Source organism: Urocitellus parryii, chromosome X, assembly GCF_045843805.1.
Source record: "Urocitellus parryii isolate mUroPar1 chromosome X, mUroPar1.hap1, whole genome shotgun sequence".
NCBI classification, from domain to species: domain Eukaryota; kingdom Metazoa; phylum Chordata; class Mammalia; order Rodentia; family Sciuridae; genus Urocitellus; species Urocitellus parryii.
The window spans coordinates 15567154-15711332 of record NC_135547.1 but is presented as its reverse complement, the minus strand read 5'-3'; positions in this window follow the sequence as shown (position 1 = coordinate 15711332).

The following is a 144179-nucleotide window of genomic DNA, read 5'->3' as shown; positions in this document are numbered from 1 at the left end:
TGTATTCCATGAAATACAAAAGGAGGGAATTCTTCCAAACTCATTCTATGAGGCTAGCATTACCCTGATACCAAAATCAGACAAAGACACATCAAGTAAAGAAAACTTCAGACCAATATCCCTTATGAACACAGACACAAAAATATTGATTTTGATCTTACTGCTGCCCTCTCTGAAGTGCACAGATCACAGGTCAGTGGGCTTGTTTCTGAATACACTACACAGTGGCTGGTGTCTGTGGGGTACTCTTCTGTAAGTTCCTTCACGGGGTTTATTGGCATTGTGTATATGCAAGGTTCTCTACTGGCTGCTTGAGGTTATCCTCAGTAATTGCATAATAGAAGAAAAATTAGGCCCAAATCTTCATCATGTCGAATTTGGCCTTGACTTCCTTAACAAGACTCTTAAAGTGCAGGAAGTAAAATCAATAATCAATAAATGGGATGGATTCCAACTAAAAAGCTTCTTAGCAAAAGAGACAATCATTGAGGTGAAGAGAGAACCTAGAATTTGAGAGCAAATTTTACAACACGTACATCAAATAGAGCACTAATATCCAGGATATATAAAGAATTCAAAAAACTTAATACCAACAAAACAAAACAAACAACCCAATCAATAAATGGGCTAAGGAACTGAACAGACACTTCTCAGAAGAAGATATACAAGTGATGAACAAACATATGAAAAAACATTCAACATCTTTAGTAACTAGAGAAATGCAAATCAAAACTACTCTAACATTTCATCTCACCCTAGTCAGAATGGCAGTTATCAAGAATACAAGCAATAATAAGTGTTAGAGAGGATGTGGGGAAAAGGGTACACTCATACATTGTTGGTGGGACTGCAAATTGGTGCAACTATGTTGGAAAGCAGCGTGGAGATTCCTTAGAAAAATTGGAATGGAACCACCATTTGGCCCAGCTATCCCACTCCTCAGTCTATACACAAAGAACTTAAAATCAGCATACTGTAGTGACATAGCCACATCAATGTTTATAGCAGCTGAATTCACAATAACTAAACTGTGGAACTAACCTAGATATCCATCAATAGATGAATGGATAAAGAAACTGTGGTGTATATACACAATGCAATGTTACTCAGCATTAAAAGAAAATAAAATTATGGCATTTGCAGGTAAATAGATAGAGTTGGAGAATTTTATGCTAAGCAAAGTAAGCTAATCCCCCCAAATTAAAAGTCGAATGTTTTCTCTGATTAATGGATGCTGATCTATGATGGGGGGGGGGCATGGGAAGAATGGAGGAGCTTTGGATTGGGCAAAGGGGAGGGTAATGAGGGGTTATCGAGGTAGGAAATATGGTGGAATGAGGTGGACATCATTACCCAAAGGCACATGCATGATTTTTTTGCATGAATGGTGTGTCTCTGCACCATGTACAACCAGAGAATTGAAATGTTGCACTCCATTTGTGTACAATGAATTGGAATGCATTCAGCTGTCAGGTACAACTAAGTAGAACAAATAAAATTAATAATGATAAAATTGACATTAGAGCTATTTACAATAATCCATGGTGAAATGGAGAAATTTCTTATTGAGTCTTCTTGGTTTGGATTTCTTCAGGATTTGGGACCTTTAGAAGATTCCCACTATTCTTCAGTTTTACTTCTATTTCCCTAGGTGTGGAGATAGTGATCACACCAGCTCACTTCTCGTTCAGTTCTTTCTAGGAGACCCCCTCTGATCTTTGGTGTGTCTAGGTACCTACTAGCTTTCTGTTGGGTCTAGGTACCAGATGAAATGATCCCCAATTGTCTATAACTTAGCAGCCAGGTTATTTGTTTTCAGAGGGTGTAGTCCTCTGTGGCATTCTTAAGAAAAGCTCCATCTATTCAGTGCTGTCAGATTCAGTGTGAGCTACTCATATGCATTTCAGGATTTGGGGAGTGTGGTGGTTAAATGTACAAGTCTTGTATCTTGTTTGATGTGCTGTGTGGCTTGTGGAGGGGTGCAGGGCTGCTGCCCTCTCTGAAGTACACAGATCACAGGCCAGTGGGCTTGTTTCTGGGCACACTACACAGTGGCTGCTGTCTGTGGGGTACTCCTCTGTAAGTTCCTTCGTGAGGAGTATTGGCATTGTGTATGTGCAAGGTTCTCTACTGACTGCTTGAGGTTATTCTCAGTAATTGCCTTCTGTGGGTCCCTGCATCTGAATGAGAATTGAGGTAACTGGCAACTCTAGGAACCAAGGCTGTAGTTTCTCCTAGAGGTGCTGGAGCACAGGAGACAATTCCCTAGTTGCTATGGATTTCTCACCAGTCAGTTCTTGTTTATCAGACCAGAGGACTGAGCCTGCATGCTTGGAAGGTTCTGTACTGCATCTACTGGCTGTTTCTGTTGGGTGCCTGTCACAGGATGCAGGGTTCAATGCTACTGTGCTAACTGCTGTGGGATGCTATGCACCCACTCCCCTCCACAGGGTTTTCTTTAAAGTGGCATAAAGCTTAGTGGATGTCTGCAGGTATGAGCTCTGTGATTGCAGGTTCTTGGTAGGTGGTCTGTGGGGGCAGAAGCCTCCACTCTGGCTGATGTGTATCACCAGAGTGCTACTGTCTTGGTGACTGAGATAAAGAGATTTTTGGGCTGCCTGCATCTGAGCCCCTATTGCCTGCAGCTGTGAATCACAAGTGCCTACTCCTCTCCACAGAGATTTCTTTGGAGAAACTACTATCTAAGTAGTTTGTGGTTATCTGCAACTGTGGGGCCAGTGGGTGCAGGTTCTCTGTGAGCCATTTGTGGCACAGAAGCCTCCAGTCTGGTTGGTGCAGGTCACCTGGATTTTACCCTTCACTGTGATAACGGGAGGATGTCAGTTTTTGCTGGAGCTCCTGTGGAGGGTGTGGAGAGTACTGTTTGGGGCTAGCACTCCCCAAGAGTGATTAGCTCTTAGGTCAGCCCCACCCTACTCCCCTTGTCTGGGGTGAGGGGAAGAGATTTTGATAGGCTTCTGCTAACAGCATCTCTCCACAATTTCTTTCTAGGTGAATTACTTTGGCAACCAATTTCAGAGGTATTCCCTCTGGTTTTATTTGTTACTATATGAAGGTGGGGAGAAGCTGTGTTGATTTAATTTTCTAGGGAGCCTGGCTAGCTGTGGACTCTACAAAATGGCTGCCCTGCCTAGCCCAGCTTTCTGCCCACAATTTGGGTTAGCCTGCTTGATATCTTTCACTGTCTTTGCTGCTTCTGTCCCACTTTAACTTGGTCTGTTTTTCCTTCCAAATGTTGTTAAGGAAGTAAGTTTATGTGTCTCCCTCTCTCTGGCTCTTCGTTATTCTTCCCCACATCCCTACTCCTGTCAGGGCTTGGGGTTGAGGAATTGTGTCCTTATTTTCTGCTCTGGTAACTAAACTCCAAGTGCCTCCAACTTTCACAAACTTTCCAATATTGAGTTTTAGAGTTTACTCTATCACTCATCTCTCTGGTCAGCTGTTCATTCACTGTTTCTTTTTGAGCTGTGGAGGGGTAGAGGTTGCTGCCTAGATCTGCTCTATCATCTTCCTGGTAAGGTGTCTTTTATAAAAAATAGTAGAGATGTGGTTTGGAGCATAGCTCAGTGGTGGAGTACTTGCCTAGCATGCGAGAGGCTTTTGGTTCAATCCCCAAGATAAATTGTGAGTCAATGGGGCAGCACCAACGACTCAACTGTGTAAGTGAGGCAGTGGGACCCAATAAGTTATGATTGAAACTCCAAGTCTGGAGCTCTTTTCTCTGTACATTCTGGACATAGTATTGGAACCCACAAGTTGAGGACTCAGGCCCAAAAGTCCTCTCATTTCTGATGCCAATTGTAAGTCCCCTGAAGGAATGATTTCTTAATGGGATCTCTCAAAACACAGATGAATGGAGAGTGCTTCCATTTCTATGAAAACAGAAATTATAACAGGAACTCTATTTATTTCCTTTATCAAATGACTCATTCATTTGCTGCTGAGAGGGCTGTTTGTCTTTTTAGGAGAGTAGCCTTTGCTTAACAGAATAATAACTGTCCTGGGCATTTTTCTTAACAGAATTATCACACACATTATCTCACTCAAACTCATTTTACAAACACCTTCTAACTCTGTCCTTTCACCAAGCTTCCTGAGAATATTTTGTCATTGCTCTATCTTCATAATTGCCTCTTAGTCACTTTTCAGGTTCTCTCCCCATCGATTGAAATTGTCTTGACCTGACCATGACCAAATACTATTTAATTGTTAACTCCAATGATCTTTTTTCTGTTCTTCTCCGACTCAGACTCTTGGTAGCATTTGGTTATTTTTTATTGTTCCCCACTTGGTAAAACTTTCATCTCTGGAACATTCTTTACCATTGTTCCTTTGTGCATTCTTCCTCTTCTGTACCTTGGAAATTCTTGTTCTTGAGAGCTGACTCCTGGCATTTTTGTCACTGTATGTTCCTTCACTGGGCTTTGTCATCTTCTATTATGTCTTCAGTTATTACCTCTAGGTACACATGATTAAATCCAATCTCAGTTCCTCTCTTTGAGCGAATAGCACCCACTTCTAAAGTTTTACTACACTTTGCTGCATGGATAGTTGTGGGCACCTCAAACTCAGCATGTCCCAAACAAATTTATGCTATCTCAAACCTCTTGTGTTATTCCATGATTTGCCCAATTGTTTGAACTAGAATCCTTTACTCCCCACTCCATTTTCTCCACATTGAATCAAACATTGAGTCCTTTCCATTCTCTTCACATTAGCTACCACTTTCTTAAGTTTCTGTAATATCACCAAATATCTTTCTATCTGTTTCTATGCTCTGTCTCTCCTTCCTCCAATGCAACTCCAAACTGCTGTGATCTTTCTAAACACACAGATAGGCATTCAATACTTCTTGAAATTCCTCAATGACTTCTCTTTTTTGATAGGTTACTGTCCAAAGTCCTTATCACAGCCCTCCAAGATTATAATATAGCTCTATATTGAAGCCTCATTTCTCATCCTCTCCACTTGTGCTTTGCAACCCCCTCCAACTGCACTACACCATCTGCTTTTTCCTCAATACAACTCACCCTTTAGATTGTTTTGTACTTTACAACCTGAGCAGAGATGGAACCCAGGGGAAAACCAAGTCAGATGGCAGAGGAAGAGAATGAATGACTCCTATAGATTTTGTGATTTCTTTCTCTGTCTTCAATTAATTTAATACAAATATCATCATTCCCATTTTATTTTATAATTTTAATTAATTTTTATTTTTTACACAAATAGAGCATAACTTCTCATTTCTCTGGTTGTACATGACATAGAGTCACACCATTCAAGCAGTCATACCCTTACATAGGGTAATAATGTCTGTGTCATTCCACCATCTCCCCTCCTGCCAACTCTCTTTCCTCCCCCACCTTCTGCTCAACCCAAGTTCCTCCATTCTTCCCTTGCCCCCCATTATGGATCAGCATTCACTTATCAGAAAAAAACATTTGACCTTCTTTGGGTTTTTTTTTGGGGGGATTGGCTTACTTCACTTAGCATACCATTCCCATTTTAAAGACAGGAAAACAGGCACAGAGACTTACTAGTAGTTTCACAGCTAGGACTGAGTGAACACTGATCCAGGTCTGCATTTCAGGTGTTATGACAACTGATTCTGTATTCTTCCCACCTCCTTAGAAGAGGTTTAAAAGCTTCAAGGAATACACTAAACACATTTCTTCTAAGATATGAAGGACACCAAATGTACTGAATGAAGCCAGTTGCCTGAGCCTTACTTTTTGACCTGAAATACTAGAGTCCTTCTCCAGATTGAAGCAACTAGCTGCAGTCCTCAAAACATCAGAATAACATATTTTGCATACAAAGCATTTTTATTGAAAAAGAATATCAATTATCAATTAAGTTAAAAACTAAGACTCTAACAATTAATATAGTTACAATCCCACGGCTTTCTTGTAATTATGGGAACTTCTCCTGCTTATGCCTACAGATATAGGGTCATTTCCCCAAAGCTGATCTTTGAGCCTCCAGGGTTTGGTTTTATGTGTGCCTACCTTCTTCCTAAAGTAGCATTGTCAAAATTACCAGATGGTGTTAGCCAGCTATATCTGGAAAGAGGCTGTGGAAAACAAAAGAAAGTATTAGGACTGAGATGAAAAATTGGAAGCCTTAATGCACATTGAGTTTCAAGAAAATCTCTGCTAAACTTCTAAGGCTATAGGATCTGGCTATTTCTAGAGTGGAAATACTCTGTGCTGGGGTCAGAGGGCCTGGCAAGATGTTTGCTTTGATTTCTATTTTATTACTTTCATTTTGAGATTAATTTGGAGTAACTGATAATGTTTGACATTTTGTTTTTGATATTCTGCTGTATTTTATCAGAACATAAGTAAGTATGTTGAAAAAGGTTTGTGTTATTGTGCTTTGTTCACAATCAATGGGACAAACTTTCTCCCTGGAGATCCATATCCAATTTTATGAGGGTAGTTCCAAAACTGGTATTTGTGGATGTTCATTTAAAACACACTTTGTTGAAATGTGTCTGTTATCTTTAACAAGGAATATATGAAATTTTAATTAGCAATTTTGAAATTCCTTTATCTAAAGATATTTGTTGGCCAATACTTGCTGATCTTGTAAGGATAAGGAAGTGGTACATAAAATATATGAAGAACTCTTATAACTTAATAAAAAGACTTAGTTCAATTTGAAAATTTTGAATATTTTACTAAAGAAGATATATAAATGCCTAACAAGCACATGAAATGTTCAACATCATTAGTCATCAGGGAAAAAAAATCAAAACTACAGTTAAGAGACCACATTATACCAATCAGGATGGTTACAACCCCCAAATCAAACAATGACAAGTGTTGGCAAGGATGTGGAAAAATTGAAGCCCTCAGACATTTCTAGTGAGAATATAAAATGGTGCAATTACTAGGAAGCAGGAAAGCAGTTCCACAAATGGTTAAAAACACCAAGTTATTCTATGACCCAGAATGGTAATTGTACTTCTGGGAATGTGCTCAAAAGAATTGAGACCAGAGACTCAAACAGAAATTTGTATACCACTGTTCACAGTAGTATTATCCACAATAGCCAAAGGTGGAAACAATCCAAATTTCCATCAACTGATGAATGGAAATAATAACGGGGTGTATCTATATAATGGATGAATCTTGAAAACAACGTGCTAATCAAAAAAGTCAGACCAAAAGACCACATATATGATTCTACTCATATGAAATATTCAAACAGACAAATATATAGAGACAGAAAGTAAACTGGTTACTTAAATCTGGGGAAGGGGATGGGAAATTGTCATGTGATTGCTAAAGAGTATGGGAACCTCTTTTATCTTTGTGGTGCTGGGGATAGAATGTAAGGCCTTTCACTTGCCAGGCAAATGCTCTATCACTGTGCTACATTTACAGTCCTATGGGATCCTTTTTTGAGGTGATAGAAATATTTCAAAAGTGGTTGTGATGATTGTTGTGTGGTGAACATACTAAACACCATTACATTGCACACTTTAAATGAGTGAATTTTATGATATGTGAACTGTTTCTCAATAAAGTTTTTACACTAGCTGAGTCAATACTGCGACAAAGTCAGCAATTTATTGTGCAACTCAACATTGATTCAGTCAAAGAAAATAATAAAAACCATATGTAAATTAAAAAAAAAAAGAAAATGCTTGCTGGCCATAATGCTATCTCAGGTGCTTGGGAACAAGAGTACAGAGATAACTAAGATTCAGAAACCCTCAAGGAACTTATGGTTTGAGGAGGCAGATAAGAAAGGAATCATCTATCAAGAGAGAGTAAAAGAAGTCTTATAATGGAATGTGGGGCTTCTCAAAAATAATGAATATTTATGACAGATGCAATTAAGGAATGCTTTAGCTGGGAGGCAGAATGGAATCTGAATCTTCAAGTGTGAATATGAATTTGATTCAGTAAACAAAGACTCAGGGTGGGATTGGGGCAAAGATGGGAAAGGAAAATCATTCCTAGCTGAGGGATCAACATAAGCAGAGGAACAGGGGCCTGCAGTTATCCGGCATAATGATGGAGTAATTGGGAATTGGATGGAATGTAAGTAATGTGGATCAGTGTTATGAGATGAATCCAGAAAGGTGAATTCCTGCAGGCCTTGATTTCCCTGGAGCTTGGAATATTACCTGGGATAGGACTCTTATCTCATACAGCAATGATGTGGTAAAGCTTTTAGTAGGAATCATAACATGGTATCTATAACTCTACCACCTATAGCTATACCTTAGGCAAATCTCCTAACCTCTCCAGATCTTAATTTCCTTAACCTGAAAACGAAGACAAAAAATCCTATTCATTAGTTTGTAGCATTGATCAAATGAAATGGGACTGAAGCAGACACTGGGGCTGGATAATTCAGCATTTATTGTCAGCTCCTTTCTCCCTTGTCTGCATCTACCACAGAGGCTTAAAAAGCTTCCCTTGGAGCTTGAGGTGGTCACATGACAGTTAATGATACATAAACAAAAGACAACCAAGGGGCTTCTAGCAGAGCTTTTCTTTCTTGGAGAAAAGTTACGGACATTGTTAATGCTGTCTGCTTCCCTCTAGCCTCTGCCTTGAAGGCAGACATGGTACCTGGGGCTCTAATAGCCATCTTGCAGCTGAATTACTGGGAAAATGAAGATGAAAAGGGGACACGTAAGGATGGATGGTAGTACAGAGGGACTGGTAGAGAGACTAGACTCTTGATGGCACTGATGGATAAATGCCAGCAACCACCTACCTCTGAACTTATGTGAGAAAAACATCCTTCTACCCAGATGAGTCATTGTTAGTTGGGATTCTTTTCCCTGTAGCAGAAAGCATTCTTGCCTGATGCTGGGTTCATGAAAGCATTTTCTAAAGCAAAGTGATTTACAGAGATAAAGAATGATTTTTTGGAGAAGAGCTACATGATTTCAGTTACATTTTGAAAGCAAGGTAAAAAATGAATTAGAGGGATGAATTGTTGCAGGGAATATTAGTGAGGTAGCAGTGACAATAAAAGTGTAGTGGCAATGAGGGTGGGCAAGGGGAGACAGAGACTAGAAAGAGCATGCAGAGAAAATGCATACGACCTCACAATTATTGGACATAGGTGGCAGGCTATAGAAGTGGGAGGGCGTGATGATGCTTTGGAAGATTTCAGCCCTAATTACTGAGAGATGGTGCAATTGTAAACCTACATTTATAACTTAAAAATAAGCCCAATTTCAAAAGAAAGCTATGAGTTTAGTTTTGGACAAACTGACCTTGAATTAGGCAATTCAAGGCACACTTAGGAGAGGCTCTGGAAGTTCTTAGTCATCAGTATACAGGTGGCAGCTAAAACCATGGGAGTGGGTGGGATCACTCACAAGGAGTGAGAATGGCAAAGGAGAAGATGGTCAGAGATGGAAACTGGGGGCCAGGGATGTCTACCTTTAAGTATTGTGGGAAAATGTAAAAATCAGTACATAAGGAACTAAGGAAGTATTCAGTCATTCAAAAACACATAATGAGTTCCTTCATTGTGCCAGACACTGGGCTCCAGCCTGACCATTCCAGAGAGAGAGAGAGAGAGAGAGAGAGAGAGAGAGAGAGAGAGAGAGAGGAACCAGCAGTGTGTGCTGCTGGGTAGGGTGGGGAGTAGGAGTGGCTGGACAACAGTGTCAGACACTGAAGACAAGTCAAGTGGGATGAGAAATGAGGAACTCCTTGCTTCAGCTACATTCATCTAAATTCCTTTAACAGGAGTTTATTGTTAGCTGTAATAGCCTGTCTGGAAGATAAATGCTAAATTAATTTGGGAACTGACTTCTAAAACTCTCAAGTGGCCTAAATCATTTAAAAGAGGTTCAAATTCTATTATGTGAGATTGAATTGGTTTCTGCAGGTGGTTGTGCAACATTCTCCCCTAGAGATCTGTTTGTCAAATATGGTTTCTGTCCAGTTCCTCCTAGGAGCAAGAATAGTGGTGGTGTTAGAGCAACACTACTCCATCAAGTTCTCTGTTAATGTCAATTAGGGCTTCTCACTCTGAACTTGAATAGAAATTAGTGCTTATGCTGTGTGATATACACCTGATTCATGTGTTTTTCTTTATTTGTGATATGGCTGTTAATCTTGTCTCCCTAAATAGACCAAAAGTTTCTCAATAATAGAGATTGTCTTTTGTTTCTCTCCTATTTCCTACAGGGCTGGACAGAGTAGGCTTTCAATAAATATTTGATTATGTCATGGCAGTGCGGTCAGGGTAGTTTTATAAAATGCCAATGTGCATATTATAAAATGTATATTGCTTTTTGTAAAGCTGGCAATCTTTTAAATCCAAATATCCATGACCTATCTAATTCCATCAGTATTGGGTATCATTTGGAAGGATGTAAAAAAAAGCTCACCAGGGAACTAGCCCGCATGGATTGTCTTGGGCTGCAGAAGTAAGCAAGGGAGAAAGCGATCCAGCTTGGATAAAGCTCAGCACACTTGGCAGCAATCTCCCAGCTCTGTAGGGGGAAGGTTGGAGTAGTGTCAACAGGAAGGGAGATATTTCAGGAATCCACTGCAATGTTTAAGAACATGTGTTTTGTGGTCTCTATGGGCCCAGTCAACAACCACAGGTGCATCAGAACTTTTTTCTTTAAAGTAGTTCAATAAATATTTATTAAGCTTTTATCATGAGGGGCTATATGTATCCAGCCATTAAATATTGCAACTGCTCACTGCTCAATATTAGGATATTCATCTCTTCTCATTCTAAACGCTTTCCTTAGGTGATTTCATTTACAGCCTCTGCTTCAATTACCACCCATAGGCAGATGACTCACATGTTTGTATCTTCAGATCAGAATTCTGCTCTGAGAATCAGACCTATACATCTGGCAGCCAGCTTGACATCTCCTGTTAGATGGCTCCCAGAAATTCAAATGTTCAAGGGATAGGATAGGCAGAGATAGTAGAATGAATCTGACCTAACTTTCCTATGTTCATATATAAATATACCACAGTGAATCTCACATCATGTACATCCACAAGACACTAATTTTAAAAACTACAAGTTAATAACAGAAAGATCAGAAGAGTAGAGGGAAGGGAAAAGGGAAGAAGGGCATGGAAAGGGGTAGTACTGGGGACAGAATTAGAACAAATTATATTCCATGCTTTTATAATTATGAATTCTAATGTTATGTATAACTAAAAAAATAACTAATGTTTTTCCATCTCTCTCTACAATCCTATTTAACCAAACCTGGCCTTTTTCCAGTGTTCTCTGTCTCAGCTAATGACACTTTCATCCATTTTGTTTCACGAACCAGATATCTAGCAGTCATCATTGACACATTCCCACATCATCCTCATATCCAGTACTTCAGGAAGTCCCAAAGCATCACTTCAACTTGCAAAATAGAGCCACATCTTCCCACTTTTCTCTATTGTCACTGCTCTGCTCTCACCTGGCTTGGACCATTACAAGTTTCCAAACTGGTCTCCACACTTTCACTTTCATCTCTTTCAAGTTTAATCTCCACCCAGCAGGCAGAATGATCATTTTGATGCACAACCTGATCACGCCACCCTTTGATGGCATACTCTTTGTCTTAGAATGTAGAACAAAACAATTTACTTAGCTTAAAATGCTTCAAATGATTGGGCTTTCCTTTAATGTAGGAGGCATATTTTTGCCAGTTAACTCAAACAGAATTTTGAAAGCAAACTTAGAAATCTTTAGAATTACAGCATCTTTGGAAATTTGAGTATTGCATAAGGTTTAATTTTCCATATAATTTAAAGTTGCTCCTTTAGTTTATTTAGGCCTTAAGAATAACTAAATATATTCATGTCTTTACTGAACTTTTTCCTTCCTCAAATGTTAATCACATCTGCAAAATGTTCACAGGAACACCTAGATTACTGTTTTATGGAATAGCAGGGGATGGTAGTCTTGCCAAGATGGCATATTATACCATCACACTTATAAAGCCAATATTCATAGCTGACACTCATTCTAATCCATAGACAGAAGAAAGGCTTTTCAATAGCTATTGCCTTTAGGGGTCATAGAATGTTTGGTTCTTTCTGGGTTACACAGTCATGTTCCAGATGATTAAATCTACTGGAAGCCCAAACTACAGATAACTGAAGTAGTTCTATATGGTACTTGGAATCCTCATGTTAAGTTTAATTTTGGTTTCAAAATAATGAATTGTTGGATAAATGCAATTATAAATATGTAGGTATATACAGAGGGCTGTAGGCTTTCAAGGTTAGATGGGGCCTCAAATGTAAAACAAAGTATGATTGGGAAAAAGGGGAAAATAACTGGAGATACAGGAGAGAGGAGAAAACTCTAGATTGAAATAATGAGAATCTTCACACCATGATTGGAATGAACTGTTTGTAAGAAATTCTGTCAAGAGTAATCCATCCTTGAGGTTTAGGTATTTGGACATGTCATCAGGAAGAAAGCATTCTGAAAGAATCTATGAACTTGAGTATAGTGACATGCAATTTAGGAAATATTTTTAAGAAAAAATAACAATCACCAAACACTATGCCAAATGCTTTGATAAGGATTTTCTATTTACTTCTTAGACAAGATTTTGTAAAGGTAAGAATAAATGGACCATATCACCATCTCAAAGCCATAAGCCCTTCTTAAGTAATATTGTACATGGAAATGAAGCTGTGCTTGAGTAAACAAACATCCCTAAAATATGATTAAGTTACACATGTGTTGATATTTAGAGAATACAGTAAGATTGTAGAAATGTGTGAGTTTCTTTCTGTCAGGGAATTTTATGACTAAATTGTCAGGCGGACTGATTTTTGTTAAGGGTGATGTGAATGTAGATGGGCCAGTAGTACAGAAGAGAAGGAAATTGAGTAAATTTGAGGCATATATCACTAAGCATCTCAGGAAGGATGAAGTCATTTCAGTGGGAGCAGTTCTGGCTAACTGATCCCAGAATGGTGGCCTCTTAGAAATGTTTGATTCAGAAATCCCAGTGAGCATAATCCAGAAACACCCTCTGAATCAGGTTTTTGGTCACTGGGACTGAGGAGTAAATATGGGGTCCAAACCTAAAGAACCTTGCTTCCCCTATACCCAGGGGAACTGACTTTGGACTATCATTGGAAGTAAGGATGGGTTACAACGTATAAGTAGGAGAGCTCTGTTAGAGTCAAATCTGAAATTGATATAACTTACATGTAGTTTGTGCTTCAGGATTTTCTCACATAGTCCAAGCCCAGCTTACCAACTCCTTCATTATAAACATCCCTTACCCTTTCCTTTCTATGAGTTTCCTTTCCTTTTCCTGCCATTGAGCCCCTCTCTTCCTCATCTACCACCCATGCAGTCATCCCCAGACCCCATAAACATTGTCTTTTTCTTCTCACTCCATGTAGGAACAACAGAAGCATCAATCTCCTGGGGTTCTCATCCTCCCATTTTCCCCCCTGAGGAACAGCATTTCCTTATTTCTGAGTCTTCCCCACCCAAATTTCCAGTGGATGTGTGTCCATATTTAAGGATGCAGTAGTGGGTGGGGTAGGGGCTAGAAAGAATACTCATCTTTGCCTTGGACTCACTGGCTTTGTGTCCTTGTTCTACCTCTCAGAACTTTGATATCCTTATCTATAAAATCTAAATAATAGCGATATCTGCCTTGCCTACCTCAAAGGGTTGAGAGAAGCAAAAACAAACTGAGTTAATGGAGAAGAAAGTACTTTTGTCAACTCTAAACACATATATGCCAGATCCTAAGTGGAGACAGAAAAACATAGAACCCAAGACAAAGACATGCTGAGAAGCTTAGAAACCAAGGGAAAGAGAATAAACAAAATGGATTATGAAACTTTGCTTTGAGGCTTGGGGCAATTTTTTTGTTGTTTCTGAGTGAAAGCAATGTTCTTTTGTGAGCTGAAAACAATCCTGATCAAGGCTAGGTAAGTGCAGTGCTACTGATGCATCTGTATCCATAAGCTTTGAAGTAAAATTAGACATTAAAAAACCCAACAGTGCCCTCAGTCTCTAAAGGCCTGGACAATGACCTAAAGTTACCTTCAGCTTCTTCACAGAAGTCTCTTTCTACCTGCTTATTTTTCTTAATTAAATCTGATTTACCTTAAGCATCAGTCCTCAAGATAAACAAACATGACTTACGCAAGTAAACAGCATTTCATTTGCTGGTTTTATAATATGAAAGAACACTGACACATACATATTTTTAAAGTATGTTATTTTCAATACGCTTTTTGATATTTAAATTAAAAAGTGACTTCACAGTCAGGTTTGGTTTTCAAAACTTATTTTGTTCAAACTTGCAAACATACAGCATTTCAGCCATATTATGGAGTAAATAGAGTTCTGTAGGCCATTTTGGACTCTAAGCAGGGAGGAAACATGTTGATAATGAAGCATAAAATTAAGAGTCAGACCTTGTTTTGGGTCATAGTTCTGCCACTTACTTGCTTATGTGACCTTCATTTTTGTGAGACTCAGTATTCTCCATAAAGTGGAGATAATGCTTAACATTTTTTGGGTTGTGGATGGGTTATCACTAGAAATTATATATACTTAGTTTCCCATATCTGCCCTAATAAATTCCTTCAGTGTATTAAAACAACAAATTTATTTTGCTACAATTCTATAGGTTAAAAGTCTGACTTGTGTCTCACTGAGCTAAAATCAAGGTGTTGATTGTGGAAGTTGCCTTTTGGAAGTTCTAAGGAAGAACCTGTCTCCTTGGATATCTTCATTTCCAGAATTCTTTGGCTGTTTCAGTAATCATCAAAGCTAGCAAAGTTTCATTTATTTGATTCTTTCCTAGTCACATCTGCCTTCTACTTCTATCTGCCTTCCTCTTTGTGGTTTAAGGATCCTTGTGATTACATTGAACATATCTGGATAATCCAGGATAATCTCTGTCCATTCAAAACTCGTTTATTAGCAACCTTAGTTCAACATGCAACCCAATTCCTCTTTTCCATGTAGCTTAGTATATTCATAGATTCTGAGGTTGAGGATGTGGATCGCTTTTGAGGGCTGTTGTTTCTCTTGTTTTATATATATATATATATATACACACACACACACACACACACAGCTTTAAATTTTTTGAACTATTTTATATTTGCAGAAAATTTGTAAAGGTAATATAAAAAGTCCCCATAAATCCCTTACACATGTCTCCTAATGTTAGTATCTTATATTATAGTGTTATATTTGTCATAATAATGAAACTAAAACTGAAATTTTACTATTAACTGAACTGTAGACTTCATTAGGATATTGGCAGTTTTTCTATTGATGTCCTTTCAGTGTCCCAGGATGCAGTCTAGTATACAAAGTTGCATTTAGAAATCTATGACTTTAAATAACAATCTTATCATTTCTACAATAAACTATATGCCTGATTCCAACCTACTTATTTAGTACAAATTTTAAAATTTCCTGTATAAACAAAAAAGATAGAATTATCTTGTACTTTAAACATCCTCAATTCTGTTCCTTCCTCCTTTTAAATGCATTTATTAGGTACCTGCCATGATCTATGTGTTCTTCTAGGCCCTGGGAATACAAAAATGAATGAAACAGATAAAAGTCTCTGCCCTCCAATAGCTTACATTCTAGTGGAGGAGAAATGGAGCCGGAAGAGCAAAGACAATAATCAATACAAGTATGGAGAATACATAGTCTGTATGATGGTGATAAATGAGGGAAAATAAAGCAGTTAAATAAAATAAAGAAAATAAAGCAGGATCAGATATATAGAGTTTTGAGCATATGTGGAGCAATTTCAAGTAGTGTGGTCATGAATGTGATGTGAAAAAGAGGTGAGAGAATGAACCATGGGGCTGTATGGTAGAAGATTGCTACAGGCAGAGAAAACATCTGGGGCAAAGAAACTAAGGCTTCCTAATAGGTTCATCGGCCAGGGCTACTAGAACAAAATGAATGAGATCAGAGAGGTAATGAAATATGGTGCCAAATTATATACAGCCTCACTCCAAGGACTTTGGCTTTGACTTTGAGGGAGATGGGAAGCTACTAAATATTTTAGAGCACAGGTGAGACATGATCTGATTTCTTAACAAAATCAACTCTTAATGCTATGTTGGAAATAAACTGTAATGGGGTATGTCTTTCAGGAAAACCCAGTAGGAGGCTACTGTAATAATCCAGCTAAGAGGTGACATGACAGTGGTTCAGACCAAGGTGGTAGTAGAGGAGGTGGTGGGAAGGAGTCAGATTCCACTTATATTTTGGAAAAAAGACAGAATTTACTGATAAAGTGGATATTAAGTGTGGAACAAAGAAAGGAATCCAAAGTGGTATCACAGTTTTGGACTTGAGCAACTGGAAGGACGAGATACTATTTACCAACAAGGTGAGACTACTAGACCTAGGAGGCTTTAACCATGAGTATGAGCTGAAGAGTTCTGCTGAGAGTTTGTTTGTGTCCATGTTAATGTTGAGATGCTATATATGTATCCCAGTGGAGCTCTGAAGAAGGTAATTGAATATACAAGTTATGAAGTTCAGGGACAGGATCTAGGCCAGAGGAATAACTGGGAGTTGTCAGTGTGTGTATAGTATTTAAAACCATAAGCCTGAATGAACTGATCAATGAAGCTAGAGGAGAGAGAGAGAGAGAGAGAGAGAGAGAGAGAGAGAGAGAGAGAGAGATATTAAGAAATGAGTCCCAAGGAAATGGCAATATTGAAAGGTGACAGAGGTAAGGATGAAGCAGTAATGGAGACTGAGAAGGAGAGGCCAGTGCAGTGACAGAGGACCAGGAGATTGTGGAGTCCTGGAGGCCAGTTGCAGTAATATATACAGAAAGAATAAGTGATACATGGTGTTATTTACTTCTAAGTTCAAGGGGAACTGAGAAGTGACCAATAGAGGCAGCAAAGTGGAGGTCATTAGTGACCTTGACAAGAGCAGTTTCATGGAAGGGGTGGAGGGGAAAGACTGAGTGAAATGAGTTTAGGATAGAATTAGCAGAGAGAAATCCAAAATGATGACCTTGGTTAGTAATGTGCAGATTTTCTGTAAAAGAGAAGAGGAAAATGGATAGTAAGTTTAAAAGCAAGTTTTAAGATGGGAGAAATAACATCAAATTTGTATAATGCTGGAATTGTTCTGTAAAAAAATTAAAAAAGGCAATGTAGGAGAGAGAGAGGAGAAAATTTCTGGGACACTGTCCTGAAATAGAGGAAATGGGATGGGACTGAGTACATGAGTACAGATGGGTATGATGAAATAAGATAAGGGTCCAGGGAGTCATAGGTACAGAGGAATTATGACAATGTGCCATGGAATCCAAGCTGTGTAACAAAGGAAGTAAAGACTATAAAGTAGCATGGAAATGGAAGGCGATCCTCAGGGTTATACAAAATGTCATATAAGAGGTAAGGAGGGGTAAGTCAAGAGAATACAAATGGAAGACATGATTTACAGTAGAAGGGGTAGAGAGAGAAAAGGGGAGGGGAGGGGAGGGGAGGGGAGGGGGGATAGTAGACAATAGGACAGACAGCAGAATACATCAGACACTAGAAAGGCAATATGTCAATCAGTGGAAGGGTAACTGATGTGATACAGCAATTTGTATACGGGGTAAAAGCGGGAGTTCATAATCCACTTGAATCAAACCGTGTAATATGATGTATTAAGAACTATGTAATGTTATGAACGACCAATAAAAAAAAAAAAAATAAAATAAAATAAAAAAAAAAAAAAAAAAAAAAAAGACTATAAAGTATAAGAAATGGTGAAAAGGAGATAGGATTGATGAATTACAAGTCCTGATGGAATTGAAGGATTGCTGGATATGGGTAGTAGAGGGAATAGGTGGAAAAAAATAAGAAGTGGCATAGAGGGATGCACAAAATTCCGACCATGAAGTGTGCTGTAGCTACTGATAATAATCAGCACTAGGTTATGGTCATGGGAATGAATGGCTGAAATGCGAGGGGCAGGCAGTAAGATGGGTCAAAGAGAGGAGGTCAAGGAACTGACAGTCCAAGAGGCAAGTAGGATTTTCTGTGCATTATTGAAATCACTGAGAATTAAGGCAGATGAAGTGTTGGAGAGAGTGAAGGCATGCCAAGGGGTAAGATATACATGAAGCCCGCCATCTGCAGATGACCACAACAAGGAGTGGGTAGTAAGTGATGTGGTCTGATGCCATGAGATCAAAATGAGGGTATTTAGATGGAGGAAAGGAGGATGGTCTGTAAATGGCAATTGAAAACAAGAAGGACAGCCCACTTTGCTTCCAGATGCAGTAGTGTGTGGAGGGGGGCTTCGTAGGAGAGAATAAAGCAATAGGGGAAATGAAGGGCATTCTCAGGGGAGAGCTGTGGCTTAGTCAGAGCAAAAAGGTGAAGGAAATGTTCAGGGAATAGAACAATATTATAGAAAAACAGTTTAGAGAAATGAGTGGACTTTGATGTAAAAATATTAGGTCCATTGGGTGATGGCAGCAGAATATTATCTCTCTGTGCCCTGGGCTGTCTCATGTCATATAGTTTTCTTACAGACTTGAAAAAGGAACCTTAGGGTAAAATGGTCAGTATGTGTCTAGCAGTGGCTATGAGAGAAAGGTCCTTCATCAGTCAGATCAATCCTGAATTCTGCAAGGAAGGTCTGTCACTGCAGCAGAGAAGCAGGACTCATCAGAGTGCCATAACTTGGCAACTATTCTTTGAACTCATCGAACAACTCTTTTCCTAATTTCTATACTCTTCAAACAACCTTTGGACTTTAATTCAGTTTTCCAAGTTATCTTTTCTTTTGACAGCAAAGCGCTGGCTGGCTGGCAGTTCCATTTCTCAGTGTAAATTAATCAATTGGCTTCCCATTTAATCAGTTAGTCTCCTATAAATTTAGTTAGCATGAGTCAGTCCCCTGAAGCCTGATTACCTCTGTGTGAATGCCATAAAAATCAACTTTCTGAATTTGTTAAGCTGAGGGCCAGACACTGGCACTCATGATGACCCCAGTAATGTGGCCCAGCCTGAAGCAACTGTGTCTGCTTTCCTCAGACATTTACCTTAATTCTATTGTACTAAGAATGGGTCAAAAAGAGAGTGAGGCTCAATCCTTTACAAATGCCTTATTTAAACAATGAAAACCTGTTGATATCAGATTATTTATTTTTATGCAAATATGATATGAGGTGCAAAGGAATAATGTACTTTGCTAAACAATTTGATGAAGTTCACACATCTTCTCCTCAAGAACACCTGCCGGGGCAGCAAGGTATCTTGACTGGCCCTTTTTTTGGAAAAGTAGAACCCATGTGGCTAAGAGAAATATAATAGTGATAGATTAGAATTATCAGTCAACAAATGGCTGGACCCATGTTTTGAACAGAAATATTTATGGCTTGAAGCACCCGAGAACCAGCTAAGTCTCATCTGATGTTATGATCTGCATGAATGAATATTTAGGTCCTTTCTGACTCTAAAATCCATAGTTCTATGATGAGGATATATTGCTTTCTTTCGTGGTAAAGGGAGTGGTCTATTCATTGTCTGAAACATCAATTCAAAAAGTTAATAGACCCAGCTACCTCAATTTCTCATTATTAAAGAAAGATGATTATCTCAATCTATTTTTCTTGACCCTCCTATGTGTGTGTGCGTGTGTGTGGAGAGAGAGGTGGGGGGAGGAGAAGGCTCACAGTATTGTTGGGTTAAAACTGAAATCATGAGGAAAAACAATCAAAGTAAAGTTGGCTAGGGCCAAATGAGGCTGTGAAGAAAGGAAATAACCGAAAGAAAACATGTATGATTCCCTACCAAATGCTGATAATGAAATTCAGGAGAAAGAAGAAAAGAGCTCTGAATGCTACTGGGTTTATTTGACCAAAACAGGCAGAAGAGGAGCCAGCATGGGATGCCCTTTAGGACAAATCCATCTTGCCATCAGATTTTGTATGGCCAACAAGCTAGAGTGTTTTGTTGTTGTTGTTTTACATTTTCCTAATAGATGGAACAAGTAAAAAGAACAGTGATACTTGAAAACTACATGAAATTCAAATGTTAGCATTAATAAATTGTATTGGAACACAGATATAGCCATTCATTTATGTATTGTCTATGGATGCTTTTGCCCCAGAGTGGCAGAATATTTGTGACTAAGTCTCTATGGCTCACAAATCTCCAACTATTTAATATCTAGCTCAATATAGGAAAGATTTGTCAATTCATTAGCTAGAATGATGAATTGGTGTCTGGTTTTTGTTAAAGGGCAACTGTTTATCAATTTGCTTCCTAAAACTCAAAACTTAAAATGATTTGGGAAAGGATAAATGGATATTTAAGTGTTTTTCTACTTGTTTATTCTTTGATAAAACTCTTTCCCAGTAAATTTAACTACAAGTAAGTCAAATTGTCTCTCTCCCCAGTGGAACTCATAGAAGTTGAGCACCAGGATGTTGGAATTGAGAATCCAAAATATTGTTTGGAATTAAGTTTTGAGTTTTGTCCAATAATGTGAATATTAAATATCTATCTGGAAGAGAGAAGAGCAAGAAAAAGAGAAAGAGCTTGAAAGACCTTTTTATAATAGTGAATTTACAATCAGAGAATAGGAAAGTGTTTTTTAGACATTAAAAATCCGACTGCTGGCCAAGTGTGGTAGCACATGCCCTTAATTTCAGCTGCTCAGGAGGCTAAGGCAGGAGGATTGTGAATTCAAAGCCAGTTCAGCAACTTAGTGAGGTGCTAAGCAACTCAGTGAGACCTTGTCTCTAAATAGCATAAAAAAGGCTGAGGATGTGGCTCAGTGGGTAAGTGTACCTTGGTTCAATCCTTGGTACCAAAAAAAAAAAAAAAATACTGCTAAAGTTAAAAATACAGCAAAAAGGCTAAATAACAGAATGGGTATAGTCAAAGGAATACATTATTGAAAACTCAAGTAGACAAAATCTTCCAAAATATGAAATCAAAGGACAAAAGGATAGAAAGTATAAGAGAAAAATTGAGGCAGGTAGGATCTACGAAGCTCCATGAAGTTATCAGTACTAGAGCTCTTTTTATCTTTCTATTGCCACCATTTTTAAGGTATAATTTCCTTTTTGTTTACCCACAGTTAAGAGTGGCTTTTGGGGTTCCAACCATCTTGTCCATGATTTAAGCAGACAAATAAAGGAAATGGAAGGAAGAGTAAAATGGACACCTCTCAAAATTTTGTCAATTCTCTTTAAGGAGGGTTTCTAGTAGCACAGTCTTTAATTGCATTGGCCAGAAATTGGTCATGTGGCCATACTTGCCTAAAGAAAGGCTGAAAAATATAATGCTTATTCAAGCAGCAGTATATGCTACTAAAGATTGAGGTTTAATTTCTAAGGAAAAAAGAAAACTGATGTGGGCTAAGCAATTTACAGTCTCTTCAATAAATCTTGTTCTTAGGCAAAATGACATTCAAGCATGAAGGTAAATATGTACTAATAAATTGGGTATTTTATTTTCTTTCTTCCCTCCCTTTCTTCCTTTTCTTTCAACTGGGGATGGATCCCAAGGGCACTCTATCACTGAGTCACATTCCCGCCCCTTTTTATTTTTATTTTTTTTAGACAGTGTGTCACTATGTTGCTAAGGCTGGCCTCAAACTTTCTTTCCTATTGCCTCAGCCTCCCAAGTAGCTGGGATTGGAGGAGTATGCCACCATACCTGGTTAGTAAGTTTTATTATTCATGATCCCACTCTGAAATACTCCAAGGTATGGTAAAATTAAAAAGAAAATACAAAGCTGGGCATGGTGGTGCATGCCTGTAATTCCAACAGCATGGAGGCTGAGATGGAAGGGTCGCAAATTCAAAGCCAGCCTCAGCTTTGGCAAGGCACTAAGCAACTCAGTGAGACCCTGTCTCTAAATATAAGATGAAATAGGGCTGGGAATGTGGATCAGTGGTCGAGTGCCCCTGAGTTCAATCCCTGTTGCCCCCCCCCCCAAAAAAAAAGTAAATACAAATAAAGAGAAAGACATGGCATACAAGAAACCAGTAGTGTGCTGATAAAGGTTTAACAATAGATTCTCTGGGATAAAACACCTTGATTTGTATCGCAGAAATCATTCCTCCCATGCTGACATTAGGCCACCCAAATGATGTTACTGAACAAAGAGTTAGAAAGAAATTTAACAATTGGCTCTTGTGAGCCAGTATGAGCTGGCTGCAGCACAGCACTGCAGGAAACAATGATAAACATCAAATGTGAAAGGCAAAAACTTCAATTAGGTTTAAATCATTGCTAAAGCTTATGACAGAAGCAGTGAATAAAAATCTGGAGTTGAAAATCTTAGATTACCACCTTGAGAGAGGAGGTAAGGGGATAGCAAGGCCAGAGAGGTTAGTAATAGCATACTAGAGATCTTATTTAGAGAAAGGAAATGGTAGTTTATTAATTATAGGTATATACAGAATAATGTAAAGATTAAGTGGTTAAGATTTTTAAGGTGACTACTAAAAAAGTAGAAATAGAATGCCTAACTTCCAAACCACTAAAGGAAAAATAACGGGACAAAGAAAACTCCATCATCATTCTTTTGGGATGTGCAGTATCTCTGAATATTCTGCATATGTATGGAAAATTGCTTGACCTGAAGAGTCTAAGCCTTTCCAGTGTAGAAGCCAGAAAGTTGCTTTTCCAGCTTCCCTTGCAGCTAGAATATAAGTATGTGACCTGGATCCAATCAGATATACCAATTAGATCACATGACACTGGGGATTGGAAGGAGAAGGTGCCATGCAGACATTCTGTCATAGGTAGAGGTTGATATGTTCAATTTTCCAGAGAGAGCAGTAGCATATATTGAGCACCCAGAACTCAATAGTTGCATCAGAAGAGTCTCCACAAGAGGTGTTGTACAATAGGATTTGAATATTGTCACTGACTATGAAGGATCCAAGCTTGTTTCTCAGATCATTTTAGAGATTCTGTGATCTATCCCAAATACATAAATAAATTCCTTTTTCATTGTTGTTTTAAACTAGTTTAAATTATTTTTAAATTTTTTCAACCAAAATTTAATTCACAATTTACACCTGCAAAAAGGCAGAAAAAGGGAAGAAAAAAAAGAAAGTGATGTCATGATAAAGAGGAACATTAGATAGGAGGGATACATTCAAGCACCAACAATACCAGTAAATGTCAATGCCATGAATTCCAGTATTATTTTTCAGATTGTGTTTAAATATTTAGTATACGCAGTTTATAAGTGATACAATATCTAGAACAAAATGATGAAGAAAATTTGATAATTAAGACTTGGGATATATATATATATATATATATATACACACACACACACACACACACACACACACACACACCCTAGATATCTGTATCTATACTTGTATCTACTTAAAAGAAATCTGGAATCAATTAGGATACTGATAGATGAAATAATAGAAAAGAACTTTAGTATACTCCTGTAGAGTCAAAAGCCCACTATTATGAACTGTGTTGAGTCCCTGCCCCAAGATTTGTACATTGAAGTCCTAACCCCTAATACCTAAGAATGTGACTGAATTTGAGAATGGGGTCTTAAGTAATTATGTTCAAATTAGATCATTAGAGTGGACCCTAATCCAATACGACTGGTGTCTTTATAAGAAGAGGAAACTTGGACATAGGCTGACACAGAGGAAAAACCATGTGGAGACTTAGGAGGAAGACTGTTAGCTACAAACCAAGAAGAAAAGCCTCTAAAGAAACTTACTCTAGGGCTGCAGTTGTGGCTCAGTGGTAGAGCACTTGCCTAGCATATGTGAGGCACTGGGTTCGATCCTCAGCACCACATAAAAATAAATAAATAAAATAAAGGTATTGTATCCATGTACAGCTAAAAATGCTTTTTTTAAAAAAAAAATCTACTCTATTGACACCTTGTCTCAAGCTTTACTCTCCCCCCCCTCCTCCTCTTCCCCCTCTTCATTTTTCTCTTCCTTGCAGTACTGGGGATGGAACCCAGGGCTTCACGTATGCCAGGCAAGTGTTCTATCACAACTCCATCCTTTTGTCTCTGACTTCTAGCCCCACAAATGTGAGAAAATAAACAGTTGCCAAGCCAAATAATTAAAAAAAAAAGACTTCAGAAATATACAAGACAAATACTAATATATAATTTAATGAAAACAGAAGAACTTCATATTAAAATCTTTGGTAGTGGCTGAAACACTACAGAAAAAACTAGACTCTTGAATGTTAATAAAAGAGGAAATTCTGAAAATTATTGGAATAATTATCTAACTCAAGATGCTTGGCAAATAACATTAAAACATACCCAAGGAATGTAGATGGAAGGAATTAAAAAGCATATGAACTTTTCTAAAATGGAAAATAAGCAAAAGGAGACTTGACCAATAAAACCAAAGGTTGATTCTTTAAAAAGACTAAGAAATTTAATTATAAAAAAAGATTTGGCAAATCTAATTAAGAAAAAACAGTCTTCAGAACAAGAAGAACATAATAGATAAGGAAAAATTAAAACATTTTGGAGTCCTGAGTATACCTTTTTATAGTTTGGACTCCTTTTTATGTTTTAGTTGTAGATGGATGCAATACTTTTATTTCTTTATTTGTATGTGGTGCTGAGGATTGAAGCCAGTACATCACAGTTGCTAGGCAAGCACTCTACCACTGAGCTACAACCCCAGACCCTAGTTTTGACTCTTAAAAGCATGTTAACATTTTATATATACTAAAAATGAAATAAAATCAGTAAGGATGAAGAAACTCTTAAAAATTTAACACAAACAGAGAGAGAGGGGTGTAATTATATATCAAACCAATAACATAAATAGCTCAGGAAAAAACAAAAAGTCATCCAAGTCACTTTTGACCATATACCCTCCATCTAAAGATTTTTTTTAAATGTAAAGAAACCTTGAGGTTTTTTGAGTAGCTTTGTTGTTGATAATGATGGCAGCATGGCAATTTTTAAAACTGTTTTGAGTATGTTTGTGGACTGAGCAAATGAGTAAATATATTAATGTTTCTGGGAACCAGGATTCTCACTGTGAGTGAAGGAGGATTTACAGATGTCAGTGTGAATTCATCCCTAACTCTGCTTACTGAAAGGGTCTAGAAGTAGTAACACTCCAGTAGCAATGGGCAAAGATAGTGCTAAGATCTTGTTCTCTAAATACTACTCATCAATAGAAGGATGCAGAGCCCTTTGGGGAAATGGTTGGTTCTCAGGTAGGTGAAGGAAGTAAAACCAACTGGGAATATCTTCTTGTAACAAGAAATATGACAGTGATCAAATACTAACTGGATGTGTCCAAAGGACATAGGTGCCAGCTTGAAGGGTTTTTACAGCCAAATTGGGAGCAATTTTCCCATCAAAATGAAGCCATGAAGGTAATAGATTTAGCACATAGAATACAAAAGAATCCATGAATCTAAACTGATACAAAAAAACTAAAATCAGAAAAAAAGAATCAATAGATTTAAAAAAAGAAAGCAGAAGCAAACTTTTTTCTTCACAATAGAATGCTGACTAATATGTGCAGCAGGAATGATGGAGCTTGACAGCAGCATTTGTAATTAACATAATAATAATTGATTAAAGCAAGAAGCCTAAACTATTTGGTGCAAATATGCTGGAAAGCAAGTTTTTCCCCCATAGATTACTTACTGTGGATTATAAATGAAAAGGAATTATTTATGGTGGAGAAACCTGGTAGACATCAGCTTAACCAAGTGGTTAAACTGAATTACCACAGAAAAGGGGGACAAACTGATGTCATATGTCCCCTGCCCTGATTCCCTGAGAAGGGCACAGCATCACCTTTGTGTTAATTCCTGTCCCAATTGCAGAACCTGAATACAATTGGAAGCATCAGAATAAGCCAAAGTGGTGGCCATTGTACCATAGAACTGACTTGTCCTGTTCAAAACTGGTAATATGATGACAGATAAAGATAGATAGGCTCAGGGGCTGGGGTTGTGGCTCAGTGGTAGAGGCCCTGTGTTCAATCCTCAGCTCCACATATAAGTAAATTAAATAAATAAAGGTATTGTGTCCATCTACAACTAAAAAATATTTTCTGAAAACCTCTAAAAAAAAAAGGCTGGGGATATAGCTCAGTTGTAGAGTGCTTATCTCACATGCACAAGGCCCTGGGTTCAATCCCCAGCACCACAAAAAACAAACAAACAAAAAACTTCTAAAAAAAAAAAAAAGAAAGAAAGAAAAGATAGGGAGGGCTGAGGAACTATTTCCAGGAGGTGACAGAGATAGGACAACTAAATTCAATAGATGTTTTTTGACTGGAAACAGGATAAGTGGGGAATGCTAAAAATAATTTAATTAAAATAATTGGAGAAATTTGAATTTGGAATGTCCATTAAATGATAGTATTCATTAATGTCAAAGGTATGGAATTTGATCAGTTTATTGTGGACATGTAACAAAAAACCTTTTTAGTAGACATGAACTGAGGTATTTTGTAGTGAAGGCATTAACAACTGCAACTCACTCTCACATGGGTCAGGAAAAATATTGTATGTGTACATATTTATAAACAAAGCAGATATGGAGTAATGTAATAATGTTATTTTTGAAAGCTGCTGTTTATTACTTTATTCTTATGAATTTGATGATCCAAGGATAAATTTCCTGAAAAATATTTTCAAGTTTCCTCCACTAAGATTTTCAAATATGAATAACTCTATCACCATTGAAGTAGTTTAGAAAATGCATAATTTCTTTCTTATATCAACTATTCAAGAGCATACAGAACAAGAGGAGACACAAAGGCAGGTCTCATGTCAATATGAAAAACCTTCAGAGGTGTTGTCTGCTTTATGTGTTCTCACTAGCACAACATTGTAATAAATAGTTCAATGTACTTGATGGATGGTCAGCCTGGGAGCCAGTGAACCTGGTTCTGGCGCTAGCTCTACCTTTTGGTGAGGTGGGCATTTGAGCAAGTCATGTAATTTTTCCTAACTTCCATTTCACCCCAGGAAATGCTAGAGCCTGTTAAATGAGGCTAGTGATGTTTGCTTTTCCCACTTCACAGATCTATCATGGGACTCACATAAACCAATACTGCAGCAAATGAAAAGCCCCAGACCCATAGAAGAAATAGCGATGATGAGTTCAGGGAAGCCATGTGCATCTCGGGATTTGACTTGTATTGGTAATTCCTTTTCTTTTGTTTTTCTTTTTTTATTTGTTTTAATTAGTTACACATGACAGTACAATGATCTTGACATATCATACATTTGAATCACATGGGATATAATTTCTCATTTTTTTGAGTGTACAGGTTGCAGAATCACATAGGTCATGCAGTCACATATATACCCACAGCAATAATAATGTCTATTTTATTCTGCTGTCCTTCCATTCCCCCTTTCTCTCCCCTCCCCTCCCCTCCCCTCACTTCTCTCTACCCAATCTAATGTGACCCACTTCTTTTTTTCCCCCTCACATCATCATACCTGTATTCTGTATAACGATGAGGGTCTCCTTCCATCTTCTGTGCAATTCCCCTTCTTCCTCCCTTTCCCTCCACCTCTCTTCCCTGTTTAGTTGTATCTTGTTCTCATGCTCTTCCTCCCTACAGTAATTCCTTTTCAACAAACGTTTTCTTTTAAAAATTGTCACATTGTGTTTAGTTTGTGAATCAGAAAAAAAAACCAATAGTGGAATTTCCTAAACTTTTGTATGTTTAACATTCACTCTGCCTTGAAACAGTTTACATAAACAAGGAATTCTCTTTTGTTTAAAGGGGCAGTGATTCGTGTGGGTATGTAAATATATAATTACTCTTTAATTTTAATGACACTCCAAAATGGGCTCCTGACTCTTCTGAACCAGGACAGATGTCCCTCCCCATGACATTGTATTTCTTTGTCTCTTCCCTGTGAGACATAAACTCCCCAACAAGGAAGAAACTAGATGTGGCTCATTCATCACTGTCACCTCAGTGCCTACATAGTAGGCACTCAATAAATATTTGTTGAAAGGCTGTTCTGGTTGAAGAAAGATAAATGAACACAAATCCTTGCTAAAAGAACAATTATCTTCTTCCATGAATACTTTTAAGCATGAATAGTGTGCAGTTCTCTTTGCTGAACAACATGGGAGCTACAGAGATCATCCCAGAAATTTCAGTTTCTGACCAATTACCCAGCGTCCAGGCTGGGTCATTTTCTCTGGATGCTGGGAAGTCAGTGTTTGCAGAGTCACTCTGCCACCTTTTGGCTGTACCTGGGAATTGCACCTACTCTGACCTTGCCCCTCAACTGGACAGGAATCATGACAACTTGGTCCACAGCTCTGGGACAGCAGCATCATTTGTGCATCCATTGCACAGACACTCACTGAATGCACACCTCGTGTCAGGTTCTGTTCCAGGAGCTGGGGACATAATTAGGGGAAAGCACACATGACTCTTGTCCTCAAGGGGTTTATAGTTTGGTTTTGGAGTGGGAAGAAGGTAATAAACGTGTAATCACACAAATCATTAACTACTGATATGTACAGGATTATGGAGAAGAAATGCAAGGTTCTGTGAGTGTCCTGTGTTCTTATCTTCCATCATCCTTGAAGCAAAAACTGGCATTGCTGGACTCTGCCACCACATCTTAAGCTCACAAAATGGGAATACAACACATTTTGTTAGCCTAACCAGAAAAGCAGGACAACACATGCTCAGGCTTAAATGGGAGTGAGGAAACATGATCAGAGTGACTGGGATGATTCATCAGTGAATTCAACTTTTCATAATGCCCGGGTTCGCCTTTTGTCTAAACCCAGACTGCTAACCAAACTAATCCATTTAAAGTGACTTATTGCCCCCAAATTAAACACTCTTTCTTTAATAATAATAATAATGATGATGATAATTGCGGACATTATTGAGAGCATACTTTGTGCCAGGCTGCTAGGCATTTTAAATGCAGCAGCTGGAATAACCTTCATAGCAACCCCATGATGTGGGTATATTATTGTTCCTGTAAGGACAATGATGGTGAAAAGCACAGGGTCTGGAAAGGACTCCATGCCTTTGAACCTGGGTGCCATCTACCAGCTGTGTCACACTGGGCCATTTACTTAGGTTTTCTCTGTTTCTTTTTTCTCATGTATAAAATGTGGATTCTAAAAGCAATCTACAGGTTGATGTAAAGAGTGAACAAGTTAATTCACTTAAAACAGTGCCTGGCACACAGCAAAGAGTCACCAGGTGCTAGAAACCTTTTTTTTTTTTTTTTAACAAAGGAGAGCATTTGGATCTCAATAACCTTCCCAACCTCCCAGAGCTACGGAGTGGTGCAGATGATGAGAATCCAGGAAGTCTGATTCCTGAGCTGGCCTGCACACTCGTCCACTATGCTATTCTAAATACCCTGTTCCTGGCTACCTTCTGTTTCTCTGGGAACAGAAGTCTCAATTGACTCTACACAGTAATATTCTTGAATCATTTTGCTGAGCCTGGGTCTTAGCTGAACACTGGAAAAAGTAGCTTTTCAATAGGTACTTGCTATTTCATCCCCCAAGAGATCATATAGGTACATTGTGGAAAGAACCTCTCCTTTTGACATTGATGGAAGCACTGGAACAGCGAAGCTTTCAATAACATTATTGTTTGCATGCAATGTCTTTTGGAACATGATGTAGTCCTTGTGCAAAGAACATGAGCTCTGAAGCCAACCAGATCTGGATCCCAATCCCAGCTCTACCATTTGATCCCAGACCAGGCTTTTGTCTGATCCTCAGTTTTCTTGTGTTGCAAATGAATATAACAGCTACCTCATAGAAAGAGGTATAACAAAATCAAAGAGTTCATATATATATGCATATGTATATATACATATGTATGTGTATAGCCATATATGATATGATATATCTCAAAGAACTTGGCAAAGTACCTTAGTTGAGGATTTAAAAATGCAACTCCGGGGCTGGGGTTGTAGCTCAGTGGCAGAGCACTTGCCTAGCATGTGTGAGGCACTGAGTTTGATTCTCAGTACCACATAAAAATAAATTAATAAAATAAAGGTCCTTTGATAATTAAGAAAATATTTTTTTAAAAAATGCAACTCCTTCCCATCATGAGGTTAGTTTCATTACAAAAAGGTGAAAGAGCTGAAGAAAATCCAAACAAATGGTAAGCAAACATAGAAATCCAAGAAAGGAACATAGGGGAACAGGAAGAAAGGCAGAATGGAGATGCAAGTAATTTCATTCTGGGTTCAAGGCAAAAGTCCAGAGTGAGGGATAGCTTCTTTGCAGGGTCCAGCCCAATCTGTGATCACTGGAGCCCACAGTTCTCACAGTGTAGGCACCATCTGGGAGAAATGCACTGATTTAGAGCTGCGGGCCCTCTGAGAGGAAGGTTAATGGCAGGGTTAAAGGAAAAGGCAGGTGGAACGTGTCTCCCTAGCCCACTCCTCCTCTTGCCTTAATGAATGCCAGCTCCAAAGGCTTTCTGTTCCTGGAGCCCAGGCCACTTGCTTTGGATACCAAATCAAACTAAATTAGCATCTTTTCAGATGCTTTCTTGATCACTTAGTTTTATGGAAAAATACCAAGGTGGGACTGATTCTGGACAAACCTCACGATTTCCCCTGAACCGTGTTTCTGCTGTTTGAGGTCTGATTAGCTCTCTGAGTGCATTGGAAAGAACTACATAAAGTAGATTGGAGAAAAACTCTGAGCTTAGCCTAGAGATTCAGGACTCAGGCTGTCCAAATTGCATTGACACAAATGGGAGTTCGAACAAGACTGAAGTTATGGAGAGCTATATCAGGTGCAGAGCTGACAGCCAGACTTGAGGTGTCTCAGAGGTGAGGTTCTGTGATATTTGTTTTTCTGAGGTTTGCTGTGAAATGAGCTGGAGGCTTCAGTTGTCACGGTAATGGCAAGAGGCTCCATTTGAAGCTTCTAGGGAGGGCGTACCAAGTAAATACAAGCTACTTCTCCCAGCGAGGAGTCTATGCCATGGAAGGAACGTTTGTCATGGTTCTGCTATAAAAACTACATGGTCACAGCAATGTGGTCTGGTGGCTTTCACATCTTTAGACCCCAAAATGGAGCCAATGATAAGTTATCTCAAACAAGCTTGATGTTGGTAATGAAGCATTTATCGAGTGTTGAACATTCAGTGAAGCATTGTGAAAGATCCAGAAGAAGAAATGATCTGGCCTCTCCAGCCCATTAAGCCTGCAAAGCAAATAAACTACTATGTTTGAAATTAATCTATGAACAGTGAAACAAAAAGCTAAAGAGCCAAATGGCATTTAGAGAATGTAGTGGCTTGAGATGGTGGGTACTGAGAGATTGCAGGGTTGGGTTGGCTCGGCTGCATGACATGAGCGATAGGACCACCCAACTGCAGCCCAAGAACTAGATCGGGGAGAGATTATGTTGGGGTAGGTAGTATGGGGATGGCAAGATAGGTCTCATAGATGGGGCTAAGGAGTTTGCATAATAAGGAACAGGATAGATGGTAAAAAGATTTTTAAAGAACTGGCGCTTTCCTTCCCTCTGACCTCATCTCATATGATGTGATCCCTACCTCTCACTTGGTGGCTCTGCTTCACATGCTCAGGGACTAGATGGCTTCCTTCTTGTGGCTCTGAAATCTTCAAGAATTGGAATGATCTATCCATTCTTTTTTATCCAGCAAGTGGAAAGTCACATGTTGGAAGGTTTTATAGATCAGTCCTGAAAGTGGTCTATTTCACCTCTGCACACATTCCATTAGCTATGACTCAGTCAGATGGTCCCATGTAATGGCAAGGCAAGCTGGAGAATGAAGTTTGGCTGTATGTCCAATAAAAGGAGGAGAAGATGGGGGATGGTGAGCACTCACAGCCTCTGCCATATGTCTCTATGACCGTAGTGATCCATCTCACCAACCTTCCCACAGTTCTCTCAACAAGTCATGGTCCCTCCCACCCCAGGGTCTTTGCAATGATTGTGTCTGTGTCTTTTTTAGATGACACCCCTGGCTGGCTGATGAGAAGTCATTGTCCCAGAAAGTCTTTCCTGTGTCTTTTATAGGAAGAGTCTCACTCCATCACATTTTACTCCTATATCTTCATAACTCTGCAAAAGCAGGTGCAGTGCTGCTTGAAATGACTTTGTTTATTGTGTGTCTCCTCCTGCTTCAATTTAGCTCCAGGAAATCAGTGACCTTGTGCATCTTGTTCACTGTCATATCCTCCACATCTAGGACAATGCCTGGCTGTGCTAGCTGATTTAAAATCAGTTAAAAGGATAAGGAGAAAAAAGTTGCCCAGCAACAGAATACACAGTAAGGTTAGAGATAGGTAAACTAGTTGGCATTCTGGTCAGTTGCAGTGATAGTTAACGCTGATGCTTTGTTTACTATGAACTGGATATAGTTTAAGTACTTTACATTATATGCATTATCTTATTTAATCCTTGTGGTGACTCTATGAGGTAGACAAGATTAGTACATATATTATACAATTAAGGAAACTAAGGCACAAGAAGTTAACAGCTTATCCAGATTTCCATAGCTGCTAAGTGGTATGGGTAAGATTAACCCCTGTCTGGCTCAGGACCCAGGATCTTAAACCAGTTCACTACACTCTCTTTCCCCTTGTAAGGGGGATGGTGTTAGGAACCTGGTCTATGGTATTGGTGGTGGAAATTCACACTGGACTGGAGAAATGGGCAAGTTTTGGAAATCTGGAATGTTTATCTGAGATATGGTTTGCTATTTTGGTTAGCAAAGGAAAGAAGCTCTCAATGGTAGGTGTATCTGCAGATATTCTACAGGCACCTTTAACTGGGTATGGCAGGTACCCTAACACTCACCCATTCCATACCCAAAGATTAATCCACTTTGGGACACAGTGAAAGAAACAAGAATAGAGGTGGGAATGATCAGTCAGTTGGAGACTCATGAAAATAAATCAGAACAGTAAATTCAGAAGCAGTGACGGCCACATAACAAGCCAACTCCCACCACTCCCAAAGAGTTGATTTAATGAAAGTTGAATCATCTCCACCTGCCTCCTCATAGCAGTTACAAAAACAAAATTCATATAAAAATGGAAATTCTTCTGCTTGTGAGTGGAAAAGCATGAGCAGTGAGGAAATGTGTGATGCACTTCTCTGAAAAACACCACGGATCTTGAACTCTATAGTACAGAAGTTAAATCACCTTTGCTGACTCTTCCCCTGCTCAATCTCTAATTTCTGAACTGTCTTGGGACCTAGTGTTGGTCTTTTTTTCTCTGTTATCGCCCTTACTTTACCTTCTCCCCAGGTTAGTTCATTGAGCTCCTGGCTTCAGGTTCCCCCCATATACTGATAATACCCAAATATATAGCTCTAGCCCAGATGTCTTGTATGAGCTCCACACTCTTTTGCATACATGCTTATTTGCCATCTCAACTTGGGATATTTAAAAGGCATCTCAAACTTAAAATAAAAACAGAACTTTTGAGCCAGGCATAGTGGGACTGGCTCAAAATCTAGGGACTCAGGAGGCTGAGGCAGAGGGATCACAAATTCAAGGCCAGCCTCAGCAACTCAGTGAGGCCCTAAGCAACTCAGAGAGACCCTGTCTCTAAATAAGATATACAAAGGGGCTGGGAATGTGGCTCAGTGGTTAAGCACCCCTGGGTTCAATCCCTGGTATTAAAAAAAAGCAGAACTTTTGTACCCTCCCTTCCAAACCTGCTCCTTCCCCATCTTAGCAAATGGCTTCAGTGTACATATAGTTTCTCAGACTCCAAATCCAGAAGTCATCTCTGATCCTCCATATTTTCCCCATTCATCTTCTCCCACTCCCTATCCAAACAGTTATCAAATTCTGCCAGCTCTAGCAGTCTGGGGTTAGTTCACTCCCCTCCTTTCATTTGCCAACTTCTTAATTTAAGTTTAGATCATCTCTTGCCTAGATGATAGCAATAGTCTTCAATAGCTAGAGGTGCCCTTTGTGTTCATGTTGTTTTCTAAAATATTGTAGGAATGATCTTTCATAACCATCATTCAGTGAACTTGATGGCACTGTACTATAGTCGAATATATTGTATGAAATCCTGTTTAATTTAGTATAGATACAGATGGACAAATGTATTAAATACTTATTGATAAATATATACACATGGGTTTGTGCATATCATATATTTTCTGGCTATGTCATCTGAGAGGGCCTGGAAGTAATGAAACTCTGCTAGCAATTAGAATATGCAGTGCAGAGACCTTGGCTTCAAATACCATACTCCAACAAAAGGAACCAGGGCTCCTTGGAGAAATGGAAAAATACAAGATGAGCATAGACTATCTTATAGTGCCAGAGAATAAGAAAGTGTTAATAAAGAAAATAAAATAGAGACATCAAAGAAGGTAAGAACCAATCTGAAAGAATCTCAAAAAAGCCATAGCTGGAACAAATGGAACAATAAAATAATGTAGTGTTTTGGATTATAATCCAATGCATAAAATATATATCTACAAATGTATGGATAAATGATTGAGCAAAAAACAAGACAAATGGTGGAATAAAGGGGGCAAATCTTCCTTAGAGAAGTCCATAGATAGATAGATAGATAGCCCCTTTTGAGATGTGGACTTTAGTTCCCCTCCTTGGGAGCAGGCTAGACTGAGGCTACTTAATTCTACAGCATAAAGTATGGAAAAGGAAAAATAGCAAATTTATAGTGTAGAAACCTGGCAAACACTCCCTTAATTGAGTGATGAAAGTTAATATCACCATTGATGGCATGTGGCTCTCTACTACATGCCTCTGATACGATGCCATGAGAAGTGCATATCATTTCTGATTATGGGTCTTTCAAAAAACCCACATCCTGAGACTAATCATGAGGTGAAAATATCAAACAAACCCAGATTTGGATTACTCTACAGAGTATCTGACCATGACTCTTCAGAATCCTTAGTTTTCAAAAGCAAGACCGAAGAAACTATCACAGACCAGAAAGAGCAGGGAGATACAGTTGACTAAATGCAATGTGGAATCTTGGATTTGATCCTGGAACAAAAAAGGAGCTTAATGAAAAAAAACTGGTGAAATCCAAATAAAGTCTTAAGTTGAGTTAATATTTATGTACTGTAGTATTTTAACATATTAAAACAGAGGAAACTAGGGCTGGGGTTGTGGCTCAGTGGTAGGGCGCTCACCTAGCACGTGTGGGGCCCTGGGCTCAATCCTCAGCACCACCTACAAATAAATAAGTAAAATAAAGGTATTGTATCCAACTACAACTAACAAATAAATACTAAAAAAAAATTTAAAAAATAAAATGGGGGAAACTGAGTTAAGGTTTATAAAAATTTAGAAATTTTCTGTACTATCTTTGAAACTTTTCCATCAGCCTAAATCTATGTCAAAATAAAATATTTTTCCAGTGTATTAATAGGCAATATCTTTTTTATTGGTTCTAATTAGTTCTACATGAGAGCAGAATACATTTTGATTCATTGTACGCAAAAGGAGCACAGCTTTTCATTTCTGTGGTTGTACACAATATAGAGTCACACCATTCATGCAATCATACATGTACTTAGGGTAATGATGTCCATATTATTCCACCATCTTTCCTACCCCTATGCCCCCTCCCTCACCTCTGCTCAATCCAAAATTCCTCCATTTTTTTCCTTCCCTCCCCCATTATGGATCAGCACCCTCTTATAAGAGAAAACATTTGACCTTTGGTTAAAATATTTATTTTAAAAAATGATTCAAATTATGTGGCTTTTTCATTTAAAACTCTTCAAATGTTTCTCTTTGCATCTATAATAAAACTCAAACTCTTGACCAGGCCCTCTGAAAATTCATCATGTACTGCTCTCCCATGTCTCTTACGCAACAACACAAGACTAGGATTTTCTCAAAGATACCAACCTTCCTCCATCAGAGTCCATTCCTAAACCTCTATCTCTTAGAAGCAAACTCCTCCCAACCCTGTACTCTCTCCCATGGCTCAATTTTACTCCCTTCATGGAATTCCAGATAATTTGAAACGTTGTTGTGTATTTGTTTTAATACAGCTAGACTGGAAGCTCCTTGAAGTCAGTGGTCTTACCTGTTTGATTCATCTCTGTGTTCAACACCTGGTAGGCAACAAATAAGTATCTAGGGAATGAAGTGATCTTTGGATGCTTCTGAAAGTCCCATTCTCCTTTAGGATCACCATCACAACTGTCAAGAGGCAGGAAAAAGCAGGAAGACTGAGACATTCATGTCAGCTGGGTTTGAGAAGAATGTCAGATATCTTAGAGTCACACTGAAGGAAAAAGTGATCTTTGGTTGGAAGAGAGCTGCTTAAAAACAAAGGACTTAGGATATGGATCTTAATCCTGGGTGTCTCAGAATAAACTGGAAGAGGTTGTTAGTTACAGATAATCTGATATGTAGCCAGGATTGAGAACCACTTGTTTAAGGGAGAGCCATGTGTAGTGGTACACACCTATAATCCCAATGGCTCACACCTATAATCCCAGTGGCTCAGGAGGCTGAGGAAGGAGGATCATGAGTTCAAAGCCAGCCTCAGCAAAAGATAGGTGCTAAGCAGCAAATATAAAATAGGGCTGGGGCTGGGGCTTAGTGGTTGAATGGCCCTGAGTTTGGTCCCCAGTACCCTCCCCCCAAAAAAAGTGAGGAAATGGGTCTTTTTGATTTGTAGGGACTTGCTCTAGGAAAAGGAAAGGTAGAGAACATTCTTTATGGTTCTAGGTACAAGGTTATCCAAGCCAATTCATTATGATTGGGAGGTATTCAAGACTATATTCTTGGGGCTGGGGTTGTGGCTCAGTGGTAGTGCTTACCTAGCATGTGTGAGGCACTAGGTTCAATCCTCAGCACCATATATAAACAAATAAAATAAAGATCTATTGACAACTAAAAAAATAGTAAAAGAAAATTTTTTAAAAAGACTAAATTCTTCTTTTAAATCTCAGTTGGTCCTCATTGTTACCTAAAATGTTACCAGGATAATCAACTTTTGGGAATTAGGCATGGAGCTACATATGGTGTATGGAGCCCAAATATCCTTAATTTGTTTAGCTATATAATACAAGAAATCTTTTTTTTATTGTTGGTCATTCAAAACATTACATAGTTCTTAATACATCATATTTCACAGTTTGGTTCAAGTGGGTTATGAACTCCCAATTTTACCCCGTATACAGATTGCTGTATCACATCAGTTACCCTTCCATTGATTGACATATTGCCTTTCTAGTGTCTGATGTATTCTGCTGTCTGTCCTATTCTCTACTATCCCCCCTCCCCTCCCCTCCCCTCCCCTCCCCTCCCCTTTTCTCTCTCTACCCCTTCTACTGTAAATCATTTCTTCCATTTGTATTATCTTGTCTTACCCCTCCTTTCCTCTTATATGTCATTTTGTATAACCCTGAGGATCGCCTTCCATTACCATGCGATTTCCCTTCTCACTTCCTTTCCCTCCCACCTATCAACCCTGTTAATGTAAATCTTCGTCACAAGCTCTTCGTCCCTACCCTGTCCTTGTTTCCTCCCCTTATATCAAAGGAGTCATTTGGTATTTGTTTTTTAAAGATTGACTAGCTTCACTTAGCATAATCTGCTCTAATGCCATCCATTTCCCTCCAAATTCTATGATTTTGTCATTTTTTAATGCAGAGTAATACTCCATTGTGTATAAATGCCACATTTTTTTTATCCATTCATCTATTGAAGGGCATCTAGGCTGATTCCACAATCTTGCTATGGTGAATTGTGCTGCTATGAACATCGATGTAGCAGTGTCCCTGTAGCATGCTCTTATTAGGTCTTTGGGGAATAGACCGAGAAGGGGAATAGCTGGGTCAAATGGTGGTTCCATTCCCAGCTTTCCAAGAAATCTCCATACTGCTTTCCAAATTGGCTGCACCAATTTGCAGTCCCACCAGCAATGAACAAGAGTACCCTTTTCCCCGCATCCTCTCCAGCACTTATTGTTGTTTGACTTCCTAATGGCTGCCAATCTTACTGGAGTGAGATGGTATCTTAGGGTGGTTTTGATTTGCATTTCTCTGACTGCTAGCGATGGTGAGCATTTTTTCATGTACTTGTTGATTGATTGTATATCCTCATCTGAGAAGTGTCTGTTCAGGTCCTTTGCCCATTTATTGATTGGGTTATTTGTTATCTTATTGTCTAATTTTTTGAGTTCTTTATATATTCTGGTTATTAGGGCTCTATCTGAAGTGTGTGGAGTAAAGATTTGTTCCCAGGATGTAGGCTCCCTGTTTATCTCTCTTATTGTTTCTTTTGCTGAGAAAAAACTTTTTAGTTTGAGTAAGTCCCATTTGTTGATTCTAGTTGTTAACTCTTGCGCTATGGGTGTCCTATTGAGGAATTTGGAGCCTGATCCCACAGTATGTAGATCATAGCCAACTTTTTCTTCTATCAGATGCCGTGTCTCTGATTTAATATCAAGCTCCTTGATCTATTTTGAGTTAACTTTTGTGCATGGCGAGAGATAGGGATTCAGATTCATTTTGATGCAGATGGATTTCCAGTTTTCCCAGCACCATTTGTTGAAGATGCTATCCTTCCTCCATTGCATGCTTTTAGCCCCTTTATCAAATATAAGATAGTTGTAGTTTTGTGGATTGGTTACTGTGTCCTCTATTCTGTACCATTGGTCCACCCGCCTGTTTTGGTACCAGTACCATGCTGTTTTTGTTACTATTGCTCTGTAGTATAGTTTGAAGTCTGGTATCGCTATACCGTCTGAATCACACTTCCTGCTTAGTATTGTTTTTGCTATTCTGGGTCTTTTATTATTCCATATGAATTTCATGATTCTTTTATCTATTTCTACAAGAAATGCTGTTGGGATTTTGATTGGCATTGCATTGAACTTATAGAGAACTTTTGGTAATATCGCCATTTTGATGATGTTAGTTCTGCCTATCCATGAGCAGGGTATATTTTTCCATCTTCTAAGGTCTTCTTCTATATCTTTCTTTAAGGTTCTGTAATTTTCATTGTATAAATCTTTCACCTCTTTTGTTAGGTTGATTCCCAAGTATTTTATTTTTGGGGGGGATATTGTGAATGGAGTAGTTGTCCTCATTTCCGTTTCAGAGGGTTTGTCGCTGATATACAGGAATGCCTTTGATTTATGCGTGTTGATCTTATATCCTGCCACTTTGCTGAATTCATTTATTAGCTCTAATAGCTTCTTTGTAGACCCTTTTGGGTCTGCTAGGTATAGAATCATGTCATCTGCAAATAGTGATAATTTAAGTTCTTCTTTTCCTATTTTTATGCCTTTAATTTCTTTCGTCTGTCTAATTGCTCTGGCCAGTGTTTCGAGGACTATGTTGAACAGAAGTGGTGAGAGAGGGCATCCCTGTCTTGTACCAGATCTTAGAGGGAATGCCTTCAATTTTTCTCCATTCAGAATGATGCTGGCCTGTGGCTTATCATATATTGCTTTTACAATGTTGAGGTATGATCCTGTTATCCCTAATTTTTCTAGAGTTTTGAACATAAAGGGATGCTGTACTTTGTCGAATGCTTTTTCTGCATCTATTGAGATGATCATATGGTTCTTATTTTTAAGTCTATTGATGTGGTGAATAACATTAATTGATTTCCGTATATTGAACCAGCCTTGCATCCCATGGATGAATCCTACTTGATCATGGTGTATAATTTTTTTGATATGTATTTGAATCCGATTCGCCAGAATTTTATTGAGGATTTTTGCGTCAAGGTTCATTAGAGATATTGGTCTGTAGTTTTCTTTCTTTGAAGTGTCTTTGTCTGGTTTCGGAATCAGGGTGATGTTGGCCTCGTAGAATGAATTTGGAAGTTTTCCCTCTTTTTCTATTTCCTGAAATAGCTTGAAAAGTATTGGTGTTAGTTCCTCTTTAAAGGTTTTGTAAAACTCTGCTGTATACCCATCCGGTCCTGGGCTTTTCTTAGTTGGTAGTCTTTTGATGGTTTCTTCTATTTCCTCTATTGTTATTGGTCTGTTTAGGTTGTCTATATCCTCCTGACTCAATCTGGGCAGATCATAAGACTTAAGGAATTTATCTATGCCTTCACTATCTTCTATTTTATTGGAGTATAAGGATTCAAAATAATTTCTAATTATCTTCTGTATTTCTGAAGTGTCTGTTGTGATATTGCCTTTTTCATCCCGTATGCTAGTAATTTGGGTTCTCTCTCTTCTTCTCTTCGTTAGCATGGCTAAGGGTCTGTCAATTTTATTTATTTTTTCAAAGAACCAACTTTTAGTTTAATACAAGAAATCTTTATGGTTGTGCTTCTCAAGGTATGGTCATTGGTTGTACTTCATCAGAGATGCCTAGTGTGTGTGTGTGTGTGTGTGTGTGTGTGTTAGAGGGTATTTAAAATGTAGTTTTTCCAGGCCTCAATACCAACTTGTCACTACTCACTAAAATTTAAAAATCTAATAAAATTTTATAATATGGAGCTGAAAACATTTTTTTCAGGACCATTGTTTTTCAGAAAAAAATGTTAACCAAAGGTCATACAAGTTAGAAAAATAAACCTAAATTCGGTTAATTTCTTCAAATTAGTAATGACCTTTGTGGGGTGTGATGGGGATTGAATCCAGAGCTTGCACATGTTAAGTAAGAACTCTCATCCTCAGATCAAAATTCTATTTCCAAAAGAGCAACAAATCTAAGGCTATTCAGTATATATAACAAGGAATGAAAAATTGTACTTCAACTCTCAGCTATGAACAATTAAAGAAGTTAAAGACTGAAAATAAAGTCAATAAATAGAAAAGAGTAACAGGATAAATGAACAAGAGTAATATTCTCTCACAGTTATATATTTTTATGTACATAAATTATATTAAACTTTACTCTTTAACATGCTTTAATCTTCAGTTCCATCTATATTGCTGTGATAACAGAATTTTCTTCTTTTTGAACGCTGTTCAGTATTCTAGTGTGTGTGTGTGTGTGTGTGTGTGTGTGTGTGTGTGTATCACATTTTCTTTATTCATTCACCCTCTGACAGACATTTAGGTTGATTTTGTTTCTTGACTATTGTGCTGCAGTGAACATGGGGGTGCAGATATCTCTGAAAAATTCTGATTTCATTTACTTTGGATCTGTACTCAGAAACAGGATTTAGCTGAATCATTCAGTAACTCAATTTTTAGGTGTTTTTTGAGAAACTTCCATACTGTGGTAGGCAAATAAACTATGCACAAAAAGACAAATACTGTATGATTCCACTTATGTGTGGCATCTAAAAAAAGAAAATATCATCAAAAAGAGAATAAAAATATGGTTACCCAGAGACCTTGAGAGTGAGAGATGGGAGATGGGAAAAGAGAAATAAATGTTGCTCAAAAGGATCAAAATCTCACTTATATTGGAGGAATAAGTTTCAGAGATCTATTGCACTGCATGGTGACCACAGTTTATAAACATGTATCTTTCAAAATTGCTTAAAAAATAGATTTTAATGTTCTCACTACAATAAGTTAGTGAGGTGATGGATATGTTAAAGAGGTTGCTTGAATCTCTCTCTCTCTCTCTCTCTACAATATATAAACAGATGAAAATTCCTTTGTGCTTCATAAATAGACACAATTATTGGCAATTAAAAATCTTTTTTTTATTTTTTCAAGATTATTTATTAAAGAAGTCACTTTATTTGCTGGTACATTCTCATGTGTACTAATATTGAAATTGTAAGTGGGGTGGGGGCGGCTGTAGCTCAGTGGTAGAGGGCTTGCCTAGCACATGTGAGGCTCTGGTTTCGATCCTTAGCACCACATAAAAATAAACAAATAAAGGCATTCTGTCCATCTACAGCTACAATAAAACAAAATAAAAACCTTTAAAAAAAGAAATTTGTATGCCTAATACTTTGAAATCCAGCATATCCCATAGCTTGATAAGAACAGTGTATCTGCCTTAGATAATTGTGATTTTTTTGAATTAAAAATCAATTATTAAACATGATTTTTAAAATCACTTTAACCCTATCTCAATTTCTTGCATTCTTATAGTCTCAAAACCCTCTTTTCCTAACCTTCAACACATAAAAATTTTCAGCTTTCTGCTCTGAAAATACAGAAGCCTTTAAATCTCTGTGAAGAGGAGAGGTTCTGTTTTCATAGAGTAATACCCCTATCTGCTGGCCTTCTGAAATATTGCCACTGCAGACAAAAGGAGTTTGTGAAGCCAAAGCAAGATGGCTGTAACTCCCACCCACCCCCATCCAAAACCAGCCAGGTCCACAGAGTGCATGGCAAGCCCATGCTGGTCAGTTTCTCATCAAGGGTCTGCTTCCCTGGGAGCCTTGATGAATCCCTACCCCTCTAGGGTGGATGTTCTTGCCACTTCACAATGGTGTTACAGCATGGGTCACATGCTGCCTTGGAATTATCCTGAAGGGCAGATGGATTTCCCCCTGTGAGGAGAGGAATCAGATCATTTCTCAGCATTGGATCCCAAATGCCATCACAGTATCTGATATGTTAAATCCTCAATAAAACTTTGGCTTGAGCAGAAATTTAATTTAAAGTATAGCATCCCAAGTTGTTTAAACTTATGCATTAACTACCTGATGAGATTTCACCTTCGGTTGCAGCTGGTTTTGCAAAACAAACATTGTCTATTTGTATGATTTTCTTTAAGCAGCTTTTAAACAGAGATACAAATGAGTTTTCTCATAATGACAATGGTCTTACTTTAATCCTTGAGCAGTAAAACTTTTTTTTTTGAAATAACAGTGAATGCTATGTGAAATCAAGATCACTTGATTGTCAATGGTAAAGAGAAAGCAGTGATGTCTCACACCAAATGCTATTTCAAGAACAATGAATAATTACATTCAGGGAAGCTCCCTTACTTTCCTAATGGGATTAGCCATACACGTGCATTCTAGACACGTGGAGAAGGAATACATTTGCTTAACACTTCAGCTCTGCAAGGCAGTTTCATGTGTACTTCATTTTAGTCTCACAATCTGCTTCTGAGTGAGGTAGAGGAGCTATCAGTGTCAAGTGCCAATTGCATCATGGCTACAGAGATCCTAAGTAATATGGCCAAAGTGGGTCAGAGCCAGGACAGGGCCAGGTAGCTCCCTCCTTCTTCTTAGGAGGCACAAGGGTTAGTACTTCCTGATTGAGCCACATTAATCCTTTAGAAAGCAACATTGAGACTAAAATATTATATGTCAATGTTATATGCCAGCATGTGAGATCTTTATATGTACATGAAACCTCTGTCCACATGGGACCATTTTCTATTGGGAAAGGAAATCTCCCTTCTATTGGGAAAAGACATCACTGCTTTCTCTTTACCATTGACAATCAAGTGATCATGATTTCATATATCATTCATTGTCATTTAAAAAAAAATTTGACTGCTCAAGGATTAGCCACAATTTTCAGAGTCCATTAGTGCTGTTTCCATTGCTACTCTTTGGAATTTAGATAACTCTGCAACAGCTCTTTCTGAAAGAACTGATTTGTGGATGGAGTGGCAGTTCACATTTGTGTGGTCAACACTGTCCCTCTTGTGGCACAGGCTGCTTTGAGGGGGGCAGACAAGCTGATGTTGCTCTTAGCAATCTTCAGAGTTTCCAAAACAGGGGACACCAACAATTTATTCAAGTTGGTTGTTTTTGTAAATCCACGAGTTTGAAAGGCTCTCACATGTTATTTAGTCCAGCCTCTCCCTTTTAGCCCCAGACAAACTGACTCTCCCAGAGGAGAAGTAACTTGTTCAAGATCTCACAGACAATGGCAGAACAAGAGTGCAATTATGACCACCTATTTCCAACCCCATGCTCCTTCCTTTGATTGTAACTGGTCAGAGTCAGCTGTCTTCATATTTTATTATAGCTAATACTATTATACAAATACAGTAGCTAACTTCTATTGAGCACTTACTTTTTCAACATTATCTCATGTTTAAACCAACTTTGGGGTGGCGGGTGTAGCTCTGTTGCACAGCATCTACTTAGCATGTGCAAGGCCCTCAGTTCCATCTCCAGAACTGCAAAATAAAACAAAAACCTGAACAGAGCCTAGTGGCACACACCTATAATGTCAGTTTTGGGGGGAGGCTGAGGTAGGAGGATTGCAGCCTCTGCAAATTAGCGAGACCCTGTCTCAAAAAATAAAAGGGTTGAGAATGTAGTTCAGTGGTACAGCACTCCCGGGTTTAATCCCCAGGACAGTGTGTGTGGGGAGGAGGAATATGCTTTGTTTTCAAAATAAAAAGTAAACCAATTCATTCATATCCTCTCTCTCTCTCTCTCTCTCTCTCTCTCTCTCTCTCTCTCTCTCTCTCTTTCTCTCTCTCCTTTCCTTCTCTGTCTCCCCCCCCCATTTCTTCCTGCCAAGAGAAAAAAAATATGAAAACTGGAACTAACATTGATTTTTATCACCTGGTGATGGCTCCTTTTGAAATTTGGCTTTCTGGGGTCTTCTGTTCAGATCTTGCAAAATTTTCCCTCTCAGCCAGCTATCTCCACAGTTGGTATTTCATCTTATCAAGAGAACAAATCCTAACCTTTAAAATATAGCCAAATTGTACTTCGATCTGAGTTTTTAATCTCTAGATAAAATGTACTCAAATGACCAAATTTACTCATTTATTTTTTCCTCATATAGTGTCCCTTCATTTCAGTTTCCCTTAATAAATATCTCTCCTACCCCATGTAATTTCCATCTCTGCCTTTGAACAGCTTGATAGAGGAGCCTTTTTTTTTTTTTTTTTTACAAGCACAATGGCCTTGGCCTTTCTAGGGAAGACAAAGGGCTAAATTAAAGGCACAGCTGGTAACTTGCCACTGGCAGGGGTGGAGAGACCTAGTTAGTATGCATTCATTTACCTCTGCCCAGTTGGCTGGCTTGTATCACTCTCCTTTCTCTTGTCCAGAAGGCTGGAAGTAAAGAATAACTAGGTTATTCATTGTACTTCCAGCAGCTGGGGCTATAAGCAATTGCCGGATTTCTCTCCATTTGGACAAAGGTGAGTGAGCCTCAGACCAGGATCTCAAGAGCAAAGGAAATCCAGAATGTAAACATCAACTTTCAATTTCACTTGCATAATTCCTTCTTGCTTACACATTCCACAGCTTATTTTCTACCTCTGCAGATGCATAATCATGTTTTGGGAGATAATTCATGTTTTGAGTGCATTATTACTACTTAGTATAGTCTAAGAGAACTCCTTCATTTGTTCCTCCATTTGTAGAATATTTAGTATGTTCTAGGCACTATGCTAAACTCTCATATAGTCAAAAGTGAATCAAGAAGTCCCTGCCCTGGAGAAGCTCTTGTTTCACTGGGGTAACTGATAGTTAATCAGGTTTTGATGCAATGTGGTAAATGCAGTGATAAAAGATGCAAAGATGAGAGATGGTTGAGCACCTGCATTTTGATAAATTAGGCATTTGTGTGTGTGCACACGCATGCGTTTGTTGTATGTTATAAAAGGAAAATGAAAGTTGCTGAAAATGTTTACATGATATCTTGGCCTCCTGCCTTCAGCCACTGTTCCTTTCAGGTGGCCTGTAGAATAAACATATTTTATAGGACTGATGATCTATCCTGAGATAGGCTCACTAAGAGATGGAAAAATCAACAGTGTATTAGAAAAACTTTTGTTACCATTTCAGAAAATGTTCAACTGTTTTCTTGACACTCTAAAATATTGGAGCCACACTTTCCTGGGTTCTTGGACAACATTTATAGTTTAGAGAAATACAGGATGAGGTCTGTTATGAATCCCCATTTATTAAAATTCGCATCGTTGGAAGTCTGATTTCAATCAGTCTTGACCTAAGGTCTTACAGATCCTGGAATCTAGTATATAGGGAAATGCTTCCTGAAACTCTATGGTCTCAGAATTGAATCATAACCTAAAAGAACCCTGAATAAAAGAAACAAGTGAGAGCTGGAGTTGTGGCTCAGTGGTAGAACACACGCCTAGCATGTGGGTTTAATCCTTGGCACCACATAAAGATAAGTAGATAAAGGTATTGTGTCCATCTACAACTAAAAAATATTTTTAAAAAAGAAACAAGCAAAAAAAACCCACAAAATACTTTCAAAACATTACCAATATCAGAAAAACATGGAACTTTTGGACCATCTTAGGCAGGTTAGTCCTGTGAAGTTGGCATTATTTTATAATGTTTATTGGATTTTAATTAATTACATAATAGTAGGCAATACACATGCATAGGGTATATAAGCCACTCAGAATTCCTCTCTTATAACAACTACCAGGATCAATTTATTGCATATCTTCTTAAAGATATTCTATATATCTATAAGCTTGTGTGTACATACAAGCACATATAATGAAATGTGGTAATAATTTTTCCTATGGATACCCAGTTGTCCAAATATCTGTTACAAAAGAAACCACATGATCTTCAGTGATATAAAATAATAATTTTATCAAATACAAAATTCTCAACTATATTTGCATCTATTTCTACATTCTAACCATTTCATCAGCACCACCATAAGTTCATGTGCCACATTGTCTTAATTGCTTAAGATAAATTAATTATGCATTTTAACATACCCCAAGTGCAATCTCCTTTATTATTTTCCCCCAGAAATGTTAGGCTATTCCAAAAGGCTCATTGTTATATATTTATATCATTTGGCAATTCTTTTCTAGATTAATGGAAACCTGACCAGGAATATTACTGCACCCCTTTGGTTTCCCTTCAGTATGTGTCCATAGAGCAGGTGCTTGGTAAATGTGACCAACTTCAATTTAATTGAGTTAAATATAGAAAGGTAAATATTTATCATGATAATCTTGAGAATTGATCTAAATGTTTTATGAATCAACAACAGACCTTGTACTTCTAGCCCTGACCTTGGTCAAGTTACTTTGCCTCTCCAGATCTTAATTTTATTATTAGAAAAAAGAATTTTTGAAAAGTCTGTGACATAGGGCTGGGGATATGGCTCAAGTGGTAGAGCGCTCGCCTGGCATGGGTGTGGCCCAGGTTTGATCCTCAGCACCACATACAAACAAAGATGTTGTGTCCGCCGAGAACTAAAAATAAATAAATATTAAAAATTCTCTCTCTCTCTCTCTCTCTCTCTCTCTCTCTCTCTCTCTTTAAAAAAAAAAAAACTCTATGACATAACAACCAAGTAATTAGGAAAAGGAACTTTCAAAAACAAAAAGTTCCCAGGAAAAAGGATTACAGTCTTCAGAATATTGGGATGGCAATTCATTAATTCCAGTCAATTGTTTCATTTCTTTCATGCTTCTGATAAGAAGTAAGTGTCATATAGTTAACCCTTCTCTTTCTAATACTTGCTGACCTCCCATTTTAATAGTGTTGAAATTTGGGAAATATAGGATTATGTTATTGAGGTAGAGACTGGTAGGTGTTCAAAGAATCCATTTCCTGTTTTTGAACCCACAGGGAGATTATATTTTCCAGCCTCCCTTTCATAAAGTTGGGTCGAGGTGACTGAGTTCTAGTCCATGCAATTTGAGTGGAAAGGTTACGTGCCACTTCCTGGCATGACTCCCAAAACATCCCATGAGCTCCTTTGTTCATTCTCTGTTCTCTTGTCAAACAGTTGCAAAGCATCCAGTAGAACTCTAAGGCTGTAAAGGAGAGCAAAGCCAACAGCTGCAAGGAGTCTGAATCCCAGAGTTTGCATTTAGAGAAGAATTGCCTAGGAGAACTTCTGGGCATATTTGAATCATACATATTTGCACAAAAGAAACATCAACTTTGACTATGCAAAGTCAGAGATTTAGGAATTAACTAAAACCGTCAGTTAACTATTAGTCTACCCCAATTAACACAGTGATCTATGAGGTTGATACATAGCATAATGACTTCTGAATAGGGGTGCTTAGAAAATGTTTGTTGAGTTGGTTATATTTGTCCTCATTTTAATCTGTCTTCATTCACAATTTTCAGTTGGCAATGTTTTTAGATATAGGGTTGAGGTTTCAGCATAAGTTCCAACCCTTGTTTTGTGACACCTTAGCTCCAGGAATCTTAGATGATATTGATATTGCAAAATAAAATTTGTTTTGGGGGCTGGGGATGTGGCTTAAGTGGTAGCGTGCTCGCCTGGCATGCGTGCGGCCCGGGTTCAATCCTCAGCACCACATACAAACAAGGATGTTGTGTCCGCTGAAAACTAAAAAATAAATATTAAAAATTCTCTCTCTCTCTAAAAAAAAATGTTTTAATTACTGTTTTTGTGAGTATGTCCTACAATACTTTTAGAATCAAGGTTGGTGAGAGTGAAAATAGGGGACCCAGTTGCCTAAAAGATTGGGAATCTCTGCCTTAGAATAGGGTTATATGTTCAACATTCTCATAAGGTTTCAAAGACAAATGATTTAAAGCTTACACTTGACAAGACCATCGTCTACCTCCAGAGGGAACTCTTTTTCACCCTTATAGATGTGATAGCTCTTTGTACCCTATAAAATAACAACAACAGCAAGCCTCAGAGGTGGGGTTTTCCTTAGGTATTGTATTCTAGGGTCTTAGAACTTTCATATTCAGGAAACTCCTCTTTGGGGAGGATCAAATAAGACAATATATGTTGAAGCCCTTTGTAAAACATTAAAGTACTATACAACTATAACATTATTGTTAACCATTGTTCTGCCATTAAAGCCTATTTCCTCCTCTTTTGCTCTTTTAATCAGGGAACATAATTTTCTTTACTGAGCAGCCACTTGTAAAAAAACAGCACTTGAAAGGCAAATGAGAAATATCTACATTGCAGATATAAATATACCAGTGCTTGAGTTAGATGAGTGTTATATTCCTGAAGTAAGCACTATAAATTAAAATGGAAAAAAATCAAAGCTAATTTTCTATAGAAAACATGCTATTGGAGGTAATATGGTGGAGTCATTTCCTAATTCTGATCTGCACTTTTCTTATCATTAAAGTAGAGGAAATAATAGTACTTATCTGGAAGTATTATTGTTGTTAAGTGAGATAGTACATGCAACACACAGAGAACAATATCTGGTACCCAGTACTCAATAAACTATAGCTCTAATATACTGTTTCTCCATGACTAGCCACATATACATCATATCTAGCATCAAAATAACACAGGTTTGCCCCTTTTGCCAGATAATCATTTCCTTATTAAGGCTCCTGTACATGTGATATAAAACTTAAGTTTATATGCTTTTGTCTTGTTAATTCATTGTTTTAAGAGTTTCATCCATGAACCTAGGATAATTGAGGAAAATATATTTCTCTTCTCCTACCCTATGGACTGTATGCCTCTAAAGTTCATATTTTGAAGTATTAGTTTCCAACGTGGTGGAATTTGGAGGTGGGGCCTTTGGAAGGTAATTGGGTTTACATAAGGTTATGGGGGAAACCCTGTGGTAAGATTGGTATCCTTATAAAAGGAAAAGGGGACATGAGGTTTTTCTTTCTCTCTTTACATGTAGAGATCAAGGAAAGTCCATGTGCAGACCTAAGAGGGCTATCCTTTCCTCACTCACCTATTATAAGAGCCTTCTACCTTTCTTTGCTTACTGGCTTCTCCTTCTCCTTCTTCTTCTCTTTCTCCTTCTCCTTCTCTTTCTTCTTCTTCTTCGTGGTGCTAGGGATTAAACCCAGGGCCTTGTGCATGTGAGGCCTACAGGCTTCTTACTAGTAGCATCAAAACATGTTCCATTCATTCAAGTCTTTAAAAACAAACAAATCAATAAGCAAAATTGTGCTGAGCCTGGGTCCCCCCCCTACCTATTGTCTTAGCTCTTTATCCCCATTTACAATCAAACTTCCTGGGAGTTGTCTCCCTTCAGTGTCCTTTGGAAATGCTCTCATTAAAGTCACAGCCAGTCTCATTATTATTAAAACTTGGGGACATTTTTTTATCTGTATCTTACTTAATCTTTCTTCATTGTCAGTGAATCCTGACCACTTCCTTCTGGAAATTCTCTTTCCCTGGTCTCCCAAGATACCACCTTTCCTATGTTTCTTCCTTCATCTCTTCTTTCTTTGTCTTTGGCTAGCCATCTTTATCTGGATGTTGCCTAAATAGCTATACTTCTTGGGAATCTATTTAGATCTGTTCTCATTGTAAACATCCTGTTTAGGGCAAACTCTCCTGCTCTCGTGACTGATAGTTCTTCAAATTAGTATCAAAAAATGAGTTCCAGACCCATACACTTAATTATCTGTTGGAAAATTATCCTGAAAATCTGATAGACTTCCCACCTCAATATGTACAAAATTGAAAGCATCACCCAACTCCCAACCTTCCCCCAAACTCCTATGTTCCCATTTGCCTACATCAGGACATTTGGGTCAGAATTGTTGCTTCTCTTTCTTTCACCCTAGCCATTTCTTTAACAAGTCTGATACTTTTACCTGAAGTGATCAAGAGCAGGTGCCTGCAACTAATGGAAAAATCTTGGGGAAGTTGCTTACTCTCTCTGAGCCTCAGTTTCTCTGTAATGACCACTTCAGAGTTGTTGTATGGATCAAATGAGATAATTCAGACAAGCTGTATGCTACAGAGCTTGCACACATAAATACTTGCTATTGTAATTAATTATATCCTTCAGATCTCTGCTAGAGTCTGGGAATATTTGTGTCCCCCCACCAAATTTATATGTTGAAACCCAATCAACAAGGTAATGGTTGAGCCCTCATGAATAGGATTAGTGCCCTTATAAAAGAGACCTCAGAGAACTGCTCTGTCTTTTCTACCAAGTGAGGACACAGTAGGAGGGAGCCATCTATGAACCAGGAAACACGTCCTCATTAAGCACTGAATCTTCTGTCACCTTGATCTTGGATTTCTTAGCTTCCAGGATGGGATAAATAAATTTCTATTGTTTATAAGCTATTTGGTTTATGATATTTTGTTCCTGAAGCCCAAATGGACAAAGACAATCTAACTTGTATACTTCTCTTTATCCTTCACTGACACTTTTCTAGTTTAGGCCACCTCTATTTCTCACTTGAACTACTACAATAGCCCCCATCTGATCATTCTGTCTCTATTCTGGTTCCCTAGCAATCTATTTTCCATGCTACAGCCAGGAGATATTTTTGAAAAGCAAATTTGATTCTCTTCCCTGATGAAACCTATTCAATGGCTCACTATTGCCCTCAGGACATAGTTCAAACTCTTTAACTTCTCTAGTTTCATGTCTAAATCCATCATACCTTTGTCTTATCAGGGACTTTTCATATCCTTTAAGTAAACTACCTTTCTCTACTCTTTGTGTTTCCTTGGCTTGGCACTTCTTAATGTTTCAACTCTCACTTTGGAGATCACTTCTTTCCTGTATTAGGCACCTTTCCATGCTCCCATAGTACCCTGGGGCCATTCACTCCTATATCTTCCTGTAGCACTGAATTAGCAGTGCGTATTTCTATGACTGTCTCTCTAAAATTCTCAGTCCCTAAAGGGAGAAATGTACTTATCCCAGTCTTGGAGGCTGGAACATCCAAGGTCAAGATGCCAGGAGATTCGGTGCCTAGTGAGGACCTGTTTCCTGCTTCATACATGGCACCCTCTCACTCTGAACTCACATGGTGGAAAGGGCAGTATATTCTCAGCACTTTCTACAGCTCCTGGCTCATCATAAATGCTCAATAAATATTTTCTGGATAAATAAAATATTTTTAAAATCAATAGTCCAATTTCATCTAGAAATAATGTCATATGCCGTAATTTCTTATTCAACCACAAATTGTATACTTTTTCACCTTAAAGCTTTCTAAAATATATGTAAATCAATGTATGAAGGCAACAAAAAATGATTTTCTTCCTCTCCTGAAGAATTTTTGCCATTGATGACCAGCTCTCAACTCTGCAACCCTGCCACACACATGCAAATTATTTTTTGTCTAATTGGAAATATCAGATACTTAATAACAGAACTTTGATACCTAGCACAGTACCAAGGAAGTGCTGTAATTCGAGCTGCAGAGTCTTGTGTACTATGTTGTTTCATAGTATATTTAAGGCAAAAAGTCATGATCTCATCATTTGTGCACTGTCTGTTGTTGAAATGTTGTAAGAAAAGCCTTGGGTATAATTGATTGGCCCCTGGAAGAGAAATCAGAGTAAACTGCTACAAGGTGGAGGACTGGCTAGAATATCCCCTTTCACGAGGAAGAAGAGGCTGATTGTTCCATCTCTATGCTTGGGTCACTGCAATGCTATTAGGGAGGATGATATACAGATGCTCCTCAACTTATGATGATGTGATGTCCCAGTGAGTCCACCATAAATTGAAAATATCCTAGGTTGAAAGTGCATTCAATCCACCTAACCTACCAAACAGCATAGCTTTGTGACATGGTACACCATGTTCCACAGTTTCCCCTCATGACCATTAGGTTGACTGGAAGTTTCCCAGCATCATCAGAAAGGACTATATTGCGTACAGATCAAAATTCAAAATTTGCTGGGCACAGTAGTGCATGCCTGTAATCCCAGCAGCTCAGGAGGTTGAGACAGGAGGATGGAGAGTTCAAAGCCAGCCTCAGCAAAAGCAAGGTGCTAAGCAACTCAGTGAGACCCTGTCTCTAAATAAAATATGAAACAGGGCTGAAGATGTGGCTAAGTGGTCGAGTGCTCCTGAGTTCAATCCCTGGTAACAAAAAAAAAAAAATCAAGTTATGGTTTCTACTGAATGTATATTGTTTTATGTCATTGTAAAGTTAAAAAATGTAAATCAAACTATTACATGTTGGGGACCTTGTATATATTTGGATGACTTTTTCTGTCATCCAAATATCCCCTGGAAAAAGGTTATTTTACTACCTCAGAAGTTGGAAAAATACACAGAGATCCAAGATTTTACAGGCAAAGACAGTGAAATTGGACATGTTGGTGATATTTTATGCTCAGAGTATTTCCATCAACTTGGCAAACGTTTTTTTTTCTGTTTATTTTGTATTTTAAATCTCTTAAAAATAATATCTGAGATACTGACTGTGGCCAAGAAGTAAAAGAATCTTGGCCACACTACAGAAAAGGGCTACCCAGTCACGATTTGGATCTGAACTGGACAGCTGGGGTATGAATTCCCAGGTCCAGCCAGTTGTCACACACAGGCTGAGCTGTAAATATAGACAGCTGAGAAGGGTGTGTGTGTGTGTGAATGAAGAGAAAAATACATGCAGATATAGAGATACATGGTCACCTATCAATTCAAATAGTCAAGCCCTCAATTCTTTCAATAAGCATTGTATGCTTTCTGTGTACTGTGCTAAGTACTGAATTGCCTTCAGTAATGATCTCATATTTGTAACCAGAAAAAGAGTAATTGTGCATTTGTGTAGATGTGCATGTCTGTGTTTGTGTGCTGCAAATTGACAACTGGTGGCAAATGGGAAAACTCTTGCAACAATTTGAGAATACATCCAAATGGATGTCAGAGAATGTCTCCCTCATCCCTTCTTCTACTTAAGGGTGATAAAGTCAGGGTGGAAAGAATGCTCATCTTTCTTTCAATCTCATATTCAAGTTAGAATTCATGTCATGAACTACTCAAGTTCATTTCAGAAAAAAAGTACCACTTGCTTCAAAATAATTCAGAAAACCAGAAACCCAGCAGCTGTGGAATTTCCCTTCTTCATTCCTATCCATTGCAGCATCACAGATGTGCCAAGGCAGTGGGAAGTAAGTCATAGGAAAGATCCCTGTTCTTGGAGAGGTGACTCTACTCTATGGAGTAATGGAGGATGTGCTGCATCCCAGTGATATATTTTTCAGCCTTAGAGAAAATGATTATATTTTCTTCTGAAAAGAAGATTAGAGCTTAACACTACTGGAAGCCAGGGTTACATATGACTTTGTAAGCTCACATTGTAGTGCGGATAGTAGAATATTTCAAGAAAATATTGGAACTTCTATACACTATATCTCCTTTTTTCAGAAAATGTATTGGTTTATTAATTTTTAAAATATGATAGTATTAATAGTATGAAAAGTATTCTCTTTGAATATGTAATATCATTTCTATAAATGGTACTAAAAGTGGTTAATAACAACCCTATGTTCTCAAAATATAGTAATGTTTCTGAGTTTGTCTACATGATTAGTTTTAATTGACACATGATATATATATTTATGGAGTACAGTGTAATATTTTGATACTTGTATACCTTGTATAATGATCAAAGTAGGGTCATTAGCATATCTATCATCTCAAGACATTTATCATTTCTTTGTATTGGAAACATTCAAAATCCTGTCTTCTATGTAGCTATTTTGAAGTACATAATAAATTATTGTTTGTCATTATAGATTCTATCTTTTAAGCATCATTCTCCAGCATTCTTTTGCAGATTTAAATTCTGATGAAGAAGGGCCTTCATGACTTGACTGGGCTTCTGTTCACCTGACTTGGAAAAGGCCATCAGAGCCTGAGCCACTGTGCAACTTGGATCAGTGTTTCTTAACAGGATTTCCTGACAAGAGATGGAACTTGATTTTGTGGTTCATAAAGCATTCATATTTTGTGGATTTTATAAAAACACACAAACATGTGAACACATTGCTAGGGCCCCTCCCAGTGATGCCTCCTGAACCTCAAACTAGTTTAACTTCATAATAAACTGTTTCTGTTTCCAGCATTCCTAAAGATGGTCATACATTGAATAGGAAGGACATGAGGAGGTTGGAGAAAGGGAAATTGGTGATGATAGAGGTCAGTATATTAACAACAAACGAGGTATTTAGAAATGAAAAATCTTCATAGTGCATGAAGAAGCACAACATTTGGAAAGTCTTGAAAGCAAGGTGGACATAGCTCTCAGAGAGTTCTGATAAGTTCTGTTACATGTTTTTGTTCTCCTGGCCTAGTATTCAGAATGCCTTTCTGTTCCTTTATAATGCTCTATGGATAAAAGTGGTGCAATGCAAGATGGCCACTTAAGAAAACCTGCATCATTGATGGAATAGCCAGACACTTGTGTTCATCTCTCACAGCTGCTCTCCTCCTAACCTCATGGATTGTACTTCTGACTATTGTTTGATTACGTAAAGGAGAGAAAAGAGCTCATTCTTTAAAGTTTATTGATGATTGGCATTTTAAAGCGCTAGAGAATTTAATGGTGTTACATGAATTTGAATTCATGAAGGCATTAAATGGTGCTCTTTTAAAAGCTCAGATGTAACCCATGAGGTGACTATATACTTTTTCAAAGGTCAGTGTTCCAAAAATCATAACACAGTAAGTAGCTAATAATTTTGGAAAACTAGGGAGAAATTTAAAATACATTTACTGAATGTGTAATCTGTGCACTGCTGGCACAGCCATTGTCTCTGAACAGGCGTTGTGTTGGTTATAATGTAGCTTTAGTAGTAAGGACCAATTTCCAGGGACAATTTCCTTCTTGAAAGATTTCTAGAATACAGGTAGCTGTTTCTTAAAGGGAACCTGCTGCATGAAAACCCAAACTTTACAAAGTGAGAAACTTAGGGGGTTATCGATGATGAGCTAAGTTATTCTTCCCTTAAAAAGAGTAGTCCTTGGGTTTCTTTAAATACAATAATTCTCTATTGTATTCAAATTTGGAAGAAGCCTCCTATAGCTGTGGTCATGAACAGACTGTGACTTGGGAAAGCCTCTTCTGCACCTCTTTTAGCCCCAGTTGTCTCTGGCAAAATGAAGATTACAAACTTTGAGACTAGTTGTTCTGGGGATTTAATGAAATGATATATGGAGAATTGACCAATGGAGTGACTCACTTATGATGTTTATTCCATCCATATTTTTCAAAAATGTTATTTGGAAAATTTCTTGTAAGGCAGAAAGACTTGCTTCCTTTGGGTCCTTTGAATTATTTCATGAATGCATTTTTTGTTGGTTTAAGTTTATTAATGACAGTTATGGTGGTAATAATGAAAACTCTACTTATGCACATTTCAGTGGAAATATTTGTGGTGACTGACTTAAATGTCATTTTATGAACCCATTGATTCAAAATCATCTCCAGACACAATGGTTTCAAAATGCTAAATAGAATATACTTTTTTTAAAGAAAGAGTGAGAGAGAGAGAGAATTTTTCAATATTTATTTTTTAGTTATCGGCGGACACAACATCTTTGTTTGTATGTGGTGCTGAGGATCAAACCCGGGCCACATGCATGCCAGGCGAGCGCGCTACCGCTTGAGCCACATCCCCAGCCCCTAGAATATACTTTTGATTGAGAGTTTCTTGCTTTTATTTTAGTTTTTGAGTAGCATGAATCAATTGCACATATTGATGTGTGATACTTCAACAAATGCACACAGTATGCACCATTCAAGTCAGGATAACCAGTGTTTTCATCTCCTTATCATTTCTTTATGTTTGGAGCCTTCGTGCTCCTCTCTTCTAGATCCTCATAAAAAGATGTTAATAGATTATCATAAACTATAATCACTGTGCTGCAGATCTCCAGAACTTGTTTTTTTTTAAAATTTGTTCTAATTAGTTATAAATGACATCAGAATGCATTTCAATTCATTGAACACAAATGGAGCACAACTTCTCATTTTTCTGGCTGTAAGCGATGCAATCACACCATTTGTGCAATACATGTACATAGGGTAATAATGTCCATCTCATTCCACCCCCTCCCTGCCCCCCACCCCCTCCCCTACCCTCACTCCTCTCTGCCCAATCCAAAGTTCCTCCATTCTTCCCTAGCCCCTGCACATTTTGGATCAGCATCTGCATACCAGAGAAAACATTTGGCCTTTGATTTTTTTTGGAATTGGCTTATTTCACTCAGCATGATAATCTCCAACTCCAACCATTTGCCTTCAAATGCCATGATTTCATTCTTCTTTAAGGCTGAGTAATATTCCATTGTGTATATATACCAGGATTTCTTTATCCATTCATCTATTGAAGGGCATATAGGATCTATAGTTTACTATTGTGAATTGAGCTGCTATAAACATTGATGTGGTACATCACTGTAGTATGCTGATTTTAAGTCCTTTGGGTATAAACTGAGGAGTGGGATAGCTTGGTCAAATTGTTGTTCCATTCCAAAATTTCTAAGGAATTTCCATACTGCTTTCCAGAGTGGTTGCACCAATTTGTGGTGCCACCAGAAATTTATGAGTGTACCTTTTCTCCCACATCCTCACCAACACTTATTGTTGGTTGTATTCTTGATAATTAGCATTCTGAATGGAGTGAAATGAAATCTTAGAGTAGTTTTGATTTGCATTTCTCTAATTACTAGAGATGTTGAACATTTTTTTCATGTATTTGTTGATCGATTGTATATCTTCTTCTGTGAAGTGTCTAGAACTTTTTTTCTAATTGTACTTTGATACCCATTATTCAACCACCCTGAAGCATGAATTATATTTCTGTGTGTCCTCAGTAAATTTTATGTATTCTCAGATTGTTCCTCATTTAATTTTCCTGGACTAGACATTGAGTTTCTTAAAAGAATAGGGAGGGATTGGGCTTGTGGCTCAGTAGTAGAGTGCTTTCTTGCATGTGTGAGGCACTGTATCTGATTCTCAGCACTGCATATAAATAAATAAAATAAAGGTTCATTGATAACTAAAAATATTTTTTAAAACCAAAAGGAATGTTTTATTCATCTTTAAAAACCCAGTACCTAGCACATAATATGTTCTCAATAAATATGTGTCAAATTGGCCATGAGTTCCTCTACTTAGCTCATAACAGGAATTTTTACTTTATTTTTCAAGTATTGGTCCGTTTTCATTCTGCACCCTTTCCCTAGGCAGTTCCTCAGCTGTGATTACCTTCTATTTTGTGAAGATTCTCACATTTCTGTCTCCACCTCCAGCTTCTTCTCTGACCTTCAGAATGGACATTTTCTACCTGCATATCAAAGATACTTTGAAGTGAACACATCGTCATCTTCAATTCCAAGCCAATTCCTTTGTCTGCCTTACATATCTCTGAAAAAGATGTCACCATCCATTCAATCACGCAGCCAGAAACCCTGTAGATATTATGACATATTTATCCCCCATACTTTCCAGTTAAGTCAACAAATTCTGCCTATTTTCTTCACCCATTTGATCGCTTTAACTTATCCTCTTTCTATTCCTATTGTCACTCTGGGTCAAACCGTTATTATTTCTCACCTGTACTTTCCCCTCTTTTTCCTGCTCATGAGCAATGTCATGTTTAATGTTTTCTTGTGAACATTTCAAACATAGAAAAATAGACTAGTATAATGAAAATGTATGTATCTATTACTGAATTTAATCATGCTTAATATTTCCAATATTTACTTCATCTTTCTTTGTATTTTAAAGTAAATTACTAACATAAATACCTCAAAATAAGTCTGTAAAAATTAAAGTTACTTTCCTACATAACCACAATACCATTATCATATCTAAAATATGACCAATAATTTAATAACATGTAATACTCAATTCATATTAAAGTATCCTCAGTTATCACTAACACATCACTGAAATCTGATCAAGCCAAGAAGATCCATTAAGGATCATCTATTGCATTTAAATTTATTTTCATTTAGAGCATTAGCATCTGAAACATTACCCCCCCCAAATACCTCCACATTTTTTAGACATTTGTCCTGTAGAATATCTCACTTTGGGGATTTTTCTATTCATTGCACTGTGATGTTCTTTAACTTGCTCCTCTAGCCTCAGCATTTTCTGGAAACTAAAAGATTTAAAAGGTTTGATTGGATTCAGGGTAAATATTTTTTAAATCCTGGTTATGGACTGATTTGTTTCTCCTAAATTCAAATGTTGAAGTTCCAACTCTCCACTACCTCCATCTATATTTGGAGCTTGGGTCTTTGAACAGGTGTTTCAGTTAAAATGAAGTCTTTAGAGTGGACCTGAATTCAACCTAACTGGTGTCTATGTATGAAGAGAAAGACAAAACATACAGAGAAACTCGAAGGATGGACACATAGAGAAAAGGCGACATGAGGAAATAGCGAGAAGGTGGCCATCTGCAAGCCTAGGAATGAGGCCTTAGAAGACACCAACACAGCTAACACCTTGATCTCCAAACTTTATCCCAAGAACTGTGAGAAAATCAATTTTGGTTCTTAAAAAAAATTCACATTGTGGTAATTTGCTCTGATAGTCTTAGCAAACTCACACAAACTTTATAGGTAAGGTTTTTTATGTTCATGTTGCCTTCCATCAGAACGTCCCACAATTAGAATAACAGTGATAGATCACTGAGCTCATGTGGGAACAACCTGATCTCTCTATGGTTCTGCCTTGCAAGCTGGAAGTCAACATCGGGCAATGCTTTGTCTTTGTGCAGTGATCCAGATCCCCGTAATTGTTTCAACCAATTGTTTTAGTATAGCTTCCATTGATGATTTGGCCAGAATCAATTGTTTATCACCTGGACTATTTTGACAGCTTTCTGAAACATCTCCTTCCTGTGATTCTTTCTCCTAGAGTCACTACTTGTCCATACCGAGCCTTTGTATGAGTTAGAACAAAGAACCACCTTTAAGTAGACAAACCCCAGATTCTGGGCATATGGATTGACTGGAAGAGCTCAGGCTGGATTACAGCCTCCACTTGCTCATCTGTAAGGCCCTATTGTGCATGAGCAGCCTGCACAACTGTATATAGCATCCCTGCTTCCCTTGCTCCACTGCATTCTCCACAACAGGGTCAGCAACCATCTGATCATATCACTCACCTGCTTTAAGCAAATCTTTGAATTAAATTTAAAAAGAAAAATGTTTAAATGACCTGCAAATCAGGTCTTGCTTTATCTACCTAACTAGATTATAAGCTCCAGAAAAAACAAAACTGTATGTATGTTGTTGTCATTTTAATCCTTATCCATCTAAACTACCTGGAACATGATAACTTGGTGGTTGTTGAATGAATTAATGAAAGAAAGCAACACAGCTTAGTATTCTTCAAAATGGGCATACTGGTGTGAACTGCACAGCATTATTGGGGGAGATAGGGACAAAAACAATGTGCATGGCACACAGTAGATGCTCAGTAAATGTTCCATAAAGCACCTAAGCTATTCATAAATTTACAGAGGTATTTTTCTTGGTTGTATTAGTTCAAAGGTAGAAAATCATGAAAATACTCTCTAACACATCTAAAAATAATTCTATATCATCACCCGTGGTATACCAATATTTGTTCTAAAGTACAGGCATGCACATCAAGAGCATTTTCTTCTGGCAATAGAAGCTTCTACTTAAACACACACTCTTCTATTCAATTTCCAGGTTCTAGGAGAGTGGTTTATTTAAGGATCTCAGGAGCAGCCGTTATATCTGTTGACTCTTTCATGGTTGAAATATATTTTGAAAGATCAAGATTCTACTATGTGTGCTGACATGATTTTTTTAAAAAAAATCCAGATGCCTAATAGTGGAGTATGAATCAAATTCCTCTCCTAAGGTGTGGTAATAATCTTTGTGGTGTAGGTCAAAACCTGGTGAAAGCTGGTGTTCTACTTAGCCCTTAATCATTAGCATCTAATGGGATCTGTAAAAATGCTAGGAGAGCTGGCCTGGGGGACTCACAGAGGAATAAGACCTGATCTGAAAGCCTTTGTCAGGAGCCCTGAATCAAAGTTTGCAGTTGCCTGAGCTTTGAATCCCTCCCTCCAGTCGTCCAGTGATGCCGTGCTGGTGGCGTTGACCTCAGGGTCATTCTTTTTTAAACAATTATGTTTAATTTGTGAATGCGATTTCCAAATGAAAAAGCTCCCCTGCCTTCCTCTGCTTTCCCTCTGTGGAAGAATGTGTGCCTTTGCAGGCATCCTGTCAGAATTGTGCAGGGAGAATTTCGGATCAGGAGACAGGGTCCCACTTCCTGGATACCTCTGAGAAAAGAAAAATGAACTGATAACATCAAAGTAGGACTTGGAGCAATAGGGCTTGTTTTCTGAGTGTGAAAATTGCCAAAGTGTCTTAGGTTATCATCTACTTTACTTCTGGGTTTTGTTGCTCTGACCAGATTGGGCTAAAAGTAAAACAGGAGGTGAAAGCCCTTACTTCTGTTTGTTAATCTTTCTTCTTCTATCTTTTTTTTAAGCAGTCCTCTTTTCTTTTCCCCTCTCTTTTGCCTCAATAGGAAGAAAAAAAAGTTTTGTCAGCACTCCTGTTTCTTTTGTGGTTTTCTTTTTCTCAGAAGTCTTTTTCTGCTTTTATCCTAATCCCAGTCATGCATGAGAGAACAGTTGTCTGTCTGTTCTGCTAGTTTTGAATCAGTGGGAATCCCTCTTTGTTCTCTTTCTCTTCCGAACACAGAAAGGTAAAAGAGTAGAAATAGGGATTGGAACTCTTAAGAGAAACCTATATTTATTTAGATTTAGTTCATTTTGGGGGCCATGGCAGTAATAATTAAGGAGTTACAGTGAATGGAGTCCAGATCTCAGTTTCCTCACCTAGAACATAAGCTTTAACTGGTATCTCTGGGGAATACGTTTTAACCACGTGCTTCCTATTTCTGTGATTCTGAGAATCTGCTAAAATTCTTCCATGTATAGGGTTGCCTGCCCACTTGGGTCTGACACTTTGTAGCAGTTGCTTTATGATTCAAACACCACCTACCTGAGGTGGTGCCTGCTTGGGGTTTTGGAATGGACTTCATGATCAGATTATTTTAAAATCACACAGGAAGATGTGCCTCTCTCTGCCTTTTACCAGATCACCAAAGAAGATGAGGCAGCATTTTGTATTTAGATTTTTCTATATTTGCGATTTTTTAAAGGCATTCAGAAGTGAGACTTGAACTTTGGATGAATACGTGAGGGCTTCATCCTTACAAAACAGCCCTTTCTGATGTGGTTATCCAACATGGGCTTGCTACGGGTTGTCATGGTGATAGTGTAGGCCTGAAAATGTTCACAGGCTCAAACTATGAAGTTTTTCAAAACTGTTTTGATTAATTTTTCCTCCACTCCAACTTCTCTCTCACTTCAACTATTTTCTCTTTTGTTTCACACTTGATTTATGGCAGGTTGCTGTCATTTAAATAGATGTGCATTTTGAAATTCCTCCTTTCTTTGCTAATGCAAAGAAAAAAAAATAACCCATGCAAGTCATGCTCAAAGAGTTGGTTATTGTTGCTTGCTGGATTTCGACTCTCTGTGGTTGTCGGGCCTAATTCAAAGTAATTCAGGCTCCACAGTGGGGGCAGTGCATAGCTCCACAGGAAATTATGATAGCAAAAGTCTTCCTGTCGAGCTCTGCACTTGGCACTACAAAGTGCCTCGGGCTGCAGCTACCTGAATAGGGTTGAATTAGACCAGACAACCGCATCATCCCACTTCTTAATCTATTAGAGCGATATACAAGTGGCAATTGTTGATTGCAAAAATGGGATTAAGAGGCTCTTCAAGTGAATTGATTTTCTTGTGAGAACAAAAAGAGGAAAGAGAAGCCTTCGTTTGAATCACACAGCCAGAAAGTTTCATGAATGGGTTCCACTCCAAATGTTAGAATTAAAGCAATCAGTGAGTCCCCATGGGGTATGCAGGTGAGGGAAATAAACTGCTGGAAAATAGGAAATCATGTGCAAAACCCAACTATCAGGCATCTGCATTGCAAGACTCCCCAGAATAAAGTCGCCCCTGGAAAGCTACCTTATAATGTAACACAGACAAATGATTTGTGGTGGTTCCTCTTTGGCCTCACACACTTGTGTGGGCTTTAGCTAGAGTTTGCTGGGCTCAGGTGAGTCGCACACATTTTTCACAGTACCAACTCTCATTTGCCCCTGATGACACTTCCCTCCCTCTCTGGTCAGCAGGTCTGTGCTCTCTGTTGGAAAGTTTCCCCGTGGGTCAAATCTCTTTGAATGCCTAAGTTTTTGCTTTTGAAGTGTCCTCAGATTTTTGACTTTGATTATTTTGGAAAATGCAAAGAGATTCTCTGCCAGTTGGATTAAAATTCTGTTTCGCTTTTTCCAGAGTGCCCTTTCATTTGGAAGGACATCTCTCATAGTTATCTGGCTTCTGATGGCCAAATGGCACAGTCAAGCCTCCTCCACAGGGTCATTGTACAGTCCTGGAAAATATTGGTTCTGTTGATCTAAACACTCATGATGCTACAACCTGCAATAAACAACCTCAAGTGGACTGCAAACCTATTGGGATCCTGAAAGAACACATAGGATATACACATGAACTCCCATATCCTAATTTCTAAAATGATCCTAAGGGTCATTCTAATGTTGGTTGATTTCTATGGCATATCATGCATCACAAATGTATCTACAATGATCATTTATCTGGCAGCTTTAGCTGTCGAAAACTCCATGAGTGTGGAGAATAGAAATGACACACTGATGCCAACTGGGGAAAAGAAACTGACCAGAGCAGATGGGGTAAGCCTCCTATTACCTCTGCCTTTAGGATCATGTCACAGACTAACCAGCAGCAAATAATTTGGAAAGCCCCAGCCCATTGACAAAACAATTGGTGACATGCAGTTGAAATGTGTTAGAAGAGGCTCCTGTTTGGGAAGGTAAACATAACTCTAAGTGACAATGAACTCTCCACAGATCTGAGACTTCTCAGAAGAAAATCCTTGTCAAGGAATGTAGGAAATGAAAGTGTCTGCCTTTTCCCTCACCTATCAGCCTTGGGGGTTAGGGAAGGATGTGGTAATGGGGGAGGCCACCTTTGTTTACAAGCACAAAGGGGATCCTCTCTCCAATCTTCAAAGGTTGCTTCAAAGACCCTTTGGGGGAAAGTGGCACAATTTAGACATTTGACATTCCCTATGCATACTGATGCTGTGACTTCAAAAGCCCTATCTACCAAGCTGGTTAGGGAGGTGTTATTTATTTATTTATTCCAGGGAATGCATTCCCCCTCTTGTTTTGTTTTCTTAAAACCTGTAGAGTCAGTTGCCAAAGGCCAGATGAGAAAGTGCTTGATGGAGAGTCTGGAAAAACTGCTGAACCTTGGATCCCAATTTACCAGGAGCACTACTTTTGGCAGTATTTTCCAAGGCAAGTTTGAGGGAAAGACACAAACAAAAGGAAGGCAGAGCCAGAGGACCCCAAACAGCCAGCAGCACACTGGCTGGTGCAGTAAGTTTGTTCTGTTTTATTCCAGCAGTTCACTCTACAGTCCTCACCTTGGCAGGTGCATTTTTTTTTAAAGGGAAGCTCTTGTTTAGACAATGTTTGCATAGACTCACAAATTGAGAAACTCTCCAAAGAAGAAAGAAAGAACATGTGCATTTACATGAAAATATAACTGATAGATTTCATGTCCTCCCTTCTTTGCATATTCAAGTAATTCTCTTTCTGGGTGTATTTCACTTGCAACAGCCTTTATTGAAAGCTTAATTCAGAGGAATCACAGTCTGTTAGGTCTTTTCTTTCCCTCTGGATTTTCTCTAAACCCCGAAAGCAGAGGCACTGGCCTGCATATAACATACCAAGTACGGGATACAGTAAGTAATAATTGGATATTTATCATAATGTTGCTTTCCTGGAACGCTATTCATTAACTGTCCCATATTTAATTATGCCAAAATTAGCACGGGGGAGTCTTTGGCTAGTGTATTTGCACATGTCATCAATTATGTCCTAATAAATTAATTTGCTTTTCAGGATTCACCAGAGGCACTGGTTGGGCCTCTGCGCTCCTGCTTGACTGTTCTGACTTTGAACAGGTTTATTCAGCTGCTGTCTGCTAAGCCCTACAGAAAAGCACAATGGCTGCTGATCGGCCTTTTATGGTTTATTGGAAACTGGTGGTCCGCACTGCGGCTCTGGTCAGTGATTAACCCGCAAGAAAACAAACTACACAAGGCTAAGTTGATGTTGGAGGAGGAATGAGCTCACTTCATTAAGGCTTGAAGAGGAAACCTTTTCTCCTTCAGTGCTTGTTCAAAACTTTTCAGGTCTCTATTTAATCACGTAATTCTCTCTAAGTAGCAAGAGAAGCCTGCTGCACAGCAAGTGGTCTTTTGCAACATGACAACTTAGAAAGATAAATTATATATAAATATCTTCATGGTTTTGTGCAGGGAGGAAACCAATTTTAGTATTATTCTGTGAAACTAATTTACTTGTTTCTTTATTAAAAGAAATAGCTGGGTACGCTCCATGCTATTTCATGTGCACAAACAATGGTCTTCATATTTCTTCTGGGCTCTGTTTCTTTGATAGGGTTATTGAAAATTCAGGTGAAGGGTGCCTCCCTCACTCCCTGTGATTCTAAACAAGGATTTGAAAGAGACTCTGGAGGAGGAGAGTGAGGGCAGGACCTCTAATAATATAGATTATTGAAAAATTAGAAGAAAATAAATCTCTTCCCAGCTAGAATAGAAGGTAGAACAGGTCTGCATGGTATGGGTCTGTTTCAGGAAGTGCAGCATTTCCCAACATCCTCTAATCTCTCTTTTTCTGTCAACCAGCAACCTCAACCTTTTAGGTCATGAATAAAAATCATAGCAGATGTAGATGCTTCAGGTCAAGTTTGGATGATTCCCCACTCTAGGACTAGCTGGGGTGGGACAGTGAGTCTTCATTGCCTTGAATTAAAAGTCAATAAAGATGAAATATCTGAATCTCAAAAGATTTTGGTGGTGCTTTGTAATTCTGCATTGAAAGCTATAACTATTACTGTCATGATTTGGGTAATATCTTGCCCTCTGTATTGGTATATTTTTCCTATAAACATAAGGATAGATACTTCATAGTCCACCTACACACATGCACATGCGTATATGCAGGTGTATGCATTCTTAAGACATTGTTATGGAAGAGGTTGAATTAATCAAGAGAGTCCATAATGAATTGATACATTGCATATTAGGGAGAAAAGTTTCACAAAATCACACAAAAAAAGTTTCACATACTATCATCAAGTATGTGCTGATCTTCAGAAAACTTATAGTCATATAAAGCATAAGAATAAACCAAACTGAAAGGAGAGGAAGGATTCTACTGTGCCAGAACCCAGAGCCTCACAGTTGTGCATTACTGGCTGCTCTGCTGGTTGCCCTTAACTGGGACTTTATTCATAATCCTTCCATAAACACTGATTGGCACCCTGATTACAAAGTCTGCCAGCAGGACTGAGGCTCCAATTTTATGATTTCTTCCATCCTCCACCATTTTATTTGTATCTCCTCCTCTGCTTTCCATGTTTCCCCCTACCTCCACTACCTTTTGTTGCAGTGAGAAAGTTTTTACTAACATCTCTGGCTTTTTTTTAAATTTCTGGCTTGGGCCCCATCTAAATAATCCCCCTCTATGATCTTATACAGTGACTCCCATTATTATCTTTCTCCATCACTCTTCAGTAGCAAATAATGTGACACTGTCCACTTGCTGATTTGTTGAGATATTCCCATTTAACTGTTAAATTCTCTCTTATTGCCTCTCAAACTCTAATATACACCAAATATTACCTGAGGAATCTTATGAAAATACAGATTGTGATTCCAGAGGTCTGGGGCAAGGCCTTGGATTTTGCATTTCTAATGAGTTCCCAGGGGATGCCTATGCCACTGATTCTTGGACTACACTTTTACACAGGATTTACCCCATCCCACTTTTTTTGGGGGGGGGGAGTACCTGAGATTGAACTCCGGGGCACTCGACCACTGAGCCATATCCCCAGCCCTATTTTGTATTTTATTTAGAGACAGGGTCTCATTGAGTTGCTTAGTGCCTTGTCATTGCTGAGGCTGGCTTTGAACTTGTGATCCTCCTGCCTCAGCCTCCTGAGCCACTGAGATTATAGGCATGCACCACCACCCCACTTTGAAAAGCAAGGTGTTACATGTCAATGCTGGGTTGTTAAACATTCAAACACTTTTAACTAGGTGCAGACGTTTGAACAAAGTTCTTGAAGATAGTTACAAAATGCCCTAGCTTCAGATATACATGAAAGTTTCAATGTTAACTAGGTTCTTTTAATGTTCAGTAGAAAAGATTGCCAGTGAATACACATGCTTTTCTATATTAAAAAAATTAAACTCAATGATAATTAAAGGAAAAGAAAAGACACAGTTTGTGCCAAAGTCCACAATTTGGGGAAAAGATTGGAACTCAGCAAATGACCTATCATTATGGGATTTTTAAATGTTAAGAAAATTTACTTCTGAATCACATCATTGTGGTGTTATTGTGAAGAAAGTGTTTTCAGCAGACAGAATATTTTAGTTATATAATGGCATTTCAGAAAAAGTCTTTTAATAATGCCATAGTATTTATTCTAATTCATTTCAGTTTCTGTCTTTCTAAATGCCAAGGTCTATTAGAATGAATGCTGGAACAGCAATATAACTTAATCTAGACTGCTGTTTCCCCCTCTAACTCCTAGGACTTTTAGGGAAAGATTCTATAAATCCACTGTAAGTGATTTTTAAGGGATTTAATCATTCTTACTGTGAAATATTCGTATGTATGTGTAACCATAGTACATCATGCTACAATTTACACCATTATTATTGATTGAAATATATATACCAGTGTTGAACTTGGCGACACGGGACACTCAACCTCTGAGCCCCATCCCCAGACCTATTTTGTATTTTATTTAGAGACAGGGTCTCACTGAGTTGCTTGACATCTTGCTTTTGCTGAGGTTGGCTTTGAACTCATGATCCTCCTGCCTCAGCCTCCTGAGCCGCTGGGATTACAGGCATGCACCACCATGCCTGGCAAAATATATTTTATTTTTAGTTGACACATAGAACGTGTACTTAGTAATTGGGGTATAATATATCATTTCAATACACATATACAAATTATAATTGTTAGATCAGGGTAATTGGCATATATATGATTTCTTTGTGTTGGGAACATTCCAAGCCCTCTCTGTGGTATATTTTAAAATATACAATTAATTTCTGTCAACCATAGTTACCCTACTATGCTAGAGAACATTAGAAGTTATTCCTCTTATCCAACTACATCCCTGTATGTGTTAATCATCCTTACCATCTTTCCTCCATTCCTCCTCTTCCACACTCTTGCCAGGCTCTAGTAATCACGATTCTACTCTCTACTTCTATGAAATCAACATTTTATCTTCCACAGGTAGGTGAAAATATGTGGTATTTGTCTTTCTTTTTTATTTAGTGGCTCTTTTTAGTTATATATGACAGCAGAATACATTTTGGTATAATTATACAAGCATAAAGTATATCTTACTCTAATTAGAGTCCCATTCTTATGGATGTACATGATGGTGGATTCACTGTGTTGTTTTCATATATGTATATGGGAAAACTATGTCAGATTCATTCCATGGTCTTTCCTTTGCCTATCCCCCTCTCTTGCCTCCATTCCCCATTGTCTAATCTTCTCCACTTCTATTCTTCCCCTGGCTTATTTCACTTAATGTGATTTCCTTTAGTTGCATCCATGTTGCTGCAAATAACAGAATTTTATTTTTTGAGGCTAAATAATATTTGTGTGTGTATTAGATTTTCTTGTCCATTCATCTATCATGGATGCTTAAGTTGATTCCATTCTTGGCTATTGTAAATACTGCTGCAGTAAACATGCAAGCAAATGTTTCTTTGGCATAACATACTGAATTCATTTCTATTGGACATATACCCAGTGGTAGGATTGCTGCATCATATGGTAGTTCTATTTCTATTGTTTTCCATTATGATTGTATTAATTTATATTCTCACCGACAGCTTATGACAGGCCCCCTTTCTCTGCATCCTTGCCAGCGTTTCTCATTTTTGTGTTTGATAAAATGATAAAAGTCATTCTAACTGGAGTGAGATAATATCTCATTGTGGTTTTGATTTGCATTTCCCTGATGATTAATGATATTAAGCATTTTTGTCATATACTTACTAGCTATTAGTATAGCATTTTTTTGAAAAATGCTTTTTATTTAGATCCTTTGCCCAAATTTTAATTGGATTTTTTAGAGTTTTAGTTGTTTGAGTTCCCTATATATTCTGGATATTAATCTCTTGTTGGATGAATAGTTCACGAATATATTCCCCATTCTCTAGGTTGTTTCTTCACTTTGTTGATAGTTGTTTTTTTAAGAGAGAGAGAGAGAGAGAGAGAGAGAGAGAGAGACAGAGAGAGAGAGAGAGAGAGTTAGTTTAGTATTTTTTTTTTCAGTTTTCAGCAGACACAACATCTTTATTTTATTTTATGTGGTGCTGAGGATCAAACCCAGGCGAGCGCGCTACCTCTTGAGCCACATCCCCAGCCCTGATAGTTTCTTTTGTTATACAAGAGCTTTTCAGTTTGACATAATTTCGTTTGTCAATTTTTTATTTTTTAAGTCCATACTTTTGGGATCATATCTAAAAAGTCTTGGCCCAGACTAATGTCCTGAAGGATTGCCATATGTTTTCTTCTAGTAATTTCATGGTTTCAGGTTTGACATTTGAAACTTGGATCCATTTTGAATTGAATATATGTATATATTCAATTGAAATACACACACACACACACACACGAATGGTGAGACAGGTATCTGATGTCCTTCTTCTGCATGGAATATCCAGTTTTCTGAGCACAATTGATTGATTCTAGGGCTGGAGTAGGGAAGGTACAAGGTGAACCTGGAATATTTTCTTGTGCCAGAAAGAAAGGAAGTATTCAGAGACTTGTGGGTTCTAGTCAAAGGACACAGGAATTGGTTCAAAGGATTGTCATGGGCCAGATTTAACCGAATTTTAATGCCACTAACAGTGATCTTGGTAATGGTTTGTAGTATATTGAACAAAAATAATTGATGAGTTTGAAGTGATGGAGTCAAAAGTGTTGGAGAGGAGAAGGGGGAAGTTGACGGTGAAAGGAAAGCTCTTCCTTTTAAAGTAATGCTAATTATCAAATGTATGAGAGATAATAGAATTAGAAACTATTTTCTAATTATTAATTATTTACAGGGCAAAATACAATTAAATAATTGTTATTGTAATAATTAATATAGCAAGGATTATTACTGGGTGTTAAAACCATTGGGTGAAAGATAGTTTGGGCACAAGAATATTCACATGGTGTCAAGGTATCATCCCACAAACCACTTACCAATTCAAAAGGAATGACATAGTTTTAAAATGGAGAGTTGTGATATTCATTGCTTTAGTTAAGTGATCAATCTTAGCATCACTAACATGAAATTATATTCCTGTTGGTGTGATACAATAACTACACAACAGCGCACATAAAATACTTTTGCCAAGAGTGTTTAACTGAAATCTAATCATCAGGATATAACCAGACATCCAGAATGTTGGATATTGTATAAGATAACCAGCCTAATTCTTGGGGGGAAAAGTCTATATCAAGAAAATAAAAAGGGAGAAGGGATCACTGTAGGTTAAGAGACCAAATAGACATAACATTAAATGCAATATACAAAACTTGATTGGAACCTGGTGTGGGTAAAAAAAAGCATAAGAGGCATTTGGAGGACAATTGGGGAAACTTGAATATGCACAGTAATTTGATGATTTTATAGAATGATTATTACATATGTAGGGTTTAGTAATGTTGTTGTAGTTATGTGGAGATTGTCCTTGTTCTTAGAAGATTCTTGCTAACATATTTAGGGATAAAATGTCATAATGTCCATAAGTTGTTTGCAAATATTTAATACATGTGATATGTAATATACTTACACATGTGACATCATATATCACAGGTACACATGTATATACACATATGTGTACATATCACAGTGAAAGAAAAACCAGATTTAGTAAGATGTTAATGAGTGCAGAGTATGCAGGAATTTAATAATCTTTCAACTTCCTGAATATTTAAAAATTCTCAAAACAAAAATGTATGGATTGGGGACTGGGGTTATGGTTCAGTGGTAGAATGCTCACCTAGCACATGTGTGACCCTGGGTTTGATTCTCAGCATCACATAAAAATAAATAAATAAAATAAAGGTATTGTGTCCAACTACAACTAAAAAAAAAAAATTGAAAAAATATATGGATTGGAGGGAGGAAGGACATCATCCAAAGAATTGCTGTAAAGGAAGGAGAATCAGGGTCACAAAATAGGAACAAGGATTACTCTGTAGTGAGAACCATGGCCATAATTTTGCTACGTGGCTTATAAAGTAGAGATACTGGTGCATTCCTGCTTTTGATCCCTGAACTGAATTGCTATCCCTGAACAATGGACAATGCTATTGTCTCCAATACAGTTTTTTCCCCACTTTTGCTTTTGTGTGCCATTAGGTAGCATGCCTCTGATTGGCCATGCTATGGGCCATGTGCTCACACTGTAGCTACTAGAAGTGTTTGGACAGGCTTTTTTTTATGGTGAGAAGTAAGCTCTGCCTCGCTCAGAATTGTTTGGTGAGACATTCCACAAACATAATTCATTCAAACATTAGAAAGAAATTCATAAGCTGTCTGTTATTCTAGGCTATAAATCATGAATAATCAGATAGTATGAAGTTACTTGTATCATGTCCCTTTCCCCATGATCACTTATAATGCCCCTTCATTTCTAGTTCAAAAACTTAATTGGACTTTCTGGCCCCAGGAATTAGATAAATAGCAACCCAGGGAGACCACAACTAGACTTTGGAAATTAGAAAAGTTGAAACAAAAAGATAAACAGAGATGTGTGCCTATTGTGAAATTAGCCAGGGTTCATACCTCATGAATATAGAGTAAGTTATTTAGAGTAAGTTGTATAGTCCAAAGAATGGTTTTTATAAGCCTAAAGTGTGTCCCTAACTTTTCTCAGGAAACAAACAACCTTTAATTAGTTAAAGGTCCAGAAGTTAGAGCATGTTATAAAAGTTGGATGTCATATGTTTGAATAGTTAAATGGGAGGAGAAACATGGAGAAAAAGAAGTACTATGACTTCAGCATAACCCTGGGGAAGAGTGCCCTGTCAGGCTAATGTGAGTACTTCTATTTCCTTGATAAGTCTCTCTCTATAGTGATAAGGGTGACTCACCAGACTCCCATAGCTTGATGAAATTATTTCTCAATTCAATTTGTTGTAATCATCATCAACAACAGCCAGTTATTGAGCGCTTCTTGTGTGCTCATTATTGCAAATACGAAGATAAATAAGGCCCTTAAGGCCTTATAATCCACTTGAAGAGAGAGAAGATACACACTAAAGATAAATAACAATAAAAGGTAACACATAAAGACCAAATGAGGAGTACAGACAAATGCTGAAGAAGGTCAGAGTCGGGACAGAATTCTGTGGGGTGGTAATGACAGGAAATGGTTAGTAGAGAAAGAGTTAGATTTGCTTTCAAGCAGTGGGGGTGGTATGGGGCTACCATGACAAGTAGGACTCATATCACAGGCCAAGGTGGTTTAGGGAGAGGAGTGGTAAGGAAGCCAGTCTTTCTGGGAGAAAAACATACAGATGTTATAGATTTTATGGCTAGGTAAGCCACTGGCCTTGAAGAGTACTTAATCCAGGTAAGGATTTGAAGAGGTTACCACTAGGTGAGCTAAGCTCCTCAAAGCTCTCCCTCTGTTTGTACTATTGAGCCCATATTCTGACTGCTTGGGGAACTTGCTAATTTACCTGCTCTTTGTCCAACATCTTATCTTCTCTAATTCCTCCCCATGTCTTCAAAATACACAGGTCATCCCTACCCCTAATTTATTTTTGTTTTCCGTCTACTTCTTTTGTGTTGTTTGTAGATTCATTTTCCCACATAAATCTTCTTAATCTGAAGATATATTTATTTGACTTGGATTCTTTTTTATTTAACAATATTTATTTATTTGTGGTGCTGGGGGTTGAACTCAGGGCCGTGTGCATGCGTGGCAAGCACTCTACTAACTGAGCTATATCACCAGCCCTTCAGGACATTTTTTTACTTGTTTTTTTCTCCCCTGTTGTTTTTGTACTTCTAATTCGTCACCTACAAGTTACTTGTTAATCCCCTTGCATTATGAACAGTGCTCTCTTACTGTGGAAAAAGTATTTTCTAAGTATTCCAGAGGCGTTTTTGCCATTAGATCAAGTAGCCTGCTTCAATATTTTTTTGACTTTGACCCTCTGTTTTGGTACCACTTTAATAATGTCATTTTCCTGCTCCCAGAAACCTTTACTGGTTTATTGTTGCTTTGAGAACAAATTTAAATTTCTTAGATAAAGATATAAGACCCTTCAAAATCTGGTCTCAACCTTCCTTTCAGTTTCATAGTAATAACTACCACTCATTGAATGCTTTCCATGTGAAAGCCTTTGTGCTGTTTTTTTATGTGTATGTAGTGTCATATATTGCAAAACTCTTGTGAAGAAGGTTCTGTTAACCTCCCTACTTTATACATTTAGTATAGCTTATACTCTAGTTTAAGCCTCTCACATGAAGTTTATAGTTGTATATCTTAATGTGTTCTTGACATCTTCATTTGGATGGATATTACTTATTTCAAACTTAAAATATTTAAAACTGAACTCTTGATTTTCCACATCCTTAACTTTTTCTTCCTGCAGTCTTTTTCCATTTCAGCAGTTTATAAGTCCACTTTTCAAGTTTTTCAGGTCAAAGATTTTAGAGATACTTTTGATTCCTTTCATCTGTCTAAACTATACATTCAATCCATCAGGGAAGTCTGTTGACTCTGCTATCAAAATATGTCCAGAATACAGAATATCTCACCACTTAGACCATTGTTCTGTATCGCAGTTCTTCAACACAACCACTCCAGAGGGATACTATTAAATCCACCATGTTGTATCATTTCATTGTTCAGAAACTTTCCAGTGGTCCCCATTTCACTCAGTGTAAAATCTAAGTCTATATCAAGACTTATTGTTTCCTCTTCTATACTGACCCAATCATCTGTTCCTTTCTCCCTCATCCACTCTTCTCTAGTGACTCTAGACTCTAGTCCCCCTTCACCTCCCTCTCTCCCCTTTCTCTCTCTTTTCTTTCCTCCTGGTACTGGGAACTGAACCCAGGGGTGCTACTACAGAGCTACATCCCCAGTTCTTTTTAGTTTTTTATTTTGAAACAGAGTCTTGCTAAGTTATTGAAGCTGGCCTTGAACCTGTGATCCCCTGCCTCAGCATCCTGCATTGCTAGGATTACAGGTGTGTGCTACAGCACTTTGCTTGTAGTCTTTCTTGAATGGTCTAAAATATTCCTGCCATGGGACACTTTTTTGTGTCTTTTCCCATTTTATTATTGCCTCTGCTACAAATGTCCTTCCTCCAAGAAATCCAGAGTTGTTCATTTGCTTCCCTTAGGTCTCTACTGGAATGGTAATTTGTTGAAGAAGACCTCTCAGACCACTTGTGCAAATTAGCCAATTTTCCCCTCCTATATCATTCTCCAGCACTTTAACCTAATGTGTTTTTATTATAGTTAGCAGTTACCAGTAACTGATATACTGAAATATAGAATTTTATTTTCAATATGCATTTGGTTAATGAACAAAAGAAAGTGAGTGCCCAAAGGAAATGGCAGAGCCAATATTTGAAACCCAAAATACCTGGCTCTAAATCTTATTTTCAAATCACTAGATGCCTTTTGTTTCCTTAGATAAACTTTCCATTCCAACCACACTATGCCAGTTTCCACTAAAGAATCTAGTACTTACAGAACTTATTTCTACTATCTAACAATAACATTGTACTCATTGACCTAAATAGCACATCAAGGTGAATATAATTAACAATAATGCATTGTATATCTCAAAATATTTAGAAGACTTTTGAATGTACTCATCATAAAGAAAGGATGAAAGTTAGGGTGATAGACATGCTAATTACCCTGAGTTGATCGTTACCTAATGTATACAAGAATCACATTACAACACATAAATATGTAAAAATACTATGTGCCCATCAAAAATGAAATTAATTTTTAAAAGAACATAGTATTAATAAAGTAGCATATTTTATCTTCTTTCCTTTCATAAGCATAAACATACCAAAACCAATAAATTCCAAGTAATATATTATCTAATACACTTTTAAATGCATATATAGGCTTACAAAAAGTAAAGGAAGTCCTCACAAAAGAGAAATGAAGAAGGAACTGAAAACTATAGATGCAAGTCTTAAATATTGGAAAACTGAATCCAGCAATATATAAAAATGATTCCACGTCATGAGCAAGTAAGTCTATGTCAGGAATGCAAGATTGGCTTACCATTTGAAAATCAATTAGTGCAATTCATCATATTAAAAATATATGAGTAAAAACAGAAGGCCATCTCAATACACACAGGAAAAGCATTTGAAGCCAAAAGGAGTGACGCATGCCTATAGTGTCAGCTACTTGGAAAGCTAAGTGGGTGGATCTCTTGAACTCACTTAGGTGTTTACTTATGAGAAATAAAATCATATGTCCATGCATGGATGTTCATGGCAACTTTGCTCATGTGTTATGTGTTCAGTTGTTCTTCCATCACTTTCCTGTTTCTTGGAAGGCAATTAGTCTTTCCCTCTCAGGTTAACATAATAGGTCACAACAGGAAATGACCTAAATGTCCATTAACAGATGCAAGGATGAATAAAATGTAGCATATCCATATAATAATATATTACTCAGCAATAAAGGCAACAGATTAGTGAGATATGCTAAAACATGGACAAATCTCCAAATAATATATTTGAAAGTAGTCACAACCAAAAAGTTCACACTGTATGATTCAATTCATATGAAATTCTAGAAACAATAAAACTAATCAATAAATGATAGAATAGTTCATATCAGTCGTTGAATAGGGCTGGGTATAATAGATTTGTTTGGAAAGGAGCACAAAAGAAATTATTAGGGTAATGAAAATGATCTATATGTTGACCATGATGATGAGTATACTGCTATAACTATTACTTATGGCTCATAAGAATATACACTTTAAATGGGTGCATTTAAAGTATGTTAATTATAACTTAATAAGTTGATCTTTTAAAAGACATAAAAGATAGAGTAAGGAAGTCCAACATACCATCTACTAGGATTCCAAAGGGAGAGAATATAGAGAATTGACAGGAATCAATATTTAAGAAGATAACCACTAACAGTTTTTCAGATGAGCTGAAATATATCAATCTTGACCTCAGGAAGCACAAATCTCAGTCAAGAGAAATAAAAATTAAATCCATATTTAGACATAAATTCTTAAACTCCAGAATGCTAAAGACAAACTAATGTTAAAAACAACCTGAGAGGGAAAGACTAATTGCCTTCCAAGAAACAGGAAAGTGATGGAAGAACAACTGAACACATAACACAATGGAAAAATATCACCATATCTAGCCAAAAACGGACTTCACGCTAAAATTCTATGCCATTTAAAAACATTTTCAGAAAATAAATGGTGGCTATAAAGTTTTATGCATATGTAAAATTTGATCAACCTGTACTCAATATTTATGCAGCTTACCATATGAAAGTTATACCTGAGTAAATTTTTAATTTTTTTTGACTTCTTAAAAATTGCTGTATGTACCTGCCAAAAAAGCTCAAACTTTCAATGAAATCAACATAAAACCAAATTTAAATAAAAAATTTAAAAATGTTTGCAGGCAAAGGGTTTGAGTTTTTACTACTCATAAATTTTTTACTAAAAGGACTACCAAAGATGTACTGTAAAAATAACTCAAAAGGAGGGAGTGATATGTAACAATTGAGAGGAAAGGAAAATGGTAAAACTAAAATAAGGAATGATTCTATCAAACAGCAATAATAATTATAGTAATATATTTAATTGATCATAAAATGCACTTTAAAGATCTTTTTAGCATTTCTAAAATTGGGATATACCTTTTATGTTGATATGTCCTGATTTAATTGGAAGCACTTTTTCTTTCTTTTGAAGAAGATAAAATAACACCACATCTTATAATCAATGATAACTTTGATTCACCAAAATGCAATAATAATTACTAATTGAGGGAACATAAAAAGAAAGGGAAGCAAAATTATTTAAGACAGGATGTTGGGATTAAAATATTCTGAGATCCTCTTTTACAAAGACAACAGAGATTTCAAACAGATTTAGACTTTATTATGACAATTGTCAGTATCAAAATTTAAAGGAATCCTAACTACATAAAATAAGCACCCCAGGAAAAATAATTATTTCAAGAGACATCAAAATATAATCTTTTGAGTGTACATTCCAAGTGGAACATATCCAATGGGCCAAAAGATCCATGAAGAAATTTCAAGATTCATTAAGTCTATTTTTTGGGTAGTAATATTGTTCTTTTGAAAATATCAAAAAATGCAACATTTTAACATCATTAGGATCTGAGACTTTCAAGAAAAGAGACAGAAAAGTATACAATTAAAATGATTAATTCAAAACCCTGTAACCTTAATTATACAGGGTCTACATATACCAGTTTCCTAGTTCTTTTCACTGAAAACAAGTAGACATAATAAAATCCAGTAGCAATGAGCACCATTAGCACTCATATTGTAGTTTCTGTTTTTAACACTAGAAACCAAGGGCTCCTTGGAAGAATAATTCATTCAGGTTTGGGACACAGGAAGTAATCTGAAAGGATTAGATTCCTACTCACCAGAAATGGGATTATTTGAACTGTAACAAGTATAGGGACTTAGATGGATCAAAATTCATAAAATATGTAAAAATCAATGAGTCTTTAATAATTTTCATAATATGCACAACAAGATTCTGGGAAGAGGGATGAATAAGGCATGACTTTTTAATGGGCATGAATTTTCTTTAAGAGTGATGGAAAATATTTTGAATTTAAGTAAAGGTGATGGTTATACAACATTGTAAATATATTAAATGTTACTGAATTATGTAATTTAAAATATTCAAGCTTATGTTATATGAATTTTACCTCAATAAAAAATATTGTGATGAGTACACATCAGGTAATTGCATGCTTCCTCTATTTTGGGTTATTTTTTGAAAATTCTCCTAAAAACTACAATAGAAAATTCGGCTAAACTATAATGAAAATATTATATGTGAAAACTTAAAGGATACAGGTAAAGAGGTAGTTAGAAGCGAAATTTACAACATAAATGCTTCTATAAAAGTGAGAAAGATTGAAAATTAATGAGCTAAGAATTCAGTTTAAAAAAACTAGAATAAGAACAAAAATATTAGAATAATAACAAATGAATAAATTGTAGTATTAGAAGAAAAAAGTTATTAAAATAAAAAAGTAGGGGGCTGGGGATGTGGCTCAAGCGGTAGGGCGCTCGCCTGGCATGCATGCGGCCCGGGTTCGATCCTCAGCACCACATACCAACAAAGATGTTGTGTCCGCCGAGAACTAAAAAATAAATATTAAAAATTCTCTCTCTCTCTCTCTCTCTCTCTCTCTCTCTCTCTCTCTCTCTTTCTCTCTCTCTCTCTCTCTCTCCTCTCACTCTCTCTTTAAAAAAAATAAAAAATAAAAAATTAGGGCTGGGGTTGTACTCAGTGGTAGAGCACTTGCCTAGCACATGTGAGGCACTGGGTTCAATCCTCAGCACTACATAAAAATAAATAAATAAAATAAAGGTATTGTGTCCATCTGCAACTAAAAAAAATTAAATTTTTAAAAAAATTTTAAACAATAATTAAATGGAAATTAAATATATGGTAGTCATTAAAGAAAAATATCTCTTTGACTAACAAAATAGACAATTTTAGCAATATTAATAATGAGAAAAGATAGAAAGCATAAATAAGGAAGAATAGGAATGAAAATAACTATAGTGGCATCAGAAATTAAATAGGTAGTAAGGGGTTATAATGAAAAGCTTAATGCCAATTAAAACATACATAAATCTGTTAAATTCCCAGGAAAATATGACTTGACAAGCTAAAGAAGAAATAGAGAACCATAATTGTCTTCTAAATTTCAAAAGAAAAAAAAATCTCTCCACAAATATAGCATCAGACCCATATACCTCCATTAATGATTTCTACAAAGAATTAACAGAATGCTAATCATGATCTTATATACTCACTTTACTAGGAATTTAAAAGAAAAGAAAGCTCTCTAACTCCTTTCTAAGTTCTCCTTGCCTGATTTAGGACTATTTAAGAAAGGAAAATTAAGGCTGATTTCATTTCCAAACATTGATATACATCTCCAAAATGAGCACACTGAATTAGTAAACTGAATCAAGTAAGGTATTGAACAAAATATATTATGACCAAAGATTCTTTAAGCCAAGAGGAAAAAGAAGAGATTAACATTAAAAATGTATTAATTTGTGACATCACATTGAAAGATTAAAGATCTTGTACATGGTGGTACATGCCTATAATTCCAGTGGTTCAGGAGGCTGAAGCAGGAGGATTGCAAGTTTGAGGTTAGCCTGAGCAATTTAGTGAGGTCCTAAGTGAATTAGTGAGACCTGTCTCAAAACATAAAAAGGGCTGGGAATATAGCTCAGTGGTTAAGCACCTGTAGGTTCAATCCCCAGTACTCTCCCCAATAAAAAGATTAAAGAAGATAAATTGCCAATGTCTTGGCTGGGCACAAGATCACGAGCCACTCACAGCTTTGTAGATTCAAACAGCAATTCTTTATTCCCGAACTCACACCGGCCTCCACACACGTTCAGGGGAAATCTCAGTTCTGCCGCCACCCCATTCACCTACTCCACGAGGCCTTTTTTCCAAATACTTTTTGAATCTCACGAGAACTCAACGGGAACTCAAGCAGCAGGAACGCCCTATTCCCAGCAGCAATAATCTTCAACCTCCAACTTCCCTAAAACCCATATTGTCTTAAACCAGGAAAGCCCTAAACTTGTCTTAAACCGGGAACGCCTTAAACCCAAGGACGGGATACTCCCTAAAACCTGATCAGCTCTAAACCCGGATCCGCCTTGGTCCTTGAGCAAGGTCATCTTACTAAAGCATACATGCAATGTTCCAGCGAATGTCCTCTAAGCAACATGGGGTACACTGGCAAGGAAATTTCGATGCGTCAATCCTACTTGGCAATGGCGCTCAGCAATAAATCATGATCATCTCAATGGATCCAGAAAACATTTCACAAAATTTAACCCTATTCCATGATAAGGGGGAAAAACATCACTTGACAAATAAGAATAGAAAGGAACCTTCCTAACCTAACACTGAATATCTACCAACAACAAAAACACAGCAAACCTCATTTTTAATGTTGAGATATTAGAAAAATTCCCATTAAATTCAGAAAGAAGACAGGGGGTCCTATTTAATGATGATTATTGAGCAAATTAATAGTTTCCTTGACAGTTAATTGATTTGTGATGATGTGGTGGCAGCCAGCCTTGAGGCCCAACTTGTTGCTGGCTTTTCTTATTTCTTTCAGTAGGCACAATGGGCATTTAAGCAAATCCCTGCTATTAAAATGCAGTATCAGCAGAATTATTGGCTGAAGGAATATTGGTTTAGATTGAATAAAAACTAAACCAATGACACCACCAAATGTACTCTTCACACAGCTATTGAATTGGTTTCTTCCACCTTGGCTCACTTGCTCCAGGATCCTGCCTTGCTAACCATTCACCACTATAATTAACTGCAAGGCAGCCAGCTGTGCCAGCCCCAGATTCTCTACTGATTCTGAAGTGGTTTGATGGGACTTCATCCAGTATAGGTGCTCTACACCAGTGTCACCAATCTAACACAATCGAACACCATCTTCATGAAGAATTAAGTGTGCGGTACAGTTCTAAGCAATGCTTAGAGATGGATTTTGCTTGTGAAATTGGGGGTACCTCCCAAAGCTGAGAGAATTAGGGATGTGAGGATGAAGCTGGTGGGGCCTTTTCCCCTTCTGTCTTGTATTTCTGTATAGTCTTAAATACACATAGCTGTCTTTATGAAAAAGCTCTCCCTTGTGAAAGAAACTGAGCAGCTGGATCTGTGTGAATATCCAGCCTTCTTGTATTCTTTCCCATTCTAATGTCATCCGCCCATCTTTCTCTTAGTTTTGCCCTTGCTTCATCAAAATTTTCATTGAAATATACTATCTCACAAAATAGGAAGGCCAGTGTTTTAGTCAGCTTTTTAGTTGCTGTGACAAAAAGACCTGACCAGAACAATTTTAGGGGAGAAAAAGTTTATTTGGGGGCTCATGGTTTCAGAAGTCTCAGTCTATGGACAGCAAGCTCCATTCCTCAGGGCTCAAGTGCCGCCACCCCTCGCCAGCAAAGGAAACACGACACAGGATTCTTCCTTCAGCAGTTTATTCAGGCCTTTGTTTTGACATGTCTTTTAGCTTGTTTCTCTCTCTACTCCTGTGTGCCCCAGCCTTAATAAAGCAGATAAAGCCCCAATGCACAACTGCCACGTGGACTTTTCTCATAGGGTGCCAAGTCACAGCGTGCCAACTCATTCTGATAAGGAGTTGTTTGTCACAGACTACAGGGGAAACCAGCGCCATCTTGTAATGGCGGCCACAGTTCACAGAAACGGCTCACCACACTCAAGGAGAGGCAGAACATCATGGTGGAAGAGTGTGGCAGAGGGAAGAAGCTCACATGATGATCGGGAGCAGAGACTAAGCTCATCTCACCAAATATATACCCCAAAGCCATGCTCCCAAAGATGCCCCCCACCACACCCTACCCTCCTTCAGCCACCACCCAGTTAATGCCATCAGGGAATAAATTCACTGATTGGATTAAGATTCTCAAAGCCTTATGTGAATACATGACCAGTGTAACTTCACATCAGGTACAACAATAATGGGATGGTAAGTAGAAGAAGTTATACTTATTCTATGTATGTATAATATGTCAGAATACACTTTACTGTCATGTATACCTAGAAAGAACAAAAAAATTTTAAAGATTGGAGATAAAACCATGGGAGATGTGCCTGGGGATGTTGCTCAGTGGTTAAACATCACTGGGGTCAATCCCTGGTACCAAAACAAAAACAATAAAGCAAAAATTCTAGGACTTTGGCTTTTATTTTATTTATGTGTTTATGTAGTTATTGGTTTTTGTTTTTTAAAAAATACCTTTGTTTTTTAAATGTGCCTGTTGTAGCACTTAGCTGTCTTTGGTTGCAGGCGATATAGAAACTAATTTTGGTTAATACTAGGGGACAGATTGGCTGCAAGGTTGATGAGTGGCCCAAGGAATTAGAAAAACTGAATAACCAAGCCTCTAGAAGAATCATAACTGGCAGTTCTATTACAGTGTGTTGTTACAATTGTTCTATTTCATTAGTAGTTATTATTTTTAATCTCTTACTGTGCCTAATTATAAACTAAACTTTATCATAGTTGTGTGTGTATACGCAAAAACAGGATATAGGGTTCAGTATTATCCATGGTTTGAGGTAGCCACTGGGAATCTTGGACTGTATTTCCTGTAGATAAGGGAGATTATTGTATACCTTTTCCTTGATCATGTAGAAATCTAACTACAGTACACAAAAGCACATTCTAAGTGCATTAACACCTAGAGAGTGCTTAGTATTGAAGCATACTTTAGTCATAATCACATTTAATGTGTACTTTTTATTAATTGAGTCCCCTTGAGGCTGTAATCATTTGTCAATATTTTCTGGCTATTGTCTTTGTCCTTGTGCCAAGCTTCAATAGATAGAAATAGGATATCCTTTCTCTTTGCACTATAATCCATCCAGATCTGCATTGTTGTCACTATATATACACATACATACATATATACACATACCAGGGATTGAACTCAGGAACACTGGACCACTGAGCCACATCCCAGCCCTGTTTTTAATTTTATTTAGAGACAGGGTCTCACTGAATTGCTTAACACCTTACTTGGGGGAGGCTGGCTTTGAACTCATGATCCTCGTGCCTCAGCCTCCTGAGTTGCTGGGATTACAGACATGTGCCACCACACCTGGCCCTAAAAATATTTTATCTGATACATAAAAACATAAATTGTACATATTTATGGAGTACCATGTGTATGTCTCAATGCATGTAATGTTTAAATCAGGGTAAGCATATAGACTGTTTAGGAAATAAAATCCCATTTTCTCTTATATAATTTAACCCTCATAATAACCTTTTTGAAAAATTTTTATTCCATTTTACAGATGAAGAACCTGAAGCTGGAGAGGGTAAGAAACTTTCTTAATATCACACAACTAGAATAGTTAAGTGCCAGTGCCAGGATGTGAACCCAGGTCCTCTAATCCTCAAAGGTCATTTGTTGAACTTTATTTTAAATATAATATCCATAGATAAAAGCACCAAAGTCATAAAAGTATAATCCCATGAATTGCGAGAAAGTGAACACACTTGTGTGAGCCTAACTCCATGCCTAGAAGGCCTTCCTTCTGCCTCCTTCCAGAAACTGATCCTTCAAGAAAATAATTGTCTTGATTTATACTGGCCTAAGTCAGTATAGTCTTGTAACTGTAATCTTGTGGAATCATCCACTATGAATTATGTTATGTAGAACTTCTTTTTGTGAGAGATTCATCCATGGTATTAGTTATTTGTAGTTCATTCATTTCATTGCTCTTGTAATGTTCCATTGTATGAATATAATGTACTATAGTGTATTTATCCGTTATATTCTAAGGGAATTCTATTCTAACTCAAGGGACATCTTCAACAAAGAACTGAGAAAAACCAACTGTGTGCAGCTAGTTGTATGTGTCAACTTGCATAGACTATATACCCAATTATCAAGGTGCTACAGTGAAGCTCTTTTGTGGATGTGATTAACATCTACATTCAGTTGACTTTAAGTACAGAATATTCACCTTTATAATTGGGTGGACCTCATCTGCTCTTTAGAAAACTTTTGAGAATAAAGCTGTGGTTTCCCCTAGGTAGAAGAAATGCCACCTGTGATTTGCATTGTAGGTCCCAGCCTGAGGGTTTCCAGCCTGCTGACATGTCCTGTGATCATGGTCTTGCCCAACCAAACCCCCCAAATTACCAATGCCTTGATATATACATATATATACACACACACATACACACACATTACATACAGAATATATATATATATATATATATATATATATATATATATATCCCCTATTGGTTCTGTCTCTTTAGTAGACTCTGAACTGATAACACTGTAATAACATTGTGGCACATTTGTGCAATTTAATATGATTCAGCAACACAAAGAAATTGGTAATTAATTTCTTGCAACAACATGGATAAATCTTAAATGCATTTTGCTAAGTGAAAGAAGCCAGACTCAGAAAGCTACATATTTTATTATGCCATTTATAGACATTATGGAAAGACGCAAAATTATATGGATTGAAAGTGACTGTTGATTATCAGGGGATTGGGGTTAACTATGAAGGGGCCACATAAAAATAATTTAGGCTAGCAAAACTGTTATGTGTGGTAGTAGAATGGTAGATAAAATAACTCTGATTTTGTCAAAATCTATGAAACTGTACACTGCAAAAAAAGGAACTTTAGTGTATGAACATTTTTAAAATGATTAACCAGAAGGAATGAGTTAGACATCACTACCTTAAGGACATGTATGAAGACACGAATGATGCAACTCTACTTTGTGTACAATCAGTGACTTAAAAAAATTGTGCTCTATATGTGTAATGTGAAATGAATTGCATTCTGCCATCATGTATAACAAATTAGAATAAATAATTTAAAAAGAATAATCAGCCAGAGAATGACCAAAATCCCAAACCATGACACCACCAAATACTGGCAAGGACATGGAAGAACAGGAACTCTCATTCATTGCTGGTGGAAATGCAAAAATGAAGCAGGTAATTTGGAAGAGTATTTGGTAGTTTCTCACAAAATAAAACATACTCTTCTCATATGACTCAGCAATTGTGCCCCTAAGATATTTACCCAGATAAGTTGAAACTTATGTTCACACACAAAGCCTTGCATGTTTAATGGTGTTTTTTATCCATAATTGCCAAAACTTGGAAGCAACCATCGAAACTGTGGTACATACAGAAAATAGAATATTATTTAATGTTATAAAGAAATGAACTATCAAGCCATGAAAAAACATGGAGGCAACTTAAATGCATAGCACTAAGTGAAAGAAACCAATCTGAAAAAGGTATGTTATATGTTTCCAATTATATAACATTCTTAGAAGGACAAATCTATGGAGATAATAAAAGGTTCAGTGGTTGCCAAGGGTTGAAAGGGAGGGAGGGAGGAATAGGCAGAGCATAGAGGATGCTTATGGCAGTGAAATTATTCTCTATATGACTGTAGTGGATATATGTTATTATACAGTTGTTAAAATTCACTGAATTACAACATTAAGGGTGAATACTAATGCAAACTATGGACTTTGGATGATATTCATATATCAATGTAATTTAATCAATTATAAAAAATTTAATGGTCTGGTGGGATGTTGCTGATGTGAGTGGCTAGGCAGGTGTTGGGGTATGGGTATAAGGGAACTCTGTACTTTTTCTTCAATTTTCTCTAAAAAAATTAAAACTTATTAGTTAAAAGAAAAAGCCAACCAGGGCATCAGGGAATCTCAGGATATAGACCAGACTGTGCAGGTGGTGACAAAAGAATCCATTTGTGCTACAAATGTATGAGATAAGCCTCCCAGAAATGGATAGGGAAAAGAAGAAGCTGGCATACATAAATTTGAAAATGTATTTTCCCTGAAAACAGACTAAATTCAAAAAGAGTTGTACATGAGCATTCTATTGTAGTTGTTAGATTTTTTTCTCATGGAGATATGAATCAACAATTCTGAAATGACTATACAAGTATTATGAAGTTAAACAAATAATGTAGATAATAATGTAAATGTAGATAATGAGAGATCAGAAAAAAATTACCAATAAGCAAAGGAAGGATGATAAAGTGAATAGTTTCATGTTAGATTAAAGTTGGAGACATTATGAATTAATATATATAATATATATACATATAGAGAGAAAAAATAAAAATGTTGATATGTATGATACTTTCTTTAGAATATATATATTCTTGCTCTGTCCACTGAAATGGCCTAGAAATTGAAAGCCCATTAACAACTAGCATCCTCGGTACTCAGATCTTATTTTCTAAATATCGTTCTTCAGTTTAAAAAAAAAGGAGCCTTGGAGAAATGGCTGCTTCTAGAGCTGGGGTAGGAAAATACAAGATGAGCTCTGTGCATCATGTAGTGACAGAAAGTGCTGAAAATAAAGATAGACAGCCAGGATGGAATGGAGGAAGATAGAAAAAAAGGAAGGGAGGGAGGGAGGGAGAAAAAAATGAAAGACACTGTCAAGGGACATAGAAGCTAACCTAAAAGACCTCCAGATGACTAAGACTGTGACAATTTGAGCAGCAAAACAAATAATAATATTGGAATATATATAACCTAAAGAATAAAATAAATACCCATAAATTATACTGGTATAAATAAATAATTGAATGAATGAATAAATGAAGGACAAGTGACATATTTTCTTTAGAGAAAGAGTCCAAATTATCTATGCACATTATCATCTCTCCAGAATGTAGAGCTTAATTTCCATGACCTTTAGTATGGATTGGACTTAGTGATTTACTTCCAGTGAATGAATATGGAAAGAGAGAAATAGGAACTTTATAGTGGAGAAAACTGGTATCATATACCATAACCAAATGATCAAATTTAACATTATATTGAAAAGTCAAATTAATACCACGCACTCCCTGATATGAGGCATTAAGTAGGACATTTCACATCTGAGTTATTTTAAAAATAACTATTTTTAAAAAACATAATGTCAGTATAATCATGAGAAAACACCAGAGAAACCCTAATTGAGGGTTGTTTCACAAAATGTGTGACCTGTACACTTCTAAACTATCAAGGACATGAGAATAATGAAATATAAAAAAAACTACCACAGGCAGGAGGAAACTAAGGAGATATGACAACTAAGTGCAGTGTGATATTCTGTATTGAAACCTGAAAATAAAAAGCATTTAAGTGGAAAAACTGGTGAGATACAAATAAAACCTATGGTTAAGTTAAGTAAACAGTATCAGTGGTAATCTACTAGTTTTGACAGCTGCACTGTAGTTAATGAGAGGTATTTAGTGGAAGCTGATTGAGGAGTCTATGGGAACTCTGTATGATCTTTGTAACTTTTTCTGTAAACCTAAAATTATGAAAAAATAAAAATGTCTTTTCAGTAAGCTAAATATTTGAATAAATATTTCTCCAGAGAAGATGTACAAATGGCCAGAAACCACTCAAAAAGATGCTCTAAGTCAGTTATCAACAGGGAAATGAAAATAAAGCACAAGAATTAAAATCAAGAATCAATAAATGGGATTATTTAAAACTAAAATGCTTCTTCACAGCAAAGGAAACAATCAAGAACATTAAGACAAAGCCTACAGAGTGGGAGAAAATCTTTGCCACCTGCACATCAGATAGAGCATTAATTTCTAGGAAATATAAAGAACTCAAAAAATTTAACACCAAAAAATTCAATTGATAAATGGTTAATATGAATGGTCAACAAATGTATGAAAAGACTTCAATATCTCTAGCAATTACAGAAACACAAATTAAAACAACACTGAGATTTTACCTCACTCCAGTCAGAATGGCAATTATCAAGAATGCAAGTAACTAAATGTTGGTGGGGATGTAGAGAAAAAGGTTCACTCATACATTGTTGGTGGACTTCAAATTAGTGCAACCACTCTGGAAAGCAGTATGGAGATTCATCAAAAAACTAAGAATGGAACCACCCTATTACCCAGCTATCCCACTCCCCAATATATAACCAAAAATCAGCATACTACAGTGACACAGCCACATCAATCTTTATAGAAGCACAATTCACAATAGCTAAACTATGGAACCAACCTAGGTGCCCTTCAATAGATGAATGGATGAAGAAATTGTGACATATATACACAATGGAATATTACTCAGCTTTAAAAGAGAATAAAGTCATGGCATTTGCTGGTGAATGGATGAAACTGGAGACTATCATGTTAAATGAAATAAGCCAGACCCAGAAAGTCCAGTTTCAAATGTTTTCTATGATATGCATAAACTAATCCAAAATAAGAGGGAGTTAAAAAATAATGGAAGAAAGATTAGTGGAGTAGAAAAGGGGGATGTAGGGAAGGGAGGCAGTATGGGATAAGCAAAGACAGTGGGATGAGTTTGACCTTAACTTTTCTTTGTACATATATGAATATACTACAGTGAATCTCACTATCATGAACATCCACAAGACACTAATTTTAAAAACTATAATTAAATAGCAGAAAGATTAGTAGAGTAGAGGGAAAGGAACAGGAGGAAGGTGTAGGTGCGGGGAAGAGGCCATACTGGGACTGGATTAGAATGAATTATATTCCGTGCTTTTATAATTATGTCAAAATGAGTCTTATTGTCATGTGTAACTAAAAAGAACCAATAAAAAAACCCACAATGACATACTACTTCATGGCTACTATGGTAGCTATGATAAAAAAGACACAACAATAAGTGTTAGTGAGGATGTGCAGAAACTGGAGGCCTGGTACATTACTAGTGAAAATGTAAAATAGTGCTGCTGCTGTTGCTGCTGCTACTGCTACTGCTGCTGCGGAAGCTTGGCAATTCTCCAAAAGTTATACAGGAATTTACCACCTGAAGCACCAATTCCATTCACCATGTTTTTGTAGGTAATATAAGTATTATGACTGAATTTCTTCTAAATTTCCACAATTAGAGCTATGAATTTGAGAATGATTAGCTTGCATATGGCAATTGGCATTATGGGAGTAGATGAGTCTCCCCAGCTTTCTAGCTTTATTGACTAGGTGGATGAGAATTCTTTCTACCTACTTAAATGGAGAAGACTGGAAAAGGAATATATTTTTCAGGGCATGGATTCAGGAATTCTGTTTGGGGCCATTAAGTTGCAGATGCCTGTAAAAACAAATGTTAAACAGGTAGTTTGATTACATGAGACTGGATAAGTCTGGTTATATAAACTTATTTTTTTTGTAAAGTTGTTCCAGCCTTTATTAGTACACACTGTCCAGAGGTATGTTCTATTTTCTATGGTTGCTTTAGAAATGGTTCCCCTGGGTATATGAGCAACAATATTAAAGTTTCTTCTCTCCTGTATAGTAATTATTGAGATGATGTCATCTGCTACATGAAATACAGTGTCACAGTCACTTCACCTGAGATGATTGCTTTCCAAAGGCATTTTCAACCTGTTAGTGGTCATATTCCAATACAGTGCTTGGTCTGGAGGAGTAATTTTGCTACTTGAAGAATTTCTCAATTTCAGGTAAGGATAGACAAGGTGGCCCAACCCACCTGGAAGTAGAGCTCAGCTTGAGGGTTGATTTTGACTATTCCTGGATACTGTGAGTAGACCCCACAGTCACTATGGGCAGTATCTCAGCAAATTCATCACTAGCACTATTCCTCCCACAAAGTAGAATATTACAAAAGGGTGATTCTTCAGTTCTTGAGCCCTCTTTATGGAATGGTTATTGGGGTTTTCATCCCAAGCTGACTTGTTCCAGATAGTTGAGTCTGGGAAAGGTGGTTTTATTGTCCTTAAAATAGAGGTTTGATGGGATAGCCAAATTCAAATGGACAAAGTCAGCTGGCTTAGGAAAGTCATGAAAACTAAACACAGTGTCTGATCCTAGATTGAAAGACAGTTGCTGGGGCTGGGGTTGTGGCTCAGTGGTGGAGTGCTTGCCTAGCACGTGTGAGACACTGCGTTCAATCCTCAACACCACATAAAAATACATAAAGGTTAAAAAAAAGAAATCTATTTTTAAAAATTTACTGTAAAAGGATATGTTTGGCAAAATTTGGACTGTATATTAGCTAATAATATTATATCAGTGCTAAATTTCCCACACCCAATCATTTAAAGAGATTTATCCAAGAGGATATATTTGTTCCCAAGAGATTCACAAGGAAATATCCACAGAAAGAAGTACAGAATATCTGCAGTTTACTCCTAAATGGCTCATCAAAAGCAATAGTAATGATAACAATGATGTATATATGCATATAGATGGAAAGTGATGAAGGAGAGGGTTTGGTGTGTTAGAAGTGGCAAAATGTTGTTGACCATGAATAAATCCACATGAAATATAAGAGTTGATATTTGCTTGAAATTCTTCTGTAGGTAAAAATTCTGGCTTAGGAAACCAGAAAATAGAGATTTATGAAGGAAAGAGGAAGAGTCAGATGAAAATACGGCATGAAGAAGGATGACAAAGGCCAAAGAAAAGAAAATGCTTCAAGGAGAAGGGAGTGGCACACAGCCTAGAGCTGCCCTGGCCAATATGGTAGTTAAAAGTCATGTGTGACTATTTAAATTTAAATTAAATAAGTTATAAATTTAGTCCTCTGTTATATTTGCTACTTTTCAAGTTCTCAGTAGCCACATATACCTAGTGGCTATCGTACTAGACAGCACAAATACAAACTATTTTTATCACTGCAGAAACTTCTATTGAACGATGTTAATTAAAAATCAAGCTAGACAGGAACCATAAAGTATCCAGTAGAACTTAATGGTATGGAGAGCATGGGCAGTCTTGAAGAGAATAGTGTCAATGGAGACACGTGAGTGAAAGCCAGAGTGAGAAGTTACTGGAGATGAGGAAATAGAAGTAACAAGTTAAACAGCTTCTTCAAGAATTCTGACTGTTAAAAAAAAAAGTAATGGGCACTAAGATGCAAACTCTGCATTGCCATTTTTTTGCTAAAAGTTCTGAACCCCTTTAAATTTGCACAGGCAGAATATAATTGAGTTCTTACCATAAAAAAAAGAATTTTGACTATGTAGTAAAAACAAAATCTTGTGTAATTGCTAACAAAGAAAGTCAGATGGGAATTTTTAAGGTGGAAGTTTTAAAACCATATGGAAATTATTATTTAAATGAGAAAAGTAAATAGTCATTAAAGTGAAGTTGCTGAGAAGGTAGCTGAGACTTAGAGCTTGGGTGGCACAACTAACCTTGGAAGAGTCACATCCTTTCCCTTTGAATAGGAGAGAAGAATGGGAAGAAGTGCAGGTAGGTCTATAGATTTTGGCAAAAGGAAGGTTAAGGAATTTCTATCTGATGCTTGAAATTTTTTATGTAACTTTGAAAGTGCATTCATTTATTATTAAGATTTCTTTGAAGACCACTGTGCTGTGAGCCCTTCTCCCCAAGAAACAAGGAGAATCACTGGCTAGCACTGTAATAATAAAAACTGCTCTCTCTCTCTCTCTCTCTCTCTCTCTCTCTCTCTCTCTCTCTATCTCTGTGTGTGTGTGTGTGTGTGTGTGTGTGTGTGTGTGTGTTCAGATATGCCTGCTTTCTCAGAAGCTGTCACAGCAAGGGATGTGTGAGTGTAACCCAGGGATTGGACAAGAGCCACACAGGTGGGACAGATACACAGTCAGTGGTCCTCTGTCACATGAGGTCTCAGAAGAAATCACAAAAGCATCCATGAGTCAGCTTTGAATACCCTATAGGCCCAGATTATGAAAAGCCAGTTTACAATAGAATTAGTCAAAGAAGAACTTCCTGTCTCCCTTACCCATTTTTCTTCTTGTTTTGCCTCTTAACCAGGGTGGCCAGACATAGCAAATCAAAATACAGGATGCTCAATTAAATTGGAATTTGAGGTTACCAGTAAATACTTTTTTAGTATTATGCATTTAGCATTATATACCATGCAATATGTGCTTTAGACTAAAAAATTTTCATTGTTTATTTCAAATTCTAACTTAACTGATTATCCTGTATTTTATCTGTTACTCTATCCATGGTCAAAAACTACTGTTAGTGAGATGAGAAGGCTAAAGGTCTGAGGTAGAGAAAGAGAGAACCATAGTCCATTTACCAGCTGTAGACCCTTCACCTGTAGCAGGTTCTAGCTGGGGTAGGACAAGTAGCTAGAACTTGAAGTTGAAAGCCTTGCTTATTATATGGGATGGGAATTCTAGGTAACCGCTTAAAACTGTTCTGTTCCTTAAAGAAACAGAAAAGATGAAAACAATATTGAAGGTAGTTCATGATTTCATTCCATGACTTCTGTTTGATTTATGGATAGCATTTATGTGTACAAAAGAAATAAATCAGGTAGTATGTATACCAAACTGCCGACAGTGCTTATTTCTCACATCACAGTGGACTTTTCCCTTCAACTCTCTTCAATTTTATTGTCTGAATTACAATAGATATGAATTACTTTGATCCTCAAAGTTAATAAAGATTTGCTAGACTTGTTATTTCCCGGTTAGTATTTTCTGAACATCTTTTCATGTGAATATTATTATCAAAAGTGGTTTCTCTAGGTGCTTCATATCCCACTAGATGCCTAGCAAAATGTATTCAGCCCCTGATTCAAGTTATCTTCTCCTTCTTGAATACACATAATAATGCAATGAAACCCTTACAATTTACTCTTTGTGCACATATTTACTTATTACCTTAGAATATATTCCTAGAAATTGAATGGCTAAACCCAATAGTTAAATGTATGTTTTTAAGAGTGACAAAATATCTGCTTAAAGGCTGCCTATGTAGACCAACTACCGTGTAAGTAATTATTAATATGCATCTCATTGTTTTGATTGCCATTTCTTTTAATATTGAAATGAATAGTTTTTCAAATGTTTCTTGGCCATTTGTGTTTTTCTATTAGTTTGATGGATGCTCAATGGATGGACGCTAAATTGATGGATAGTGGCAGAATTATGTTAACTTGTCCACACAGGCAACCCCTACAATGCAGGCACACACACACACACACACACACACACACACACACACACCACAGTGTGTTACCAGTCAATAAACAGTGATTGAATAATTAATACATGAATAGATTATTTAAAGAATGCAGTCAAAGGAAACCCTCTTACTTATTTGGCTATCAACATCTTCATGATTTATTCATCCATACAACAAACTACTGTGTACAAGGCTCAATGCTAAGCCATTTTAAAAAAGTAATTTCAATCAATAAAAAAATTGTAAAAATTACAAACATTCCAGGAGTAGATTGGCTATATAGCTTCAGTGGAAGAGCTTTTGTGAATTGACCAATGTTCTAGGTACTTTGAGGTTTATATACCAACTTTAATTTATTTTTATTTTTATTTTTATTTATCTTTTTGGTACCTGAGATTGAACCCAGGGGCATTTAACTACTGAGCTACATACCCATAACTTTTTATATTTTATTTAAACACAGGGTCTCACTAAGTTGTTGAGCCTAGCCTTGAGGTTTTGATCCTCCTGCCTCAGCCTCCCAAGTCACTGGAATTATAGGCATGCACCACTGCACCCGGGCCCGACTTTAAATTTTTAAATAGTTGTTGACAAAACCATTTCTACAAGATATTATGCAAATGTTTCTGGGTCTTCTTAAACATGGTACTCCATACATGCAACTATACATGTATGGGATCCAAGGGTGCAGAAATAAGTTTGTTACCTTGATTGTTACCTTAATTGATGGAGGTGCCTGAGAAACTTTTGGGCATCATGCATCTCACTGTCCCTGCCACCATGACCAAAACTCCTCTGTCCTATCATCAAATGTCTGCTGTTTCTATTGCCAGTGACTCCTGCCTTTTTCTTATTCCTTTTCTCTTCAGTTGCTTCTCCAATGCCTCTTGACTTTCAAGTGTAAAAAATGACATTTTCTATTTATTGCCTATTATCAATAGTGTAATTTTCCTTTTGGGTGGTAACCCAAGTAGTTGCCTCACGTTTGGAGTGCTTCTTCAGTTGTCCTTTTGGCCCATGTTGTTTGATGCTGGTTGTGAACAAGTTGTTCTTTCACTATCAAAATGATTTTGAACTGCTTCCAAGTCCATGAGAATTCTAGAAGTCCAATTACCAAACAACATGTGCATTGTCCTCTTGCTGGCATCATGTGAATGTGAAATTTTATACAAGGGGACCTCAGTGTGGGGTTGAATCCACTAGTGGCTCTTTTTTTAAAAAATTCTTTGTAAGACGTTGATGAACCTTTGTTTTATTTATTGATACGTGGTGCTGAGAATTGAACCCAGTGTCTCACACATGCCAGGTGAGTGCTCTACCACTGAGCTACAACCCCAGCCCCTCCACCAATGGCTCTTAAAGGGTGATTTGATAGATTTCCAAGTCAGTTCTTCTCTTATGCCATTGATAGGAGTTTCTGAAGAAAGTTCTTTCTGATATTTTTAATACATGTTCCTTAGAAATTTTCTCATCAGTATCTGGATCCATCAGTCTCACTGAGGGATGTGATCATCTTTCTGGTCTCCATCTTTCTCTGGTAGTTTTAAGACTTCAGGGAAAGGAATCTTCAATTTCTTCACCAGAGTTTGGAGTCTGCTTTCTAGGACAAATTGAGAGTCTCCATTTTCTTATCAGTAAAGAAGTCCTGAATCTGAGGATGAAGTTGTAACCAGGAAGAAAGAAAAAAAACAAAACATGTTTTAGTAACCCTGCCATACGCAGATGTGAATGGGAAGTAAAGTCACATTGTTAAAAGAAAATCCTCAAGTTTTGAGGTCTTGTTGTCTTTGACTAGAAATTTTGACAAACAAAATTTAGCCAGGTGAATTTTTGGGGTGGGGGTGGGGGGAGGACAGGTACTGGGGACTGAACATACAGGTGCTTAACCAAACATCCCCAGCCCTTTATGTTTTTCATTTTGAGACAGGGTCTTGCTAACATGCCAAGCCTGGCCTTAAACTTTTGATCCTCCTGCCTCAGCCTCCCGAGTTGCTGGAATTACAGGTGTTTTCCACTGTGCCCTACAAGAATGGTTAATTCTTTTTTTTTTTTTTTTGAGAGAGAGAGAGAGAGAGAGAGAGAGAGAATTTTTTAATATTTAATTTTTTAGTTTTTGGTGGACACAACATCTTTATTTTATTTTTATGTGGTGCTGAGGATTGAACCCAGCACTCTGCTCATGCCAGGCGAGTACGCTACTGCTTGAGCCACATCCCCAGCCCAAGGATGGTTAATTATTAATGAAATGTTTGAGTCTCTTTACCACCCATTCAGTGTTGTTGCAGTACCTCTTTCGTCTGACAATGTACTCAGTTATGATGTAGGAGTGGGGGTGGAAGAACAAATCAGGGAATGCTGTGGAGGCTGCTATGGGAAAATCCCAAAGGCTGAGATGAGTGGGGAAGGCAGAGGGAGAGGAGGGAGGGGAGGGGGCTACCCAGGCCTGAGTGCTATGGGCACAATGCAGTGGTTACAAAGATAAGCAGCAAGTGCTTTCTGTCAACAACTGAAATCACCACCAACACAACAAAAAGCAAAGTCTTTCCTTCAAGATGATTCCACCTGCCTTTGACACCAGGCGTCACACATCTGGCTCACTGGTATTTCATTGAAGTGGCCGCCTGTGTAGAGTTCAGAGCGGAAAATAATGAAGTAGGTTTTGCCTCTTCCCTTTTACAGTAGCCCCCAAAAGAGTGTACATTTGATAAGGGCCAAAGTCTGTTTGTGAAAAGAAACCTCTGAGGGGAGATAGAGCACCTAAGACCAAAGACCTTAATTTTGCCTCAAATTTTGGCTATACTGTTTCTATAGAGACCAAAGGGAAGCTGTGGCTCCCCACTCAGCTATTAAAGTTTAGTGCATTGAAAACTGTCTTCATGCTGTGATACCCTTTCAGGGAGGAGAATAGGGTCTGAACTAATCCATGAAAGTTGTCATGCTATGAACTAGTAGTCAAGCTTTTTCCTTTCAATTGAATCTAAAACTATACTGTACTTCACACTTGATTGGTCCTTCAGATGGAAGGATTCAATATCCCTGCTGGAAATCAGCTCGTCTTCTTCACACAGTGCTGTTGAACGTGGAAAGAACTTATTTCTGAGGCACAATTACCAGCTCTAACATATGAAAAGTCGTAAGGATATTTAATTTTTTTCCTTTTCTTAAATTTTGATCAAACTCTTTAAAATGCTAACTTTTATTTCCCTTCTGGACAAAGCCTGTTTGTTAGACTGTGTCTCTATGCTTGGGCTTGCTGTTTGTCAATAAGATGTTGGGATCTAAACATGCTCACCAGCCTTTCTTTCCTCGGGATGATAGACAGACATACAGCATAAACGTATCGAGGACAAAAAATATCTTCTGAATGCAGCCGTCAGCGAGCCATTGAATGTCCTGTAGCAAAGGTAATGGGTCACTTATTTACCATGAAGACTGGGACGAGAACTCAAGGAATCTGAGCGGTGCTATGCCAATTGTCTAAGGGAAAGGACGCTTTTCCTTTCCCACTCAAAGAGTTAGCTTTGTTTGTTTGCACATGTTTTAGATCAATAACTGGTAATAGTAAAGGCAGAACAAAAGCTCTAATAACCATGAGCCATCTGCAGTGTGAATCGACATTTCCCAAGTTAAACACTACGTCTTGTGAGTGAATACATACAGTGGATATGATTTTTTTTTAATCGGGGGAAAAAAAAAAAAGCCTTGTCTCGCTACACCAAAAGGGGGCACCAGGGTATTAAAGAAGTTATGTTTTCAGAGTCTAAAAATGAAATTCTGTGAAGTTTGAAGAGGTTTTTAGTATAAGTATTGCATACATTGATTTTTTAAACTTGTTATTTTAAAAAGTTGATTGAGTGATTTCAAGTATTTTGATAAGACCCTTTTAATACCTGAATGGAATTTTCTGTTGGTGCGGAGTCATATCTTTGGAGTTTGACAACATAAATGCCAAGTAAAAAACACATATTTTATTTGACAAAAAAATCATGTGAAGAAAAATCACTTATTTTGTCTTATTAGAATACTAGAATGCTATTGACATAAATATAGTATTTTTCATGGAAGTTTTGGGTTATTGTGTCTTTAAAAAAATTGTCTCTTCTTTGTTGTATAAGACACTTGGTAAATGTAAGAACATTTGTTTTGTGTATGTGTGTCTGCATGGGAAATATCAGCATTCTTTATTGGCTTTACTTAGAGGTTGCAAAAAGTGGGGATCTGTGGGTTATGGAAAATAGTAGCTAATTTAGAGATTGACTATCATAGCTCCCAGAATTCAGAAGGATTAAATAAAGACAATAGAAAGCTTTTTTTTTTTCAGAAAGATTTTCAAAGTGCACAGTTTGGTTAATGCTACCTTGTTTCTTTGATTTTAGTGAAGGGAACTAGGTGGAAGAAAACTGAGCAAGATAAAATATTTTTAATATGGTGGTAAATATATGCAATGCTAATAGATGTCTCTTTTGCTTTAATGTCACCTATGAAGACTAAAAACCAGTTCAATTTCTAATTTTGTTAGTGATTAAGTGCTATTTATGTTGTTTTTCTCATCACCCTGATCCCGTGCCCCTTTCCCTCTTCCATGTGAAATAGAGACCTTTCATATGTAATCAAATCTGAACTGGTTGGTTAGCTAATAATTCCTCTTAAAAATGGAAATCAGTGGCTGCATGATCCTGTTTTCTCTGTATCTGTACCCTTTCCAAAGATGGCTGCAATCTAAACAAAATGAGATGTCTTTTCACAGAAAATATTTTCTCCTTTAATTTTTACATGTCCAGCCACAGCTTCTTTTGAGACAAAATAAAGAAGATAAAATGATGAATTTAGTTGAAATCATGTTTTATAGTTCAATTTTTACCCAGCCTTAGTTCTTTCTGTTGTTTTATGCTTTGTGATGATTTATGGAATCATGTATTATGCAATGCAAAGCAATTTACTAGCTGCTATTTCATCCCTATAACTTTTATGAAATATGTGACTAATTAGTATATTGTTTAACTGGGAGAATTAGATTAAAAAACAAACATCTTTCAGGTTTATTTGAAACATATGGACTTTATTCAACTGAAGTAATTATTCAGGTACAATAAATTGTGATGTGTAATGCTGGAAGAGAGCTGTAATTTTATTTTAAAACATGGCAATACACAAGTCTTTATGACTGTTGTTCATCTGAAATAAAAATAGAATAGGATCATTGAATTTCATATCTTCTTTTTATTATCACCAGTGTAATGATTAGCATGTACTGAAATGTTCGTTTAAAGGCAAGGAAGAAAAGTTACTGTTGCTTTTTGTTTCTCCCCAACATGTATCATAAAGGATGTTTGGTCTGATCATGTAATATTTTAAAAATGATCAACAAACACTGTTTTCAAAAATGTATTTTTTCTATTTTTTAAAAAAATAGTAGTTACTTTGTTATTAATAATTGCACTATGTTACTTCTGCTTTGTGGAATTAATTTTCTTTTTTCAAGGTAATGCTTTGTAAATTATTTCTGTACAAAATACTGTATAGATATTAATGGATATATTTTATCTCTGTATACTCTTAAAGTCCTGCCACTTTGACAAAGAGTTGATATGACTGATTAATTCAGGTGTTGTACATTTTTAGAGAAACAGAAAGCCAGAATAGCTAAAAATCTGAACATGCCATTAAGCATGATACTAATAACCAATGTTTTGTCATGGCCTCAATGTATGCTTTAGTAGTTGAGTTTCAAACCATGTTCCACTTTGAAGAAATAATCTTATGGCAGCATCTGTATGAGGTCAGAACAGGCAAAATAGTAAGAAGTAGGTCAAATTCCAATCTATGTTTTTCAGCTCTTTTGTCTGTCGTTTCTTGTGACAAGATTTCACATCAGTAAGCCGCAAAGTATTTCTCTGCCTTTATTTTAGCTTTTTTTCTCCCCAAAAGTCAGTTTGCTGGTGTTTAAAAATCTATCTATCCATATGCTTAATGACGTATTTTTGTGTATTTGCAAGTCATCTTTCCATGGAAGCAAATTAGTAGCCAAGTAGAGTTTATGAAAGAACCTTGAAACACAGAAAGATCTCTGATGGGGATATTCTTCTTTAGCAAAGCTATGTCTGGACTAAAAAAAAAAGAAAAAAAAATAATCAAAATCACAGCTGCTAGGATCCCTGAACTGTATGTAGGGATTTCATATTAGATATGTCTTTTTTACCTTCTTCTTCCACAAATTGATTTACCTACACAGGACAATCTGTGGGAGTTTTCAATCACAAGTTTTACCTTTTTTTTTTTTTTTCCCCACAATCTAGCTCGATCTCTACATGAAGGGTGAAAGGGACATTTTGGCCTCTTTGATTATAAAGACATTCAAGAAGTATAGAAAACCTGATGGAATTAAATGCAAACAAGAATTTTCAAAAACAAGTAATTAAATACCAAAATTTCCTTTTCAAATGAATCTCTATGTTATTCTAAAAATCAGACATTCTGCAGAAGAATCTTGCCAAAAGAACTCAACTTCAGGGACTAAAAATGTGCATCCTAACCAGGTTCCTGCAGTACCTTCTAAAAGTTGAATTTTTATATTGGGGGCAATAAACTGAAACCACAGAACTGAATTGGATTCTAGAAAAATCATATAGACCTACATGTTTTTATTTTCTCTCTAAAATGGACAAACAGAACAGCTGAGATAAAACTCAAGGGCTGGTTTGGCTTGTCATTCGGCAGAGCTGTAATCTCTAAATTCACAATGGACTTTCTAGCTGAACCGGCCTTCACGCACTTGTTTGTTATAAATTGTGGTGTTATTTGTCAGTGTTGCTTGAGTAATGTGATAAGGAGTAGGAATGCCTAGAATTAAATTAAAGAATTGTTCCAAACTTCAAAATTTAAAACATTTCCCTGAACTGATGTGGAGACAATACCAATCTCTCTATTTATAAAATTGAATTCTCTTGGTTTGAATAGTGAGAAAGAAGGTGCTAATCTGTAGTTCTGAGAATGGTCAATTATGCCCTGTGCATCAGATGGGGCCTAATATGATTCTCAATAATTGCCAAATCAGATGCACATGAATGTAGTTTTATTATTTACTCAAAACCCATTAATGCAGTGTTCATATCAATGTGGATTCGCTCGGGTGCATTTGCAAATAAGTTTGTCTATATGGAAATGCTCCACCTCACCTTACAAAAAGACATTTCAGATCTGTTTTAAATCACTGGTACTGTTGTTCTGATTTCCAATGAGCTGGTTAGACAGAGCAACTTAAACTGGAATCTCTCAGGAGTCCTGTGCTTTGTATTTTTAATAAATTTTTTCTTAACCATTTTCATTTTTTAAATTTCATCAAGTTCCTTATCATATTCTGAGAAAGTAGACATGCATGCCCATTTTTCAGTTGAAGAAACCAAGGCTCAGAGAAGCTAAGTGAGCCTCACTAAGTCAAATGGCCAGCTAGTTGCAAAGCCATCAGCTTCCTGCTGTTAAAGTTGGTAGCCTGTAGTCTTCTCCAGTGGCCTCACAGATGATGCTTATTTGGCCTTTGCATAGTATTAAAAATATTTTTTAAATATTAGTTGTTAACACTTAAAAATTGGGAGAGATTTCACAGATTAAAAAATAAAGATTTCTGGATTTGGTGGGAGAAAAGCTTTGGCAACCCTGAATCATCATGTCTGCATGTCAGACACTCATTGGGACTGAGTCTTGGTTTTCACATCCCACAGAGCAAACTTCTTCCACGTTGCCACAGTTTATACCTGGATGGCCTTGGTACTTACCTGGTCCTGTGAGCATTTGAGTTTATAACCTCCCACACTGTGATTATCAATAATTATCAACCTTTCTTGCGTATGAGGCCCCATTTTAAACTGAAAACAAACAAACAGAAAGTTTGCTGACTTCTGGTCTACATCTTTGGTTTCCCCACCAGGCAGAGAAATCTTCAAGGGCAAGAGCAGAGTATAATTCTTCTTTGAGCCCTTCACCCCAGAATGCAGCACAATGACTAGCATACAATATGCCCTCAGGAAATTACTAGGGCAGAGAAGACACGATATTTTCTTTATGACTAGAGTTACCACAATGCCAATCTGTGGAAAATTTCTATCAGTGGAATTGGGAGAAGGAAATAAATTCCAATAGATTTCAGAATTGCAAATCCTAAAAACTCCTAATTAGAAGGAAAAAATTTAAATGTGCATTTTGCTCATTTGATCTGGAGACTCCATCTACAAAACCCCAAACAACCATGAGTAAAATGTATCTGAGCTGATGTTTTGGATGTCTGTATATGTAAATGTGGCCTCTACAGACTGACTATGGGAGCCTTGGCAGATTACTGAGTACAGAACAATCACATGAGATGCTTATATCCTTGTGACTATGGCCTGAAAAGTGTCATTTTTCATTTTCCTAGTTTTTAATAATTTCAAGGTGCCAGTCAGCGCAATGCCATGTATATGTTATTCTAGGAGTAAGAGAGACATAGAATATATTTATCTATAGTAGCCTCTCTCCTCCTCAGAGCTTTTGCAGCAGATATGATCCATATTATTCCTGGAGTATTCACACTCACAGAATTAGAGAATATTATCCAACATCACATTACAGTTATAAAAATAGAGACCCAGAGAGACTTGTCCAAGGTTTCTGACTCCCCTTTTATAAATTCCATGTGTTTTCATTAGATGACAAAGTCCTTTGGTGCAGAGATTGGGCCTTATCTCTCTTTTTTTGAACCCAATCCTGCACTTAGTATAGTGAATCTTGCATGTCTTAGGTGCTGAGTCATTTTGAGTTCGTAGAAGTCATGACATTTTCACACTGACTTGTGATACAAAAGCTATGGCAATTTCCTTGTTAGGCTCTCATTTCAAGACAAGAGGCCTTCAGCATGGCTGCACACTATGCTTCTCAGCTGAGCCAAAGTCAAGTACTTGATGACAAATAAAATGGCCACCGAAGGCATGCTTTTGAAAAGGATTTGATTCTCTTTAAAAGAGCTTTCTTGTAGGTGTAGAGAGGGCAGGATATTGTGTTTTTTCCCTCTTATTAGTGACCTGATAGGTGTTTTAAAAATATTATACACAAAATTTGAAGGGTCCAAACTGATCTGACTCATTAGATTTAATGAAATCCAAGAGAAAGGATTTCCTGAATCCTGAGGCCTTTCCTATTATCCTTTACCTAGTTCTTTATAAGTGATTTTTCAGCTAGTAAGTGCCAGAAATAGGCACATCTGCAGAGAGTGAGCACATTTTCCTCCACAATGTGACAATGCTATCTGACAGCTATTAGAACTTGAAATTCAGGGGCTTGCAAAGTAATTCTTCAAGTGTAGCTCATTTCCAATAAAAGCATTCAGTGTTCTGTTTTTTTTTTCTTCTCTGTCTCTTCATTAAAATTCATTTAAAATTTCTCTTCCATGGAAACACTTTTGTGTTTCTATAATCATTATGTATGTGCTTTCTGATCTTATGCTTTTTAAAATAATTTCTTTTGATACCATAAGATATTTTTGTAACTTTAATACTGGGACAACAGGAACATGGCATGTATAAATGGTATACTTTTAAGCATCTTAAAATCATTCCATTTTTATTCTTCTTCACATTTGTTTTTTGGAGTTTCCCTCTCCAAACTCTTTCCGGAAGGAACTGCTGAGAGATGCTTAGAAGGGCAACTCAGTGCTTTGGTACCTTCACAAACAGCTACCTTCCAAAATGGCAGCAATCATCAGCAACCAGACAATTCTTTTCCTCTCCAAAGAAAGCATTGTTCTACTTTTAATCAAAATAAAATGGGTTGCAGCTCTGCTGCTTCTAGCTAATGAAAACTTCAGAAGTTACTTAAGCTCTCTAGACCTCAGTGTCCTCGTCTATAAAATCAAGGGTCCTATGAAGGACCACAGGGTTTTTGTGAACATTAAATGAGCTAATGTAACTGAAGTGTTTTGCCCAGTGCCCAGCACAATAAGTAGCATTTAAAAATTATTATCAGTAATAATGTTTGATTTCAAGTTCAGTCCTAAGTGGTGTTTGCAACTTTGATGAGGGCCAGGAGAAAAGGAAGTGGCTACTCTGGCTGCTGCTATAAAAAGATGCAGGGCTTTTAGAAGTACAGTCAGTCCATAACTATGCTCTCATCTTCAGAGGAAAGGCAAGAGACAACAAGCAGGCCTTCACAAAACCACCCTTGATTGCAGCAAAACAAGCCCAAATAGCTCCAGTTCAAAGCTACTGGAACTAACAAGGTGGTTGGCTACAGCATCCGCTGGCCTGCCCTGGCCCTTCCCACCTACTTTAGTTAACTGTCTTTAAGGCAGCAAGGAGGTGGTACTTCTGTACCCAAGAAGCCATCAAACATTCAACATAATTTTTTTCTGGGAAGGGATTATCTTGTGAACCTAAAGGGCAATCTTCAGCCAGTTTTATGTGTAATCATTTATCATTTTGCTAAGCACTCTTGAAGACCAGAGGAACAGTTTGCCCTCGAGAGCTGCAAAAAAAAAAAAAAAAACTTCAACATCTTTCATTTTCAAAAGTAAAAATTATTTTAGAGTTTCATTTTACAGCCATTCTATGCAACAATGATTTTAGACTTGGAAAAATCCATATTGCAATTGGAAGTGGCCCATTTGGTATGTCTGGGCATTATGTCTACCTGTCATTGCCTTGATGCCCTCTATAGCACCAGATATGCCTTTCGCTTAGGGAGGAGAAATGAGGAAGTGGCAAGAAGGAGAACTAGAACTAACACGAGCAGTCATTTGTTAGGCATTTACCTTATCACAGTATTACAATAAATGGCTCTCATTAATTTTTCAATCCTTCCCAACAGCAATATGTTGCAGAACTATGATCTTCATTTTAAAGATGAAAAGTCAGGCGAAGAGAGGTTAAGTGACTTTCTTAAGAGTTGCATGGCTGATTAGTAATAAAAATGGAGATTCCAGGGGCTGGGGTTGGAGCTCAGTGGCAGAGAGCTCGTGTAGCACATGTGAGGCCCTGGGTTTGATCCTCAGCATCACATAAAATAAAATAAGGACATTGTGTTCATCTACAACTAAAAAATAAATATTTTTAAAAAGTGGAGATTCCAACCAGGCTAGTTGCACTCTCATGCCCACTATTTTAGCCATTGTACTATATTCTTTGGATAAATAAAACACATCCCCTTCTGCCCATTCTTCATGAAATCAGTTCAGTGTTGCTCTCTCATCTTTGTCTCCAAGGACTTTGACCTCATTTCTCCTAGTGGGCTGACGAATGGAGAAGTTGGTGATAACTTGAGGCTACAAACTCTACTCAGGTCAGGCCAAACACATCCTTGCCTCTGTCTGAATCTTGAGTTAGATAAGATGCTCTGCTAGCTTCAAGATGAAATTTTGCTTTAAAAACTGCTCTGCTATTTGAAATTGATGGGAACCTAAGTGATTCTGACCCATAGTGTCTTCTTCTGAAAGGGAATAATTCCTACCTCATAGATAAGAGAATTTAAAGATATCATGCATGAGAGAGAGAGAGAGAGAGAGAGAGAGAGAGAGAGTCAGTGTGGGATACTGCACAGAGCCCACATGACAGCAATCTGAAAAGATTGAATTTGAATTGCAGCTTCCATGACTCACCAGTTCTATGACTTGAAGAGATTTGCTGAAACTTTCATTGACTTGTCTGTGAAATGGGGAGTAATAGCTGAGTGAGGCGCTACATGTCTGTAAGCCTAAGGACCTGGGAGGCTGAGGCAGGGGGATGGCAAGTTGAAGGGTAGCCTCAGCAACTTATTGAGTCCCTAAGCACCCCTGTCTCAAAATAAAATAAAATAAAAAATGGCTGTGGATGTGACTCCATGGTTCCTGGTAGCAAAAAGAAAAAAAAAGGAAAATGGGGAATAATAACATGTACCTCATAGAGGCTGCTGTGAGGACTAAGTGTGAGTTAATATGGGAAAAATCTTCAAATAAGTCCTATCCCATAATAGCTCTTCACTTTTTTTTTTTTTTTTGCTTTTATGCAAGGTATTTGGTGTGCGTATGTGGGCACACACACAGCAGCTTTTATTGTTACAGTGTTACCCAGCAATTCCCCTTGTCTTCTAGAATAGTCTTAGCCTACATGTAGTTGCTGAGAACTCCTTAAACAGATGTACCTTAGATTTTAAATCCCAAGCAATTTTCTATAGTTTTTTTTTTTTTTTACTTAAATAAAGAGCTGTGGACCTTATGCCTTTACATTATTATGTCTAGGCACAGCAGGCAAAGAGAGAATAAGAGTCCATGTCCCCAGGACTTAGGTATGTGCTGGGGCAAAGGGACAAAAGAAGATAGTCACTCTAGAGGAGCTCTCTTTGGAATAGTGATGACTTCCCATCCACAGGATTTCGAGAACTAGGTGTCATAGCTCCTTCCTCACAGGCCTCCAGCAGGCCTTGGAAAATGGTCCCTTTCTCCTAAGATGCAGGATGGGCAGTATACAATGTTCTAAAGGATACGGAATGTCCACCCCAGATCAGATTCCCTGTACAGGGATAGATGGAGTGTTGAGGGGAACAAGGCCAGCTTTTCATTCAGGTGAAGAAACCTTCCAGAGGGATGCTGTGTGCTTCATAACTGTGCCTGATTGTTGCAGTAAAATGTTAGATTGGGCCTGGCTGCCTACCCGCGCAGACTGTGAGCCCCATGAAGATGGGGACTGAGGCTGTTCACCATCATACACCTAGCCCAGTGCTTGGCACAAAGACAAGGAATGTTTTCCTGAATGAATACCCTATTCCTCACTCACAAGACCAAAGGAACCTAAGAGGAAGAAATGGCTTGTAGAAATACTGTCAGGGCCCATGTGATTAGCCATCCCTAAAAGGAGGGGATAGGAGTGTAAAGTCCCACCATCCAATTTACCCTCAATGCAAACTTAAAAAAATCTTGTCTAAAATCTCCTTTCTTTTCTCAGCTTTTCTGCCAGACAAAGGCAATTTAGGCCTGCCATTGGTTTTCCTCATTTCGGGTTACAAGGTTTTTTGTCAATTTTCTTTTTCCTACAGAAACTTGATTGCGGCTGGGTATAGCATTTATGCAAATTTCAAGTGCCACTCCTATTTGTCTCTGGGTTAACCTAATGGTTTATGTTAATCTCAATCAGGTCTGCCACACAGACCTCTTATCCCCTTCACCTTTTACCTAATTGCCAATTTCCCTCAAGGACCTGGCTGTAGAGGCCCCCTCAGATTCCTTCTTTCCCTTCCTTCATTCGTTCCGACACTGTTGAACATCTATTCCATTTGATTGTTCCCAGAAGCAGTGAGTGGGTGATTTCATGTGTTCCTGTCACATAATAACTACATGCAACCACTATGAAACTGCCTAATTATTTCCTAGATGTTCTATCTACACAGTTATACCCAATAATGGGGTGACCAGAGCTCACAAATGCTGTGTTGATTTACCTTTAGGGGGAACAACTGGGAAGAGGAATTGGAGGGCTTCTGGTGCTGGTCATGATCATTTTTGTGATGTATGTGCTGGATACAAGAATGTGTTTAATTTTTGAAAATTCATCACATGAATTACTTCTCATTTGTGTACATTTCTATATATAATTTATACTGCAATAAAATTTTCCCCAAAAAAGGGGTCTGTCAAGGCCCGTTTATGTAATAAACTCCCATGCTGGGTGATGTAGGAAATTCTTTTCCCTTCTAAAGAAATAAAATAATAAAACCTGAAATAGGCAAAAGACTCTCTGGGTTTCACCTGCTTCAGCCCACCTCATCTTACATGGCTCAAGTGGTTTCCTGAGCACTTGAGCTTTGTTAGGTATCCTCTCTTCCTTTGTATTGGTATTTGCCAATTTCCAGCGAATTCATCTGGACTCAAAGCAGGGACCTAGTTCAGATATTTGTGACTGTCCACAATAACAGCATGACTAGGTACAAATGTTCAATTTGGAGCTACAGACAAAATAGATCCCAATAATCAGGCAGGATGGAAAGGGAAGGATCTTCCATAATCAGGATGGATTTGTTTTTCCTTATTCTCCCATTTCTAGTCCTACTTAATGTATTCTTGGCTCTCACATGAACTCTAGAGTCACTAGTTTTCTAAATTTCACACTGATATAATATAGTTTCTCCTTTGAATTAGGACCAGTAACTTAAATACCTATCCAGGTTTGATGAGGCTGTCACTTTAAAGAATCAGTAGACCCTGGGCATTTTTGATATAACATTCATATCTTCAACTATTTATGAGTGAGGCTTCAAGGCTCATGACATGTAGTAATTTGTAATTTTGCTGAGGCATAAATTTGAATTGCACACACTTCAAGGCTGGTGTGATGGAGCAATTGACTTAGTAAAATGTGATGGTTCTTAGGAGAAAATAGAAGTTTTATGGAGGAAATTATATGCCAATTACATAATTGTGGGATTTGTGAATTGGAGAGGGGGAAACGAAATTTTCTGGATGCCCTTGCTGACTGTCATGAGTGTGTTGTACTTGATTTTCCTTCAATGAAATTTAATCTTCAGTATATGTATCTCTTTAACATTCTTTTTATTAAAAACTTTCTTATCTGCAGGGCATACAAGTAAATATTTATTGGAGTGTGGAAAGAGATTCAGAAGAAAATGACCAGCTTTTTATACTGAAAGAGAGAGAACAAGAAATGACATGAAGTAAATTGAGGATCAAGAAGCTTATCTTTTAGTCCCAATTCTGCACTGAATTATTTTTCTTTTGGTAGATGAACTGACTACTTCTGTGATTTTGCACAGCCTACTTTCCTTCTCTAGTTCTCAGTTTACCTAATGTAAAGTGAGGAGGCTAGAGCAGATTCTCTCTTAGATGCTTGCACATATGACCTTATAGGAATTTCTTACTCAAAGCTGTATTTCTGTATTCATTTCAAGCTCTGTTCTTGATGATCTTCCCCCAAAGAGATTTATAAATGTCATTATTGAGTATTCATTGAGCTAAGCCATCAAAACACGAGCTGCACTCACAAGCAGCTTTTACCCCAGGAAAGATATGGACAGTTCTTAGAAAACAATCAGATTTAAATAAGAAACAACCAATCGAGCAAACAAAGACTCATATATTTGCATGGATTTAGAATCTTTTCCAATTCTTTGGATTTTATTTTGACTGTAAAAACAAAAATATTTTGCACTTGCTAATATTTCTTCTGAGTTTTAATGCTCAGGTTCTAAAACTAGACAAGTGGACCAAGGATCTGTCCTTTTTTTCAGGAATCTCTGTGAATGAAATGCAGTAGCCAAGAAGGGTAGCAGCCTCAAGAGTTGGGGGTTGGCAGGTAGGGATGGTGTCCAACTTGGAATCACAAACTAAGTCAGAACTGGAAGAGAAAAATACAACATTATCTTTCACTAGGTGAGGGAGGAAACTGAAGCTTGAAAAAAAGAACTGACTTCAATTCAACATTTATTTCAAATATATTGATACAAAATGGAATACTAGTCAGCCATAAAAAGGAAAAAGTCTGACATTTGTGTTGAACCTGAAGGACATTGTGTTAAGCAAAATAAACAAGGCACAGAAAAACAAATACTACATGATCTCATCCATATGTGGAATATAAAAAGGTTGATTTCATACAAGTACAGAATAGAATTGTGGTTATCAGGGCCTGGGGTGGTTGAGGAGGGGTTGGATAAATTTTAATCAAAAGATATATCAATTAGATGAGAAGAAAAAGTTCAATAGATCTATTGTACAACATTAATAACATATTGTATTTTTGAAAATCCATAAGTGTTCTCACCACAAAAATAATAAATATCTGACATACTGCATGTGTTAATTAGCTAGATTTAGTTGTTCCACATGTGTATATATTTTAAGGCATCATGTTGTACATGATACATCCAATTTTATCTGTCAATTAAAGATAAATTTGAAATATATATTATTTCAAATATATGTGCTAAGCCTATGATGTGCTAAGTTCTGGAAACACAGCAGTGAACAAAGCAGGAAAAATCTTAGTCTTACAGAGATGACTCTAAAATTAATGAGTTACACAGATAAATATGACAAGAACTAGAAAGGAGAGGCATATGGTACTCATGGGAGCATGGCATGGAATGCCATGCTTGACCTGGTCAGGAAAATCAGTAAATTTCTCCCTGATGGAATGAAACTATAGTATAAGAGTTGAAGGATAAATAGAAGCTAGCCAGGTAACGTGACCACAGCTTCTTGGAAGGCTCTGAGTTCAGATAGAACATAGCACAAGGAACAGAAAGCAGACCATTTTGAGTAGAGAGGAGGGCACTCATGTAAAATTAGTGCAAGATAAGGATATAGCCATGGGTAGAAGCCAGTTGTACAAGGTCTTTGTCCATAGAACAATGGAAAGTCATTGGAAAGTTTTAAACTAGAGAAGGACATAGTTAGATTTTTTTTATTTCTAGCTACTAGGGGGTTAGAAGAATGTGACAGATAAAGTTGGGGAGCAAATTTGGGTCCAGTTGTAAAAGGGTTTAAACAGCTGATTAGGGAAGTGGACATAGGCTGATAAGTGGGGGTATATCAGAAATAGAGGCTTCCAAACTGGATCCACCCAAGAAGCCAGTTGTACCATGAATGTGGTAAGTTAAAAATGGAAACCCTGATCTTGACTTGGTATTTTCTGAAATTGGCAGCTTATTCAGAGAATCAATCAGCTAAATTTCCTGGTCTTCATCTAATAAGAAATGTGATGTTATTTCCTCAAATATTTAAGTCACTGGACAATATACCAAAAGTATAATTCTCTCTTGTATGCCTGTAATTCCACACAAATAGATCCCTGTAATCAATCCAGTGGCTAGGTTCATACTACTAGTTATATAATTCTGTGTAGCAAATTACTCAAAAACTTTAGCTTAGATGAATACACATCATTATCTCATAGCTTCTGTGGATCAGAAATTCAGGCATGACTTATCTAGGTCCTCTGCTTCAGAGTCTCTCACAGGCCACAATGAAGGTTGATGTCTCATTTGAAGGTTGGATTGGGGAAGAATCCACTTCTAAGCTTTGTGGTTGTTGGCAGAATTCAGTTCCTGGAGGGTTACTGGATGGAGGGCCTTGGTTCCTTGTTGGTAGCTGGTGACTACTCTTAGTTCTTTGCCCTGTGGTACTGTGTATCCTGGTAGCCTGGAAGCCAAAAGAAGCAATAAGAACTCTTGATGCTTATCCCCAGGGACTTTGAAATCTTGTACAGGCAACATCTGTTTATAGGAAACAGTTGGCAAACCTGTATATGACAGACTGTAATTAAATGCCTACATGTATGATAGTAGGCCATGAAGGATTCATAGAATTTTGGTGGGGGTTATTTAATACCACACTGAGTAGGAAGGCATTATAGATGAGGTGTATAGTGTATGCGATAATGTGAAGACAGGACAAGTATAGTATATTCAGAAAAAAATAGTGAGTCCAGCAGCCTGGATGGAAGATAGGGTAAGTTTTTGAATGTAATAGAAAGCAGTCAACCCAAACATCAGATTCTACATCTGCCTTAGAGATTTAAGGGAAAATCAAAGTTGTTTGAAACAACATTCATCATCTCTTGAACAAATGTTCCTGTCAATGTCCAAGAGGGTGACCATGTGACTGATTGATCCTCAAAGGCATACATGTTGATGGGTATGTATTCTGACAAGAACTGTGCTTTTTTTGGTGTTGTAGTGTAATTTTATTTAATTAATCATCCTTACTTTCAAGATGTTTTTTTTTTTGAATACTCTCCTTCCAGAACAAAATAATTGGGCAGTAGCTCTTTCTTTTTCACTTTACATTTCTTTTGTTCCCAAATGAAAATGAGAAGGCTTTTTCCTGCTGTTGTATATGATTTTCCTTTGAGGTCAATATCAGAATATCTTTCTCTCCTATCCGGTCCCTGAGCAGATTCACCTCACTTTTGGTATACAAGACTGTAAACTAACATAACAGCCATCATTGTTAACTAGTTGGAAATGACAGAGGTGGTGCGTTTTATTTCTAGTTCTCTATGGGGATTAAAAGTGACTTGGGGAAATTATTTGCTTTGTTCCTTTCCCCGGAATAGTGACAAGTAACATCTGATAAATGTGCCCAATAGATGACTGAGTGCAATACCAATGATTTTTAAATGTGACAAGGAATTTAACTTGACCTGGTACAATTTTACCCAGTTCCTTTTGCAAAATGAGAAATCAATCTAGATGCGAATTGCATTTGTATCATTTAAAACTGCTCTGGGGGATCTCCACCTCCCAGGTAGAGGCTCCATACAACAATAAGCCAGTTTATCAAAGATGGGATTTACTGCTCGTTGTTTTTCTATTAGGGAGGAATTACGCTAAGCCCAGCAGCAGACATTTTGTGTTACCATGGCAGCCCATATTTCCTGCAGGGTTGTGACCCCTAATGACTACAGTGGGAAGGCAGGAAAAATAGAGACTCTTTGAAGATTAGTAAATAAATGCATTACTTATGCAAACCGTCTAGGAGATGGCCCCACAGTCAGAGGAGAAATGAGGAAGCTCTTCAGATTGAGCAAATGGTTATATGTAAATATCAGCATTGGAAGAAAACAAATCACCTTTCATTTGATTATTTCTTTAAAAGTCTGTTTGGTTTTATAATGAAAGTAGTATAACTGGACTTCATACTGAGAAGAGTATTCTTGTGCATGAAAATACAAACGAACACTGATGCTTTCCTTTCACTCCCAACAACTAATTTTTCCCCCATTGGCTCTTAGGATATAATATGGCTTTTGGAATGATTTTTCAATGTTCCTGGATGGGTCTGATGGGGGAGGGGAGGAAGTGAGCATATTCAACTTTATGTATGCAGGCCACCTTTTCTTGTTGAAAGTGATTTGATGTTATTTTTAAGTGACTTGATTTGTCTTAATTGACCTGCTCATTTCTGAACAAGAAGTTGAATACAAGATAAAAAATCAAGTATGGAGTAGGGCCTATAATTTTGAAGGTATTTTCTTAGAACATGTTTTCTTTGAATTCACATCTACATTAATTCATACAAGAAATATGTATTTGGTACCTACTACAGTACTACTGTTTCAGAAGGACTGTGTTCAGTTGAAACTGGATCTAAATGTCTATTATTTAGGTATATTAAATGCAAATGGATTGTATTTTCTTGCAATATCTTTTATTGCTCTTCAAATAAGTAGTTTTCTTGAGCATAAAGAGAAGGAAAAAATGGTATAAAGTAGATTAAGTACACAGTTAAGATATTGTGTATTGGTTTTTCTCACAATGTGTTTGTATAAAAAGCACTTGTTTACTGGAAAGCTGTTACATACTAGGCATTGGGTATGGAGTTTTGGGCAAGACCTGACCTTTGTTCTCAAGAAAAAACACAGGATAGCTATGGTTCCAGTAACTCACTTTGAGTCAAAAGTGTGCCCTGCTAGTTTTCTGCACCCAGGAGAGTGTTTCCAGTGGTGTGGATTGATTTGTGCTGACTTGTCAGTAGCCTGCCACGTATTCTCCTGGTATCAAGAGCATAGATATGGGTGAGGCACTTCCTTTTCTTCCTCAGACTTCCTGTATTGTCTACTATATCTTCTGTGCAGTCTCTCCATTCAGTATGATTTTTCAAAACTTGATATTCTATTGTTGATATTTGAAAGTGGTAGGAATACTGTTATTTTATTTTATATATAACCTCTATCACTTCTTTAGGGATTCTGATACACTCATCCTTTATGCCCCCTCACCTCCAAAAAAGATTGAAAAATCAATGGGAACATCAGTCTAGAGTTAGAAAACAGCCCCCCTTAAACCTCCATTCTTCAATTTTAACTTTAATAACTTTTCACAGGTCACAAATGTAGCTGCTGGATGAACCAGCCAATATTTCAAGTCTTTGAAATTCCTTCACCAAAGGTAATCAAAATTTTAAAGTTACTACTCTGAGAGGCAGCATTTAACATCAAGCACATGCATGAGGTAAATGTCCCTTTTCATGAAAAAAATGAAAATTTCAACTGTGAATATAAACTCAAACCATCATTGCTCTTCAGCATAATGTTATGAGGTTTCAGTGGGCATGATGGTGCATGCTTGTAATCCCAGTGGCTCGGGAGGCTGAGGCAGGAGGATCTTGAGTTCAAAGCCAGCCTCAGCAAAAGCAATGCACTAAGCAACTCAGTGAGACCCTGTCTCTAAATAAAATACAAAATAGGACTGGGGATGTGGCTCAGTGGTCAAGTGCCCCTGAGTTCAATCCTCGGTACCTCTCCCCAAAATTATGAGTTTTCATTTGGAACAGTCCATTTCTTGTATGCACAAATCTTTTCATATCTATTCCTTTTCCATACATTCCCAAAGATTGCTGAAGAAGGGAAAGAGGTTGAGATTCAACAAGATCACAATGTGAGGGGAGTACCTTGGAAAATAAGAGTGGCCAGTTGAGTTGAACACCATTAAGCACCGGTATTGTGGCTCCATGCTAGCCAGCTGAAGGGTGGTAAGCCTTGACTTGGCTGACTTACCTGTAGTCGATTGTGCTTGTAGCTATCATTATGAGTTATCCATCTCATGGCGTCTGAAGCAGCCTCCTATTGCCGAGCTGGAAGCCTGAGAAATAAACACCTCTATTCATCAAGTGAGGGCCCAACAGACCATAACTCTGTTCCTATCTTTCCGAGACAGCAAATTAGCATCATAAGTCACAGTGAAAATATTTATGAAAGTCTTCTTCCAACTTAGGACTGTTTGATTCTCTGATAAACTTTCAGCAGTTTCTAAAAGAACTCACTTAGTATTCTGTCCTTTCTTGCCTCTGGCTTCCCATAAAATAATTCTGCACAACTTCCTAGACCATGCCTTGAGCAGGAGGAGACAGTCTTTCTCTCTGTCCCTTTGCAAATTCGCCTGAATGATAAGGCTTAATTGCTCAGCAGCTGTGCAGCTGTCAAACACAGGGCTGGGAGTGCGCTAGGGATTGGCAGCAGGGAATGGGCATATGGAGGGAGTCGTATTGGTGAGAGTGAGCTTGTCGCCTCCACCCTGCCTCTACCTCTTTTTTGCTGGTTCCAGGCAACTTTCCAGACAACCCAGTGCACTTGAAACCTCAAGAATTGGAATAGCCAAATGTGGGCTGTTCTTGACTGCAAAAGAAAAGGGAGAGGTGCAGCTCATCTTCTGCACATCCTCCTGTGTGAGCCTACCAGACCTGAGGTTTGGTCCTGTCTGCAGCTATGATGTCAAATAGACCTGGGAGGAAGGCTTCAAATCTGTTACTGCCTTGGAAACAAAATATTAGCTGGAGGGGCTAACAAAGAAATGGGCAAATATTCTTAGTGGGTCACAGATTATAGGGGAAAATCTTTCAAAATCATATGGACTTGAGAGCAGCTTTCTTTGCTGGGCCGGAAGTGCTCGTGATGGAAAATAGATTTTAATGGTGTTTGTTGCATTCAAGAGTTACTATTCAAGCAATCTCTGTGACAAGCCTGCTGGTGGAATCTGATGGCAATTCTACAGGGAGGAAAGAAAAATAGGGCTGTTGAAAGAAATTGGGGCTCAGAAAATGGAAGAAGACAGGAGAGACGACAGGCTGATTGATGCAGCATGTGGAGCTACAGAATGGCTCCCAAGAGAGGATTCCAGTAAGTGACCAGGGGTGAGTCAGCCAGCAGATGCTTGAAATCAAGGAGCAGTTGTGAGGAACGAGTTCATTGGAGGACAGAGTCACTGTGTCAGCAGGGTTGGAATGGCTGGGGCAGGCAGGTTTGCTTTGTATATGATCAAACTTTACTTTCTAACTGCAAGTGTAAAATATACTGATAGTAGGAATTTTGGAAAATATGGAATGTCATATAGAAACTAAAAATAACTCATGAACCTACTACCTAGCAATAACACTATTAATATTTGGAGCATGTCCTTCTGGATTTTTCACTCTAAACCCATATATATATATATATATATATATATATATATACACATATATATATAATATATACACATATACATATAATATATGTGGTTTTGGAGTGGAAAATTCAGAAATATATATATATATATATATATATATATATATATATATATATATTATATATATTGTTATGGTTTGGATGTGAGATGTCCCCCAAAAGCTCATGTGTGAGACAAGGCAAGAAGGTTTGGAGGAGAAATGATTGGGTTAGGAGAGCCTTAACCCAATTAGTGAATCAGTCTCCTGATGGGATTAATTGAGTGGTAACTGGAGGCAGATGGGGTGTGGCTGGAGGAGGTGGGCATTGGGGACATGGCTATGAGGTAGACATTTTGTATCTGGGGAGTGAAGTCTCTCTCTGCTTCCGATCATCATGTGAGCTGCTTCCCTCCACCACACTCTTCCACCATGATGTTCTACCTTATGTTGATCTCCAAGGAATGGAGCCTGGTGTCTATGGACTGAGACCTGTGAAACTGCTAGCCTCCAAATAAACTTTTCCTCCTCCAAAATTGTTCTGATCAGTCTTTCAGTCATATATGAAATAGTGTTTACAAAATTATATACACATATATAAAATAGTCTTTACAAAATTGGGCTAAGTATCTTTTTAAAAAATTTCTTTTAGTTGTAGATGGACCTTTATTTTATGTATTTATATGTGGTGCTGAGGATGGAACCCAGGACCTCATACATGCTAGGCAAGTGCTTCACCACTGAGCCACAACCCCAGCCCTGGCTAAGCATCTTTTATCACCTGTTGTTTCTCTCCACATAACATATTGTGGTTGTTCTCCTCTTCATCCATTTGAATTCTACTTATCTCTCAGGGCTCAGCCAAAGTCTCACTGAAAGCAACTTCCCCTGAACGCTAGATAAGATGTGGTCCCCATTCTGTGAACTTGCATGGCACTGTATTCTTGATATTTTATAGTGCTCATCACATGTGCTTATTTCTTATCACTTCTGTGAGTGTACAAGTCTATCTTGGTTACTATTATATCACCAGAGCCTGCCCCATATAGGCAAAAGTAAAAAAAAAAAAAGTTTGTCAAATACATGAAGGGGAGCATTTATCATCTGTAACTTGGTTAGCCTATAACTTAGGATCTATGTGACTGAATAATGAAATCCCAAATTAGGTACCTAGGCTGTGAATAAAATGAAACAACAATGAAATAGAAGTGCTTGACTAATGGATAGTTTCTCTGTGCTATGCTGGCTTCCTCTATAAGGCAGTGCCTATCACTCATATTATCCAAATATGGCTTGAACCTTTTTCCTACTGGCTAATGGATTTGTGCTATGGGGAGGAATTTCCAGAAGCATGATGGTCCAAGGCTATCAGAGTGCTTCAGTTTTCCTCTCCCTTCCCCTTGGGTAGTGGCACTGGTGAGAGTAGTAGTAGGGAGTGTCCCTACTAATAGGGTGAAAGTGGTGGGGTAGTTTGGTTGTATTTCTTAGATAGGCTTGCCTCCAAAATTGATGGACTGCCAAAAACTATCCATTAGTATCTTAAGCCCCAAGTTAAGAAGCTTCTGGTGCAGCCTGAGGGAAGGTTGCCTAGATAGTGAGAAAACCTTAGCAGCTCAAGCACTTGATGGCACCATAGCAAACCACACACAGGAGGGTTTTGATCTATTTCAAGAAAGTAAGACTGCCTGACTCAGATTTTTGCTCTCAATTTATGGAAATGATCCACTCATCATGTAGATTCTTCTCATACTTTTGATGAATCTAAAGAGTGGTAACCTCTTTTGACCATAATTTCACTGAATAGAGTTTTTTTAATCAATAGTGTTACAAAAGTTGATTTTTGTTATTGATTTTGTTCCTGCATCGATGCAGTTAAAGAGAATGTGTGGATATTGTTAAAGAAAGAATATTCAAAGACACTTCTTAAAGGACAAACAGATTTTATTCAAGACCATTATAATAGGTATAGGGAAAACTGCAATGGGATTTTGCAGTGGGGGAGAGAGATTAGGGTAAAGTCTGAATATAGCAAAGGTAAGTGGGAATTTATAGCTACAGAGCAGGGTGGGAATCAATGAATGAAAAATTGCTGAAAGGCAACATCAGGAAGCAGGACTCTGGCTAAATGGCCTAATAATTTTCTTTCTGAAGGTAGGCCAGGTGATCAAACATCACCTGGGGGATGAGGAACCCAATCAGATATTGGGTGCTATCACACACAGAGGGTGAGGAATTCTTCCTCAACTGACTTAGCAAGGTACTTTACTAAAATTGGATTTTATAAGAAAGTGCACAAATGGGCTCCAGACAAGGTTCAGGAGGCTTACTGAAATGTGGTCATGCAAAGAATCCTGATGAGGAGAAAGAATCATAAAGTGGAACTTCTGACTGTTTGATCATCTGAGAAGACTCGTCCTGGCATTTATAGGCAAGCAATCTTTGCAGAAATGGCAAAGCACAGCCAGACAAGCATTGTATATTTCTTGTACATTTCTAGAGTTAATTGGATTTCTTGTTTTCGTGTTTCTAACCAAGTCTAGGACTACACAGAAATGTCCTGTAAATCTTGAAAATAATTGCATTTACAATTAGCTCTACAAAAACTAACTTCCCTAAGGTCTATCACACATTACTTCATCTATTCAATGTCTTACCTTGTGTAACCCCTGGGCTAGAAGCACAGTGACAAGTGGTGAAAGCAGGGCCCCTGTTGCCAAAAAGCTCATAGTCCTGTTCCGAAGACTTCAAGGGTTTCAGTTTCAAAGTTCTTTTGCTTGGGCTTTAGTGGGCTTCTGCCTGTGAAGGTGATAGGACGCCATCTTGCCTGGCCACTCTTCCTCTTCTTCCAGCTTCCACTACAATCTTACTTTCTTATGACTTTCTTCCTGTCCTAAAGACATACTATGCACAACCCCACCTTCCCGTCTTCACCTTAGTGTCCTCTTTCATCCACTCAAGGCCCAGCTTGAAATCTGCCTTCTCCAAGTTGTTTTTTTTTTTTTTTTGCTGTACTTGCAGGTACCCATAGACAGCATTCAACCACTCTCACTACCTCCATTGCATCCACCTTGCTTTAACTTCTATTATCTCTTCCCAGGACTATGTGTTGGAACCTCCAACCTCTCTCTCTCTCTGCTCCCATTTTTGTACCCCAAAGTCAATGTCACCAGTCTTCTCAGAACCCTCCATCAACTTCCCATCTCAGTCAGAGTCAAAGCCAGTCTTTGACATTACCTATAAGGCTCCACATGGTCTGGCCTCTCTATTCCTTTTCTGACCTTATTTCTTTCATAGTCAAAGTGCCAGATCCAAATGCTGATTGTTACAAGCACACTCTAGGGGGCTATTCAAGTACACAGAACAGCATTACTACCAGTGATAAAATTATTTTTTATTAAAAATGAGCAAACATTTCTTTTTTGTAATTTTTAAAAACACATGAATGAATTATTATTTATTATAGTCACCATTCTGTACAATGGATCACTAAAGATTATTCCTCCTGTTCAACTGAAATTTTGTAACCTTTAATCAGCATTTCTCCTAATCCCATTCAGCTCCTTCCCCAAGTCCCTGGTAACCATTAAACTATTCTCTGCTTTTATCAGTTTGGCTATTTTAGATTCCAAACGTGAGTCAGAATATGTGTCTTTATGTGCCTGACTTACTTCATTTGGCACAATGTCCCCCAGATTCATCCAAGTCGTACAACTGACAGAATTTTCTTCCTTTTTAAGGTCAAATAGTATTCCACTATTTATATATACCACATTTTCTTTATCCATCCACCTATTGTTGGATACCAAAACTGATTCCATGAGTTGGCTATTGTGAATAATTCTTCAATGAATATGAGAGTACAGATAATACCTTGGCATACTGATTTCATAACTTTTGGATATATACCCAGAAGTAGGATTGCTTTTTAATATTTTGAAAAACATTCATACTATTTTCCATAATGGTCCTATCAATTTACATTACCACCAGCAATGTACAAGGGTTTCTTTTTCTCCACATTTCTTAGTAATGTTCCAAACAAAATGAAGTATGATATTTCCCACCACCACCTCTCATCTTCCACATTGGCTCCTCCCATCACTGGAACATTTTTTTAAAAAAATGTTCACTTACATTTTCAAAATTCCCTCTAGGGGGCATTGGTGCCTCACTGAAAATTATTGCTCAGCCCACTGGCCTTGCTTCTTGACCATACAAAGCTTTCCCACCTCAGGGCTTTTGCATTTGCTATTGTTCTCTCTGTCTAGAAAATTCTTCCCCCAGGTATTTGAGTGACCCTCTCTATCACATCCTTCAGTTTTCCGCTTTAGGAAGCCCTTCCCTAGTCAGGCACAATGGTGCATGCTTGTAATCCCAGCAACTCAACGAGGCTGAGGCAGGAGGATTGCAAGTTCAAGGCCAGCCTCTGTAACTTATCAAGGCCCTAAGCAATTTGACAAGATCCTATAAAAAAGGTCTGAGGATGTAGCTCAGGATTAAAGCACCCCTGAGTTCAATACCCAATACCCTCCCACCAAAAGAAGAAAGAAAACCCTTCCCTTCGTAGTCTATCTAAAATAGTACCCCTTCCCATTCTATCTTTGCATGCTTCTTAAATTTTCTTCATAATATTGTATTACTGACATTGCTTTATATATCTATTTTATTATGTACTTATTGCCTGGCTCTCCTGTTAGACAGAAATGACTAGAAGGAAATCTCCAAGAGGTGAGGGACTTTTTGTAACTTTCATACAGCTTTATTTCCAGGGTCTAGTAAAAGTGCCTGGCTTATCATAGGTGTTCAATAAATAAATTGTCTCATTGTCAAGTCTCTCTCCTCTGTGCTCCAACGAAAGTCTGCCCTGTCAAGGCCAGTGCTATTATGTATTATGTATAGCCTCAGTGAAGTTGATAACAGTTGTCTACTCTGTGGCCTTTCTTATTATAAGCATCTATCAAAGCAGCCAGCCAGTCACTTATCCAGATCATCCATATTGAGCTCTTCCTTGTTCCCATCAAGGGTAAGCATTTATAAATCAGCATGTGAATTACCCATAATATGGTGCTACTGCACTGCTTCAAAATGCCTTTTTCCATGGATGGGCTAAACATTGTCCCTATGGTCTTAGTTGTCTCTTTGATTTACTTAGTAGTTGAACAAACTAAACAAGGATATGCACTGGTGTGTGACCTCCTATGGTGGGAGAGCGGGTATCAGTCAAGTGAAAGGATTAGACCCCAGGAACAGGAGTTTGGTGAGGTGAGAGGAAGGGGCTACCCAGAGCTGCAAAATATAGAGAAGCCAGAGTGTGAATGCAAATGACATACAGGGGAAAACACTAAGGATCAAGAGAAAAATAACCTACCATTTGGTGAAGGGAGCAAATGGAGAGAGAGGAAATGAGAAAGAGAAAGACAAAAAATCAAGAGTTGGATCAACACTGGAACAGAATGGCTATTGAAGAAAACTTCTGCCTGGAAGACTCTTCATTCAAGTAGTTGCATAGCTTGAGCCTTCGTTTCTTCAGGTCTCTGTTCAATGCCTTATCATCGTCAGAATCGTCCCTGAACACCCTAAATAAAGTGGGACTTCCTTTTAATCAAACTTGTCTGTCTTAACCTGCCTCTTCTTCCTTGTAGCATTATTAACAATGTAACATTTTATTTTCATATGCTATTTATTTTCTCTTTTCTACCCAACTTGCACCCCAACTAGGATATCAGAACACATCAATGAAATTAAAATCAAATACTCTCTCCAAAAAGGCTTTCCTACTCTGCCTTATTGGAACAAGAAACCCAGAAGACTCAGGAGTACTGATTTCTCTGCAGGAGTACTTTCTGAAGAATTGTGCATTGTATTCTGCTTCCAGGTTCTTCTAGTAAATGGATTTGGGGTGATTTTAAATGTAACTTTCTGCTGCATGTTACTGTATTCGTGTATGTATAGACACAGATACATTTGGATCCTACATTACCTACTTAGTTGATGTTCCTAAATCATAAAGGACGTGGCCTGAGTCTTAGTCATCTTGTACTCTCCTAAGTAACCTTAAGCCTTCAAACCAGACTGATCATCTCATACCCCATGGAATGTTATACATCCTACTAGACAGGGTTCATGAGGTGCCTGGCATGCAATAGACACTCAGTACATATCTGTTTGCTTACTGTATCTTGGTCTTCTTTACAGGAAAACTACAGACCCTCTCTCACTTTGGTTCTGCCCTTTCTTTTTCTTTCTTTGTTTATTCCTTCCTTCCTTCCTTCCTTCCTTTGTCTCTTTCTTTCTTCCTTCCTTTGTCTCTTTCTTCCTTCCTTCCTTTATTTCTTTTGTATCTTCCCCATTGAGGGAGGGAGGGAGGGAGAGAGAGAGAGAGAGAGAGAGAGAGAGAGAGAGAGAAGGAATTTCTCTCTTAAAATTTCTTCCAGTCTGATTCCTGTAGTCTGAGCTCTGTGCGCACACAAATCCATTCTTTAGCAGATTGGTCCCATGATGGTTAAAATCTTCCCCCAAGGGCAGCTGAGATCCCCAATGGGGACAACAATGATTGCTGATATTTAAATTGATATTATGAGTTTCCTAAGCACTTTCTTCTGCCTCTTGTTTGCATATCACAACAGCCGTGTGACTTAGGAAGATCACAAAAATTCCCCTTTTGCAGAAGACCAAAGAATCTTAAGGAATTTAAATGATCCCCAAGGCCATAGAGCAGTTAAATGGCAGAGCTGGTGGTTTTGGTATATAGTTCAGAAGATGCTCTTTGTGAGGCATGTTGGGGGAACAGAAGATCCTGGGGACCATCTTATTCTACATAATGCCTCAGAAGAATGGATACATGGAAAGAACAGTTTCATTCTACATAGATCTCTTTGGGGCAGCATTCAATTTGTTTATTAGCTATAATTAGGAAGTTCTCCCAGATGTGCTGATGTTCTCACCATGCATCTTACCTGAGACCAGCCTTAGTGCACCAGACCCCAGTCTGAGAGCCATTACCTTGGAACCAACACAAAGGGTAACTGGTATCTGCTGAATAGTAAACCTACTATCTCTTAAAACACCATACTTTCATCCTAAACATCCTTTCCTCCATTTGAAAATTGTCAACATCATCAACATTCTGATGTTCATGCCTATCCACTCTTGTTGGCAGCGTGTGCTAAATTGGCCTGTGTTGATCCAAGAAGGTGCCAGTCCCAGCCCAACTGACTCTGTGTTGAGATGACCCAAATCATCTCAGCACAGCTTTGTTAAAGTCCCTGTGCAATGTTGCAAAATCCTGATCCCTGAAAGAAATTATAAAGGAAACCTAAATAAATGGAAAATCATCCTGCATTCAGGGATTGGAAGACTCCATATTGGTAAGATGGTAATACTACCCAAGTGATCAACAGATTTAATGCAATACCTTTCAAAACTCTAATAGATTTTTTTAAAAAGAAACTATGACCCTAAAACTCATGTGGAATTGCAAGAAACCTTGAATAGTGAAAATAAATAAATCATGGAAAAATTAGATGACTTACATTTGACAATTTCTAAATGTACTATAGAGGTACAGTAGTTATCTGGTATAGCATAGTTATTCAAATCAATGGAATAAAACAGAATATAGAAATAAACTCACACATTTATGTTCTATCAGTTTAAAAAATGAAAATAGCAAATGTTGACAAGGATGCAGGAAAAATTGGGATCCTTGTACATTGTTGATGGTGCAACCATTTTGGAAGTAAGTTTGGTGTTTTCCCAAAAAGTCAGCATGAAATTACCATATGACTCAGAAATTCCACAGGTTATGTATCCCAAAGTATTGAAAATAGATACTCAAATGGCTTTAAACAAATGTTCATAGCAGCACTATTCACAGAAACCACTGATTGTTGAATACATCAACAAAATGCATTGTGGTCACACAATGGACTATTGTTCATTGAACACAAGAAATGAAGTGTTGATAAATGGTGCAACATGTATGAATTTTGAAAGCATGCTCAGAGAAAGAAGCCATACGCAAAAGGTCACACATTGTATGATTTCATTTAAATGAAATATCTAGAATAGGAAAATCAATAGATATGGAAAGCAGATCAATGTTTTCTAGGGACTGTTATGGGGGAGAGAACATACAATGTGACTGCTTAATATATGTTGGGTTTCCCTTTAAGATGATGGAATATTTGGGGGATACGTAGAACTGGTGTTGTACATCATTGTGAGTATTCAAAATGCTACTGAATTGCATGCTTTGAAATCATGAAATCTATGTTGTGTGAACTTTGCTTTAATTTAAAAATGTCGTGTTCCCATGTTATGCAGAAACATCACCAAGAAGATCATTCTCCGTGCCACAAAAAGTCTGGTGGTACAGCAGGAATCGGGTGCAGTAGTTCTGCTTCTCTGGCTTTTCGTATTTTTAGAATGGGTTTGGCAGATCCTTCATGATCTGAGTTTCTAACCAGTGTTTTTTTTTTTTTTTTTTTTATTCAGGGACAGAATTCAATCACCACTACTCTGTGCGCATGAATGCTGGTGCTGTATCATCTGAATGAAGATATGTCACATTCAAAATGCACAGGTATTGCCTCTAGATTCGCCCATCACAGTTACCTGTGAGTAAGAGAGCAAAGCCCCCATTTCCCTCTTCCAAGAATAGATTTCAAGTCTGAAGATGCCTCTAGCAGAAGGTTGCCACTCTCTGGTGTTAATGGGTTAGGGTATGGAACATTCTACCCTCAACTACAAGGTCTCAGCTTAGCCTCCTTATGTCAATGGAATCAGAGGTTTGTAAATGATCCTAATGTGTTGAAGATGAGAAATCAGATCTGTGCTTCAGTGACGGGTAATGTTTATTACATACTAAAGAGCACTCAAGGAGATGGCAGCTAATACAGAAGTTGTATGAACATGTGCATCATTAAAAATTGTAATTAAGCCAATTCCCTGAGCACCAATAATGAAACCCAATGAAGTCATCTGTGGGTGAATTGGGCTACAGTTCCACATTGTGAAGATATTTGTGGCAGCATCTGCAATGGCTGCCCAAATGCTGGTGTTGACCATGGCTCCTGGAACAGGAAGGGCCAGGTGACCCAAACAGTGGGATTCACTTGTCTCCACCTAGTAGCTGGCAAGAGTAGGCACAGTGGCACAGATAAAAATGATAGAAAATTCTCAGAGAGGGAAAACAAATGTGACTGGTGATCTCTGGTGTAATTTCTCAGGAACACAAAAAACAAATGGTCATGTTCACTTTAAGAAAACTTTCATTGAGTGTTTGTCACGTGCCAATACTATGCTGAGATCTTTTGTGGGAATTATCTTGTTTAAGTCTCATAAGCCTGTAAGGTAACTGTTGGTATCAGCCCAAATTTATGGATGAGGAAACTAAAACCCTGAAAAATAAGTCACATGGTAATAAATTATAGACCCAGGAATCAAATCCAGGACTGCTGATCCATTGCAGATAAGTGGGGAATCTTTTTTTTTCTTTTTGGTACCAGGGATTGAACTCAAGGACATGCTGCTCCTGAGCCACAACTCCAGCACCCCCATCCCTATTTTGTATTTTATTTAGAGACAGGGTCTCACTGAGTTGCTTAGTGCCTTGTTTTTGCTGAGGCTGGCTTTGAACTCATGATCCTCCTGCCTCAATCTCCTGAACTGCTGGGATGACAGGCATGTACCACTGCACCTGGCATAAGTGGGAATCTTGTTGCAAGATCTTCCTCAAGAATGAGTCAGGAGAAAAGGCAGGGAATCAATCTTTATTGATAATATAATTTATGTTACCTAATATTTACAACATCCCTGTCAAGGTGAACACTAACACTCTCACTTACAGAAATTGTGGAGTCCATGAGTCTGTGGGAAGGCTGTCCCTCAGGATGAAGACGTTTTACCCTTAGGAAGAAATGGTGGGATCTCCATAGACTAGTTGCAGCCATATTTCTGACTCCATGATTTCCAGAGGCCTTTCCTGATGTTGAGTTCCTGGTTTGTGCTCATATACACATAATTCTTAGGACATAACACATTAGTGAGTCTAGGGCCCCATTCCTCAGGCCGAGCTACCATTGGAGTGTACATTGGAAGGGTAAATTGTGCTCAAATGAGGCCCTTTATGGAGGAGTTTCTTCTGATTTGCCATTTTAGGAGGATCAGCTTTGATACTGTAAGATGCAAATTGCCTTCTGGAAAAGTCTTGGCTGCTGAGAGGTCAGGTTCTGGAGTTAGAAAAGAGAAGTTCTTGAAACTGGAGTTGGGGAATAATAAGGTATTAGATGGCTAGTTCATGGAAATCATTATGTTTACTCCTTCTCTCTTCTCAGCCACCCAAATTGCCATCTGCAACACCTCTAACCACCCTGCTTCCTGTGGTCTGGCTGGGCAGTGAGTGGGAAAAGAGGACTCCATTGGCAGTTACCTGACATAACCAGGGGAAAAAAAAGACCACAGCTAGAGTCACTGAGCAGCACTCTTTCTCAGTCAATCCTCACAACAGCCCTACACAGCAGCAGATACTATTATGTCCTGGCTCTTACCCTGCCCTATTTTTCTAATTAGGCATCCAAGGCCAAGAGAATTCAAGTGACCTGTCCAAGGCCACAGAGCTAATAAGTGGTAGAGGCACAGTTCAAATGCTGCCTGCTACTTCAGAGCCAGGGCTCAGAATTTGATGTTCTCCAGTTGTCTCGGAAATTCAGGACTTAAACTGGGCTTCCTAATGTCATTTTTGTTAGTATCCCCTTCTCCCCCTTTGGAGATGTTGTTGAGATTCAGAGCCCTAAGAGGTTGCTCTGAGTGGGGTCAATGGACAGAGCCCAGAGACAGAGAGAGACAGATGCTGATGCAAGTGAGGGAGGCTGGGGGGCGGTGGAGTCTGGATGAGAGGTGGTTAGACAGTTTAAGCTGAAAATTGCCAGCTTTTGAACTGCATCAGTAAGTGGAGTCGGGGAGAATGGAAAGGGTGAATTAAATAAAATTGTTATTCATCTTCCCTATTTTTTTTCACTTTTGCCCTAAGAGGGCAATTAAGGAAACAAATGGTTTGTGGAGATTAGCTGACTGGTAGCTTTGCATATTAATATAATGACACTTGGCTATACCAGGCTGACTTTCTATTTAAGGTAGCTTTGTCCTTTCAGACCAAAGAGCTGATTTCAGAGAATTAGGCCCCTGAAGATTAAAAGTAAAATAAAATTATTCGGGCCTCCATATCCACCCTTTTGTGTCCCCACTAAGAAAAATAAGCTGAGTACCCTTATATCAACAGAAAGTGAGGTGTGCCAGACTGGGGTGGGGTCTCAACCTGACAGGAGCTAAAATGTAATTGCATTCAGCCAACATATGCCAAGCCCCACGTTTGCTAGCCACTGTGGATGCAGAGAAGGTTAATGCTGGATCCTTGAGGCAAGTGTCCAGCGTAGCAAGGGAGAAGGACACTTGGTTCATTCGAGAATTTTATATTGGGGCATCAGGGAGTTATTGTCTGACTCAGACTAAAAGAATAAGACTTGATAGGGGATATGGATTTTTTAAAATAAGAACAAGCATAGTGGCTATGGTGGGTCCTGTGATGCTCATAGTAGCCCCATAAGAAACCCGAGTTCTCCTGTGCTGTCTATCTAAGGAAGGATCCATTGGCAGTTGGGGATCTGTGGCTTAGTCAGTGAGCCAACTCTCAAACCAGACACCACATCTTTCTTCACGCCCACTCCCGCTCTACGCATGATCCCTTTTGGGGGACAACTTGGAAAGTGGTTAAATTCATGAACTTTGAGTCAAACTGATCTGGTCTGGAATCATGACTCTGCCATTGCCAGGCTGTGTGATTTTGGACAAGTCTCTTAACGTGTCTGAGCCACCATTGACTCAGTTTCTTCAGGTGAAAAGTAGAGATAAATAATGGAACCAACCTCCTAGGGCTGTTGTGAGAACTGAAGGAAATCCTGCTTGTGGAATACCGGTTTCAGCTTCTAATGTCTTCTTAAACTTAAGACATAGATGATAACATCTCAAACTCCCATTTTCCCTCCTCAGGACTGCTGCACACTTCTGTGGGGTCACCTCTACCCCTAGCTTCCTCCCACCTGTGAGTTTCTGTTCTTCATATTGGTGTTATATAGCTGTGAACTTGGAATTCAAACTCTATTTCTACATCAACAATACTACCCCAAAATATTAGCACCAATTCACAAAGCCTGTGTGTGTGTGTGTGTGTGTGTGTGTGTGTGTGTGTGTGTGTGTTATTGAAGGTTGGGAGAGGAAAAGAAGGCATTGCAGAACAGCAAATAGCTTAAAATTGAAAATGTCCTTCCAAGTCCTTTGGCAGCTCCTCCATGAATCTCACCTTTCTCTGCACTTTTTTCTCTCTGTCTTGGAAATCTAGGAACCAGATTTCCCCACTTTCTTTCTTTCTTTCTTTTTTCTTTGTACCAGGGATTGAACCCAGAGCCACTTACTCACTAAGCCACATTCCCAGCCCTTTTTACTTTTTATTTAGAAATAAGGTCTGGCTAAGTTGTGTAGGGCTTTGCTAAATTTCCAAGGCTGACCTCAAACTTGGGATCCTCCTGCCTCAGCCTCCAGAGCTGCTGGGATTATAGGCATGTGCTATCAAGTCCAACTCCCCACTTTTTTATATAGAGTAATTCAGTGGTCTCTATCCCTTAGTCCTCAAGCTTAGAATTGGGCTTTGTGAATAAGCAAGTGTCTGACTGAAGCTTGGAACTGATGGCCTAGGAGGAATTAATAAGTTTCAGGGGGGTGTGGAGCTCAGCAGTAGAGTGCCCCTGAGTTCAATTCCCAGTGCCCCTCCCCAAAAAAGAAGTTTTAGAATTAGAAGGTAGAGGGTGTTTTGTTTTCCTCATTATATATATAGAGCACTTTTTATAACATCTCATCCATACTAAGCATGCAATAAAATCACAGCTGTTGTTATTGTAATAACTTTGATACTTTGAACTGATTCAAGCATAAATTAATGAATGTATTATACCTATATTAGTATAAGAGTCAAAGGAAATTTTCTCTAGAAGAGTCCTTAGAGATTTAGCATTTCTCAAAACATGTTTCTTGAAATGCTGTTTTCATGGGCTATTTATAGATCATCCAATAAATCTGGGAACTTCTTAATTATATTAGGGCATGATATATATATATCGTATCCCACTCTTGGGGATGTGAAAATCATATTAGACTATTAAAGGTTCTGGGCAATCCTGTCAAAAGAGAATCTATTTAATTTTGTTTAGCCTTTTGTTTCCCACTCATATTTGACCACAAAATTCTTTATGTTCACCAAACAAATATACAATTAAGAAGTCACACGATTGACTTCAGGATATGTCAACCTGGCTTCAAGCCATCATTTTACAAATGATCAAAATTATGATGCAAAGGGGAAGGACTTGAAAGAAAGGATCCAATTTGCTAGTAATCTCTGCAGCTAAGGCAGCAAGTGGAATTGAGACTGTGAAGATTGTGTTCTACAAGATCTGAAAACATCCAACAATCTTTTTATACTATTCACCTACTCTACTTGGCAAAGCTTGGGCCTCTGTTGAAATAGAGTCAAGCAGAAGCATAGTCTTTCTTCTACATCTATCTCTCTGTGACTTCCCCAAGCCACACCAATCAGGCTTCCAATCCCATTGTGTAACTGAAACTGCTCTTATCAAAGTCACTAGTAACTTAAAAACTGCAATGTCATTTGTCTGAGCTCATCTTATATGACCTCTTGGCAGCGTGCTGCATGGTTAATCATCCCTTCTTTGTTGAAATATTTTCCTTTCCTCATTTCTGAAACATGGGAGTCTTCTGCTTTCCTCCAACTCCCTTCACCAGGGTTTGTTGTTCTTCTTTATTGTTATCGTTGTTGTTTGTTTGATGACTTTTCTAAACAAATTCTGTCAAGTCTGTATTCTTTGTTATGTGTGGCTATTGAAGTCTCTTTTTGGTAAGCCTGGTAGACATCTAATGGTTGCACAGAGATTTCTTTAAATATCGAAAAGCATCAATTCTCTCAGTCTTGGTTGAATAGCTGCATGGACATGATGGGGGCAAGCCTTCAACATTCCTGCAGGAAGTTGTCAACTGTACATTAGCCTTCACTTCCTGTTTGCTCAGCACTCCAAGTCAGCTAGAGGTGAATAAGGAAGTTCTTCCTAGGTTTGGTATAAGTATTTGCACAACCTTGTGCATGTCCACAGTCCTACACATGTATATGGCCTTCTAGATTCCCACAAGTACATTGGACTTCTTCAAAGCCCTTTATGAGCATCTCATTTCACAACTTTTTTATTTTTACAATGCTAGAGATCAAAACTGGGGCCTCATGCATCCCAGGCAAGCACTCAACCACTGAGCCATGTCCTTTGCACCTCATTTCACAGCTTTTAAACAAAAACATTTTAGTCACTCTATTATTTGTTCCAAATTTTATATAGCTACCCCAGGAACCAGTTTTATTAAACAGTTCATGATTGTTTTTGACAAATGCCCATGGAGAAAAAGTTGTTTGCAGGAGGTAAACCTGAGCCCAGCTGGTACTCTCTTTATTCTATATTCTGAAGCCCATTGCTTACCATTTCAACTGTCTCCCTGATCCAAGCCACCATCACCTCTCACCTGATTCCTGTCATAATCTCCTAACTGTTCTTAACTCCATTCTTGTACTCCTATAATTCATTTTCCACACAGCAGCTTTAAAAAAAAAAAAAAAACATGCCCTTCAAATGAGGCTACACCACTGTTTAAAACCCCCTAGCAACTGTCCTTTGGAGAAAAAGCCCAACTCCTTCCCATAGTGCCCCAGGCTCTACATGCCAGATACTCCACCTACCCACTACCTTTAACTCATACTTTTCATGTGTTGCATCCTAAACTAACAACCTTATTTATTTATTTCAATTGCTTGAGCACATCAAACTCTTTCCTACCATAGAGCCTTCCCACTATGTTTACTAACTCAGGCCAGTTTTCTCAGGACTTTCTCAGTGGTACACCAAAAGTCCCACGTCTCAGGAATCCATTAGTCCCAGTCAGGCCAGGACTGCTTATCACCCTACCCCCCACACACTGTGACCTCTAGTTAGAATGTGGTTGTCTCCATTCTACACCTAGATATAGCCTACTGATCCCTTATTCTCCATTTTAACATCCCTCTTTCAGGGATGCATTCCCTGACTACATATTGGCCATAGGCCTTTCCTGTTTTACTCTCCCATAATTAATTAAATAGTTTCCTTTGCAGAGTTTATATTTACTTGTCATTTTTATTTATTTCTTTTTATGTTTGTATTAGTGCATTATTGTCATACATAATATTAGAGTTAATTTTTAAATAGTCACACATGCTAGGAATATTATTTGCTCCATTTCAGTCCCCAGTACTTTGTCTTTCCCTCCTCTCCTCCCTCCCCCTGTTCCCCTTCCTATACTCTACTAGTCTTTCTTTCTTTTATTTATTTATTGTTTATTTTCTTTTCTTTCTTCTTTTTTTTTCCCATACTGGGGATTGAATCCAGGGGTGCTTAACCATTGAGCCACATCCCCAGCTCTTTTGTTATATTTTATTTAGAGACTGGGTCTCACTAAGTTGTTTAGGGCCTCACTAGGTTACTGAGGTTGGCTTTGAGCCTGTGATCCTCCTGCCTCAGCTTCCTGAGCCTTCGGGATTACAGCAGTGTGCCACTGCGTCTGGCCTCCACTCTTGTTACATGGAATAAATTACCATCAATAATACTGAGTGAACCTGACAATCATCCACCAGATTTTCACAGATCTTGGCACCATTTCTGTGTACCAAGATGGTGAGGACAGCCGTGGCTACTGTTACAGGCCAAGATCAAACTATTTTCTTTTGCATAGTTTATAATAATTTGTACTTTTGTATTTAGCTCTTTTTTTTTTATTGCATGTGTTCTTCACTAGACTGTAAACTCCATGACAATCTTATCTCCTCACGTATTCCTAGCATCCAGATAATACATGGAACATAATAGGGACTCAATAAATAGTTTTTAAATGAATGACTGCTATGCCACCATAACTTGATCTGCCACTTGTAAAAACCCAAACATAGAAAAATATGGTGGCAGACTACTCATGGCACAATCCAGAGCAGGAGGAATTGGGCTAGCCAATGTAGCACCTTTCATGAATTAGAAAAAGATGCCAATTCTGAAGAAAAGTCAGTTGGTGAACAGGACACAGGCTGCATTTCAGGTCCATTTTTTTTCCTCACTCTTCAGCCATGTGGTCTTGTCCAGGTCACACATCATGTAAATGGAAGCCATAGTCTTGACTCAAAGGGGAACTTGGAAGCAAGGTCAAAGGACAAGTGATGAGAAAAAGCAAGAGTCCCATGGGATGCTGCCTGCCTCTGATGAAAACTTAGGACCTTTAACAAGTAGTTTAAAAAAAAAAAACATTTGAGAAGCTGGGCTTGGTGGCACAGGCTTGTAATCCCAGGGGCTCAGGAGGCTGAGGCAGAAGGATCACAGGTTCACCAGTCTCAGCAACTTAGTAACACCCTGTCTAAAAGGGGCTTGGGATGTTGCTCAGTGGTTAAGCACACTGGGTTCAAACACTAGTATAAAAATAAATGCATTTGGGAAAAAGGAATGAAGAGTAACTGGCACAGTCATCTCAACTCATGTCAGTGGTTAATAATCAAGAGCACATGCTCTGGAATTTGCATTTTGACTTTGTATTCTGGATTTACCTTTTACTGGCTGTGTGACCTTAGGGAAGTGCCTCCATTTTCGCATCTGTAAAGGGATCATAAGGTCAATGTGAACATTAAATAAGATAATGCATATAACATATGTTCATTATGTAGCAAGTCTTAAATAGACATTACTATTATTGTTATGCAATATTAATTACATTATATAAAATACAATATACAAAATATTAGAAAAGGTCAGAATGGGTTTCAAAGGTAGCCTTGAACAGGCATCCCCTTCCCCTGGCACCCTGCATTATGTTTGCAGCTTAGATTTTTTTATTAAAAGATGGAATTGGAAAGCTTCCCAGACTGTACAGCTGGCCAGGTCCCTAGCCAGCCTGGTGACAGTGTAGGGTGATGAGCAAGGTGATTCACTTGTCCCAGTAGAGGCCTCATCTCCTGTGAAACAGCAGGGATGGTGGTGGGTGCACTATATAAGATATAAATAAGGGCCCCAAGAGCCATGTCCCTGCCAAATACCCAAGTCCTGTAGAAGTGACTGGTTGCAGGCCTACCCTCAGCACAAGACACATGGGCATCAAGATGACTTAACTCTTTTTGGACAGTCCAGGCTTCCAACTCAGCTCTTTGCTGGAAGAAGATTTAGCCCAGAACTCTATGGTTCCTTGGATGGTGTCTAAGTGGGCGACTGGGCAGGAAGCAGGAGTTGTTGGGCATACAGGGCAAAGAGAGAGTCAGCCTAGCATTGGAACACCTCTAGCTGGCACCCCTGAAGACAACTGAACCTAGGGAAATGAAGCCAACCTTCAAAGGGAAATAAAGGATGGACGAATAGATTGGGGTATGACATATCAGGTCTTTCTGGGTTTTGACTAGGAAGTTACCTTTATCCAAGATCACTCAGGTGGTGATGTCTCTATATAAAAGTTGGCCATGGAGGACAATAAACAACAATGATGGTAACAATATTTACAATAACAATAGTCATAGTAACTGCTGCACCCATATCAAGACATGACCTGCACAAAGTATGTATACAGGCTCCATTTCTTCATCTTTTCCATGGCTCTGTGAAGCAGGAGCCAACCACCTTTATTTTACAGAGAAGGAAACAGGTTCAGAGAGATGTAGTAGCTTATGTCAAACAATGGGACATGCATTTGAACCGACACAAAAGTTCTTAGCCCCAAAGTACAACCTCTGGCCTGACATTCCACAAAAATGAGGTTCACCAGACAACTCTATTAGGAACATCCAGAGCCTTTGGTCATCCTCTGCATAGCATGAGCTCTGAGCATTAAGAGACCCACATTTTCTTTTTAATTCATTCACTTATATTATTATCTCATGCAACCTACTCACTGCTACCTACAGAAAGGGCTTAGCGTAGTCCCTGGCATGCCATAATGTCCGCTGACACTGTATTGTTATTAGTAGTCCTGAGGTCATTTTGCCTGAATAAAATTGAGTTAAAAGAGTCCATATTACCTACCTGTCAGCCTATTTTGAGGTCAAAGGAGATGAGTAGAAAGGGCTTGTGAACATATTGTGCTATCATTTTTTTTTTTTTAGTACTTGGGATGGAACCCAGGGCCTGCACATGCTAGACAAGCACTCTACCACTGAGCTCCATTCCCCAGCCTTTGTGTTATCATTCATGCATGCATTTGTTCCTTTGAGTATTTGTCTAGAATGGTTATTATGGGATGAGATAAACAGAAAGCTCCCTTTGTACCTTCACATCCTTCCTGATGATCTTAATAATTATTTTTTCATGTGCCACGGGGCAGGGCTTTTCACCAGCATTGAGAAGATAAGGTGAAGTGATTTGTCCCAAATCACACAGTAAATCAGAATTAATAAGTATATGCAGTCATCTGATCCTTGACAAAGATGCCAAAAACATACATTTGAGAAAAGGCATCTTTTTTTTTTAACAAATGGTGCTGGAACAACTGGTTATCCACATGCACAAGAATTAAACTAGATCCTCATCTCAACCCTGCACAAAAGTCAACATAAAATAGATCAAAAACCTTGGAATTAGAGCAGAAACTCTGCAAGTCCTAGAAGAAAACATAGGGCCAACACTCCAGCTTTTAGGTACAGGCAATGATTTTCTTAATAGGACTCCTAAAGCTCAGGAAATAATGCCAAGAATTCATAAATGGGAAAGCATCAAATTAAAAAAAGCTTTTGCACAAAAAAGGAAACAATTAGGAATGTAAAGAGAAAACCCACAGAATGGGAAAAAATCTTTGCTAGCTACCCTTTTGACAGATGATTATATCTAGAATATATAAAGAGCTCAAAAAGTTACACCAAAAAATCAAATAACACTATTAATAAATAGGCAAATTAAAGATCTTGATATAATCTTGAGAGTATACTGAGTGGTCCCTAAATGCAATCACATGTATCCTAAGAGAGGTAGAGGGAGATTAGGCACAGACAAAGGGGAAGACAATGTGATCATTCATGGAATGACCACAGACTGGAGTGCTGTGTCCTCAAACTAAGGAATTCCAGCAACCACCAAGCCTGGAGGTGGCAAGAAATGAGTTGTCCTCTAGAAACTTCCAAGGGAGTGTGGCTCTGCTGCCATCTTGATTTTCATCCAATAAAACTGATTTTGGACTTCTGGCTTCCAAAATTCTCAGAGAATAATTTAATCTCATACAACATAATGAGTTTGTGGCAATTTGCTACAACAGTCCCAGGAAATGAATAGACTCATGTTTCAGTTTCATCACTTGGAAAACAGAGCTAATAATAAGATCCACTTCATAAGATTGCTGTGAGTATTCTCTGTGTTAAGACGTGCAAAGTCCTTTCAAACACTGTCTTCCATATTGCAATCACCTTTATGTACCACCTTTAGTCAATGCTATTATTATTGTCACTGTTGTTGCTAGTAACCAAATGTTCACTTATGCTAGGCTATATACTTAGGTCTTTTAATACACTTTTTCATGTGAGAATGTGCTGGAACTATAACTCAAGTTTTCAGGATTTTTTTTACATTGAATTATAGCTGTAATTTTCACATAAAGGTTCCCATAAGAGAAGTTTGTGTTCAGTTTTTACAACACTCTATACTACACCATGCACTGAACCTGCCATCCTAGAACCCAGGCTTGGTGAGTCAGTCCAGGCTACCCCCAGCTCTGGGCTCCCTACTGGAAATGCTGAAGTGTGGTGAGATGGAATGAAGCCTTTTCCCCTCCCAGGATGAAAATAGTATCTCCTCCTATTAATAGGACCATGGACATCTCTGCTTTCTTATTTATCCTCTGGGCATTTGGTACATAAAAACATTCTCTAAACATTTAATGGGCAATTGACTCTCCCTGAGAATGGAAGACAAAACACCATTACCTAAAAAGAATTTGAGCCCCACAGAGTTAGTGTATTCACCATGACATTGACTGGAGTGTGTGTGTGTGTGGGGGGGGGGGAGATGGCACACACAAAGGGGTAATTTAAGGAGAGTTTAGGGAAGGGACTAGTTACAAAGGTGTTTATTGGTTGAATAAAGGGAAACATAAGGGGTGGCAAAGACCCTGGAACTAGTCAAAGCAGACAGCTTTTACCACATACTGCTACCACATAACAGTTACCACATAGCTGTTACAGACAAGATCCACTAAAGGCGTAGCTGCAGTAGAGGTACTGCAACAGGAGGTGTGGCTTTTGGTAAAGCAACATGGGCATGACCAGCATGTGGCCCAGGCAGTGAGGGAACCAGGGAAATCAAGACACCAATGTCTCTCTCCTTACGCCCTTCAATCATCTGCCAGTACTTGTCATTGACTAAACCCAACTGGCGATCAGAGAGGATCGGGGAGTCAGGTGATGGGTTCATGTGCGCCAGCTTCTTGGGGCAGACAGTAAGGTAGAGGAGTGTGCAAAGTGGATCTGGAGAGACAAATGGAGAACATTCAGCCGAGCTTGTCCAAAATATTGCCAAGGTTGTCCAGCAAGACCAATGCCAAGTTGAAAACAAGACTTTTAGTGAGTCTGGGCTTATCCTCTGAGACCTCAGACTTCTAAGCCACCTAGCCTGCTGATGTATTTAGCCTTAGGCCAAGTGCTTGTCATCCTCATTTGTTTTCAGAACTTCTGACATATTTTTTCTTCCATCATCAGTGGGTTTGAAAAGTGAAATCTCTCTAACATTGCTTCATTTTTAAAATTAATTTTTTGTGACACTTCATTTTTAATTATACTTCCTACAGGCTATAAATGAGTTAATATAGGAGATAAATGAATAAAATCTCTGTAGTATTCCTTCAGGCTATACTTAAACACTTATGCAAAATTAGAGCTGAACTCTATAGATTCTTCTGAAAGTTTTGGTTGACTACAAATTAGAATTATAAATTAGAATATTTTTCCTTGGGATGTAGATTTAATTGCTTGGAGAAATATTGGCCAAGGACAGAAGAATCCTGACATGCATGGTGTAGATATTTTAGACAGTAGAACCTTACTTGGCCACTCAGCCTCTGAGACACTGGTGACCACTCACCAATGTGTACTTTCCACGCACAGATCCGGAAGGTTGGCCAGTGGAGACCTAGATTCTGGGGTCAGCCAGATCTGAGTTAGTTCTCAGCTCTAAAATTTCTTTGCTGTGTGGCCTTGACTTAGTCATTTATGTCTCTGAGCCTCAGAGTGCCCCCTCAAAATGTTAGGAAATGATGTTATTAACTTTCAGAGCTTCTTTGAGGGTGAAATAGGCTAAGCCCCAATGTGCTGCTGGGTAAATGTTCAGCACTTCCTAAGTGACACAACCCCTAGCAGGGGTTCAGGCCTCAAGAGTCTCCCTCTTTTTTCACTTCTCTGGGCTCCTAGCTGGCATGCATTGCATCCCATCTGCCTGATCTGTATCCCCAATTTCTATACTTTCTGCTGGCTTCTTTTCATGCACAACCCTCTGGACATATTTTGTTTCTTTGCTCTCCTGTGAATTTCCAACTTTGGTCATTCTTTTGGCCTTAGTGCCTATCACAATCCATTTGCACTGCTATAATAAAATACCTTAAACCAGGTAATTTATTAACAACAAAAATGTTTTGCTCACAGTTTTGGAGGCTGAAGAGTCCAAGATCAAGGCACTGGCTGATTTGGTATATGGTGACAACTCACTCTCTTTTTCATAGATGGAGACTTCTTCTTGCTATACCCTCACATGGCAGAAGCACAAGAGCTCCCTTAGGCCTCTTTTATAAGTGCACAGTCTCATTCAGGATGTAATCACCTCCCCAAGACCCCAGCTGTTAATACCACAACACTAGGGACTAGGCTCCAGCATACAAATGTGGGAGAGACACAAATATTCAGATCATAGCAGCACCCCTCTCTCATTGTTTCAGGTCAGAACTCCTTGTTAAAACCTTAGCCTCTCAGAACTCCAGCTGCAGACCAGGCAAGCTTCTGTGTACCCAGGAACCAATGGAAATGAATGATGAATTTCAAACAACAGTCAAGAGCTGGGTGCAGTGGCACATGCTTATAATCCCAGTGGCTGGGGAGGCTGAGGCAAGACGATGGCAAGTTCAAAGCCAGCCTCAGCAAAAGCGAGGCCCTAAGCAACTCAGCAAGATCCTGTGTCTAAATAAAATACAAAATAGGGCTGGGGATGTGGCTCATTGGAGAAGTGCCCCTGAGTTCAATCCCCTGTACCAAAAACAAACAAACAACAAAAAAAGCAGTCACATAGTCCAAACCAGCCCCTTACACATAAGAAAGTTCCAGTGAAAAGCATTAGGTACCAACATCAGTTAGACTGTTTTGAGTCCCAGTTTGGCTACTTACTAGTTATAGGACCCTATGTAAGTCACTTAATATCTTTCTGTCTCTACTGCCTCATCTGTAAAATGGGATAATGATAGCACCTACTTCAAGGGGCTGTTGTGAGACTGAATGAGGCATTGTTTGGAGAGTGCTTAGAACTGAGCTCTCTTGTGTTTATTCATCTCTAACCCCACACAGAAGCCCAGCACAAAGGCACCCGCACCAGACATTCTTGATGCAAAGCCCCCTATGATAGTGAAATTTTTGTGTCAATTCAACTGGACCAGAGGATGTCCAAGTATCCAGTTAGACATTATTTCTGGGTGTGTCCATGAGGGTGTTTATGGAAGGGACTAGCATTTAATTCAGTAGACTTGGTAAAGTGAATTGTCCTTCCCATTGGGAGTAGGCCTTATCCAATCCACTGAGGGCCTAATAAAACAAAAAGATGGAAAAGGGAGAATTCCTCCCTTTTCTGTGCAACTACTTGAACTGGGATATTGATCTCCCCTGCCCACAGCATGCCTTGATCTCAAACCCTCATACTCAAACTGGAACCTCCACTATTGGTTTTCCTTTGATTCCAGCTTACAGATAATGAACCATGGGACTTTTTAGCCTCTGTAACCCATGAGGTAATAGCTCATTACACACACACACACATGTTGAGGGCTGTGATCAAGTCAAGATAGCGCCTGGCAGTTTGCCAGGAGGAGTGGTTCGTGAGGCAACACCACTGAGCCATTAAGATGGTGAGGATTCCTTATTGGCTGACTACTGTATCTAGATGATGTTAATTGAGTCAAGCTGTGTGTAATCAGTTAGGTATATATACCTCTGCTGTTCCGCAATAAAGCGGCTCCCGCTACCTTGGGTGCCCGCTACCTTGAGTTCCCGCTCAGTTCCCACTGAGTTTCCCCGAAATAAAGCAGTTCCCGCTTCAACCTTCAAGTTGCTTGTCACCTCCCAGTTATTGTGCCCAGCTAGACTGCAACACACACACACACACACACACACACACACACATACACACACACACCCCTAAATTCATTCCATTTCCCTTTCTGTCTCCTTTACAGAAACATCCCCAGGAGCTACAAGCCTCAGGGTCAGTAATTGGCATTTGATTAAGAACTTGGTCCATTTTCCACTTACTCTTTTTCTATTTATCTTCCTCATACTTACACAGTAGGCTTGAGGCTCATCTTTGCATCATGCAGCCCCTTTATCTGTCTCCCTTCAACCCTTAGAATCTCCCTGCATTAATTCCCTACCCCCAGCTTCCTGCACCTAGCAGAATGAGAGAAGCCCAGGCAGCAGAAGTGGTTGGCTCAAATTCCTTTAGTCCTCACTGTGCCCAAGACAAAAAGAGCTGCTTGTCAGAAAAGCAGCTACAATGCCTCCACTTCTACCAAGGAGTGAAGGCTAATCTGAGCTGCCAGATCAGATAGCTACAAGCAGTCCTGATATTGTTACTACTCCCTGGACACTCCGACCTTGCTGGAGGACCTCTCCATGTGACGCTACACATAAATCTTGAAGCATTATACCTTGCTGCTCCCATACTGGCCAGAATGATCCCACCCAGAGCCTTCATGCTTGTGGTTCCCTTTGCCTGGAAGGCTTCTTCCATGTATATCAACAGGACATCTCCTTCATCTATTTCAGATCATCTTTTCAATAAGGCCTTCTCTGACTGCTCTGTGCAACATTGCTATCACCCCCCACCACAACAACACTCTAGCCCTCTCCCATAAATGCATAGATACCATTCACCAGCATCTAACATCTTGTGTATTTTACTTACTCGCCTTTTTATGTATCTGTATCTATAAGGGCCAGACTTTTCATCTGCTTTGTTCTTTGCTATGTCTTTAGAACCTAGCACCATGCCTGATACATAGTAGACACTCAACAAACATTTGCTGAGTCGATGAAGGGACCCATGAAATAGCTGCTGTCTATGACTCCTATTTCCAGATACAGGAACAGAGAATGAAAATTAATTTGTTTTATAGCACACAATTGGAAGCTAAACAAACAAACAAAAAAAGCCTGATTTTCAAGCTCTAGTGCAAAACTACTACACTGTATTTCCACTGGAAACAGAAGGCTTTAGAGTAGGGGAAAAGTAAATTCTTGTGGAATTAGAAACTTTCCTGACAGTTCACCTGACTCTCCCCTCCAACTTTGGGGGAAAGATAAGGTGAATCACAGGCAGGACAGAGTTTCCCAGTATCTTGCACTATAAAATTCAGGGTGCAGACTTGGAGCTGGGCATATCTGGGCATATCAGCTTCTATCCATCCAGTCCCCTGCTATGCAGCATTCTAGCCATCTTCAAAAGCCTCTGGAATATTCACGCTGCCTCTGTCTCTTTGACTTCCGGCTCATAATCTTTCTGTCCTTGCCATTTGTCAGAATCTTTGGAATCCTCTGTGTGTCCTTGTGATGATTCTACAAATACCTGGGGCTCAGAGTTCAATGAGCTTCTTCTCACTTCCATTGACCTTCACTTTCTCCTTACTTCAACCATGTACTACATCAAAGGCCTCTCAGAGCCAGTCCCACCACCCCCAAGTTCCAAACCTCTGGAATCCCCACTGGTCATTCATGACCCCCTCTTGTCCTCTCACGTCTGCCACTGGATCTATTCTTGGTTCATACCCTTCCACTCTCCAACCTTCCCCAGTTCCCCCTTGAGGCCCTCCCTTCATCCAGACAATGGATCAATACTTTCCTGGAATCAGACATTTCAGACCCACTGGCCAGAATTCTAGAAAAACCTCTGAACTTCCAATGGGACAACCCTGTTCATTCGAGCTCCACATGAAAAACAGTACCCAACCTCCACTCTCCTGTAGATACTTGCAGCCTCCAATGTATTGTGAGTGAAAGTCCTGACATGTTAAATCAAGGGTGGGATGAGAGAGGTCACTTGTCACCTAGGCTGTCTGGCTACAACTCTGCATGGCTATCCTTCTTTTCCCTTCCTGTTGACTTTGTAGGTAGGTGGAGATCCACATGTTTAAACACATTTAAAACGTGTTTAAAAAGACCCAGACTCCAGCAAGGCACAAGGGAAGAAAATGTAGGTTAGTCTAATTCATAAGCTGGTGTTTCCTAAGTAAATTCAAACAAGAAGCTCCCTGAGGATGAACTATATTGTAATCTTTTGGAGGGAGTGGGTTAAGTGAATAGAAAATGAGCAATGTTGTTTTTTTAGATCTGGATTTCTGTTAGAGAATATTCTAAAATGGCTTTCTGAAATTTCTGTCTCAGAGTGATGCAAGTTGGTATCTACATGACCAAATGTCATTTTTCAAGGTTCATCAATTCCTGGCACAAGTAAATATACCTATTAAACTATTGAAATCATATGTTCAGATCAGTTGAGAAAAAAGCTTTGCAATATATCCATATATCATACAAGTAGTTGTACTTTAGCTGCTTTTATTAAGTCAGTGAGCAGCTCCCTTGCACTTCACAATTTTTATCTACTTTTCTATCTTTATCTACTCTTGCTCCCTACAGTTATTTTCTCCACAACAGCCAGAAGAATTTTGTAAGGACATAAACTAGAGCTTGGGCATAGGTCAGAAGTAGAACACTTGCCTAGTATGCATGAGACATTGGGTTCCATCCTCAGCACTGCATAAATAAAACAAATAAGTTAAAAAAAAAAACAGGTCATGTCTGCCCCTTGTTCTCAATTTTCCAATAGCTTCCCACTGTACTTAGTATGAAATTCCATGTCTGCCCCATGATCTAGAGGGCCCTACAGCACCTGTCCACTGTCCATCTCTACTGCCCTTTCCCCCTTCTTTTATCCTTTTCTTTCAGCATGATACATCCTAATCCATGCCTTCACCATCTCACTTCTGCTACACTCCTTGCCTCTCTCCACTTTAAATTCTCTAATAGCTTCCCTTTATAACTAGAACACAATCCAAACTCTTTGGTATGCAAGGCCCTTATTGTCTTGATCCCTAACTGCCCTTCTATTCTCCTAAGCTATCCATCTTTGATTAGCAGGGAATTTTTTAAAATTACAGGAGCAGAAACAAGTTTAAGTGGTTTGGGCAAGTAATGAACCCTTTATGTAGTGGACACACCTTAAGTTCCTTCTATGTGTCATTGTACAGGTCCAAAGATGAAGCAAGCATTATCTTTCCTCAAGGCCTTCCAGTCCAGGGGAGGTTATTATGACAAAGATGAATAGGAACATATCTCACTGTAAAGGTAGCAAAGATTTTGGAGGTGACCTTGGACAGCTCCTGACACCTAGTACTCACTGTATAAACTCTTTGGTGGTCTGGGTGTCTGGCTTCAAATTCCTTTTGAAATGTGAAACCTTTCATTTATTTTTTACACTTTAGATTTATTTTTAAACTGATACATGAAAACATATGGATGGGGTACCATAAGAACCTTTGATTTTTAAATTCTGTGCACAAGTCTGCATTCAGTTTTTTTTTCTGCAGAAGGTCCTGTTGATTTTCTAGGATCACATCAGCCTTTGTTGGAATCTATGTGGTGGTAAATTAATTTCATCAATAACCCTTTTACTCAATTTTCTTTCAGAGGGTCAGGCCAGCTGTCTGACATTTCTCTGCCAGTTTTTCTTTTTTTTTGTCTAAGGAAACAAGCTCAACAATGGCTTTGAAATAGCTACCCCTATTCAAGTATTTACTGAAAGTGACCTAGTAACTCATCACTGTAAGAAGGTCTTTTAACCCTCTATTACAGTGGTTCTGGTTATAGTGGTAACAAATGAGGGTGGTGAATCAGAATGACCTTTGGACATTTGAAAAAATAGCTTGCCTTGGGGTCATTTTGCATTAAAGGCATATATCCTTTTCTAACAATAACCACTATGAGTATCTCTACTTTATCCCTATATATTTTCCTATTAAAATGTTTTCCTGAGAACTATGGCTATGCATCTAGACCATCAGTTTTATTCAGTTTCTATGCAGCATATGCTACATCTTCACCCACTTAATACATGTGGTTCATAGAGTCCACTTTGACTCATAAAAGTCACAGAGTAAATACTCTGAAGTCAGTGCAGCTCAACAACTGTGTATTAACCATCCATTGGCCAAATACCACACATGACCCAGTAGAGACTACAGAGAAGAACATGCATTCTCTGCCCTCATGAGCTCTCAGTCCAAGTTCAGTCCATGAGTTCAGTCCAAGCTCCAACTCTAGCCTTAGTTTTCTCTGCCATCTTAAGAAAGTCCCTTGTTATGTTTATTCCTATGTTTCCTCATCTGTCAAATATGAGGGCTTGAACATTTAGTTTCTTTTAGTTTCTTAGTCTAGATCAATTCTGATGTCCTCTTCTCCCTTAAGGACATTAGAGACCAATAGAATGAAGGTGTACTTTGTTACATAGAACCTAATGGTTACACTTGTTTTTGAATATTAATTGTCATTGGTTCTTTATTAACATTAGAATTAGATGTTGCTGAAAATACTTATCATTATTGTTAATAATAATGTTTCTAGGCATTCATTTCTTCTTTAGCTGGGAATTATTTGTGTGGTGCATCGAATTTTCTACAAATTGCCCCGGGACATTTTGATAACATGGATTACTTCATCCCTTAAATAAATATGCATTTCCTGAAATAATGACAAAGTTAATGTTAAAAAATATTTTGGTGAATTACTGGGCTAAACACAATCTTTTTTTTCTGGTTTTCCTCTTCTTTATTTTTTTATTTTATTTTTTAGTTGTAGATGGACAGAATACCCTTATTTTATTTATTTTTTTAAAAGTGGTTCTGAGAATCGAATGCAGTGCCTCACACATGCTACGCAAGTGCTCTACCAGTGAGCCACAGCCCCAGGCCTGGTATGCGTCTTCTGAGGGGTGTTGGCTATCACCACTGAAACACCCATCTTGGCATCCTTAGTGCTTCTTACAATAACTTTGTTGGGCGCTATTATCATCCCTATTTTGGATGTACACAGAGGGTATTAAAACTATTTTGTGTGGTGAATGATAATCTTACTCAAGCTCACAGAACTGTTTCAGTCCCAGGAGAAATATTTTTCAATCCCAGGTATATCTGGTTGGAAAGTCCATGATCTTATACTCTTGAAATTCTAGCTCTTCTACTTAATTGTGATTTGAATTTAATCTCTGTATCACTTGACTCCTCCACAAGCAGGAGGTAATAAAGAGTCCCTGTCTTTAAAAGTTCATTATCCTGAAAACAAATGAGATTATGCATCAGATATCATAATCTCTAAAGGTGAAGCCCAAGTATCCATAGTTAAAAAGCTTTCCAGGATCATCACGTTAAGTGAAATAAGCCAGACGTAGAAAATCAAAAGGTCAAATGTTTTCTCTGATATGCAGAAAACTAGTCCAAAATTAGGGGAAAAAAAAGAAAAGAAAAGGAGGGGGAATTTCATCAAAATAGAAGAAATATCAGTGGAGTAGACAAAGGGGATTGATGGGGAGAGAGGAGGGATGGGATAAGGGAAGAACAGTGGAATAAATCTGTCCTAACTTTCCTATGGACATATATGAGTGGTCACAGTGAATCTCACTTCTATGTAAAGCCACAAAGCACTAATTTTTTTTAAAGCTGTAAATAAATAGCAGAAAAATCAGCAGAGTAGAGGGAAGGGAAGAGGGAGTAGGAGGAGAGGAGGAAAAGGGGAAGTTCTGGGGACTGAATTAGAGAAAATTATATATCATGCTTCTATAATTATGTAAAAATGAATCCTAATGTTATGTATAACAAAAAGAACTAATAAAAACATGACAAAGCTCTCCAGGTGATTCTAACACACAACTAAAATCTTCATCTGTTTTCTGTTGCTACAACAAAATACCCAAGGCTAGGAAATATATAATAAAAGAGGTTTGTTTAACTTACAGTTCTGGAGATCCAAGAGGATGGTTCCATTATTTACTTAGCTTCTGGAAAAAGTTTCATGATGAAAAGGCAGAAATGAAGGCAAAAATGTGTGCAAGAGGGTGAGAGTAAGTCCTAGGCTTACTTTATAATAGCCTAGTCTCATGAGAACTAATCCATTCCTGCAGGAACTAAACCAGCCTCCAAAATTTACCCAGTCTCTTGAGAAAGACATTAATCCATTAGGATGAAGACCCTATGACCTAGTTATCTTCTAAAGGTCTCACCATTTCTCAACATTGTTACATT